Source organism: Pavona decussata, unplaced genomic scaffold (genome assembly GCF_977016875.1).
Source record: "Pavona decussata unplaced genomic scaffold, jaPavDecu1.1 SCAFFOLD_152, whole genome shotgun sequence".
Lineage (NCBI taxonomy): Eukaryota > Metazoa > Cnidaria > Anthozoa > Scleractinia > Agariciidae > Pavona > Pavona decussata.
Window position 1 is genome coordinate 142502 of NW_028145564.1, and position 144179 is coordinate 286680.

General features: G+C 38.3%; 6 protein-coding genes and 1 long non-coding RNA gene across 9 annotated transcripts in view; 4 read left to right on the forward strand and 3 right to left on the reverse strand.

Annotated features, from left to right (window-relative positions):
- The window catches only part of LOC146466174 (uncharacterized), a 115040-nt gene extending 106685 nt beyond the window's left edge, over positions 1-8355 (reverse strand). Inside the window, exons 1-2 of the mRNA XM_085127673.1 lie at positions 8240-8355; positions 2491-2844 (exon numbers count right to left, since the gene is read on the reverse strand). Of these exons, the coding sequence (XP_084983799.1) occupies positions 2491-2844; positions 8240-8318 (433 nt within the window). The 5' untranslated portion in view covers positions 8319-8355. The remainder of the gene's footprint in view (positions 1-2490; positions 2845-8239) is intronic.
- Positions 8356-24117: 15762 nt separating this feature from the next.
- LOC146466181 (protein CutA homolog) lies at positions 24118-62309 on the reverse strand. 2 transcript variants are annotated; one of them, XM_085127676.1, is made up of 6 exons: positions 62103-62309; positions 58356-58415; positions 55592-55637; positions 52406-52455; positions 51571-51613; positions 24118-24192 (listed from the first exon to the last, which is right to left on the reverse strand). In XM_085127676.1, exons 1-6 carry the CDS (start codon positions 62255-62257, stop codon positions 24133-24135), a joined length of 414 nt encoding a protein of 137 aa, XP_084983802.1. In that variant the 5' UTR covers positions 62258-62309; the 3' UTR covers positions 24118-24132. The 2 variants fall into 2 exon arrangements, with proteins under 2 accessions (XP_084983802.1, XP_084983801.1); XM_085127675.1 differs by lacking the exon at positions 24118-24192 and adding an exon at positions 47911-49828.
- LOC146466182 (uncharacterized) lies at positions 28124-40329 on the forward strand. Its single transcript, XM_085127683.1, has 8 exons — positions 28124-28217; positions 29103-29213; positions 29301-29352; positions 31011-31020; positions 34569-34672; positions 34910-37913; positions 37985-38910; positions 39595-40329. The coding sequence occupies exons 1-7, from the start codon at positions 28124-28126 to the stop codon at positions 38906-38908; spliced, it is 4299 nt and encodes a 1432-aa protein (XP_084983809.1). The 3' UTR covers positions 38909-38910; positions 39595-40329.
- LOC146466183 (E3 ubiquitin-protein ligase CCNB1IP1-like) lies at positions 62303-72336 on the forward strand. Its single transcript, XM_085127674.1, has 13 exons — positions 62303-62451; positions 63005-63112; positions 64700-64715; positions 64932-64991; positions 65083-65153; positions 65237-65311; positions 65791-65905; positions 67523-67543; positions 68716-68807; positions 69196-69218; positions 69796-69908; positions 71005-71055; positions 72070-72336. Exons 2-13 carry the CDS (start codon positions 63050-63052, stop codon positions 72237-72239), a joined length of 870 nt encoding a protein of 289 aa, XP_084983800.1. The 5' UTR covers positions 62303-62451; positions 63005-63049; the 3' UTR covers positions 72240-72336.
- A 5675-nt stretch (positions 72337-78011) lies between these two features.
- Positions 78012-118189, forward strand: LOC146466184 (uncharacterized). The gene is made up of 26 exons (XM_085127678.1): positions 78012-78314; positions 80542-80722; positions 82128-82530; positions 83524-83954; positions 84974-85099; positions 86305-86716; positions 87269-87672; positions 88385-88501; positions 90494-91471; positions 92251-92291; positions 93640-93722; positions 94765-95015; positions 95449-95590; positions 96029-96417; positions 103666-104074; positions 104457-104881; positions 105922-106047; positions 106528-106930; positions 107246-107649; positions 108818-108934; positions 110938-112263; positions 112814-112854; positions 113495-113577; positions 115161-115423; positions 116134-116269; positions 117108-118189. Exons 2-26 carry the CDS (start codon positions 80665-80667, stop codon positions 117670-117672), a joined length of 8133 nt encoding a protein of 2710 aa, XP_084983804.1. The 5' UTR covers positions 78012-78314; positions 80542-80664; the 3' UTR covers positions 117673-118189.
- On the reverse strand, positions 102206-103042 carry LOC146466185 (uncharacterized). Its single transcript, XR_014868096.1, has 2 exons — positions 102365-103042; positions 102206-102334 (listed from the first exon to the last, which is right to left on the reverse strand). It is a non-coding gene; the product is annotated as an uncharacterized LOC146466185 (long non-coding RNA).
- Positions 118190-119851: 1662 nt separating the features above from the next.
- On the forward strand, positions 119852-133975 carry LOC146466186 (low-density lipoprotein receptor-related protein 4-like). Of its 2 annotated transcripts, none has more exons than XM_085127685.1 (10): positions 119852-120034; positions 120800-120909; positions 124733-125132; positions 126985-127409; positions 127848-127973; positions 129150-129549; positions 130323-130732; positions 131432-131554; positions 131904-132309; positions 133549-133975. In XM_085127685.1, exons 3-10 carry the CDS (start codon positions 124876-124878, stop codon positions 133958-133960), a joined length of 2559 nt encoding a protein of 852 aa, XP_084983811.1. In that variant the 5' UTR covers positions 119852-120034; positions 120800-120909; positions 124733-124875; the 3' UTR covers positions 133961-133975. The 2 variants fall into 2 exon arrangements, with proteins under 2 accessions (XP_084983811.1, XP_084983810.1); XM_085127684.1 differs by having other exon boundaries at positions 120800-120905; positions 124730-125132.
- Positions 133976-144179: the final 10204 nt, after the last annotated feature.

Below are 144179 nucleotides of genomic sequence, written 5' to 3' on the forward strand. Positions count from 1 at the left end.
GAAATCGCGGGTTAAAACCCCGGCCGGACCAACACTCAGGGTCTTTAAGTGACTCAGGAGATTATGCTGCCTTTGTAATGACATTTGCAAATGGTTAGAATATCCGGTCTTAATATCCGGATAAGGACGGCTAACCGAAAAGGAGCCCTATCACAACATTTGTTCCCAATAATCTGTGAGACGTTAAAGCACCCACACACTGCTCGAAAAGAGTAGGGAAGGGAAGTAGTCCCTGGTGTGGTGGTCTATCCTTATCTCTGATTTCATCTATGTTTCACATTCGTGCGTGGGTTGGGTGGGTGGTTGAGACAAAATGTGAACCGATAGCAGCTGAAAGTGGCGCCTTTACATACTGACGTCTGATCTCACCCCACTATAGTCTGACTTGTGTGGTATATAAATTTTCAACGATTTCTCGGGTGAGTGCTTCTTTGTTTATTACTCAAGCAATTTCACGATCTTTCCTCAGTGTTCTGACAAACGCATCTAGTGACTTGTTCTTTGCAAGAACTCTGGATCTTTTATGAAACTAAACGGTTTTTTCAAGCGGATCTGATGCTTCTGAGAATAATTACTTTGTGCTCCGTCTATCGTTTTGTCTGCCAGAGAGCTAAAATTTCTCGAGGCACTTCGGTGCGAGCTCGGATTTTCTCAGGTGGTTTTCTCCATCTCTTCGGTTTAACGGTTGCAAGAACCAATCTAAGGAAATACATGTACTGTTTCCAATTTCTGAGCCCTAGAATACGGGACAATCCAAAAGTCTAGCGAAAAATATATTAAACGTTTTTGCTGAACTGTAATTTGCCAGTTCACAAACAGAAAGCTAGGTAAGTAGTAAAAGTTTTTGCACTTACCATTACAATTCTTAACAGCAACCTTAGTTGCCTTTATGTGTTCAGTATAAAACAGCGTTATTAATAGTTTGGTGATCTTGCGAGGTCGTTTATACGTTTTGAAAGCGCACTGCCATTTTGCTTCCCGACTCACGAAAACTACGTATATCGCAGGATATCTGTTGTGTGCGGACGACATATATTGAGTTCAACATGACCATATTTGGGCAGTGTCACAATGTGTTGAATAATGACACTCAATAATCTGCCAAAACCTTGAGAATGCCAAAAAACTTGTGAATTATCGGCAACTGACAGAGTGGAAAAATTCTCTTCAAACTCATGGTAGCATTTTATTTATCTTGCAAAGAAACATAAATTTGGATTTCGAGTTGAAATTTCGATGTATAGACATATCTAAATCTGCGTTATTATGTAAAGTTAAGTTTTCCGTTTTCCAGCATGTTTGTAATTTACTGTGAATTTTTTTTCCAAGTTCTTGTGCTCGTCTTGTCCACTCTCTTCTAGCTTTGTGGCTATTTGCAGGACAAGCCGTTTATATAATCTGAATCTGTAAAATAAGTTGTTGTTGTTGTTGTAAGTGAGTTTATGTAGTAAGTCTGTATGTATGTATTCATTCATTCAAGAAATGGAGGATGGAGTCAGAAAGAAAGCATTTACTGGTACCTTTGCTTTACAGTCTAAACTGCGGACATTCAAGGAAAGCTATTAGGAGTGGTACTGATGATATTCGTGTTTACAAAGCAGCGACCGAAAGAAGCGACCGAAAAATATAATAAATAAATAAATAAATAAATGGGAATTTCAGTTAGCTCTTCGTCGACATTTCCAGGTCGAATTGAAATTTGGAAATGTTGGCTTTTGTGGAGGGAGGAAAACCGGAGTACCCGCAGAAAAACCTCGGAGCAGGGACGAGAACCAACAAAAAACTCAACCCAGATGTGACGCAGAGACCAGGGATCGAACCCAGTGGGCATTCCCAGCTCGAAATTGACGAATAAGCGTTAGTGGATGGTTAGGTTTGTGCTTTGTGCTTTGAAAGTCAAAATGTCTTTAATAAAATTTTAGCTGCTTGAAAAGTCTTTCAGTGTAACGGCAGATTTCTTAGGTGTGGGCTAGTCTTTGGTGACCAATTTGACTGTCTGCAAGGTGACAACGGTTTATCCTAAACATTTATCTGCCAGTAATGGGTTGGCATGATTTTAATCTGCACGTGACTTGATTTTTACTTGACAGCAAAATTGTGACAGCCATGTTACCCGCAATTTTTTTTAACTTTTTGTGAAAACTTCTAACTGTATCGTCATTATCTTTTCATTGATTATTTTTTTTATTATTCTGGGTTAGTTTGAACGGTTTTCCGAGGTTTTGGAGAAATGGAATAATCAAAGGTAGCAGATCAAACATTGGAGCCGAAATTTCGATGTTCACCAGTTATATACAGTTGAATCTACCCCTCGCCCTGACTTGCAAAGTCCAAAAAGCGCAGGGTAAATATAGTCAATGAGATTCTACCGCATTTTATTCATAAGATAAAGACATTGGTCCATGATTTATCATAGGCCAACCGCACGTTAGCGAGAATCCACCCAATAAAGGGCGCTTGTCGGGTCCCAAGGTAAGTCAAGTAACTTACCAGTAGTCTCTTGCCAATCATCGTTTCTGTCAGCCTTTTTTTTTGGTATCTTGGCTTTAGCCGTAACAATATATGCGGACAAGATGGCGATACCGTCATCTCCGTCAAACACTGTCGCAAAGTAGTCTTTACCAGGAGGGTCGCCATAACGCTTTTGATATTTGGGGCTAAGCGTTTGACATTTGAAGCATAGTGATGGATGATTGGCTGCGTCCCAGAGCCCCAGAGGCATTATCTTATTCAAAAAGTACGTTGAGAGGCACGGTTGTGCGTCAGATAGAAGTGAAGGATCACAGACCTGTTGCTGTTGCTGTTGCTGTGGCTGTGGATTTTTGAACATTCTCCGCACCCTGCCTATTTATCAAAATATAACAATTACTGCCTTAAACAGTTAAAAATGACTATTACAAGTTAAAACTACATTTAATGACCTTGACGGTGGCAAGGGCAGTCTCTTGCAAGAGACCGTGTACAAGACTTATTATAGTAGATGGAGCCCAGCAAAGTGGCACAGGTGGCGCGTGCAGAAAACGTTTAAAATTTTCTAGCCTGACAAAATGTTCAGGGGAAAATGAAAATGATTGAGTGTAACATAACTAGCCCAGACCCGTGTCCGCAAGTTATGTAAATAGTCGATGAAAACAAAAAAGAAATCTTCAATAATAATAATAATAATAATAATAATAATAATAATAATAATAATAATAATAAAAATAATAAAAAGATTGCTGCCTTAATAGCCTTCTTATCAACTCAGATAAAATCAAACTCTTGGTGATAGAAACTTGTCAGACGTTGCGAAGACGCCCTCCGGATTTTCATGTCATTCCACTGGGCAAAGATGTCAACATAGTTCATAAAAGACACTGTTTATGAAGCCTGGCAAACTTCTTTGTTGTATATTTTTGTTAGCGTTGTGGACCTTACCGTGCACAAACCACAATAGATTTTAAGTGTTGGAGCAACTGACCAATAGAATTGTTCCTGTTAAGACATTCAACTGTAGTGTGAACATTAAAACAACGGAGTGCACACGGTCGCGGCCCTTCCAACATAAATTGCAGCACCATTGCTTTCATGGTAAGGTTTCATGACCAGTACCTCAATTAACTATGATGTTAATTTACTCCAATTGTTTCCTGCAAGAGACCTCGGCGTACAAGTAGATGAAACGTTAAATTACGGTGAACAAATTACGAACACTGTCTTCGCTTGCATAGTTAACTTATGTCAGATCAACAGGGTAAAACATCTTTTCGACTTTAGGACTTTAGGAAATTTATAAATGCTTTAGCAGATTATATTATTGTTCCGTAAAAGGGAAGTGCGTGACACTTGAAAATATTTTCAGATAGGATTGATATAAAAATAAACATCACAAAGTGTCAAAAACGGTTTTGAAAAAAACACAGACTTTTCGGGTATATAACCCTTCTTCAGCGTGTGGAGAAAACCGTTGAAATACGCTTGTCTGGTTTGGTGTTTATAGTGAAAAAAAAGTAGTCAAAGCTTTATTGATGGTACCATTTCATAAAATGTTCTTCTAGAGAACCGTTAATATATACGTCTTACTAACCGAGTTCGAGGTCCGTACTGTAAGTTACGGACCGAGTTTTTTCCCCTTTGATTTATATACACCCCGCTCATTTGTTGTACAAACTAGTGCTGGTACCCAACTACGAAGAAATATGATCCATCTTAGACCAAACAATGCTTCCAACAACCTGGCAAACAACTTGTCTAGCTATTTTCCCCAAGGAAGTAATTACTACGCAATCTTCAAGCGCCAATCCACGAGAGTCCACATCAGCAGATAATTCAGCAAACAACCCGTCGAGAAGCAATGCACGACCCTCAAGCGCCAATCCACAATGTTCCACCTTAGCAGAAACCGAGGATGATCCAAGAAAATCTCGTTCGGGACGTGAGGTCCGGGCACCAGAAAGGCTTTAGCTCTGACTCTTGTTTTAGTAGATATTATTAGTATGATGTACGATCTCTAGACAGTGAACCCTATTCGAATGAATGTTTTTGTTTTGTTTGTTTTCGTTTCAATTAACATAGCACCTATTATATGTTATATTTTGTATACGCATATTTAAATAGGCTAACACATTTATGTAAATGCAGAAAGCAGGCCTGTGTGCAGGAGTCGGATGAAATAAAGTCTTCGACAACATATTACACCTTCTTTGAAAGTCAATCTCAAAATGGACAAATCGAGATTTAATTTTCCTTTTCTCTCAATGAGATTTTCCAGGTTAGTGAAGATTTGTTCAATAAATAAAGAAATCACTGTTACGTTTTTGAAACATGCACATCGTTTTCACTGAAGTAGTGGCATATTCCTTTCTGTCATTTTGTCTTTTGCGTATACTAGATGAAAAACTTTTAAAGTTGACCTCCAATGGTGAGAAAAGGTAGTATTCGAGCTAGAGACAGCATTTTAGGTAGCTTTGAACTAATCTGGCGTTGCAAAGTTAAACAGTGTACTAATGGGCATACGTTTTCACGGTTGCGACAAAATATTAACATAGCAAGGGATAAACCTGAAAAGTCAACCTTTTAAAATCTTTTTATACTGGCCTTTATCATAAGAAAGCAGTGGACGGTTCTGGACGAAATATTTATTTTCATCATTTTAAATGGAATTGCCGTGGTGTTCCTGGTGTTAATATTAGAATGCAAAGCCTCGTTTGTTGGGGTTGAATTGGTTTCCTTTTTTCCACCTGATATACTCAGACAGTCGTGTGGATAAACTGAAATTTCTTTAAAAAGTCGATGTTTTGCCTTTTTGCAGGAAGCAGAGCAGCAAACGGATTGTCGGAGTTTAAGACCTACTATAAGTGATAACTGGAAAATGTTTGATAATCTGTCGTTATACGCCTTAAGCATGCAGATAAAATCTACGGTTGGTTTTCTTGTCGATTAAAATTCTTTTTTAAGGTTTTAGAGGTACTCCATCGTTCTTACATGAATTATGACTTACCTGAACCTTCACTAAAGAATGTTGCTGGAGCTAACAAAGCTGCCAAAATCACGAACGAGCAAACGGTTACCATCAACATCGTCCCTGCTTTGAAATTCAGTCTTAAAATAGACGGATCGAGATTGTGTTTTATTTGTGATGATTATGGAAGACTAAGAGTTACGTGATCACGCTAACTTTGTTATTAATTAACCGGTCTGTTATTTGCTTTTAGACACGGGTATCAGTGATATCAAGTTCTCCACAAGATTTCTTTGTTCTTACTTAAAAGCGTGAACTGTAATTCGTTCATGCAAAACAAAAGACTCTGTGAAGCAAGGAATTCTTTCATCGATATTTAATAGGCATTTGTCTCAATATGGTTTCTCAGGTAAGTCAGTCATAGCGAATTAATTTTGGAATTAAGGCAAATGGCTGTCGATTCCTCAGCGACACGCGTTTTTCTGTGGTGGATCCAGAGCTAGATTCATTGAGTGGTGACATATTATGCTATGGTTAAGGTGCAAAGTTTTAAGTTGCTCTGTACGTATCACTCGTGGCCGTTTAATCAGATTCATCGCTAATTAAAATTTCCTTTCCAAACCTCGTTTACGAAATCTAATGCGTTAGCGTTTGGTTTTAATTTTTTGTTTTTCTTGAAGACGTTAAATGATTCATTTGCCAGCGGTTTTTACTTTAAAGGGTGGACCGCGTACATGACGATTAATAGAAACAGTTTTTAACGAATTGGACTATTTTTGCAGCAATTAACATGGGGTCAACCGTAAAAGTGCAAAGGCCTCCTTAAAATCCCACATTCATTACCAAATATTTACCATCAGATTTAACTCCAAAAAAGTTTTAAAATGCAACTAAACAAAATGTATTTTACTTTTGACAACAAAGGCGTTTTCTTGATGCTTAGAAAGTTCGTGTCGGAAATGGAAAAGATATCATGTTCTCTCACAAGTTGCCTTCGTTCCAATGACTTTAACGTGAGTTCCAATCACATGAAAACCTTTTTGAAAAGGTCAAATAAAAACAATAAAGAAAAGAAAAATTGTAATCTTGAAGTGACCAAGTCGAAAAAGGACCAAAGAGAGCCAGTTTAATTCATATGCAATTCTGCCTATGTCTTGTAAATCAAGAGAGAAGCCTCTACATAAGCAAATAATCAGGATCGAATATCTTCTCTTTTATTTCAGTTGTGTTTCGAATTTGTATCAATATATATCCAATTTATTTTACTTTATTTTATTTTATTTTATTTTATTTTATTTTATTTTGTGTTGGACTTTTTATTCTACGTTGTAGCCCAATCTGTTCATAAAGTTTGTTGACAGCACTTTGTGAAGACGTCCGAAAGAGAAGTTATGTCATTAAACCCATCTCCATTTTGCAAGCGATATCTTTGCCCAAACACCGATCTTCTTGGTTTCCTAAGCCTCAGCGAAATAAGGTTCTTGCTTTATTGTTCAAAGGTGTTTCGAGGATTTAAGTAAAATTCCAATGAAGTTGCCATTTCTCCCTAAAGACCTTTGATCAAACAACCGAACTTCTAATATTGCCGTTCCCAAAACCCACGTATATTCTTTTAACTTTTAATCTGAAGGGCTGATACAGGATAAACACAAACCCTATTGAATAGTTTTTGCATGCGAATTAATGACTGTACGTTGAAAAGTCTACTCCAGCTAGTTAGAAAATAACAGAAATTTTAATCTGATATTTTCCTTGAGTCGGTTAAGAGGCAACCGCTGTATACTTTTTACCCTTTAGTCGCATCATTTGACACACTAGATTTTCGTGAAATACATCACGAAGAGAGCGTTTTAAGATATCGAATTTGTTCAAAGTGGAAACCGTGGCAAACAGTAAACACTAACATTTTATTTACGCGCATGAATCCTTGAGACATTAAGATTACATAATTTTTTCAGGATTGGACTTTTTTGTATCACTGAAGCGAACAGCCGACGGAATGTTTGCGTTTAATTAAAGGGAAAATCAGAGAAAAACAAAATGATTAACAATTGCGTGAGACTGCTCAGTCCAACTAGTCACGAAGCGAAAGGTCTACGTATTTTCAGAGTTTTAATGGTGAATGACCAATGTCTCTTACAACCGGTAACTTACTTTAAAGCTGGCTTGATTGAAGGTGCAAGAACTACAATAATTACTAAGAGCCAAACATTAATCATTGACATTAAACCAGATAAGAACTTAAAGGACGTTTCAAAACGCAACAAGTTGAAAAGTCGCAAGGAAAGCCTCCTTCGATGTTCGATGCCTTGAAATTTTTAATACTGTAAGCTTCTTTCTTTTTTCCATTCGCTGATGAAATGGAACCTAAATTTTTTCATAAAATGACTGTACAATGGTGAAAACCTAGAGAAAGCGAAATTAATAAACCCTTTGCTTATACCAGTTGTAGGAATATTCTTACATACATTCAGGACGCTATGTTCGTTAATCTCTGTACTGCAATCATTTAGGCTAGAGTTGTTTGAACGTTTGAGTAAGAAAGTGGCACCTTTATAATTGATTTAGTTTTGACCCGCGCTAGCGTGAACAAAAAAAATACTTACTGTCCATAAAACGTTTTACTGTTTTAAAATTAATTAAAGTTTTAACTATGGTGGGATAGTTGGTGTTACCCTTATTATAGTTAACAAAATTGATTGGCGTCTGTGTGTAAGGTTAGTCCATTAAAAAGGGCAATTGATCGATTATAATTTTCTTGTTAAGTGCCGTCTCCTTCTTATATCATGTATAACTTACCCAAAAATTCACTAGATGGCGTCACCGGAGTCATTAAAACTGCCAAAATTACGAAAGGCCAAACTTTTACCATCAACATTTTTCCAGCTTTGAACGTCAGTCTCGAAATGGATGGATCGAAACCAAACTGTGTTTTATTTGATGAGGGAAGACTAAAAATTACTTACCCACATGGATTTCTGATGAATTAACGGGTTTGGATTCTGCTTTTAGACAAGGCTATCAAGTTCTCTCACGAATTTCCTTTGTTCTTCTTTAACAGCCCTTAAATTGAAACTTGCTCAAGCAAATCAAATGGACCTAAAAAATTCTTCAATAACCGTTACGTAGTCTCAATGAGGTCAACTTATTAGTTCACTAATTTTCATTTTATTTAGGTGAGTTAAGAATATTGAAAATTCCTGCTTATTTATCAGAAACATTTTCCTCCTTTTGAGGAACAGAATTCGTTGCTTTTAGTACACTGAATTCCACTGAAGTTGCAAAACATGTTCTTAAATCTTGTATAACTTTCCCAAAATATCACTGGATAGCGTCATCGGAGGTATTAAAAACGCCAAAATAACGAAAGGCCAATCGTTTACCATCAATATTTTCCAGCTTTGAACATCAGTCTCGAAGTGAATTAATCGAATCCAAACTGCATTTAATTTGACGTAGGAAGACTAAAAATGACTTGCCTAGATGCACATAGGCTTTCTACTTAACTAATCGGTTAGGAATTTGCTTTTAGGCAAGGGTATCAAGTTCTCCCACGAATTTCCTTTGTTTTTACTTCAAAGCTTTAAATCGAAACTCGTGCAAGCAAATCAAATCAGAGTTTTAAAGGTTAATTACCAGTGTCTCTTACAACTGTTAACTTACCAGAATGATGGCTTGAAAGTGCAGTCACAGTCCGTCCGTCGAAATTTTACAAACAAACTTGGGTCCATTTGTTTGGAATCTTGGTGGGGATAACTTCAAGAAATAGAAATAGAAATTTGGTCTAACGTCAGGAAACCATGAATGTCTTTCTAAAACAATAGAGTAACAAGGTCGCTGACGGTGACTTTTTTGTTCGGTGCTTCAGTATTCGTTTTGGGTAAAACCAGTTTGGGTTGGTGTCGACAAAATATGAGCGAAATTAAAATCAGTTGAGGTTATAACTATATATGGCGCCGAAGGTACGCGATATAATTTTCATTTCTTTTTCCAAAGAAATAGCTTAAAATCGTGTGATAAGGGGTTTTTAAAAAGGTCTTAAAGTTAAATAAGAAATTCATTTTTTGTCTTAAAAATTCTTACAACAGAATTGACAGACACGCCACCCTTTTCACGACCTGGTGTTTTGTTGTCGTGACCATCCAGCCTAGATCTTCTTCCTGTGGTCATCATAGACAATAGCTTTCCACAATTCTGTATTTATTCTCTCAGGGACTACTTTCAGTTTGGGACTAGCCTCCCCCCGCTCGTCACTCTGTTCCCCTTCTCGAAAGTTTCCCTCAATGAAATTTTCAGTTTCCATCGTAGATAATATTTGGATATCACAGACTCCAAAAACTGGTGTTAGCTTTTAGTATTAGTAACACTAGAAAGCTTTGTGTTAGTCTAAGCTAATAATATACATACAATAATTTCTGCCATCTGATTGGTGGAGAGCATCTTAATTTATCCTGAGTGTAGTGCAGAAATGCGAAATTGAGTGCAGAAAGTTGAAATTAGTGCAACAAAGGTGAAATTAAAATGATTGACAAGTACACAAATTTGCAAATCGGCTGTCTCGAAACAAAATGGCAAACAGGTTTGAGGAGGATAACAGCATTTTAATTGGAAGTTTAAAGGTAAATGCAGAGAAACTCAACAAAGCACAAACAACAGGCTAAAAGTTTGGAGGTTTTGGACGGCACGAAAGGGCTACGACCAAAATATTGAAAACTATGAACCGGAGGCAGTCAACAAAATTCTCGAGGATTTCCACGCAACAGTGTGTAAAGAAGACGGGAAAGACTATAAGAGCATGGCAGTCTTCGCACTGCAATTGAACGTTACCTAAGAAGGTAAGGCTACAAATACTCCACAATTAGAAACCGAGAGAAAAAAGGTTTGAAGCAAGTTCTTGAAGGTAAAGCTCGACTACTGCGACAACAAGGTTAGCTTAAAGTCAATCGGCCGAACAAGTCTTTAAAGTCTGACAAACACTGAATTAAATGAGCTGTGGAAAAACAAAACGCTTTGAAGTACAAGTCCTGGTACAAACGGTTTGGTAGCTCCTGGCTCAATATTTTGGCGTCGTGGCGTATTTTGGCGATTTCTCTCGTGCAATTTGGAATAAATAGGCACTTGTAAAATTTTAAAGACCACAAATTGCACTCGCCCTGCGGGCTCGTGCAATTTTGTCAGCCTTTTAAAATTTTACTCGTGCTTATTTATTCCAAATTGCACTCGGAATCATGTGATTACCTATACAAACAATAAGGACTTAGTGGGAGAAAGTAGTTGGTACAAGCCTTCAAGAGCTCCATTTCAAAGAAAGCCCAAAGTGCAAGTCAGGGGGAGGGGATGATCAGTTTTGAAATTAACCTTTCACCGGAAAACTCTCGTTTTCGCTTAACAAACACTCCACCGCATGCCTATATACTCTAGGTATAAATACTCTACGCTAGGGTGTTCCAATGTGATGAGAAGATTTGTCACGTGACCCGTCGACGCCCAAACCCCGACTCTTACCCAAAACTAGCCCTAACTCAAAGAACTGACCCAAAGGCTAACTAATTCTGCAATCCAAAAAGTAACTCTGGGTTGGAGTCAAGGTTAGCAGTTGCTGTTGCTAGAAGGTGTCAAATTTCCAGATCACGTGATTTGAATTGTTCCCTTAACAGAGGTGAACTACTTTAAGGAAAAAGGGGAAAAAAAGGAAGAAAGGAGAAAGAAAGAAACAGATTACTCGGTGTATAACGGACGTGGTCGTTGCTAACGGCTCGATTGCCAACTTCCGTATGGTGTTTTTATAAGTGAAACCCCTTCCAAATGAGAACTTGTCAAGCATGTTATAATTAAGGGATGGCTTAGGCCAAATCTGGGAAATAAAACTGAATCAGTTCTAACTCTGCAAAATGTACTGGAAGACCACAAAACTTGGTGTAGTGAAAGAGAACTTGATGGTGGTGTAGTGAAAGAGAACTTGATGGTCTTAAATGTGCGCTGTGACGAAGATTTCTCTGTGTTTTGGTCAAATACTTCAAAGTAACTTTTTATTGACTTATATTTGCAAAATTTGAAAATTGTTTTAAAAGAAACAAACGCAAAAACAATTTTAGTTGTCCGAAAATGTCTCTAAAAAGTCTAAGAAGCATTAAGCTTAAAACTTGAAAATAATGTACATAAACACCTCTAAGCAACTTTTTATTGACATATACTTGCAAAATTTGATGGTAGCAAAATCACGTAATCAAAGTTTGCCAGATTATATTTCTTCAACAAAATTTAACGGTGCTAGTCGTATTTAGAAGCTTGCTCAAGGCGCCTTAATATGAAAGCCAGGATATTTTTCCTGTTCTTCTCTTCTGTAAAGTATATATCTGCCATCTTGCAGCTCAAATCTGCCAAAGAGTTGTGGATCGAGTTTTCCTATACGAATACCCTTGATCATAGTTAATTGAAGGTCTGCCGGTTATGAAGTCTTGCCATGAAAACAACGGTGCTGCAATTTATGTTGGAAGGACCACCACCGTGTACAATCATTTTGTTTTAACGTTCACACTACACTCGAATATCTTAACAGGAACGTTTCTATTGGTCAGTTTCTCCAACACATTGCAAAATCTAATGTGGTCTGTGAACAGTCAAGGCCAAAAATGCTAACAAAAACATACAACAAAGGAGTTTATCAGGCTTAATAATCATTGCCTTTTATTAACTATGGTTTGATGAAAGACAAGTGTTCTCCTCTATCACTTTCACAAGGATCACTTTTTTCCTTTTTTATAGAAGGAGAGTAGGAGACGACTTATTTTTTTAAAACAATTCCTAATGTTAAAGAACCCAAAGAAACCGCGCCAGCTGTGTATGCTTAAAAACGGACCGACTATGTCCTTTCGTTCTTGTGTTACGTTAGGAGTATCTGTAATTATAAGAAAAGTCTAGAAATTTATTGAGCGTTCTGATATTATTAGACAAGTCACGAGTTAATCTCGTACCCTGATCTCAGTCGGTTCGAGAATGTCGAAATGTGACCGTGGGAGATCTGAGTACGAGATTAGTCAAGAGTATAGAGAAAGTTCAAGAATGTTTTTAGTCACGCGATGCAGTATTCGTAAGAATAATCTAGAATTGCATGACTCACCGTTGTTAAGAATACAGTTATTGTAATATCCAAAATCAGTTGACGGCTTAGAAACTTCTGGAATGTCTCTGATAACAATATATTAAGTAGTTCTCTAGCCGGTGTCTGTGTGTGTGATTAGGGACTTCAGTTAATTCCCTGTGATTTGGAAAGTGACATTCTGAAACAAGTGATGAAAGAGGTGATTTCCCGAGTGATTGTAAATTGAGATTATTGTGGTGCAAATATGTGGTGCAAATTGCAATTGTGGTGCAAATAAAAGGCGAAAAAAGCTCAGCTATCATTCTCGTAGCTAGTAAAATCGGACAATAGAATATTCTTTCTTAAAACTTTCTGCAACCTTAAACATTTCAGCTGAAGCATCCGAACAGATCAATCTGTATTTCCAATAGCTTACATGAATATATATTTCAAAGAACGCAAATCGAACTGGGAACATCGGAGACAACAATTGAAGAATTTTTCATTATCATCATTTTGCTTAAATGTTCTCTTTTGGGTGAATTTGCATCCAGTGTAATAGACACATTAGCAGTCAGTGTATCAGGTGATCAATAAAGAAACTTAATTTGGCCCTCAATGTGCAGAAGTATAACTGTCTTAACTGTAACGATGGCACTTGTAATTGTTGTATTTGTGACACAACTCCTTGGTTTTTGATAGTTTTGTGGTAAAATTTTGGAGAAGCTTATTGAAATTACGCTCAAAACTCATGGTCTGAAAAAGCCCCCAGCCCGTCCGCCTTACCACCCTCCTTGGTGCATTCAAATAAAAATGTAGCCCAACCGCTTATTACAGCTGTTTTTTCGCACTCATGAATGCGCGCATGCGCAACGAATGAGTATCGCAATATGGGGGAAATGTCACTAGCTGGTTTATACGATGCGCGCCAAAATAAGATCAAAGTCCTTTAAGAATTTGTCAGCTGCTATGGGTGAGGTTAACACACACAGCTAAACTTATTTACCCTTCGATTATATGGCGATAATTTGGTTTGTCTTAGGGCAAATTTTACGTTATCAGTGTTAGTTTCATTGTGTTATGGCGTTGGCAATTTTGTTTGCCACTTTTCAGATGCATCTTGTTTTGAGCCTTGGGTGTTTCGTTTTCGAATTTTTGCCGTGCATCATTTTCAAACATTGGGTAATGTTAGAAGGTGTCTTTTGTTTTCATAGTTCTCAGGGCACCCAACACGAACATTTAAGCAAAATACTTCAAATGTTGTGTTCTGTATTCCCAGTTCGTTTTGTGCCCTTTGAAAGACAGGTTTGTGTAAGCTATTATAAATACAGATTGATCTGTTCGGATCCTTTAGCAGAAAATTTAAGATACAGAAAGTTTTCGGAAAGGTTTTCGCATTTTCCGAAATTACTAGCTGTTGTTGGTTTTACGAAAATGCTAGTTGACCTTTTTTATGTATTTTTAACGACATATTTGCCCCCTTCGAAAACGAGAGGATACCGTTTTCCAGTGTCACGATATTTTGTAGCTGAAATTTTCCCGAAGAAAAGTTGAGATGTTTTACTTAATCCGAATTTGAGAGGCAATCAGCACCATCCGAACAGACTAGATATCAACCGAAATGAACCGTTGGGTGCCACCCCTGATGGAAATAACACATTCGCTTCACTGACAACAAATAGCTACACAGTTGTGTCAAAATCTTTCATTTGATTTCACTGCAAAAGGCAGTTTCTTTGAGTGATCCCAAAGAGTCTATTTAGTCTCGCAACGAAGAAAGATTCTGGATATTGTTACAGAGGAACGCACTTGTGATCACAAAAGAAATTGGTGACAAACAAGGAGAAGCTGCGTGTTACGGGAACCTGGGAAGTGTGCGTGTATCAATCTCTCGGTGAATATGGAAAGGCCGAAACATACCATAAGAAAGCAATTGTGATCGCAAAAGAAATTGGAAACAAACAAGGCGAAGCTGCGTGTTACGGAAACCTGGGAAGTGTGTATCAATCTCTCGCTGAATATGGAAAGGCCGAAACATACCATAAGAACGCTCTTCTGATCAGAAAAGAAACTGGTGACAAACAAGGAGACGCGTCGTGTTATGGGAACCTGGAAAGTGAATATGAAAAGCCCGAAACATACTACAAAAAAACACTTGTGATCACAAAAGAAATTGGCGACAAACAAGGAGAAGCGTCAAGCTATGGAAACTTGGGATCGTTGTTTCTTTCTCTTGGTAAATATGTTGAGGCTAAAAAGTATCACGGGAAAGCACTTGGCGTGAGCAGAGATATAAGTTACTTAGCTGGAGAGGCAACCTCGCAACTCTGCCTTGCATACGACGCCATATTAGAAGGAAATAAAGATGATGCGTTTTCGAATCTCCTGGCAAGCATTAACAAGTCCGAGAAAATGCGAAGTTTCCTTGGACGCAATGACCAATTCAAGATATCCCTGTTAGACAAGCACAGTCCTTCGTATGAATTACTCAGCGCAATGTATTGCCTTTGTGTGGAAAACACGAAAGAAGCTCTTTGTGTTCTAGAGCTTGAACGAGGCAGAGCGCTGGCAGACTTAATCTTAGGTCAGTATTCTGCTCAACAACAAATTTCAGTCACTCCGCTGACATGGCCTGATATTGAAAAGATCGTGAAAAAAGAAATTGACTGTAACTGTCTATATATTTCATATTTTCGCCAAAATATGTTTTTGTGGGTTCTTAAAGGGGACAAACCACATCTTTTCCGTAAAGTAGACGTCAAAGAATGTTTTGTTAAAAAGGGATAGGAAAGACAAGTTCACGAAGTTTTCAGTGACAAAACCTTCAGAAGGTTTAATGTCCTCCGTCAAGAGCAATGCGAAGATAGATCACTGTTTTTTCTTTAAGCCCATGACTTAACAAATAAAGCATCGGGGGATGCGAGGTCGGCAGATTTTCGCCCACTGGAGACCGAGGAGGAAAAAGACCTAGAACGCGTTCCCAGCCTAGCCGAGTGTTACCAAATGATCATTGCTCCCGTGGCTAACTTTCTTGACGGACCTGAACTGGTGATTGTTCCTCATCGCTCCTTGTACAAAGTTACATTCGCAGCATTAAAGGATAATAGTGAGGCATACCTTTCACAGACCTACCTACCCGCGTTGTTCCTTCTTTGTCGACTATTGGGCTCATCCAGGACAGTCCGGTAGATTATTATAGTCAGACCGGGGCACTCATAGTGGGCGATCCGGACGTCGGGCACGTGCTTTACAAGGGACGCAAAGAGAACCCATGTCGGTTGCCCTCTGCAAGAAAGGAAGCGGAGATGATAGCAGAACTACTCGGAGCTGAGCCTTTGTTAGAGGAGCGAGCAACTAAGCAGGCAGTTCTTCAGAGGATACCTTCTGTAAGTCTGATTCATTTTGCTGCTCATGGTCATGCCGAAAGAGGAGAAATTCCCCTCGCCCCTGAACGCCACACTAACCCGACTCCAAGCGAGAAAGACTACCTTTTGACGATGGATGACATTTCACAAGTTCAACTGCGTGCCAAACTTGTAGTACTCAGCTGTTGTCATAGTGATCAAACTCACAGTCAGTCACGGTGCTTAAACTTCCTTAATCGTCGATCAATATATTTGATCAAAAGGACGAGGAGATAGTAGTTCCCTTGCTAAGAGCAGTTTTTGATTAATTGTCGAAATTAATTCCTGTTTGCTTTACTGCGCTCTGTGATTGGTTGACAAAACACGTGCCACTTTGGAAATAATGTGATGGAATATGTTAAGCCTGTTGCATCAATGAGAATGATTTATTTAAAATCAGTTGATGACACAGGCATACTCGGAAAAAAAATCCGAGTGCTCCTATCAGGAGTCGAACCTAAGACCTTCAGATAACTAGTTCGGATACTCTACCACTGAGCTACGAAGACTCATGGCGGCTAAGGCCATTCAACTAGGTTCATGAGACAAACATCCCGCATACCGCTAGAATTGGAATGTCAATGTGTGACATATGCGCAATGGAAATAATGTGATGTCCCATGAACTAGTTTAATGGCCTTAGCTCCCACGAGTCTCCTTAGCTCAGTGTTAGAGCATCCGAACTAGTAATCAGAAGGTCTTAGGTTCGACTCCTAATAGGAGCACTCTGATTTTTTTCGGAGTATGCCTGCGTCATTTACCGATTAAACATCATTTTCACGTGCCACTTTCTCAGCAATTGAGAAGCAAACCCAATGGTGACTTGTTTGCACCCGCTTTCTTGCGCTTGACTCTGGTTACATGTATTAATTTCCTTTTCTGATTGGTGTATCGCGCTGTGTACGTCTGTTGTGATTGGTGTGAGTGCTCACTTCAAAGTTTTTACCTTGTCGTTAGTGGTTTCCACGTTTTGCCTCAAAATTTCCGCGATTTTTTTTGTTTTTTTATTGTTAATCTTGCATATTTACAGTTTCTATTTCATAACGTAATCAAATAGGTGAAGATTTATATAGTTGATGGTTCATTTTTCGCTGACTTCTTTGAAACAAATGGATATTTACTTAGTCACTTTCAGATATTGCACCAATATTTACTGAGCCTGAGATGAATAATTGTCTAGTATTATCACTTAGAACCGAAAAAGAAAAGTGTCGATTTTGTTTGTTTGTTTCAAATTATCACGCGTCAATGAACAGAGACGCGCAGGCTGCCGATCACATGCTCAATCGAAATCATATGTTCAATCGATAAACTGTCCATCGGAATGTCAGTATTCTTTAACTACCGCTTCAGTGAGACGAAGCATTGACTTCTGTGAATGATTGTTGGGTTTCTCCGACCCGTTTACCAAAACAGATGGAGAAGGACCAGGCTGTTTGGTGTAAAAACTCTAGGATCACAAGTTAGTGTTAGCGATAGCACTTTCCACTTAATCGCACAATTTCCTGTTGATGGCTTCGCCGGTTTACGGACTTTTATAAATTGCCCTCGGAGTTGAGCTGCTTCAGGTAGGAATTAAGTCCTTTATTGGCCGCAGATCAGTGGTCGAAAGCCGCTCGAACCAACACAAAAACTAGTTTTCAGATTATAAAAACTGCCGTCGTCTGTCGTCTCTTCATAGAAACGTAAAACTTAAAGAGACATATTTTCATCTCGTTTACTTCCATGCTTTCAAACTCTGTCTTAAATTCGTTTTGTTGGTAAAAATCATTCTGTTAAATAAAGAAAATCTTGTGCGAATTTAACTTAATCAAGTTGTTGTTTTTATTTTAAGCAGTTTTTAAAGGGGAAGTATCACGAAAATTTTATGTCATTTCAAAACCCAAAAATGTTTGTCAGACAACAGAAACAAAAAACATCGTCTAGTTTTGTTATAAATTATCACCCCATTGCAATAAAACTGTCGATTAGTGCCTCTTGCCAGAGACAGAGTAGGTCAGAATGGATTGAAACTTGAAAAATGTTAGGCTAATGTTTTTCAAGTTTTCGTATTTTTGTTTCCAAAATGCGCTAGAACAGAGTACGAGTTGTTCCTGTCAAGAATTGAGTTGATTTCTCTTCTCTCGTCGTTCTAGAATTATTTTGTAGCAAAGTGAAGGTCTCGCTTCACCATTTTTAACAAGAGAGGTCAAAACCTCCATGATATTTCCCCTTTAAGCCATCGACATCGACAAAATTTTCACTGCAATTTCCAAGGGGTTTTTTTTATTACAGTTAGCAAACTTTTCATATCTGGCCTTCGGAAAGTGTCGTCCCGGACTTAGCTGCATCTTTAGCGCCTTTCGGAATTGCATTTTCTTTCATCCTATTTACTTCTTCCTCAGAAACATCAACAAATCGCTAAGCAGCCATTTTGAAAATTAGTGCTCCGCTATAATCACCCCGCGCGAGGTTCTTATAGCGGGATATAATGCAATCCTCGACTAATCAGATCAACAGAATCTCTATAATCACCTGAGTAATTATTTCTTAAGTAAATGTCTCCTGTGTCCCCAGACACGGACGCTTTAGCAGAAATTCTAAATGGCAGAAATTTTTAGGGAACGGAAGCTCGTCTGCCTAATTTTCTACCTGTTGTTGGTTGTACGGAATTTCATATGACAATTTTTCGTACTTTTAACAACATTTTTGTCCCTCCGAAAACGAAAGTGGTACGAAATTTTGACGAAGAAAACTTTACATTTTCCTCGTAAGTAAATCTGAATTTCTGAGGCGTTTGAGACCATTCGAATGGATATTCACCGAAATTAACAGTTGGGTGCCCCTGATCACCTAACGTCTTTCGGCGGGTTTTTTTTTTTTAACTTAGCTCTCTCACTCTGTCGAGAGCGTAAGTGATTTTGAGGTTAATGGACATTTTAAAACAGTTTGAACAAGGTAAAGAGCTTTTTGGTCGCTTTCCTTTAAAGGCGGAGAAACAACAGTATTTCACGATGATATATAATTAAGCTAACGTCATTCCTGCTCAGCATTGACTTCCCCAGAGATAGAAACTGTGACAACACTTTTATTCAACTCGTGAACGATTTTAGTTTATCTTCAGTAAGCCTCAAAACCTTTAAAGCTTGCTGTAATAGAACCAAAATTTTGTGAACAATGACCTGTTAAATAGTACTCAGATTAACAGGTGCACCAAAGATTTAGAGGGCTATGGAAAGGATTATAGATCTTTTTCCAAAACGAGTATCACTTTAATATTCTTTTGTTCATATTAAAATAAGGTCTGCTTACCTCGTTTTTAAGCTCAAAAATCAAAAGACTGTTCTACCTTGAACGAGGCAATAGGGGCTAATTTGAACGCAAACAAAACAGTATTAAAATAGTAGCTATTTCAGAATAAGGTTAACAACTAACTTTGTAGAAAGGAAAATTGCTTGTGTATGTTTTAACATTTTCATTTGTTTTCTCACTTTTTACAGTTGTATATGAATACTTAGAACAAGAAAATTATAGGATTAAGCTGTTGTAAGACAAAATGTACCACCTTTACAACAACTTTACACTAATCTCTCCACTTCAGCGAAAGCGAAAAGAGTTGAAGGAGATAAGGATTGTGAGGGGCTTGGGTAGACGGATGTAAAGCGCGCCTGGAGAAATGCATTTTTGTACAGTTTCAAAGGATCACCTAGCTCTTGTAGTTTTTAACTGAAAAGAGTACTTTCTATACAAAAATGCGCTTATCGGTTTCAATACAATTTCCATCTGTCCACCCAAACGATTCTATAACCCCTCACTGCTACCAGTCTCCTCATAGTTTCTTGAGTGAGGAATAAATTATTGACTTTATGGGAATACAAATTTAAACATGGGCATATTTATTAATCTGTGTTTTACTGATTGAACCCTTTTTTCACACTGTTTCTCAAACTCATTAATTATTTATACGATTATAAGCCAATCGGAGTGCCCCATTTTGGTCAGGTGCGCGTATCTTGATACCCAATGAAAATCTAGATCAATATTACTCCGGTTAGTTCAAAAACTGATGAAAACACTGATCAAGACACTTGAATTCCAATTAGCAACCTCAATTACCATACAATCAATTATTCACTACCGTACTTCGAAAGGTTATTCACACTGACGTGAAAATTACAATTCTGGAAAGTTCCCTCTCCATCTAAGGCACGCCGTAAAATGCCGAACCTATTGTAATTAATCCACCAACAAGAGTATGTTACTTTAAATAAAAACTGAAACTATTCCCGAAATAAATAATAAAGCAAAAACAGCGTGCTTAATTTCCCGTACCTTTTATCGTGAGCATCAAGTGGATTCAACGCCTCGTCGCCATTTTTGTCTCCCAAATGACACTTCAGCCCACAAACTATCCCGTACACAGTTCTGGGTGGATACCCTTCCCCTGAATCTTTGGCGACTTCCATTACAAACTTCGTGAGCCAGTAGTTAAGGGATATGGCATCCATATCCTCTTTTTCACAACTAACAGGATTAACCTTGTGCAATTCATAATCTTTGAAAAGACCACAGGCATCTAAAATCGGTACTTTCATCTCCCTTTGCTGCTGCCCATTTGTTATTGCATGTACTTTGTAGAAGATGCAACAGCTTCATCAGCCAGGACTTGTTCCTCAAATGCACTTTCGGCAAACGAAAACGACTCGGTCTTCCTTTCTCCTTCTTAGCCATAACCATCAAATACAATGAAACACTGCTAACATGCCACAAACGGCTTTCAACATACAAGCAGACACTTGCATGAGCTATTTACCATTCCCGCAGGGAATACATTATTTTTGCATGCTTTATTGCATTTTAGTATATACCACACAAAAGAATAATTTTTGCCACGGTCACTGAACAGGAATTTATTTAGATAAACGAGGCAGCTGTTACAAAAAAAACAAAAATGGTAACAAAATTTAGATTGACGGGATTAAATGATAACTTATTTAATCTTTCCAACCTTGTATTCTATGGCGAAAAATGAAACTACAATGCCTTGTTTACGAAAACTGCCGAGCACTATAATAACAATATAAACAATGAAACATCTAATGTTTTGCAGCATGGTTTCAAAATCAAGACAAATTTCACACAACAATTGAAGAAATGACACCTTAGCAACTATAAAAGTGCCTCGAAAAGTTTTAAATTGTTCGCAAGAAGCGAGACGGAACCGTTTCTTCAAATTACTCTGCAGCGAATTTTTGACCTCAACAAGAGAAAGCACTTGTGAGGTCATTTGCACAACCCACCAACATGATGCCCAGGTACAACTTAAAAAATTATTCACTTTGCTCTAGTAAAGTTAATTTAACACAAACCACGAGGCACCCAACAAAGTTGAGAGGAGGAAATAAATTGCTAAAACTGAATTATCAGTTTATGTTGTGTGCATTTGTATCCAGTTTAATAGACGCTTCAGTACTGTATCAGGTGATCAATAAAGAAACTTAAATTAGCCCCCAATGTGTAGAAGTATTATTGTCTTAACAGTATTGAAGACATTGTATTTGTGGTACAACCCGTTTGTTTCAGTTGTGTGGTAAAATTTTGGAGAAGCTAATTTAAACGACACTCAAAACTCATGGTTTGAACCCCTCCCTCCCTCTCCACCACACTTCGTGGGGCATTATAATAAATAGAAGCCCAATCGATCATTAGAGCTGTTTTACGGACTGATTTTTGAATTTGTGATTGCCCTCATGCGCAATGAGCAAGTTATCGCATGTGTGGGGGGAAACGTCACTTGCTCGCTTTGATTCGCGCCAAAATAAGATTAAAGTCCTTCTAGAATTTGTCAGCTGCTATCAGTCAAGTAACCACACACAGTTACACTGGCTTTACCCTCTGATTACATAGGGATGATTTGGTTTGTTTGATTTGGGGAAGAGTCCGAGTTCTCGTTGCTGGATGTTTCGCTTAGAAGTTTTAAGTGCAAAGTTTAGATTTTAGTGTTACTTTCATCGTTTTCTATTCTTGGCAATTTTGTTTTAGAGTTTTCAGATGCATCTTTTTTGAGCCTTGCGTGTTTCGTTTTCGAATTTTTAAATTCCGTGCATCATTTTCGAACAATGCTTAATTTTTCTCGAGTTTAACGTGCTTTTGTTTTCGAGTTCTCAGGGCACGCAACGAGAACATTTCAGCACAATACTTCAAATGTCGTCTCTAGAGTTCTCAGATCGTTTTGTCCCCTTTGAAAGACGAATTTGATATTTGCGGATTCTTTAGCTGAAAATTTAAGTTGGAGAAAGTTTTCGAAAAGGTTATTGTATTCTCCGAATTTACTAAATGTTGTTGATTTAACAAAAATATTAGCTGAATTTTTATGTATTTTTAATGACATATTTTTCCTTTTCGAAAACAAGAGGATAAAGTTTTCCAGTGTTATGATATGTTGCTGATCATGAAATTTTTCCCAAAAACTAAATATTTTGTTAACGTTTAAATCCGAAAGTCAGAGGCGATCAGCACCATCCAAACAGATATCCACCGGAATGAATGTTGGGTGCCGCCCCTGATGGAACTAAAACATTCATTACACTGTCAACAGTCGCGTCAAAATCATTTGTTTTCACTACAGAACGCTGTTTGCTTGTGTTATCCCAACTAAGAAGTCTATTTAGCCCTCGTGACGAAGAAAATATGTAAAGAGGGAATTTGTGGGATTGATCGAGCTACCACATGTTTTTGTTGAAGAATAATGAAACATGTACGCAAATTCATGATTTTTGCTACGTTTGATAACAATAAAAATTATTATCAACCTTTGTGTGGCGAAACTCATGGTAATAGAATGAATTCAACAAAATTAGCAAAAGGGTGACAAAGGATATATTATTTCTTTTATTTTTCTAAAGTTAATTTTTGTTTATCCTGGGCGTCACAGATTCTGGATTTTGTTGCTTATTTCCTCCTGATCATTTAGACTCAGTTACGGCCTTTTTTCACTGGTCCTATGATGAACCATCCACGCGTCTCCTTTCGCGAATTTCACAGGGAATTTCTACAGTGCAATGACAGTTCTGTTCCATTTCCTTTTCGTTCTATAGTGCATTTAAGCAAGGGGAACTCCAAAACCAAGAGAATCAAGGATACAAATTGGGGGAACTTAGGGAAATAGCAAGAAGATAGAACAGGTTTTGTGTTTTTTGTTTCTTGTTTTACGGTCTTCTTTTTAAACGTTGTAATTTAGGGTCGGTCAGTCAGGGAAAACAAGTACATCGGGTACTGAGAAATAAAGCTTTGATCAGCACGTTTCGGTTTTTGGTTTTGATTCCCATATAAAATCTAAAGCATCTAAAGAACGCCAAGTATTGGAGTTCTCATCAAACGTCATTTGAAAACACTAGCACTCTTCTTTTTCTTCTGTTCTCAGCTGACCGTCATATTTTACCGCTCTATAATACAACAATAACAGCTGGGGGGACGTCGTTTAAAAAGCCGTTAAAAAATAGCTTGGGAGGTGAACGTATATATTTATTGTCGCAATCCGTATGTTTTGCCTTGAGACTGAAGAAAATTAATCTAAGATGCCGATCATTGTAGAGGAACAAAACGTTAGCTGTTTTTGTTTTTCAAAGTCAAGAGAAATATTTCTTCACAAACACTCAGTATATAAAACTGTTCAGAAATCTGATGTCATTTAATAAGGCCGTTCTTGGGCTTCCACTCCTGATTGAGTTGCTCACTTCCTTTTGCGGTACCTCTGTCCTACTTCTTTTAATTTTTCTGTGTGTCAATTAGCCTTCTTGACAGGAACGTGTGACGAACCCCTAAGGACGTCTGCGGGGAAGGCTATGAGTCAATTGGCCCCTCAATCTGACATCGAGCTCCAGAGGACACAAACAAACATAATTGAAAAACATGATAAATCATTTCCTTTGTTTGTGTCCTCTCAGCCTCACTGTCAGGCTAAATTTTGATATATCGAAAGGAGCTTATTCCTCACTCCAGAAACTATGGAGGACTGGTGCGAGTGAGGGATTATGAGATCGTTTGGATAGACGGATGGAAATTACACCAATGAATACAAGCGCATTTCTCGGCGGTCAGTTGTATAGAAAATACTCTTTTAGGTGAAAACTATTTAAAAAGAACCACGCTACCCCGACAAAACGCTGAAAAATGTAGTTGTTTTTTTCTGCGATGTCCATCCATCTGCCCAAACGGTCTTTTTTTTGTCACTTCTCAGGAATGGTGACGCTGATCCACTTCATGTATGCCGGGTTTCCTTCAGCAAGCTGAAACGAAATAAGGCAAAAAACGACAAGCCAAGATGAGCGCACACGGAGGGGGGCGGGGGGGGGGGGGAGGGTGAGTATAGCACACTAGGTTTAAATGAGGGGGGAGGCACATGTGGGCAAATGAGATTGACTTCTTTAAAATAAATTTTTGGAAACAAAACTTTCCCCAGGTCACAAAAATGATATTGAAATGCTTTTGTGTATGTTCATTCAAGTATTTCAAATATCCTAATTTTGTTTCACTTTGAAGTACATACAGTACACTGGTCATAAATTAAACTTGCAAATGTCCTTGGATATTGAAGAAAAGGTACATTGAAAGCGCCATATCTATCCCCTTCCCCATCCCCTGGACATAACCAGTAGACACAATATCACAATTTTAATTTTAGTATCCAGTGCTTGAACATAGGTCTTACACTGTAGTTGGTAATATCACATATTAAGGTTTACTGAACGAACAATAAATTATTGAGTAATCAATTCATTTTTAGCACTACAACAATAAAAAGGAATAGAATATAGTGAATAAATAAAATGAAAAGCAGTAAATATAAGTCATATCACTACCTTAAATACTCTATTAAGTCTCCCTTCCATCTCTATAACTCCTCCTTCTCCCAATTAACCTCATCTTCGAATGTCAGAATTGAAATCTTCCCCCACCCACTGGGATAAACGTTACGGCATTAAAATGTAGTTTAGTAGACTGTATTGTAAAAAAAACCCAGCTCTTTCGCTACTCCGATTCGTGTATAAAAACGTTTTAAATTTTTTTTAACTTTGAAAAAAAGAAATAAACTGTAGGCATTGTTTGGAAACAGTAGTTCAATTTTTGGACATTTGATCTGATTTAATTTCTCCTGACAATATCACTACACGATCAAACGTGCAGGTCATAAGAAGACACGAACTGATCACCAAAGATAACATGCGTTGGCATTGAAATAAAGTCTCCCAAAGAGCAACATAGTTAACATACGTAGAGCAGTGAGAATATATACGCTGATAGTGAGGCCGTAAAGGGTTAGTATTGACGAATTAAATTATGCAGTAATCGAAACCAACAAGGTAGGCCTGAGGGAAGACTTACAAAAAAGAGGAAAACACACCAGTCGCAGCGACAGACACGCGGGTAGTTAGGTTTTTAGTTTAGTTACATCGCTTAACGTTTGCTTTTTTGTAGTCAAGTTTTTACACGTATGGTTTTCGAGCCTTGGGTGTTTCGTTTTCGAGTTTTAAGTGCATCATTTCCGAACATTGCGTATTTTCTTTTCGTGTTGAAGGTGTCTTTTGTTTTCGAGTTCTCAGTGCTATTAATAAATGACCTTTTTCTCGCCACGACGTACCGTGTGTATTACGATTATTGCGCATTGCGACAATTTGTGACTGTAAGAGGCATCGTGGTAAGTTTAAGATATTTAAAAAAATTTTTGTATTTCTGTTTGTCAAGTATAGCACAGGGACACCCATCGAGAAAGTTTAAGCAAAATACTTCAACTGTTGGCTCGACTCCTGTGTTCCCAAATCAATTTGTCTCCCATTTGAAATAAGTATTCATGTAAGCTATTAGAAATACAGATTGATCTCTTCGGATGCTTTAGCTGAAAATTTAGGTTGCAGAAAGTTTCAAGGAACGGTTTTTTTGTCCGAATTTACAAGCTAGGAGAATGAGAGCGACATTTAATCGCCTTTTTAACAATCCTAAAGTAAACAGCAGCTAGTAAATCCGGGAAATAACATTTTCCTACATTTTCTCGTTGGGTTCTCTCAGAGGGAATTTGTGGGTTTCATCAAACAACTATTTATGTTTGTTATAGAACGATGAAATACGAAGAATTAGTACGGACCAGGCTTGAAATAAACCTAGTTTCCTACGTGTCTCCTGTTGCTCAATGATAGAGCATCCGAACTAGTAATCGGAAGGTCTTAGGTTAGACTCTGATAAGAGCACTCGGATTTCTTTTTCCGATTTCTTTTCTCCGAGAACACCTGTGTCACTTTCTAGAATAAAACATAATTCTCGACCTTCACTTTGTTTGATAAGTAAATTTTGAAATCAAATGGAGAGAATAGCGACAGAATTATCAACCTTTGTGTGCCAAAACTCATGGTGATAGAATTCAACAGAATATTAGCAGAAGTGTTAAAAACGATATATAATTCCTTATTTATTTATTTATTTATTTATTTGTTTGAATTTTATCTTTTTTCCTTCGCGTGTGACAGAATGATAAATTTACATATATCTGCGTTTTTATTAACGAAAGTTCCTTTTTCCGCTCAACCGGCTTATTCTTCAGTTTCGACCTTTCTTTCACTTCGATAATCAGTCGCATTGCTGGCTTATTTTATATCCCGAGCAGAGCTTGGAACACAATTTTCGGGTTAAAAAGTGTCGAAGATTTGAGGCATGAAAATGTCTGAGTTTAGTGGTATTTCTCCTTACAGCATCACTACAAGATCAAACATACATATAATAAGAAGACAACAATTGATCACCAAGTTTTGGCATCAGTATACTAATTCTCCCAAATAGCAGAAATGAAAATATACGCAGTGAGGGGAATATACACGTTGATACTAAAGATTGAAAGTTATCCTGCTGTTTGCTTGTGTTGTCCCAAAATGTTAACGCTCCTTACGAAGAAAATCTGTAAAGAAGAATTTGTGGGACCAATCAAACCACCGCATGTTTTCGTTATAGAATGATGAAATACGTAAAAGCTAGTACGGAACCTAATCGTTTTTGCTCCGTTTAACAAGAAATTTTAAAGTCAGATGAGAGAAAGCAATAGAATTGTGAACCCTTGTTTGGCCGAGCGGAAAATGCAGAGAAATCAGCAAGATAAGCCTGGAGTGGATGACCTACAAAATCGTAGTATTACTGGAGCCGCCGGTCGCAGCGACCCGCGCCTGTTAATATCCTCGAAAGCTACCTGGGGCAAAAATATATAGAAAATTTTTGCTCGTAGTCATTAACTATTCCGTGAAGCAAACAGTTTTTCGACAGCAAAGCTCTGTAAGATTAAAACTGTGAGTTAGAAGAAAAAGATATTACATTTCTGAGGAAAAATATTCGAAGCCTTCAAATCAAACAAAGGGAAAGCCCCGTATGTAGTGTGTTGAAATTATAGTGTTTCTGGTCTCGCTTTGACGTCAAGTATATTGTTGTGCTAATTTCATTCAACAACAAAACACTGATCTTCCAATTTTTCTTGAAGTTTTCAAACAACTTCTTTCTATTTTCACCTTCCAACCTTATTGCACTGCAGCGACGGACCCGGGACTCCTTTTTTTGTATAGAACGGGTAATCAGTCGACGTGCGTTTCATGGGGGATCAGGCCGGGGGATTATTAAACAAGAGACGTTTGTTAAAGCAATGTTTATACTAAGGGAAGTTTGGTATTCTTTACACGTGCGACTCAAGCTTTCAATTCTGAGTAATATCATTTGATGACATCATCCACTTTTATTTGGAGTATGCTAATCACGTGACTCATTTCATCCAATTGTAGGCAAGCGGAAATAGCTGATGGATCATAAGTCATTTTATTAAGAAACCAGAGGGTAAACACCACTGAAAAACGTGTAGACGTTAAAGAGAACTTAAAAATTACGGAGTCGATTTAAAACACGATACACCAGCTGAAAAACGCGTGCGGGACTACATCAACATGGATTAGCCGAACGTTCTGTCTGCCTTTTGGAAGCATCGTGAATCAGTAGAGTGTAACATCGATGTGTGTATATGTATTCTCTACTTTCACTCGTTTGACAGTTACGGTAAAACTTGAATAATGAGTGGCCATAAGTTTGTAATAGACGTATTACAGCGACCTTATATTCCTTAAGGCATAAGAATAGTGATCACGTGTTTGATGACGTCATAATTGCGCTTAAAACAAATTGTCAGATGGGGCAAGAATGGTTCATTGTGACACGGAGCTTAGCATGCGTGATTGTAACTTCTATCCTATAGTAACTGAATCTGTCCTCAATGGCATAGGTTTTGGCTTAAGTAAAAATTTATGAGGAAGTTTAATTAGTCACGTGACCTATTTTGTTAAATAATCCCTTAACTAAATATTCAGGAGAACCATTCAGGACAGATTCATGTAAGGCATAACCATATAGTAAGAAAAACGTTCTAATCGATATTTATCAAATATAAACTCGGCGCCCCATTTTCTATTTCCTTTTTGAGCAAAGAAACAATCATGACCGGTCACGTGACATCTATTTTCAACACCTGAGGCTAGAATGAGTTAAGGTCATCAAGTTCTGTGTCCCTGCCAAGTTCGTTGGTCTTTCAGTAAATTTCTGCAGAGTTATAATTGTTTCTATTTTTACCCAGATATGGCCTTGAGCCATGCCTTAACATGCTCGAGAAGGACGCTGCGAACTCGAAAGGAAGCGGAACTTTAATATAGGCTTAATGTCCGATACGCTTCTCCCTATCATCACTAGTGTCGTGAATTCTTCGCTCTTCTTGGACACTTTCCATTTGATTCGAAAACGGCCCTCGTGGATCCAAGACTGAAGAATACCAAGAAAGGGACTTCCTTATCTTAAGCCCGCCATGTGAGTAATCTGCAATACGTATACCTCTCTAAACTGGTAGAAAGGGCAGTTTATGATCAGACAACCGATCACGCTACTCAGTCGGGCTTGTATCCCATCCTCCAGTCAGCCTATCGGCTGGGTAATAGCACAGAGACTGTCCTATTGAAGATACAGAACGACATACAAGCTGCAATGGACAATCAACGAGTTACTCTCTTTGTATTGTTATACCTGAGTGCGGCATTCGACACGATTGACCACCAAATGTTGGTGAATCGCCTGTACGTGACGTATGGAATTACAGGTACTGCTCTCAAATGGTTTCACTCTTATTTTTTAGACAGGAAACAGCGAATCCTGATTAACGGGAGCTATTCGAGTGACTTTGATCTGCCTCAAGGGGTACCTCTAGGTTCATGTCTAGGTCCCTTACTCTTCATGCTGTATGCAAGTAAGCTCTTCGATGTTGTTGAATCCCATCTCCCTAATGTTCACGCATATGCTGATGATACGCAGCTCTAAATCATATTTAATCCAGATGGTTCTGCTACTAAGACGGATGCTGTGGACGCTTTACAAGCTTGTATCAGGTACATAAGAACTTGGATGGTCCAGGACAAACTTCAGCTGAACGATGCTAAGACCGAGTTTCTTATTATAGGTACACGTGCACAGTCACGATAAATGACTTGCAAGAAGGTGAGGTAAAGGTTTCTGCTGTCCACTTTGTTAAAAATCTTGGTGTTTGGTTTGATGCAAACATGAATATGACCACACATATTAACAGTATATGTCAGTCTATTTATTACCAGCTACACAACATCCGGCGCATTTGAAAGTACTTATTATATGACAATAGGAAGTCCATTGTACAGGCTATTATATTGTCAAGATTAGACTATTGTAACGGTCTATTATATGGTACGCCCGCTGTTCATCTTGGTAAGTTGCAACGCCTGCAGAACGCGGTAGCTCGGCTGGTATGTACTGTATCCAGGTATGATAATATCACACCATCACTGATCAACCTGCACTGGCTTCCGGTCACCCACAGAATAGAATTCAAGATAGCAATGCTAGTTCACAAATGTATCCATGGCGTCGCACCACAGTATCTTTTAGACTTGAAAGAAATCAATGAAAGCTCGCGGTACCAGTTGAGATCACACCGGGGCATACCTCTAATGGACAATACCTATAGAACAAAAAAGACTTTTGATTCAGCTTTGTATTTTCACAAAAAAGACACTAGGGGATAGGGCGTTTAAAAATGTCGTGCCCAAAGAATGGAACCGACTCCCTTTAGAAATCAGACAATGCCAATCATTGAATACTTTTAAAGTTTTACTAAAGACACATCTTTTTAAATTAGCTTTTTATTAGTTCTCTTGTTAACTAATATTTTAATTTTATTGTTTTCCGGAGATTGTAAATTATTATTGTTGTCATTATTTAGATTAGCCATTCATTACTTGCAAAAATTACAGAGATTTAAGGTTCGACGTTTCGGAGTCATCTTGACTCCATTATCAAGAGAAAAAATCAGTTTGTGAACGCGGATCTTTAAATAGGCTAGAGCTGAAAATTAACATATTAATAGATGGTCAAACAAATACTTTAGCGCGAATTGAACTGATTTTTTCTCTTGATAATGGAGTCAAGATGACTCCGAAACGTCGAACATTAAATCTCTCTGTAATTTTTGCATGTCTTTGCTTCAGCAAATCCCTTTTAATTAAAAGCATTCATTACTTTAACATTTTATTGTTGTAATGCGCATTTGATCATATCTTCATTGCATGTTAGACTGCGCAATATAAGAAATAAACATTATTATTATCATTATTATTATTATTATTATTATTATTATTATTATTATTATTATTTTTAAGTTTACAGTATTCTTCAATTTTTCGTAAGACAACCAGCCAGCAAAAATTCAGAGAAAAAATCCCAAGACACACGCGTTTGACTGAAAGTTTTCAACTTGTGACTGCATCTCTTTTCTGAAAAAAAATCTGTTCAAATTAGAGCAGTCTACAATGATTACACTATTGTAATTAGACTCTGTAAGCTTTACATACTTAAAGAAAAAAACTCTTATTAAAATATATGCGGATAATATCAGTCATTAAAAGAAACTAAAATTAAGAAAATTAAGAAAAGAAAAAACTAAGAAATTCTAGCTGTCACATTTTCGAGTTTAATGTCTGTGTACTTAAGGTCTACATTTCTTTTCTTCCTCTAGATCCGCTAAGGTAAAGGAAGTAATAATAATAATAATAATAATAATAATAATAATAATAATAATATTTTTTTATCTTATACATTCTGAATAATAATAATAACTTACATAATCATTACATTCAATTATTTAAATTTAAAAAGTATTCGATAAACCATCAAACTATATTATATAAAAAAATAAAATAATACAAATAATAATAATAATAATAATAATAATTTTAATAATGATCTATTTTATTGAATAACGAATAATAAAATCAATTTTACAATCAACATGACTCTAAGCGTACTGTACAAGTATGGTTGCATGCAGTAAAATTCAATAACATAATTGGAAATCAATTTTTGCACACTATTTACATCGTGAAACAAGGAATAATTTCTCTAATACCAAAGAAAAAGAAAAATACCGAATACTTAAAAAATTGGCGCCCAGTTTCATTGCTAAATGTGGATTATAAGATCGCTACTAAGACAATAGCGACACGCCTAGAAAAAGTGCAACCACACATAATTCACTCTTCCCAGTCAGGGTACATTAAGGGTAGATTCATTGGAGAAAGCATTCGTCAAATAACCGATATAATGGAATTTACCAAGAGTATGCAAATTCCTGGTATTGCCATATTTTTGGACTTCGAAAAAGCTTTTGATTCTGTCGAATGGGATTATATTCAAAAGTGCCTTTCAAGTTTCAACTTCGGTCCTCAACTGCGTCAGTGGGTCGGAGTATTCTATAAAGACATTTCTAGTTGTGTGCTCAACAACGGCCACGCCTCGAAACATTTTTTCTTACAACGAGGTGTACGTCAGGGTTACCCTCTTTCAGTGATGTTATTTGTGATTGCTATTGAGCTTCTAGCTCAGTCAATCAGACACTCAGACATTATCAAGGGAATCAAGGTTCAAGCTAACCAAGAAGTAAAGCTAACCCAGTACGCAGACGACACAACCGCTCTGTTACCTGATGTACAATCGGTTTCGAACCTCTTCGATTTGTTGACCACATTTGAAAGTTGTTCTGGATTAAAAATGCTTTGGCCACTAAGTCACCGGAAAGACGCAATTTTTAACCTTTGGCTCAAACATGAACCAGTATATGCCTTAGGCGTTCACTTTTCTTACAACCACGAAACCGCCGTTAAAAAAAAATTCTCAGAAAAATTGGAAACATTAAAAAAGACCCTTAATATGTGGTCTCAAAAAGACATCTCATTGCAAGGTAGAATAAATATTGTCAAAGCCTTAGCTCTGTCCAAGCTTATATTTGTCTGTAGTGTCTTGGAAACTCCGGAGCATTTTGCAGACGAGGTTAACGAACTAACTTTTGATTTTATTTGGAACCATAAACCAGCGAAGATTCATGAAACAACTTTGATTAAAAATAAAAAAGAAGGCGGTTTAGGAATGAAAGATTTCCCTTTTTTCGATAAAGCGTTGAAACTTACTAGGGTAAAACGCCTTTGTTCCGGAATTGACGCTCCGTGGAAGTATATTCCAACCTATTTCTTAGCCAATGTACGTGGAATAGAGCTGTTTAATTGTAATTACGACACGAAACTTCTTAATCTTAACAAACACATTCCGTCGTTCTATAAACAAGTCATTTGTTATTGGCAAGAAATTAAGCAATGCACTCGTGAAAACAAAGAAGCGAAGCCGTGCTCCAGGAAATCATTTGGAACAACAGATTTATAAAGGTTAAAGGAAAATCCGTTTTTTATTCCAAATGGCGCCAAAACGGCATCAAGCAGATAACAGATCTCTTCGACGTTCAGGAAAACTGTTTTTTTCCGTTTGAAGTGCTAGCCAATAAATTTCATATAAAAAGATGTCATTTTTTACACTATCACAGCCTTGTATCGGCCATCCCGAGTGAATGGAAAAAACTTTTGTTCAAAAATGAAAGCAGTCCAACGCCTGCATTAAGCTCATGTAGTTTAAGTAAACCGCTCTCCTGTAACATTTTATATCAAGAACTTCTTGCCCGACAAAAATTACCACGTCCCACTGCTGAAAAAAGGTTTGGATATTATAACTTTCAGCGTGACGATTTTTCTAAGATTTATCTTTTACCATTCAAAGCTACAAAAGAAACAAAATTAGTTATGCTCCAATACAAAATTATTCACCATATCTTATTTACTAACTTATTATTGTACAAACTGAAAAAAGTTCTCGTCTCCGCACTGTCCGTTCTGCCCAGCCACACACCAAACTGTTACACACCTGTTTGTTGAATATGTGCAAGCGTCAATCTTTTGGTCTGAATTTCAAAATTGGATTTTGCAATTATGCAACCTTCAGTTAGTTCTTTCCCCCCAAGACGTTGAATATGGAATCATTCGCCGACTGAACCCACCATGTTTAGCCCTCAATCATCTAATAATACTTGGAAAGTATTTCCTTTACGTTAATGCGTTAAATAACGAAAAATCATCTCTTATTGACTTCAAAATATTAGTGCAGGGTAAGATACAATTAGAAAAATACATAGCGGTCACCTCAGGGCAACAGAAATTTTTCTTTGGCAGAATTTTGCACATTTTTGTTGATTGTATATATAAGATCGTTTTCTGTAAATTTCCTGTATCATTATTTATGTAGTATTTGTAAACTTTGTTTTGTGTGTTGTAAAGTTAACATTGTAATATTTCTGTTATATTACTAGGTACTATTACTATTACTATGTATATTACAATGTAATATGATGTAACATTAGATGTAATATTACTATTAATAGCTTTATGTTAGTATTGTAAAATGTATTATTGCAAATATCCTTTGAAAAGAAACAAAATAAAGATAATTTAAATTAAAAAAAAAAAAATTATATCGTGAAATGGATAACAACTCAAGACATTCTCAGTTTACATTGCATTATCCAGCCTAAAAATACAAAGCTTATAAAAATACAACGGGATATTCTTCTTCTCTCCTCTTCTGCTCTATTTCCTACTTCATTTCTCACTTTCAGTAGTTTAAAAAGCGTCGAAAAGTTATTGTTATAGTTTAAAGGCCTTAGCTCCCAAGAGTCTCCTGTAGCTCAGTGGTGGAGTATCCGAACTAGTAATCGAAGGTCTTGCGTTCCACACCCGATAGGAGCACTCAGATATTCTTTTTCAACGTATGCCTGTGTCATTCACTGATTAATACATCATTCTAATAATAATAATAATAATAATAATAATAATAATAATAATAATAATAATAATTTATTCTGGTGGTAAAATTTCGTTATCTAAAACTTTCTGACGGCTAAATTTTCACTTAAAGCATCCGAACAGTCCGGCTATTAGCTTACACAAATATGTCTTTACAACTATTAAAAAAGTGCAGGGCGATCTGGGGACACAGAGATAACATCTCAAGTATTTTGCTTGATGTTCTCGTTGAGTGCCCCTGTTATAAAGTACATGCGTTCTATAGCCTCTAAAGCTGACGTCCTCACCAGTTACTGACCGCTTTTTGAAAACACGGTGGCCGTTAAACACTGGTTTGCCAGTATCACAAACAGCTCATGACTATTGTGCTTTTGGTTTCTTTCTCTGCTTTTTAGACCATAATGGACAACACAGAGGAAGTTATAACGACCATCTGTATTGCTACATTGGTTGCCACATTTCTTCGCAACACAAGTCGAGTTCTACGAGCTCTTGAGTAGTACAAGGAATGTTTGATTCTGCTAAACAACAAAGCCCTGGCTAAAGAAAAGGAAATTGTTGAATTAGCATACACAAGGATATACTTATCATTGTTTGAGACGTACTGCCTTTTTCACGATCACACAAGTGGGATAGCATGTGGTAGGGAACTTCTACACTTTCTGCGCGTACGTGGGGAAAAATCAAAGCAACACCAGGTAACCTATAAATTGGCACAATTATACCTCCTTCAAAGCCAATACAACGAAGCAAAAAGGCTTTATAAGGAAGCAATCAGTATCATGGTAGAAATAGGAGACAGAGAAGGGGAATCCACGTGTTATGGGAACCTGGGAACCGTCTATCAATCTCTCGGTGAATATGGACAGGCCGAAACATACTACAAGAACGCACTTTTGATCAGAGAAGAAATTGGTGACAAAAGAGGAGAAGCAGCGTGTTATGGGAACCTGGGAACTATGTATCAATGTCTTGGTGAATATGAAAAGGCCGAAACATACCACAAGAACGCTCTTGTGATCAAAAAAGAAATCGGCGACAAACAAGGAGAAGCAGTGTGTTATGGGAACCTCGGAACTGTGTATAAATCTCTCGGTGAATATAGAAAGGCCGTAATATACCAGAAGAAGGCACTTGTGATCAGAAAAGAAATTGGTGACAGAAAAGGAGAAGCTGCGTCTTATGGGAACCTGGGAACTGTGTATGCATCTCTATGTGAGTATGGAAAGGCCGAAACATACCAGAAGAACGCTCTTATGATCAGAAAAGAAATTGGCGACAAACAAGGAGAAGCGGCGTGTTATGGGAACCTGGGAGCTGTGTACGAACCTCTCGGTGAATATGGAAAGGCCGAAATATACCAGGAGAACGCACTTGTGATCACAAAAGAAATTGGTGACAAAAAAAGAGAAGCGGCGTCTTATGGAAACCTGGGAAATGTGTATCAATCTCTTGGTGAATATAGAAAGGCCGAAACATACTACAAGAACGCACTTGTGATTAGAAAAGAAATTGGTGACAAAGGAGGAGAAGCGGTGTGTTATGGGAACCTGGGAACTCTGTATCAATCTCTATGTGAATATGGAAAGGCCGAAATATACCAGACGAATGCACTTGTGATCAGAAAAGAAATTGGTGACAAACACGGAGAAGCTGCGTGCTATGGGAACTTGGGAACTGTGTATCAATCTTTCGGTGATTATGAAAAGGCCGAAACATACTACAAGAACGCTCTTCTGATCACAAAAGAAATTGGTGACAAACAAGGAGAAGCTGCGTGTTATCGGAACCTGGGAACTGTGTATCAAACTTTCGGTGAATATGGAAAGGCCGAAACATACTACAAGAACGCATTTATGATCAGAAAAGAAATTGGTGACAAAGAAGGAGAAGCTGCGTGTTATGGGAACCTAGGAAGAGTGTATCAATCTCTCGGTGAATATGGAAAGGCTGAAACATACCAGAAGAACGCACTTGTGATCACAAAAGAAATTGGTGACAAACGAGGAGAAGCGGCGTGTTATGGGAACCTGGGAAGTGTGTATCAATGTCTCGGTGAATATGGAAAGGCCAAAACATACCACAAAAACGCACTTGTCATCATAAAAGAAATTGGTGACAAACAAGGAGAAGCGGCTTGTTATGGGAACGTGGGAAGTGCGTATCAATCTCTCGGTGAATATGGAAAGGCCAAAACATACCAGAAGAACGCACTTGAGATCACAAAAGAAATTGGTGACAAACAAGGAAAAGCGACGTGTTATGGAAATCTAGGAAGTGTGTATCAATGTCTCGGTGAATATGGAAAGGCCGAAACATACCAGAAGAGCGCTCTTGTGATCAGAAAAGAAATTGGTGAGAAACGAGGAGAAGCGGCGTGTTATGAGAACCTGGGAAGAGTGTATGAATCTCTCGGTGAATATGGAAAGGCCGAAACATACGACAAGAACGCACTTGTGATCAGAAAAGAAATTGGTGACAAACAAGGAGAAGCGACGTGTTATGGGAACCTGGGAAGTGTGTATCAATGTCTCGGTGAATATGGAAAGGCTAAAACATACCAGAAGAACGCTCTTGTGATCAATAAAGAAATTGGTGACAAACACGGAGAGGCGGCGTGTTATGGGAAACTGGGAAGTGTGTACGAATCTCTCGGTGAATATGGAAAGGCCGAAACATACCAGAAGAACGCACTTGTGATCAGAAAAGATATTGGTGACAAACAAGGAGAAGCGGCTTGCTATGGGAAATTGGGAAGTGTGTGTCAATCTCTCGGTGAATATGGAAAGGCTGAAACATACCAGAAGAGCGCACTTGTGATCAGAAAAGAAATTGGTGACAGACAAGGAGAAGGGGCGTGTTATGGGAACCTGGGAATTGTGTATCGATGTCTCGAAGAATATGGTAAGGCCGAAATTCACCACAAGAACGCACTGGTGATCGCAAAAGAAATTGGTGACAAACAAGGAGAAGCGGCGTGTTATGGGAACCTGGGAAATGTGTATCAATCTCTCGGTGAATATGGCAAGGCCGAAACATACCAGAAGAACGCACTTGTGATCACAAAAGAAATTGGTGACAAACAAGGAGAAGCGGAGTGTTATGTGAACCTAGGAACTGTGTATCAATCACTCGGTGAATATGCTGAGGCTAAAGAGTATCACGAGAAAGCACTTGCCATTAGCAGAGAGATACGTTACTTACCTGGGGAGGCAGAATCGCACCTCTGGCTTGCAAAGGATGCCATATTAGAAAGAAATAATGATGATGCGTTGTCGAGTCTCCAGGCAAGCATTAGCAAGTACGAGAAAATGCGAGGTTTTCTTGGACGCAATGACCAATTTAAGATATCCCTGTTAGACCAGCACAGTGATTCCTATCAATTACTTAGCGCAGTGTATTGTCTCGTGGGAAATGCGAAAGAAGCTCTTTGTGTCCTAGAGCTTGAACGAGGCAGAGCTCTAGCAGACTTAATCTCAGGTCAGTATTCTGCCCAACAACAAATTTCAGTCAATCCGCTGTCCTGGCCTGATATTGAAAGGGTCGTGAAAAACGAAATTGACTGTAACTTTCTCTACCTTTCATATTGTTACCAAGATATGGTTTTGTGGGTCCTCAAAGGGAACAAACCAACACTTTTCCGTAAAGTGAACGTCAACAAATGTTTTGTTAAAAAGGGATTGGAAAGACAAGTTCACGAAGTTTTCAGTGAGAAAGCCTTCAGAAGGTTGAGCTTCTCTGTCAAGAGCAATGCGAAGATCGATCACTGTTTTTTCTAAAAGCCGATGACTCAACACATAAAGCATCAGAGGAAAGGAGCTCGGCAGGTTTTCGCCTATTGGAGACCGAGGAAGAGGAAGATCTACAACACGTTCCTACCCTAGCCGAGTGTTACCAAATGATCATCGCTCCAGTGGCTAAATTTCTTGACAAACCTGAACTGGTGATTGTTCCTCATCGCTCCTTGTACAAAGTTCCATTCGCAGCATTAAAGGATGAAAGTGAGAAGTACCTGTCACAGACTTACAGGATCCGCATTGTTCCTTCTTTGTCGACTCTTGGGCTCATCCAGGACAGTCCAGCAGATTATCACAGTCAGACCGGGGCACTGATAGTGGGCGATCCGGACGTTGGGGACGTGCTTTACAAGGGATGCAAAGAGAACCCTTGTCGCTTGCCCTCTGCAAGAAAGGAAGCGGAGATGATAGCAGAACTACTCGGAGTAGAGCCTTTGTTAGAGGAACGAGCAACGAAACAGGCGGTTCTTCAGAGGACACCTGCTGTAAGTCTGATTCATTTTGCTGCTCATGGTCATGCCGAAAGAGGAGAAATTGCCCTCGCCCCTGAACGCCCCACTAACGCGACTCCATGCGAGAAAGACTACCTATTGACGATGGATGACATTTCACAAGTTCAACTGCGTGCCAAACTTGTAGTACTCAGCTGTTGTCACAGTGCTCAAGGACAGGTTAGAGCTGAGGGAGTTGTGGGAATCGCTCGGGCTTTCCTAGGATCCGGTGCACGCTCAGTATTGGTGGCCTTGTGGGCCATACCAGACAAAGCAACAGAACAGTTAATGAGTCGTTTCTACAAACACCTTGTTCGTGGGGAAAGTGCCAGTGAGTCTCTTCACCAGGCTATGAAGTGGATGAGAAGTAACGGCTATCATGACCTGGGGAATTGGGCGCCTTTCATGCTGATTGGAGATAACGTGAAGTTTGATTTCGGAAAGTAAAGGTTAGTTCGAGCAATGAACTTTTCCTTATGGGTGTAGAATGAATTACTCAGGAAACTCTGTCTCATTCCGGTGAACATCAATAAATGAGTTCGGTGACAGGAGAGCAAAAGGTGCATTTTTATTAGACCGTTCTTATTCCTTGATTTATGAACATCACAAGAGGATAAGTAATAATTCTACCTTTTCTGAGTAATTCAAAACTTTTTTTGAAGATCATTATACCCCTTATACCGTTCAATATATGGTGTTCCGTTCATTCTGCTTTTGAAAGTAGGATACAAATTTCCGGTATTCATTGTAAATACCCGAGGTCTAAGATGTAGCGCTTGCTAAAAAAATGTTGAACAAATACAAGGATAACGCGGTACGAGGCAATAGACAATTCGAACTTTATTTGATAGAATGACTTCAACAATTTTATCACAGTTCGCAGGGTCCAGAAGAAGCGGAGGAAACACAGTAGTATTGTAGCAAGTAGGTTGCGATCGAAGTAACTGAAGTAGTAGTAGATAAGTTAATTAATTATGTAGAAATTCAGCAAGTTCATTAAGAACCCAACTTGACATGGCAACTTTAATTTCCAAGTCCCCCAGTTTGGTAGTTATGCGCCCGGTCGGAGTGGGCAATTATTTTGCCATATCAGGTTTTCAACACTAACCCTGTAATCCGATATTGTTTATCAGTTGCAGGTGTCTTGCCGTCCGCCCACCCCCGAGGAGTGCCCGACAAATGGCAAGTTACTTTTGAAAAAAGACGTCAGTAACGTGGACAGTGGAATCACTTGGAATGAGAACATTGGTTTGTCACAATTGTATAACATAGCAATTTGTGTTTTCTCACCTTTCGTTGCAGTTTTCGTTGTCAGCAAGGCAATTTTTGATTCAAATTAAGAGCAGAGGAAATCCTCACATATTTTTGGAGGATTAAGTTTTAATTTGGTAGCATTTAGAGTAGTCGAAATACACACATTTGAATTTCAGTGTGGTTACAGCATTCAAGGTATAAATAAGGTAGACAGTTTTTTTTTAACAAATCTAACACAAGTGAATGTGTTTAATAAAACTTACCTAATCGTCGATCAATATATATGATCAAAAGGATGAGGAGATAGTATTTCCCTTGCTAAGAGCAGTTTATGATTAAGTGTCGAAAGTAAATGTTTGCTTTACTACGCAATGTGATTGGTTGACAAAACACGTGCCACTTTGGAAATAATGTGATGGAATAGTTAAGCCTGGTGCATAAATGATAATGATGTATCAATCAGTAAATGACACAGGCAAACTCGGAGAAAAATCCGAGTGCTCCTATCGGGAGTCGAACTTAAGACCTTCTGATTACTAGTTCGGATGCTGTACCACTAAGCTACAAGAGACTCGTGGGAGCTAAGGCCATTAAACTAGGTTCATGAGGCATCAAATTATTTTTCATTGCGCATATACCATACATTGACATTCCAACCCTAGCAGTATGTTATTTTCATCACATTATTTCCATTGCGGATCTGCCACACGTTGACTACCAATCCTAGCAGTATGCAGGATGTTTGCTCCCACGAGCCTCCTGTACCTCAGTGGTAGAGCATTTGAAGTAGTAATCTGAAGGTCGTAGGTTTTGACTCCTGATAGGAGCACTCAGATTCCGAGTATGCCTGTGTCATTTACTGATTATACATCATTCTCACGTGCCACTTCCTCAGCAAATGAGAAGCAACCTAATCGTGACTTGCTTGCACGCTTTTTCCCGTGCTTGACTCTGGTTACATGTATATATTTCGTATTCTGATTGGTGCATTGCGCTGTGTACGTCTGCCGTGATTGGTGTTTGAATGATCGCTTCAAAGTTTTTACTTTGTTTTTTTTTTGTTAATATCGCATATTTACAGTTTCTTTTTCATAAAGTAATCAAAGAGGTGTAGATTTATATAGTCGATGGTTCATTTTTCGCTGACCTCTTTGAAACAAATGTATATTTACTTGCTCACTTTCAGATATAGCAAGCATTAAAGTATTGTCCAACAATTATTCGCCTCTCTTGTTTTTGTTTCAAATTGTCACGTGTCAATGAACAGAAACGCGCAGTCTCCGATAACATGCTCAATAGAAATCACATGTTCAATCGATAAACTGCGCATGCCTCAAGCAGAATGTCAGTATTCTTTTACTGCCGCTTCAGTGAGACGAGGCATTGACTTCTGTGAATGATAGTTGGGTTTCTCCGACCCGTTTTTACAAAGGACCAGGCTGTTTGGTGTAAAACTGTAGGATCACAAGCTAGTGTTAGCGATGCCACTTTCCATTTAATCGCACAATTTCTTGTCAATGGCTTTGCCGGTTTACGAACTTTTATAAATTGTCCTTGGAGATAAAATGCTTCAGGTAGGAATTAAGTCCTTTACTGGCTTCACTAAACAAGTACACGCCGTTTACGCAGATCAGAAGTCGACAGCCTCTTGAACGGACAAAAAAACTAGCCTTCAGATTATAAAACTGTCGTATTTTCTCCTCACAAAAACGTAAAACCTAGAGAGACATTTATTCATCCCGTTTACTTCCATGCTTTCAAATTGTCTTAGATTCGTTTTGTTGGTGAAAATCATTCTGTTAAATAAAGAAAATCTTGCGCAAACTTAACTTAATCAAGTTGTTGTTTTCATTTTTAAGCCATCGACATCGACAACATTTCCACTGCAATTTAGAAGGGTTTTTTTTATTATTACAGTTAGCAATATGTTTACATCTTGCCTTCGAAAAGTGTCACCTCGGACTTAGCTGCATCCTTAGCGCCTTTCGGAATTGCATTTTCTTTCACACTATTTTCTTCTTCCTCAGAAACATCAACAAATCGCTAAACGGCCATAATCACCTCGCGCGAAGTGATTGTAGCAGGATATGACGCAATCCTCGGCTAATCAGATCAACAGAATCTTTATTATCACCTTAGTAATTATACTAAATATATGTAAGCACCTTCGGCTTTAATAGTCGCAAATTAGTGCATGATGGAATTTAAACTAATTAAACGCCTCTCAGATAGAAAAGACAGCCGATCCAACGAGAACAGACATGTTTAGGGAACGGAAGCTCATGCGCCTAATTTTCTACCTTTTGTTGGTTTTACGGAATTCAACGTATTTTTTCGTATTTTTAACAACATTTTGTCCATCCGCAAACGAAGGCAATTAGTTTCCAGTGACACGTGATTTTGAGCAGAGAACTTAACATTAACTAAATCTCTGAGGTGTTTAAGGCCACACGATTGGATATTCACCGAAATGAACAATTGGGTGCCCCGGAAACTTAGCTCTCTCGGGAGCGCGTTCAGAGTGATTTGTTTTTAATGGACATTTTAAAACAACTCGAAGAAGGTAAAGAGCTTTTTGGAAGCTTTTATTCATAAGCGGAGAACGGTATTTCTAAAGAAATAAAAAACGCGCCGATTGCATTATATAACTCCCAAGTGCTTATGTAACTCAACAATGCACGAGAACCAAGTTTCTTATTACTTGGGCTTCCCACAGGGAGACCAAGTTGAAAATTGCCCTTCGTTTTTTTGTTTTGTTTTTGTTTTCCACGTTCAGTCACAAATCGCCGTCTGGGCCTTAAAACGCATGCGCAGGTAATCTTGTCGCTGCATGGGTTTGCATGGGTCGGCCATTTTTTAGTCGACGATTTTCGCGTTTTCCGAAGGAAAACACAATTTTTCGAAATGGTACATCGAAAGAAGAACTACTTAGGAATACTCAACAGTTTCGATAGCGGAAATCCGAGAAATAACGGCGAAGAAACTGTGCTTCGAGTACGAATTGTTGTTTTATCCAGGCGACGAGTTAGCGGAGCGCGGACATCTCAAATCCTTATTCAGGCCACGGACTTTCTACAAAATTTTTTAGTACTTCTGGGAATTCAACGGCTGAAAAATTACAGGTTTGATCGTGAATTTGTACTGAAATACTATTCTAATTGACCGATTCTTTATATTCTGAACAGTTTTAGCGAAAATTTTAAAAACGTGCCACGCACGGGTTGATAAATTCGCTTCGAAATGGACTGATAGTTCCTTCAAATCGCTTTCGCGTCTCTCGTCTCGCATTTAGAATTATAAGCGTTTCTTTCTTAGGCGTAAACAAAGACTATTTTCAATAAATTTTTCCTTTGGGAAAGCATTCTGTCTGTTTTTCTCTCTATTTTAATTGCCAAAACGTGACAACTGCGTAATCTTGCGTAAACAAACGCATGCACTGGAGACGGATCAAATTTCGCCGATGTGACGCGAGGACAAATTTCATCGATTAATGGGTGAAAGATACTGACAAAAAGAAATTCCCACGAAACACCAATTTCAATCAGAATTCCCTTATTTCAAAAAACAAAAACTTTTGCGAGGGGGTGATGAAGCCAACGCAAGATATCCCTGCCCACTTTGCTAAATCCTGTTGGCCAGATAGATGCACAGATAGGTTGAAAGCTCGGATTTTACTGTCAGAACCTGTATTAGATTCTAAAATTTATTACTTAAACGGTCAGTGTAAAACGCAGTCTACAGACCAGGCGTAAAAAACGGACAGAGGGTACAATTTAGACCAGGAATATACATTGCTTACAATATACTTGCTTTGTACTATGCTGTAAAACAATCGACAAATGACAACTGAGATTTTATCATGTCAACTTTCTGGCGTTTACAGCTGGATATGCGAGGAATGAAGCCCAAGTTCACGCACATATGCGTCTTGTTTCTTTTATAAAATATTAACTAACAAATCAGGCATAACCACTTGTTTGAGAGCAAATTCTAATCAATCAACATCTATTCTCTCCTTACATCAACAAACCTTTTTTCTACTGGCTCAAAACCTGGATGAAAAGAAAACGCTGCCCGTTTCGTCTCCGAATTCGTGTACAGCAAAATGACCTTCCACAGCTTCGACTATTATGTTAAAAAGTTCTCAAGTAAAATAAGAGAAAAAGTTTGAGAAATATGAACCACTTCACTCCTTTGTACTTGGAGGCACATTCATGTTTATTTGAACCGAGAGCGAATGGATATTACAGCTGCTGAACATGCCGCCGAGCATTTCGTTGCGTGTGTCAGATGGTGGAGGTTGTTGAACGGCTGGCTGTAACTGACATTTCATCGGAATGAATCTGACGGACAGGCTGAAAGTGTTGTGGAGACTCTTGTACTGACTGCTTTGACACTTGTAAAGGCGATGACAAAACATTGCTGCATTTTCTGGGCTGGCTAGACGAAGGGCGAGAATTATAGTGCTGTATACTGTTCGGATTTCTGTGTCCCGAAATGTGGCAGATGTGGCGATCCGCCAAACGGGCTTCAGACCACAAGGTAATGGCTGTTCCCCTGACACAGTGGTTTGTGTAGACCTTGGAAATTTGAATCACTTTTTCATGTTGGCTATTTTTTAAAAGATATTAAATGTTTAACTAAGTTCACGTCATTCCTGCTCAGCATTGACTTCAGCCAGAGAAAGAAACTGTGGCAACAATTTTATTCAACTCGTGAACGGTTTCAGTTTATCGTCAATAAGCCTCAAAACCTTTAAAGCTTGCTGTAATAGAAACAAAGTTCTGTGAACAATGACATGTTAAAAAATACTCAGATTACAGGGTACAGAGGTTGAGAGTACTGTGCAAAGACTTATAGACCTTTTTCCAAAATGAGTGCTTCTTTGATATTCTTTTGTTCATATTCAAATATAAGGTCTGCCTACCTCGTTTTTAAGCTCAAAAATGAAAAGAATATGACACCTTGAACGAGGTAACGAGGGCTTATAATAATGAAGACAAAAGAGTAGTAAAATGGTAGCCATTTTGGAATAAGATTCAGGCGCGTAGGAAGGGGGGGGGGGGGGGGGTTCGAACGAACCCCCTTTGAAGATCAATAATGGCGGTAGAAAAACTTTTAAATAAAGTTCCTGTAGTCGAAATACATCAACCAAAGAAAAATAGAGATATAAACCCGTTCTTTAGGCCTTATGTCTTACCCTCTGTAAAAATAAAAATTGTCAAGAACCCATGGGAGAGAGTAGGCTATCCGCCCTGGCTCTAATGCATATCAAATATGATATGCCTGTCAATCTTGACGAGATGGTCAATTTGTTCGAAGGCCTACACCCGAGAATGATGCAGTTTACCAGCTTGGTGTATGACTATCAGCAGATCGAATAGCTATCATGCCTTGACAGGGCGCGGAATGTACATTGAACTTTCTTGTTTAAATTAAAACAATTATGCCGTCGAAATGATGTACATAGCTTAAAAAGCTGCTGTAAAACAAAGTTGTGATTTGCCTAAAATGGGTCTCAAAATGCAGGAAATGAGGTTTCTGGGAACCTAGATTTTCAAAACATTTTCTTAGCAAGATTTGGGGCTCAGCGAACACCCCTATCGAAACCTTAGCTACGCACCTGAGATTAATAACCAACTTCGTAGAAAGGAAAATTGCTTGGGTATGTTTTTACAATTTCATTTGTTTTCTCACTTTTTCCAGTTGTATATCAATACTTAGAACAAGAAAATTATAGGATTAAGCTGTTGTAAAAAAAAAAAAAAAAAAAAAAAAAAAACCACTCATACAACAACTTTACAGTACATTTTCCCCAGTCCAGCGAAAAGATTTAAAGCAGAAAAGAATTGTGAGGGGTTTGGGTAGACGGATGAACATCGCGCTTAGAGAAATGTATTTTTGTACAGTTTCACAAGATAACCTCGCTCTTGTCAAATAGTTTTTAACTGAAAAGATTACTTCCTATACGAAAGTGACCGCTGAGAAAATGCATTTATCACTTTCGGTACAATTTCCATCCGTCCACCCAAACGATTCCATAACCCCTTACTGGTACCAGTCTCTCCATAGTTTCTTGAGTGAGGAATAAATTATTGACTTTGTGGAAAGGAAAATTTAAGCATGGACATATTTATTAATCTGTGTTTCACTGATTGAACACTTTTTTCCCACTGTATGAATGAATGGAACATCCCGATTAAGGATAATGTGTGCATTAAGAAAATTTTAAATATTTGAATAAACCATATTCAAAAACGGCCGACATTTAAACAGTTTTTTGTTTGCATTTAAATTGGCCTTACTAACCTCGTTATTAAGTCAAAAAATCAATAGTAAATTTTACCGTTTGATCGAGGCTAGTATGGCTAATTTGAATGCAAACAAACGAGTATTAAATTTTCAGCCATTTCAGTTGCATAAAGTCTATTGACTGTTAGAAATTACTCTGCAAGAGAAAGAGAAAGAGAGAAAGCACTTGTGAGGTCATTTGCACGACCCACCAACATGATGCCCAGGTACCACTCAAAAAATTATTCGCTTTGCTCTGGTAAAGTTAATTTCACACAAACCACGAGGCACCCAACAAAGTTGAGAGAGAGAAAAAAATTACTAAACTGATCAATAAAGAAACTTAAATTGGCCTTCGATGTGCAAAAGTATAATTGTTTTTACTGTAACGAAGACATTGTATTTGTGATTCAACCCGTTTGTTTCAGCTTATTTAAACTACACTCAAAACTCATGGTTTGAACCCCTCCCTCCCTCCCCACAACCCTTCTTGGTGCATTATAATAAACCGATCATTAGAGCTGTTTTACGCACTTCATTTTGAGCTCGTGATTCCGCTCATGCTCAATGAGTGAGTTATCGCGTGTGGGGGAGATGTCACTTGCTCGCTCGCGCCTTGATAAGATTAAGTCTTTCTAGAGTTTGTCAGCTGCTATCAGTCAAGTAACCACACACAGTTAAACTGGCTTTACCAGGGCTTTACCCTCCTGATTATCTATAGACTCGATTACCGGCCGCTGTTCGGGAAAATGAGCCCGCGCTCGAAAACGATAGGGTAAAGTTTTCCAGTGTTATGATATATTGCAGCTGAATTTTTTCCGAAGAAAACTAAAGATTTTGTTTACGAGTAAATCCGAAAGCCTGAGGCGATCAGCACCATCCAAACAGATATCCACCGGAAAGAATGTTGAGTGCCGCCCCTGATGGAACTAAAACATTCATTCCACTGACAACAATCGTGTCGAAATCATTTTTTTCACTGCAGAACGCTATTTGCTTGTGTTATCCCAATTAAGAAGTCTATTTAGCCCTCGTCACGAAAAAAATATGTAAAGAGGGAATTTGTGGGATTGATCGAACTACCACATGTTTTTGTTAAAGAATAATGAAACATGTACGCAACGTCATGGTTTTTGCTACGTTTGATAACAAATTTTGAAATCGGAAGTAGAGAAAGAAATAAAAATAATTCAACTTTTGTGTGGCGAAACTCATGGTGGTATAGAATGAATTAAACAAAATTAGCGAAAGAGTGACAAAGGAAATATTATTTCTTTTATTTTTCTTAAGCTAATTTTTCTTTATCCAGGGCATTACAGATTTTGAATTTTGTTTCTTATTCCCCCCTGATCATTTAGATCCAGTAACGGCCTTTGTTTTACTGATCCTATGACGGTCAATCCGCGCGTCTCCTTCCGCGAATTTCACAGCGAATTTCTACAGTGCAATTGCAGTTCTGTTCCATTTCCAATTTCCTTTTTATTCTTCAGTGCATATAAGTATGGGGAACTCCACAACCAAGAGAATAAAAAATTGGGGAAATTTAGGAAAATAGCAAGATAGGACAGGCTTTGTTTGTTCTGTTTCTTGTAGTACGGTTTTTTTTAAACGCTGTAATGGATGGGTCAGTCGGGGAAAACAAGTACAAAGTCATCGGGTACTGAGAAATAAAGCTTTGATTAGCACGTTTCGGTTTTTGGTTTTTGGCTTTGATTCCCATATGAAATCTAAATCATCTAAAGAACGCCAAGTATTAGAGTTCTCATCAAACGTCATTTGAAAACACGAGCACTCTCCTTTTTCTTCTGTTCTCAGCTGACCGTCATATTTTACCACTCTATAATACAACACTGACAGCTGGGGGGGGGGGGGGGGGGGACGTCGTTTAAAAAGCAGTCAAAAAATAGCTTGGGAGGTGAACGTATATATTTATTGTCGCAATCCGCATGTTTTGCCATCAGACTGAAGAAAATTAATCTAAGATGCCGATCATCGTAGAGGAACAAAACGTTAGCCGTTTTTTGCTTGTCTGGGAGTCTAGTCTTCTTTCGTCTGCTGTCTCTTGGAATACCAGTGAAACAATGAATCGCAATGTCAAGGAAAATATTTCTTCACAAACCCTCTCTGTATAGGAAACTGTTCAGAAATCTGATGTCTTTTAACAAGGCCATTCTTGGGCTTTCACTCCTAATTGAGTTGCTCATTCCATTTTGTGCTACTTGTGTCCTACTTCTTTTAATTTTTCTGTGTGTCAATTAGCCTCCCCCGCAGACGTCCTTAGGGGTTCGTCACGCAGGACGTCTGCGGGGGGAGGCTGTGCCAATAGGCTCCTTTCGAAATATTAAAATTCAATTTGACACGAGCAAACAGAAATGAATAAACATGATAAATCATTTCCTTTGTTTGTGTCCTCACAGCCTCGCTGTCAGACTGAATTTTGATACATCGAAAGGAACTCCAGAAACTACAGGGAGGCTGATGCGAGTGGGGGATTATGGGATCGTTTGGATAGGCAGATGGAAATTACACCAATGAATACAAGCGCATTTCTCGGCGGTCAGTTGTATAGGAAATACTCTTTTAGGTGAAAACTGTTTAAAAAGAACCACGCTACCCCGACAAAACGCTGAAAAATGTAGTTATTCTTCTGCGATGTCCAACCATCCGCCAAAACGATCCCACTATCCCTTACTAAAAGTTTTCTGGCGGTTTCTGGAAAGGGGAATTATAATAATAAAAATAAAATCAGTAATAGAGTGTGTGTCCACTCAAAGCGCTGTGCAACAATGGTTGAACTATAAAATACAAACTAATAGCTATTATAATGAAATTAAGTAAACTACAAATAACTTGACATCAAAAGCCAATTTAAATAAGTGTGTCTTCAACTGCGTCTTGAACCAACAGGGGTAACAGGGGTCCTGAGTTCATGAGGCAATTGATTCCATAGCCTAGGAAAAACTACAGATTAAAGCTCTATCACCATACGTCTTTAACCTAGATTGAGGCAAAGCTAAAAGATGCTGAGAACTAGAACGAAGTAAACGTGGACTTTTATTAGAATTAAGGTTACCTTATACCTTCAGAGGTGTCTCGCGTCCAACGATGTAGCGGCGATGTAGCGCGTCCGGTTTAAAATGTAGATACCTAAACCCATATATCAAATTAAAGCTTGTAGAGCTGGCTATCTTGACTATACCAAGAAAAATAAAATGAACTGCCGAATTTTTAGCACTGTTTTCTCAAATCAAAATTGGAGGAAACACTTTAAAGAGCTAAAACTCAAAGGGAATTTGTTCGTTTGCCTTCAAATTTGGACACAAACAACAAAAATGTGTCTGCGAATTTTTTCTTTCGAAAAATTTTTTCTCCGAGAGCGATTTTTGTACGATCACTCCGCATTTTTTTGAACCTATTACGAAAATGTTGTGTAACTTTTCACTGCGACTGAATATGGCAAAACGCAGACACGTTTATTTAGCGCTTTGGGTCCAGAAACTGAGGAGCAAATTAAATTAGTAAAAAATAAAATTCGATTTGACTTGTAGCTTTCAAAAGGTGATTCTGACGCTCACATTTAGAGGTCGTGAAAAATTCGACAACTCACCTTATCACAAAATTCTTGGTATAGTTTGATAGCCAGCTCTATAAGCGTTAATTTAATATAAGGGTTAAGGTATCTACAGTTTAAACCGGACGCGCTACATCGCTTGGACGCGAGACACCTCAAAAGGTATAGGGTAACCTTAAGCATTTTTTTGTTCACTTCTCAGGAACAGTGTCGCTGATCCACTTCATGTATTCAGGGTTTCCTTCACCAAGCTGAAACAAAATAAAGCAAAAAGACAAGCCATGAATGGGCGTACAGAGGGATGGGGGGGGGGGGGGGGGTTGAGCATGGTACACTGGGCTTAAATGAGAGGGGAGGCACATGTGGAAAATTTGAGATTGACTTTTTGAAAATAAAATCTCCCCCAGTCACAAAAATGATGTCAAAACGCTCTTGTGCATGATCATTCAAATATGTCAAATATCCTTATTTTGTTTCACTTTGAAGTATGTACAGTACACTGGTCATAAATTCAACTTCCTCTCCCCCCACTCCCCTCAAAAAAAGACTGACCAAGTTAATAAATTGACGTCCGTTTTTCATGCAACTGTCCCATGTATTGTCAAAGTAGTGTGGATTCAAAGCTACTTTGACAAGATTATAACAAAATTTATGATCTGAATAACGAAAAACTGACAATTTGTTGTTTTTACTATAAAAAAGCCAGAAGGGACAAAATAAAGTCAAAACGTGGGATAAAAATGTGAGAAACTTACATTTTATTAAATCTGGCACAACAAAAATCAAAAACTTGTCATCAGAACATTCTGGTTCTTCAACAGGATTTAGAAATTCATTAACGGGTCCATCACTGGAAACCAGAGAAATTTTTTCCTTGTTGTCCATGTTGTTTTCAAGTTCCCTGTTGTCCTTTGTCTTTGTTGCATCAACATGGCGTAAATTATGAATTCAAGTGTCGGTCCACTTATTGACATGCAAGAATTTCTGCAGTTATTGTAGAAACTCACTCATTCCATCCTAGAAGATTGACGTTGCTAGACATTAATACAAATGGCATTATGTTGATGACATTTAACCACAGGGAGCCCACACAAACGGTGTGACTGGTGACTGTTTACAAAATTTAAAGGATTTGTATGGAAATATTATAAGGTTCGTATTATAGCCAAATGTTAGGGAAAATGTTTATCTGAAAAGTCACAATAAATGTAAACTTACCCCAAACGTTGTGCTTTGTCGTTCTTTTGCCTGAAAACGGCGAATTTAGGCGATTTTGAAGGTTTTGCTTTCGTTGTTTACCTGAGCGTTATATAGAGAGAATATTCTCTCTATATAACGAACCTTATAATATTTCCATACAAATCCTTTAAATTTTGTAAACAGTCACCAGTCAGACCGTTTGTGTGGGCTCCCTGTGATTCAACCCATTAAATTCGAGTCGGAAGAACATGTTTTACTGCTTAGTTAACCTCTCTCAAAAGACAAATTTGCACTCACATATAAATGGTTTTTCCATATTTAATCTAGATTAAACACTTTAATCAAACATTTTGCCATGAACACTAATGTTATCCTTAAATTTAGCCACCTTTGCCACCAAGGCTAGCAAAAGTGGGATAAAGTAACCAATCACAAGCTCACGAAATAGCAGGTACATGAAAACAAGTAGGGTGCAAGAAAGAGCAGGTCACATGAGGGAGGAAGACATGCCTGCTACACAGGCTACATCTCAACTAACCACAACATGTTGCCAGTGGTAAAACCCCAAAAATGTTCTGTAATCTTAGTTTGTCCAATGTTTTGTCAAAGATTTATGTTTGGCTGTTTAATTGTTTAATTCTATTAGGGCACTACACATTTTGTGTGGTGAAATGTTGGATGATAATGATAGGTTGTATGGCTGGGGTTCCAAAAGAGAAGCACTGACAAAAAGGTAAATAAGCTCTGAATGAACCAACAAAGGATTAAATATTAATATTGTTTTCAGTATTACCTTAACACTGATGACTTCTGGTACATCATAAGGATGCTCCTTTCTTTGAAAATAATAATAATACATTTAGTTAGAAATTTTGCCAACCATTTCTCAAATTCTGTTCTTGGTTCCAAGTTATTTTTACAACATATTCTCTGGTCTATATTTCACAACAATATTGCATGTCATAAGCCTTATGAGTTTCTGGGGACCTCCTCACCACGGTTTATTTTCATCGTAATTCCTTTCATCTCCTTCTAATTGAAGGGGTGCCTGGAAAAATGCTCTAATTAATAAGTGACTTCTGATAAATTGCTAGATTCTTATTCCAAATTTTCATGTATTCACTTGTGAAACAAAAGGAGAATTTGACCTTACATCAAAAGTCACTTAGGGCCTTATTCAGCCCACCCCTTCAATTCCCAATTAACATTTAAGTAAATTATTCGCACTATTATTTTACTAGTAACTTTCCCCTTACCTTTATAATCAATAATTTACAGTATTATCTCATTGTAAAAACAATTTGGAGGCAAAGAATATTAAAATAAAATAATAAAAATAAAATGTCACATTTCTAAAATTAATTTCAATGCCATTTCAGAATGTCAAGTGGAAACCCTTAAGTTAACTCCTAATGTCAAAGAAGAAATTCTCATTTCTTGTCCCCATACTTTTGTTATAAAAGTACTGGGGATAAGTTATTGAAATATCAAGAACATTCACCTTGGGTGATCATATCCTTAATTCTCATTACCTCAGGGGTTAAATATATAAGCATTGACATTAAAAGGAGAAATTTGATGCTGGACTAATCAGTGTTATAAGGACTTCAAGGGTTAACAAAGTTTACCTGACATATTCACTCAAGTCACTGACTCTGTCTGTTCTTGTCTTAATCATCTGAATGAACAAAAAATAAACACATTATAAAGATCTGCTCTTTGCTCGATCTAGACTTCACGTCATTAAATTCCATTAACAGGGTTTATTCTTAAGTACAGCTTTGCTGGATTTCCACAAAATATTTGGAAAAAAATGCTGTATAAAATTTACGTTGGTGTGTGTCAAATGGGGCCGCACAAAATTGTGCCCTGAAGGATACATGTACTGCAGTAAGTACTTCTGAAATGAAGTATTTGAAAACATCACCGATCATGAGATTGATTGCCTTTCTCTTGTTGGCGTTGATTTGAAATGATCTGTGAAATTTCAGAAGAACTTATTAAAGAAAATTGATCTTCTCAGTTGTAAGTCTGTGGTGGAGAAATATTAATAAATGTTTCATTAACAAAATTTATTTATCTTTTGGGGCCCAAAGGCCCCGCAAAAATTACAGAAGGAGGCCCACTGGGCCCTCATTGGCCAATTTTTTTTTAATAAGCCCCGCAAAATCACAACTTATGCATGAAAGTTGCTATAGTGATACTGGTAAGCTTACCCATATGATAGTCATTATTACACAGGGAGCATATTTTTTGAAAGCAAATAAACATGAACCTAGTTTAATGGCCTCAGCTCCCACAAGTCTCCTGTAGCTCAGTGGTAGAGCATCCGAACTAGTAATTGGAAGGTCTTAGGTTCGAATCCTGATAGGAGCACTCAGATTTTTTTCCAAGTATGCCTGTGTCATTTATTGATTTATATGCATAATTCTCAAATACAATATGACCTACTTCAACACCATAGACAATGAATAATATCAGTCATATTTCCTTCAAAAGTTTGAGAAAGGTGAGAATAATACACCTTAACTGACCATTAAAAGTATTTAATTAAACACTGGATCATTGTATAATGCAATTCCAGGGATCTGATCAGCTAATAGCGACCATTGTATATATAAACAATAGCCTCCATTTGGCGCCAAAATATGCTCAGATATTTGTCTGCGGACATTATTTGTTTTTGAGAGGAGAACAGTTTTCCGAGAGCGAAGCTCGAGGAAAACTGTGAGCTTCGAGGAGCAGATAATATAATGTCCAAGGAAACATATCTGAGCATATTTTTAAAGTCAAATGGAGGCTATTGTGGTTATTATCCTTCAAATATTTTTCGCAACACGTAGCAACGAGCACGAGTACTTAAACATTTCTTTTAAGAACAGTTTACCGTTAAAAACGTGTAGAGCGTATGTTGTTTTCTGATACTGCTTTATCAACCAGTACGTTTATCTCTCCTGTCACAAAAGCAAACCGTTCCCCCATCTTGACATTTAAAATTCTAATTGCAAACTTGACACGCCTTGAAGTTTTTGAAATTGGGGAATATCACTTGGGGAGTATGATCAGATATTCCCCAGTTTTAGCTAGGGTATATTCGGTCACGTGAGGCATTTAGACCAATTGTGGGCAAGCGAAAATATTTGATGGATTCTAAGAGCTAATATTATACCATGCCCGAGAAAAAGCGATCTTCTAATTGTTCTTGCTAAGCGAAACCAACCATATCTTACAATATTTCTTGATTGTTTTTAATAAAACAATTATTCCACTAGTGCTTGTTGGATATGAGATGATTATAGCCAACTCAGCCCTTCACGCCTTGTTGGCTATCTATCATCTCATACCCAACGTGCGCTCGTGGAATAATTGTTAAATATATATTATGTTATATACAGCTATTTTACTTATTATTAATAATTAAAGTTGTTGGAATGAGCCATGTGACAAATCTGCAAGGTGATTTGGGTAGTTTGCTAATAAATTTGCCAAACTCAGCAATGTCTTGTCAGCACCCCTCCAAATGATAAATGATTCATCATAAGCAACACTGGAGAAGGCACAGAGAAAAGGGTTCCAACAAATATGACTGGGGCTGTATATATATGTATTTCTGTTGCAAAATTGTACATACTACTGCTGTTTGTACCAGAAATTTTACGTAATGCAGTTTATTTTCCATGCAAGCCATGGACAGGCCAAGTATATATAAATGGTTACAAATGTCTTCACATACAGGGGTCTAAATACACCATGGCTCAACAACAGTGATGTTTTGCTTATACCTGAGTTACATCACACCTTTACTATAAATGGCAGCCAATTTTAATTTTTTTTGTGTAATTGTTAATTAACCCTATACTAACCTCACTTCAGGGAAAAATTCTATAATTGAATTTGCAGATGCTAACAAGACTAAATTATTGGCCTCGATTTAAGAAAAAGGTCTTCCCTTTTTTTGAGGGGGGGGGGGGGGGGAGCAGGGGTGAGTGCAGGCTCATTTTCTCAAACAGCAGCTGGTAATTGATCATAATTATATAAGGAATCTGACTGACACAGGATGGCACCAAGAGACAAAAGTTATACTAACACAACATGGGACTCAAATTTTGCATCCCACAACAAGACTATAAATATTAAAAATACTTTTTTAATAAGGAACCTTCCTCCCCTATTCAAATAATTGTCCCCCCTTGAATGGGATCCATTTCCCATAACCAAAATTTGAACTATTAGCGCCTCCTGGAGTAAACCTCCCTTCCCCTCTAAATTTGCCTCTTTTTTGTTTTCTGTTTTGGTGAAAACTGAGACAACAAAGGATATAGTACAGTGTTGGCTGAGGTTAAATTACTGTCGCTTTCACACAATAATAGGTACTGTAATTCAGAATCAGGTTGACTATATTTGCTCTAAAATGACTAGAAATCATTAGAAAACACAAAACCAGGTTTTTTTTTGTCATCAAGCCACATCTAACCTAAGTATTCTGCATAAGTTTTACGCAGACCCTGTAAGAACTAATTATGAGCAGCTTTGTTTATGTTATAATATATTTATTTGCAAACTTTATAATTTTTAAAAATACTGCAAAAATAATGATTAATGTCTATTTGGTCATGATTTGGAAAAATTAAAGGGGCCTGGGTGCTTATTCACGTATTTCCTGCATCCCACAATTTTCAATTATCCCAGCATCAATTTTGAGCATGAATTAGCTGGAATTGAATTTGGACCCTCAAATAATTTAAAAGATCTCCACTGCATACGTCACTGTACATACATGTATACCATAGTGAATTAATTAACTATTATCCTACCATTAAAACTTCAGAGTCTTCCTCCACTTTTCCCTCCCAAGTATAACTGAAATTTAGGAAAAAATAAAATTTCTTATCATATTAAGGGCTTGAAATATTCAGATGAATTTCATTAATCTGCGGTCAACCCAGCATTACAGTCAGACCCATTGAATAAAGAAACCTTCTGATTTTTGAATATTACAGACAGTTCTGTATGTCACAGTTTCTCAAAATAAACTTAGTTGGTAAATTTATAACTAATTAGACATTATTCCATGTGATGGGCACTATTTTCTGCCATGCATGACAAAATCTAAATTAAACGTTTAAATGAAAAGTTAACCACATCACACTTAAAAGCTTGCAATGGATGTAGACATATTATTTTGGGTAAGTGCTACAACCTCCATGTTGGATTTTAAAAGCAGATGTCAAAGAGATTGGGGAGTGTGGAGAATGTGACCAAGGGGTGGGGTATAAAGCTACTTCTCCCTCCCCACCCCTTTCCCCAGTTCCCTAAACGCTGGTTTCCATATGATCGCGGATCGCAGATTGCAGATCGCAGATCGCAATAAGGTCTGTGATCGTCTGCGATCATATGGAAACCAGCCTTTAGATAGAACATGGTTCTATCTTCTGCAATCGTCTGCGATTGCTTGCAGAAGTAGTTTCCATATGATCGCAGACGATCGCAGACCTTATTGCGATCTGCGATCTGCGATCCACGATCATATGGAAACCAGCCTTAAGATACAACATATCAAGTACAAATCCAACATGGTGGCTATTAGGCTTGTTCGTAAGGAGTATGGAGATTGGAATAAATATTGAACATAGTGGTCATTAAATTTTCTTCTAACCTTTCTTATAAAAAATAATGAAATCAGTCAGATTTAGCAATTATATTTCCTGCTGTTTTTAATTAACAATTATTCCACTCGCCCTTATAAGATACGGGCTGATTGTACATGTAGCCAGTGAGGCATTATAATCACTTCATAGACCATATCACCACCCATCACATCATATAATTACTAAAAACAGGATCATTGTATAATGCAATTACAAAGATTCGATTGGCTTAGCAGACATGGTGTACAAGCCATTGTTTAATAAACCTAGACTTTTACTCAACAAAACGAGCACTGTGATTGGTTGATTCTTGGTCACGTGCCCCTGATCAAATACAAATGTAACCCGACTGGAATACAATTCCTCAGTTGTTCCCCTCTTATTTATTTGTTTGTTTTGCAGTGGTTGTTGAAGGGAAAGTCTAAATATATAACAAAGCACTTAATGTAATTGGTCCCTCAAGGAAACTACAATTGTCAACAATAATCTTGGGAAGATTCCAAAGGTCTACCTAAATTTGACTTTCCTCCCTTCCCCTGTTTCAATGTTGAGCTTGAAAAGTGAATCGTTACGCGTATATGAATTGTGAGGAATCCAACATTGAACAGGGGGGCAGGGGGGAAGGGGAGACGACAAACAAAGGCCTTATTACATACGAAAGTAATAATTATGCCGATGTCTCTCTTTGAGATCCACTCTCTGTTGCCTTGTTGAGTAACCTTCCCAAAACAATTTGTCGATGATGATAGTTAGTTTTGTTTCCCTCAAGACCATACATTAAGTGTATATTATACCATGCCTGAGGAATAGCGATCACTAAATTGTCTTCTGGTTGTTCTTGCATAGCAAAATTAAAAATAATAATATAATTCTTGGTTGTTTTTAATAAAACAAATATCCCATTTGCGCTTGGTGGATATGAGATGATTATAGCCAACTTGGCGTGTACACTGTATCATCTCACATCCAACGCACGCTAACTATAATGGCATAATAATTGTTAAATATACATGTAATATAATATCATATATCATCAAACAAAAAGGTTTTGTTTTCAGGTCAAATTGAAAATTTATTTTGAAAATAAGCTTTCGATTCCCTCTCGGAATCTTTGTCAAGTGATGTGGGACATTTTGTTACATGACTTAGTTGATAAAATACCACATGATAAAATGTCCCGGTAGATGAATTTCAATAGCCACTCTAATTCTTCTTTTGAAGGTGTCATTCTCTTTCTCCCTTACAACAATTGAAGAGGAAGAAAGATCGAGCGTGTGCCTTGTGTTCCTTAAGTGGTCACCCACTGCAGTCATTGACAATCTTGTACTACTGACATGTTCTATAAATCTGACCCCAACGGGTCTTGCCGTCTCCCCGATATAAACCTCTTCACAATCCCTGCACTGGATTTTATAGACCACTTCGCATTTCTTTTCCATTGGTGTGGGATCTTTGGGGTTTACCAGCTGTTCTCTTATGGTATTTACAGTGTTCACCCCTTGTCCACCCCACACCACTTGACAAAGATTCTGAGAGGGAATCGAAAGCTTGTATTTCGACATAAATTTTGGATCCTGAAAACGAAACCTTTTCTTTTGTTTTAATGTGACAGCATCAAGGAACAATTTTTCTGTAGCATCATATATCATATCATATCACACCAATGTGTACTCATGTAATAGCTGCACCTTGTTTTACAGTAAAATATTGTTATACTTATATGCACTGACATTTTCAATACTTTATTTTTTCCTGTTTTACTCAGCTTAAGTTTAGTTCAATATTTTGCATACATGTACTTACAACATGAAGTGATAGAAAATGAGAAAAAGAGAAGCCCACATCAACAAGGGTGAACTGCAATTTTTCAACTGAAAAAAAATACTGTATATATTAAAACTGTGATACAGAGTCAACTAATTTGACTTACATTGAGGTAATTCCAGGAATGATGTTAACACATGCAACAATCTTCTTTTCCACCAGCCCTCTGTTAAAAAAAACATAATGGTAAGTCCACAGTTAACTGGTAAGATTAATGCAGATGAGTCCAGTGACTGTTGTTTGTGTGTAAGGCTATTATTAGCATTTGCATTTTCAAGGGATGGCACATCCACAGGGCGACCTGCAACTTCTTGTAAACAATTGGTTGGTTGAGGGGACAAAAGAAACAACAACAGAACTGGCACAAATCCAGGTTTTTAGGAGAGGGGGTTTGATGAAAGGCGGCCGCCATTGAGGCGGTACCCCAGTAGAGGGTCCAGGGGCATCCTCCCCTGTAACATTTTGAATTTTCAAGTCCTCGGAATGCGATTTCCGCTATTCTCAGGCAAAGTCAGCGTAGGCTTAAATGCCATTCTTTTTCATAAAACTATAACAAAGCTACGTAAAAAAATGCAAATTTGCATTAATAAAACTATGATTATCATAAAATTATAATGCATGCATTTTATCTTATTTCAATTTTGTGTTTCATCAAAGACGGGATCGACAAGAAGCATTCTTCAGGGATTAATTCTTTCAGCAAAAAGCTGAACCACAGGTTGCAGCAGCAGAGGCTTAACTTGGTTATGAATTTTTGCATTTAAGATTGACCGTATTTATTTAATATTTTTACAAGTTTTTGACGTTAGCTGTTTTAATTTAGGGGTTTGATCGAACCCCCTCGAACCCCCCACCCCCCCCCCCCCTCCTAAATCCACCCCAGCAGAACAATGCTCCCAACTGTAAAAATGAATACAGATTGACCAAGGTAAATAATAATTTAGGGGGTTATTACGCTGCGGCCACAGGAGCGATTTTTTGCTTGCGCAGGTGATGCGATTTTTTCAAATTTTGTCGCGTCGCCAGCGCGAGAGGGTGGCTACCCGAGTGACAAATTCTAGCGAGTTTGGCGACAAATTGAAACCCGCGTGAATCGCATACTTCAAGAGACCTGGCGCTATAAACAGACATGGCGGACAGCCCTTTCGGACGAGGATATTGTTTTTTTGCTTATTTGCATTCTTCTTCTTGACTATAAAAAGCAAACGAAGGAAGAAGAAAATTAAGAAAAGGTCAACGTGGGTCCGTCTGTGGCTCGCAAAGAGAAAGGAACAAGGATTTTACCATCAACTTCTGACGGAAATTTCAGTCATTAATATCCCGGCGTTTCCCGAGCTATTGCGGATGACGAGGCTTAGTGCCGTGGCAGGGTGGCTTACACGGGCGCTATCTCTACGATTTTGTCGCAAAAATTTAAATTCTGGCGACTTTTTTCTTGCGATTTTTTCACCTGTCACGTCGCAAGTTCGAGGGTCACTACACGTGCAATTATCATCTCGTGCTGGCGATGCGACAAAGTTTGAAATAATCGCATCACCTGCGCGAGCAAAAAATTGCTCGTGTGGCAGGGGCTTTAGGGTGCAGTGAAATTTAGAGCTTTTGATCAAGGCCTCAGGTCTACTGCATCCCCCTACCAGTTTTAAATAATAGGCGGTATACTGACCGTTTGAATTGGGCATTTCTACAGTTGCATGATCCAGTTAACCATAAGCAAGGTATTTATCACCGAACAGGACTGATGTATTCTTTGTATATTTTAAAGGATTTTTAAAAGCTAACAATGATAATAATAATAATCAAGACAACTATTACTTTTGGGTGTTGCTAATATATCGAAAAGATTCTCTGTCTACCAATATTTAAAGCAGTTAGAGACAATTTGAATTTCTATTAGAGTTGAAAATAAGACTTACAATAAGAGGTAAGCAACCTTATTATGCTGTGTTTACACTTGAGCGTTTTGCCGAGGTATTGGAGTTTACTTACCTAGGTAAATATTTTGCGTATGTAAACGCCAACTGATACCATGGAAAACACCGCCCGAGACAATAGAAAGTTAACCAAGGTAAACATTTGATTAACCCTGTGATTAGGCATGGTTACGATTGGTAACCAAGGTCGAGATGAGAGATATATCCGTTTGTGGTCGCATAGTATTTCACATTCCGTGGTGTCCAGATTGCGTCAGTCTCATTCTATCACGTTTTCGCAACTTCATTTTCACGTTTGTTTTTTATCTACCTATTTGTAATAGTTAACATCATTGCATTGCTAATTTGTTTGCCAAATGCAGACTAACCACTCGGACAATGTGATCGAACGTACGTCTGGATATCATGAAGTTCCCTTTCCACCAATCTTTAACGAAACTTCCGAGCAATTTAAGGGTCTCAAACCAAAATCGGTTTCTCGGCCATGACCACGCACGTCAAGCGCGCCTTGTCTTTCGAAGAGCAATTTGAAGCAAAACAAATCGCTTTCGCCTGGACTTCTTGGGGTGCTGCAAAAGTAAAAGCCGCTGAGTTCTTGAGACTTGCGTTTGCAGCTAAAGGACAAGAAAATGAAACGCGAGGACTACAAGAGCCACAGCTTCTCTTATAAACATGGGCATTTTATGCATGGATTTTAGGATTTGCCGCCAATTTGATTTGATCGTGATCCGGTCAGTATATAATGCAGACTGAAGACTGCAGATTGCAGACTGCAGACTGGGTATAAAATGCAGACTAGGTATAAAATGCAGACTGCAGGCTGCAGACTGGGTATAAAATGCAGACTAGGTATAAAATGCAGACTGCAGACTGCAGACTGGGTATAAAATGCAGACTAGGTATAAAATGCAGACTGCAGGCTGCAGACTGGGTATAAAATGCAGACTGAGACCAAAATCGCCTCTTCGTCAAATACAGGATACATTTTGAATTTTTTTAACTTAACTTACGCTAGTGTCATACAATCGTCTTTCGAGATCATTTCTCATGAAATTGACATTATATTCTTTTCGAAAAGCGTAAATTGCAACCTTGAAATAAACAACCGCAAAGCATGACGTAATCAATAACGGGGACACGTGACCTTTACTTTGCACGTGGTTGACCTTTTCGCCTCTTTGCGTCAACATGACATCCACGACAACAGTAAGTGGCAGTCAGGGTTTCAGTAAAATAATGTTTTTTGAATAAAATATGTGTTCATGTATTGCTAGAATACTGAAGGTATACAATTAGTCTTTGACAAACTTCGTTAATATTCAAAGAAACTAGTTAAAATCTGTCGATGTCAAATTGCTTGCCCCCTCGGAAATCAAGTCTGTTTCCCTTATCATAATAATTATGAAAACCGTCATGGGCGTAATTGTTTACGTACTAATGCAAAGCGATTAAGCTCGAGTCTTCTTTGTGAAGAAAGGGCCTTAGGAAATGAAAGCTACCAAATCGAGATAAAGAAAACAAACTGTTGAGAAATGGGTCGAAAATAAGGTCAATTTCGTGAGAGATTATCTCGGAAATGTGATTGCGTGACACTAGGGTAAGTTGAACATTGAAAATGTATCCTGTATTTGACAAGGAGACGGTTTTGATATCAGTCTGCATTTTATACCCAGTCTGCAGTCTGCAGTCTGCATTTTATACCCAGTCTGCAGTCTGCAATCTGCAGTCTGCAGTCTGCGTTTAAATATACTGACCGGATCGTGATCGTGTTTACCTCGGTTATTTGAGCCAGTATAAACACTGTACACATCTACCAAGGTTTAGTCAGTAAATGATTACCTTGGTATTGCCCAATTCAAGTGTAAACACAGCATTAGTAGCTTATCCTGGGACACGACAGCACTGACACGACACATACAAACCTAGCTATTGCCTTGGCGGTTTCTATATTCGGACAGGTCACAAAAGCGGATGAAAATCCTTCGTCTGAAGAGCTGGCAGACATGAGGAAACGTTTTGGAAATAACCTCCAATAACTTGCCAGAGAAGCTACAAACAACCCTCGGAAAAGGAGCATGTACTCGTAAAAACAAGACCTTCCCCACTAGTGCAGAGTGACAGACCGAGAGGGAATGGGCAGAATGGCATCGTTTTCATCAGAGCATGCGCAAGTTGCCCGCGAAATTCAATCAATCTGCTTTGGAGCTTTGGACGTGTTCTGTTGTTTCTTTTTCGCTCGCTGGAAGACATTTTTATCAGGAACAAACTACGGTAAGAATTGTAATTATTATGTGGTCAATTTTAGTGCATTATTAACCTTCTTCCAGAGTCCCATCCACGCTATAAAAACGGAAGAAACAACCGAAACTTCCAGACTACAGAGTGACGAGTTCATCGATTTCATAAAATGACCGACGATGACTTTCATATTTTGATATTTTTGTTTGAGTGTTGTATAATTCTGTTGTGATGTTTGATTAGATTCAGTGAAATAACACTATACAGGGGCCATGCATGTTACAATCGGACTTGGTGTTGATAGCGAAGTTAGGCTTCAACTTTCTCTTTCAACTCTAGTATCACATAAGCTTACCTGTATACAAGTTTTGAGAGCAAAAACTCTACATAGTGTCAGTCGACCACTCAAAAGATAAAAATTTAATATTGTAAGCTTAAATTTACTCAATAATCTGGGTAATTAATCTTCCAACTTCGGGCGCATCTGAAGTTTTCTTTCGACTTTTCGTTCAATTCAAAATGACAGCATGCAATACTAAAATTGCTTTTTCCATTTTTCATAATGTTGTTTTTTATTTTTTGATAGGTATTCTGACGGGAGGCTGACATTTAAACCTTACGTGCATCAAACATGGATAATGACCTTCTCTGTAACTTTAGAAAATGTAGGAAAAGGTTAAACACTCATGCTTGGGTAAGAACGTCTTATGCACTAGTCAGTGGAAAGCCCCGCACCCCCATACCCGGGGAATGCGGGTCATTAGCGGGGGATTTTAGCGGCTTTTAGTGGTCATCTTTGCCCCAGTGTGCGGGGTGTTCAACAACATTAGACACAAATAACAGCGACCAGGGACCGTTAGCGGGACTAGCGGGGCTTTGGCGGGGATGTCGCTTTTGAATAGGCCTGATGTGTCTGAAATATAAACATTGGGCACTTCTACATGTAATCATGCATTTTTTCAAACACAGTAGTGTGTAAACTACCATTATTTGGGATTATTCAACCGCCATCTGGCTTACTCTAGATGTAGTTGTATGTCAAATGCATGTTGGTACTTGTTATGTCAAAGAATCTAGTATTTACTTTAGTTCGTGTTCGGGTAAAGCTAAGCCCTTTAATTGATATTACTGTTTTAGGAGTGGTTTTTGCAAATTTTAAAGGAAGTTATTGCCAAATTTACAATTTCGGGCGTATCTTTAACTTGTTTTGTGTTGAGGCGTTGCTTGAATCACCATGTTCCAGTTTAGTCATTTACACGTCCAGAGAAAAGTTCACAGAACTATGTCTTACCAAGAGGAGTAGAGGAAGCCATGATTGTTTCATCTATTTTATGAAGACATTGAAAAAGTTTTTGTAAGAGTTAAATTTGAGGCACAATTCTTGAAATAAATTAATTTTGGTCAACGTTGTGTATTTGGGATTTTTCAAGTATTGCCCCGGGGGCGGAGTACAAAAATGAGGTTTTGACATAAGAAATTGCCCCGCATAGCGGGGAATTTGCTTCATCTAGTTGGGACGCCTGGTCTAATGCCCCGCATTCCCCGGGTATGGGGGTGCGGGGCTTTCCACTGACTAGTGCATTAGGGCCTGTTTACATGGAGGAGGGAGTATCTTACTAGTAGAATCATTCTAGCAGAGAAGAACTCACTTGCAAGCGTCACTAAACCTCGCAAGGGAAAATTACTGTTACACTAAAAGTGATCATCTGTCTCTCAAGTTCAAGTTACAGCGGCGTACAGAACTTCAGTTTACCTTTTAAACCAAATCCGTTTGTCTAAAGACCTTTTTTTTTAAATTTAGGTAAATTTAACGTTTACAACAAGCGTTTACACCAAACCTGATTTCGCTGCAATACGCTGCCGAGGTTCCAAAGAAAAGTTCTTTTGCGAGAGGCTTCATTCCGTCTTAAATATTTATCCAATTTTTTTGTACTCAGTAATTTCAGATCTATTTTTAATGACTTTGGAAGCCAGTAATAGTTCTGCTGTCTCGGTACGCAAGTTATCGCTGCCTGAAGTGTTTACAATGTTTCTAGGGTGTTCATAATTCCCAGCTACACTGTAGGACAGTCCTCTAGGATCTTCCAAACATAAGAGTAATTTCAATTCTTCCTTATGTGAGAGAAACATAAAGCAGAAAATTATGGCGCTGAGTTGATTCACCTGCTTGGTTCATCCTTTTTCCATGTAAACATGTCCTTAAAATTTACATGGATGTCAACTTACAACGTTTTTCTTTTGTATAAATTTTCTTTTTTAATTACACATTTTTTTTCTACAGGTTACGTCATGCTCCCGTATCCTTTTTATAAGTTTTTTTTTTTGTTCTATCTGATAATTCTGCTATAAAATCATCACCATCATCAATCATCATCGTCATCGCCATCACCGTTATCATCACTGTCTTCACAATAATCATCACCAAAATTCAGTGCTTTGTACGATCATTATCTTCATTATCATAAGTATGAACCTAAATTTTAAGTGTCAAAACATCCTTGATATCAAACAAGACATCTTCTGCGATGAAGATGGCACAAGAGAATTTAGCAAGGGCCTTGTGTGCCCTGCATGTAAGTAGAGACTAACACCAAAATTGCGTCATTTTTGCAATAATGTATCCTTTCCCCAAATTGATTTTTCATGCTTCCTTTGTGTCTGCAGGCGAAACAAACCTCTCTGCCAAATTCGATGTGATCCGTGTTGATCTGCAGCTATCAGAGCAATTCAAATCAGTAAGTCTTTGCTTCCTCTGGTGATTCATCAATTACCGACTGTTGTTTGAAATCTACATTGTTTTTTTTTTTCATTTTTGTAGATGGTGTTGGCCGGGCAAAAGCCAGAGGTGATTATGGAGGTCTGTTCCAGGGCCCTGGCATTCTGGACATACCAAGTGAGCTAAGTTAATTATTGTGGTCGCCAGTCTTGCTATATTAATTATTTTATCATCTGGCTTACGATATGGCAAGTGGTTGCTTCTTAAGTAGCTCAAATAACTGCAAGATTGATCTGACTGCGTAGAAAACTTAACACGACAGCGAAATGTTAGAGACCAAACCGAGAATCAAAAAATGCAACCGTGAACAGCGGTTTCGAGCTGGTTGGCTCTAGTCAGCACGGTGTAGCAAGGCGAGGTCAGTAGTCTACTTAATGCACGTGGTTTGCAGTCCTTTGCAGTTTACTATACAGTATCTGTATAGTATCTTTACGTTAACAAAAACAGTGGACACCACAAAAATACTTTCAATTATTCAAAAAAGAGATTCGCTTGTTATTTACGCCAGTGGAAGAAGGTTTCTGCTGCAGAACAGTTACTGATTTTAAGAAACGTTATAACTGCATACCATTTTTGACCTTCTTTTTTTTTTTTAGACCCACCAGGAGAAAATGTACCAAGATTATGTAGCTAACAAAGCCAAGGAAAAGTCAACTCAGCTAGAGCAGTACTACAACCAGATTCTTTCCAAAGTTCAAGCAGAACTAAGTTGTATCCTTCGCATAGTTTGCCAAATTAGGTGTTAACACGGTCTAAACCTGAAATCGAATATCCTTGAAGACCCAGGGACAGCTAGTCGGGTGGAAGTTTACTACAAGAATAGGCAGTAAACTTCCGCCCACGAAAATTCCTTCCACGCGACTAGCTGCTCCTGGGTCTTCGAGGATGGGTTTCGAACTGGATCTGCAGAAAACTCGCAGGGATCGAAACTAATCCGTATGCATCCGCAACATTTAAGACTGAGCAATTACGGCATTCGTTTGGTCCAGACTGAATCCAGCTACATGTTTGACGCAGTACCAATACGGATCCAAAACTATACCCCATGCTTCTGGAGTAAGTACACTACGTCCTCTTCTTTTGAAATTCGCTGAAAATGGCACGTAAATTACAAATTACAAATTACGATAAAAAAATATCATAAAGAAGACACCCGTGTATACCGCACTATCACTCATTAATAACATATTGAGCACCCACTAAACGTACACTTTGACTAATTGTTTATCAATTACACACTTGTCGAAGAGAATATGGATATGGTGGTAGTCTCAGAACTTACTTCCCGTTTTAGAGAGGCGTCGGACTTTATGTCAATTTAGCACATTAAAATCACGGAATCATTTATTTAACAGTGACTAACTACTTAAGGATTTTAAGTTTTTTCTACGGAGCATGCGTTCTGCACATCTCGGAATCGTCCAAGAAACTCGGCTTTTTCCAAAGGATAAGGTCCCCTCTATTTTGCGCGGTTTATAACTATGCGTGAAAAAGCAGATCTTAGCAGTGTTGGAAATAGGGGTCACTGACGCATATCATCATTGGGAGATAATTTTAAAAGCTTGAAATTGGAGGAAAATGCCATACGCTGTTATGTATTCTGTAGCTTTTGCAAATTATTGTTGCTTAATATCTCACAAAAAATGCGTAGTTACACCGATTGTTTTTTTTTTTTTTTATTCCATTAGCTCTTGCTAAGATCTGCTTTTCCCGCATACTCATAAACTGTGTAAAAATACTTCTGTATTAGGAGGTACCGTCCTTAATGGTGTCCGTAGGGTGTCCTGGGGCGTTTACCATTTACGTGGAAAACCCGGCAATTCCAGTTGGAAACTGATTAAATGGTACGCATCTTTCCATTTGGAGTACTTCTGAAATTATGGGCCTCTTGTCAAAGTGATGCATTTTAATTAGCTAATGTTCATACATTTTGCATGTTATCCATCTTCTGTTAAGAAAAGCTAAATCATTTCTTTTTTTTGCCGAAAATTTCCATCAAGGTGGTTTGCGTAAACTGGTAAGCACCCCAGGCTAGAGACGTCCGGCTTGACTGTCTGACTTCCAGTTACAATTTTTCACTTTAAGCCGCCGCTCACTTTTGAACCAAATATCACTGAGAGTTATAAACGAAAATCAGAAGTAACTGATAACTGACAAAGTTAAGTTATCCTTTAGCCGATGACTAGAGCTTATATTTTAATGTAAATCAAACTTCATGGAGAAAGGCTTCTATTTTGTCCTAGTTAATGCTAACTGAAACCATATTGTATGCTCATATTAAGAGAATTCGCTTACTTTGTCCTTAACTGCGCAAAATAACGTGAACAGCTTTAAAAACTCAAACAGCTAGTAAGTAACTTTAACTTAGTGAAGTGAATAATAAGTTTCAATAGTGAAAATAACAAACGTTTTAGATTCTTATTGCCATGCCGGACTGTAGAAACAGTACCTTTATGTAACATTACATACATACAAATACATACAAACTTTATTGATGCTCCCTAAGTGGGTTTTTCAGCTCAATACGATTACAGTTACAAATCTAAATTAATTAATTAAGAATATAAGCACAACATTACTATAATTACAATAAATGTATCAAGAGTATTACAAGTATATATTAACCTAATAAAACATTTGTGAAATGAGGCCTTAAATTCTTGGGGCATTTTAAGGACTTAATATTATTATTCAAAGAGTTCCAGAGTTTGGCTCCTCTAAAAGCAAAAGGTCGCTGCCCTGTTGACAGGCGACATAAGGGTATGTCCAAGGCACCAGACGATCGAGTTTGTCTATTATGGACTTGGGAACGCAGGCCATCCGATTTCCTCGATGATTCAGCGCTTTTCAGTGGATATTTAATTTTATCCCATGCCATAGAGAATACAGCCAATCAGAAAGCTAGAAATCCTATGCATACTCTGCGGTATGCAACGGGTATTATTCCACGAAAAATTGCCGGCGTTCCTCGAGGCCTACAATTTTTTTCTCGCCGAAAGATCGATTGAAGAGCCTGCGACAGGTCAGAATGTTCATTCAGAAAAAATTACTGTTAGCAACTAAAACATGGATGAAGAATATCCCAGTTTTGACCTTAATTTTGAATTCCTAGAACCAGACGTCGAACAGGAAAGTTAATTCAATGAGTGGCATGGGATAAATTAGTTATGCAGTGCTTTCTCGTGGTATAGCATTGCATAACTAGTATGTGTTAAAAACTGGATCACTGTATAATGCAATTCCAGGGATTTCATTGGCTTAGCGGTCAATTCAAGAGCCATTATACCATGCCCGAGAAATAGCGTTCATTAAATTGTCTTCTGGTTGTTCTTGCAAAGCGAAATCACCAAGATCTAGCAATATTTCTTGATTGTTTTTAATGAAACAATTATTCCACTAGCGCTTGCTGGACGTGGGATGAGTATAGCCAACTGGGCGCTATGTGCCTCGTTGGCTATCTATGACCTTATATCCAACGCGCGCTCGTCGAATAATTGTTAAGTATATCGTGTTAATTGCAGATGACAAGAAGGAGTTAGAGGAAACAAAGAAGCGCTATAATGAACTATCGGAGAAGCTGACGGAAAAGAATAGACAGTACCTCAAACTACATGTAGGTATTACGTCAATAGACAAGTTAACGTTTAATTTTAGATCTTTTAAAACTAGGGCTGTACTCTGACTATTTTATAGTAGAGCTAGATGCAGACGAATATTAGTGCAAATTTTGAAACTTTTGAAATGATATTAAGACTTTATTCGTAAGAAAAATATATCACTGAACTACTGTTTTCGAACTCGGACCTTGTAGACCGCGAAAAAATATAATTAAATCCTCCTTGTCTTAGTATTCCTGCATGACAACATTTGAATCGAGAGTTAAGCTGCAATTTAAAGTTTTGTCAGGGGAAAATCCAAACAGATATTACTTCTTCTTTTCTTTGAGTTAACTGATAAAAACAATCTTACATGTAAACATGTCTCTATTTTCACAAATGCAGGGGATGTACGACTCGCTTAGAAGGTAAGTTTCTAGTTTGTGGATAAATCCTTGTTTGAGGGAAAGACCTTTATCTTGCACTGTAATTATATAAAATAACTAATTCCTCGTAACGGAACAGGTATGTTATTGGCTGAGAGGATTAAAAACTGTTGGCAGATTATCCAAAACAACAACACAATCGCGTTGCAACGCGAGAGGATACAAGTCAATGTAGATTTGTTCGTTTTTTTCTTTATGGTAGTAGTAGTGCTTGTTGTTGTTGTATCAAAGAAGGAGTTAGAGTTAACCATGGTAAGGATAAACAAAACCTTTGCAAGTATTCAGACAGGTTTTGAACTCTGTGGTATAAACGAGTACGATAGCGATGTGTCGCGTTAGCGGTCTCCCTAGATATTGATGTGCCAACAAGAAGAGTATATATTGACTGTTGAACAAAGGGTTCTGTTATTTTAATGGTGGGCGTATTAATTTCAATAAACGAACAATGTCTGCGAGCAGTTAACATGGCTCAGTAAAGCGCATAACGTACTCTAACTTGACCAGTTTAATATGTGAAACATCTCCTGAGTAAATGAGAGAATGTGTCGTCCATCCGCAGAAAAAGCATAACACCATCTGTCCTAGAGGGACGTGATGATCGCTTTCTGGAGTCTCGAGGAGCAGGAGGACAGATCAAACATGTATTTGAGATTCCCCTCGGGACAGGAGCAGGTAAAACGAAACTCGATTTCGTCAGTTTACCTTAGATTCACTTCATGGTGAATAGCTTCAAATCCTTGGCTAGTACCCTATGACAAACGATGACTCGTTTGTTTGTTCATATCTTGGCCTGGTAATTTGTCTTCTTTGTTATTGCTGTTGAAATCGAAACACCGTCTGACTCCAAAAGAAATTGTCCTATAAAAATAAAAACATCTTTCTTCACAAAAGTGTGGTACATGCCATCTCCAGCAGGGTTTATGCATCCGATCAATTCCAAAAGTGCCTTCCCCCCCCCCCCCCCCCCCCCGCCGAGTCTCGGATATAAGTCCTATTTCTCAGCATTGTTTCAGTAACCGTTCGTTTTGACGATCTACCGTCTCATTTATGTCCTTCGCAGAGAAAGTTAATCAACAGTTCATTGTCTTTGCTGATGAACAGTATTGTGAAGGGAATATCAAGAAGGAAGTCAAATGCCCCAACAATGTTGAAAAATGCTACTTAAATACGGGGAGGGAGGGGGGGGGGGGGTGGGCACTGCTGAAATTGACTGATGTATTATTGAACCTGGCTTCTCAGGGTCAATTCAATTCAATTTTATTTACACTTATTACAACGAAATACAATATATTTTACAGTAAGTGCGTTGTGGTCAAAGGAGCAAGGCTTTCGTGGGCCATTAGGTCCCCTTCGGAGATTGTAGGGACGGGGGAGGCCCACGATATTTCAGTTTCCTGGCCATATGGATTAACCATAAACTGGTGCTATCAAACCAATTTTGGGGGATATGGTTGGAAATCTTATGATCCGTAACGCGTCGCTTTGATAGCATTAAACCCCACGGTGTAGCGTTTTCAAGTGTGTGGTGCAGAACAATTTGAAAATAATATAACCATGTTGGTAAAAGGACGGTGTTCAATTGTCAAATAACAAAAACAAAACGTCCCTTAGTAAAATCTGTGCGCCACGTTTGATGCGCGTCTGCGAATTTTACGCTCCAATCCATTTTTATTTCTGATAATCCTCCAGTGCCGCACTCTAGAGTTAACACTCCCCATGTGAGACTTTTAACTCTGTAAATATTTATAACTTTTTCAACTTTCCACAGACTTGCTTCAACGCACCACCAGCGTAACTGATGTAAGGTACCCTGCAGAAAGTAAGTGTACTCCCACAAAAGAACGATAACCTTTACGGTGCTATGCGCTATAAATGGGTAATTGGATTGAATGGTGCACCATTCAGGAAGGGGTTCCCGCGAGTAATTTAGCCCTTGATTAAGGTGCGCAGTCGTGATATGACATCCATATAATGGTGACCCCTCTACGTTTACGTGTTAAATAGGCAACAGAAGAACCAATCAGAATCGAAAACGTTTTGCTAATTAAAGTGTATGACGTCAAAACGTGATGAGAACAAACAAGTGCAGCTCGTAGCGTGACTGATGTTCTTCCCACGTTTTGACGTCTTCTGTGCGTTATCAGAGTAAAGATCAACGAAAAAATGAAATTTATTTGTTTTATACAATAGCCAAGAATTTTGACCACATTTTGTGAGCGAGCATCACATTGACTGCGCCAATTAAAAAACCTTTTTTTTAAATCCATCATTCCAGTAGGAATTTCTGACCCCAAATTATTTCAGCATGTCAGTCGCTTCATAGCAAAAAGTTCGTACTTTCTAAACCGGGTTGAAGTACCTTGCATCGGAAAGTTTTACTTTCCTGCGACAATTTTGCAGGTCTTGACCAGTGGTTGTCCGCTACTCACCAAAACAGTTTGTAAAACTTTATTGACCAGTTACTGGACTCTAGACTCATGTGCGCCGATCACACCACACAATCACGTCATTCGTGCGTCTTTACTCGAATCACAAACTCTCCTAGACCAATCAAAACGAGGGTTTTACATCGTTCATTCTACAAGCAAGAGAACACGCCTATTGGCTAATGCAAGCCTATTCAGGCTTGTGATTGGCCATCAATCACCTCTCTTAAATGTGTGCAGAATTTTAGCAGATACGCACTTACCAGAACTTTCTACGGCTCATAGCTTCTGTACTTTTATCACAACTCCCTCTAGACTACTCAAAATGCAAGCTTTACTCTGACCATTGCATACAAGCCAATGGTGTACGCTAAGCCACTTACTCGCCTTGTGTTTTTGTCCTTTAGGGGAGTTTCATGCATTTGATGCTTCTATTGCGGAGTCAGTACGAGCATCCTCTCCAAGCTTGAGACAGCTGAATGACACAGACGATGGCGCTCGCAAGTTTACCTTAGATTTTGTGGGAACGCCTGGGATCAGTAAAAGACTGGGACAAAAAGGATATAACAAAGACTAATTTAAAAAGTGTTTTATATTTTCATGTTTTCCTCACCAGTCTTTGTTGATTTTGCGTCAAGTTGATTGGAAATTAATAAAGCTTTGTTACAAATATTTATTGCATCCTTCCTAGTTCTCCACGGATCGAGTAGGTGTAAAATCAAATCTCTGCGAGAAACACTACGCAAACAGCTTAACCAGCTCGCCCTCCGTGAGATCACTTTCTCAGGAGGGCTTCAGCCTTGTTAATGGAAGGATGTTTGCTTCTTAGCTTTTTTTTGGACTGGAGGCTTATTTTCGGAGGGGATTACAGACCTTAAGCAAATGATACACGGTTCAACATCGTTCAACTTTTGTTGACCAACATATGTTGAACATTGTTGCGACTTGTTGACTTGTTAAGGCAACTTGTTGAACGGAATAGAGCCAAGCTCTATTTTCGTTCAACAACTTTCAACATGTTGAACGGCAAATTTCAACGTCCAACATCACATGATACACTGTTCAACATTTGTTGAACAGCAACTGCAACATTTGTTGCTCAACAAATGTTGAACCGTGGATCATTGGCTTTATGCAGCCTCGACTCCATTCGTCCTTGGCGCGCAACCAAGCAAAACGGCACCCGTTGAGCTGATTATGAAAACGCACGCTTCGTCCCAAGCCTCAGACAGGGATCTCGACTTGCTCGTTAAGCTCGATCAGGCCAGGGAGCGAGGCTAAAACGTTTGGAAAAATGACTGACAATTTCAAAAACTCATTAATAATTCATAAGGCCATTGACCTATCAAATGGTCGATAAAAGATCACGTGCAGTGGTTTTAACACCCGATGAAACCTTCTCCTTATTAGTATGTGGTGTTTAATGTTTTTCTCGTATGCTAATTTTCTTGAAACACGCTTTTTCAGGAATGTTTTTGAAGCCGTTCAAAAAACTCACAGCACGTGCCGGTTTTATCGGGTCTAAAACCACTTGGCTGCACTTCATGTGGTTTTAAATCCCGATTAAAAACTGCTGCTCGTAAAGTGTTTTTACAGTGTTTTTTGTTGCTTCTTGAGTGTAAAAAAGCAAGTACTGAAGTGAGAAAATTTATTTATTATTTATTTAACTTTTATTTACAGCTATTTCAATTAACGTTGTAGGATTAAAATCAAGCTAAAAGACAAGACCGCAATGTTTTGTGGGATAATTTTTTATGAATAATTTCATCAAAATCATCCCTGCACGTGCAGGTCATTGTACTACTAATAACAACCTATTGTTTTCTCCAGGCATGACTGATTTTGATGAATTTATTCATAAAAATCCCACGTAAACTTTCGGTCTTGTCTTTTAGGTTCATGCTTTAAACCCCAAAAACGTTAGTTGAAATGACTGTATACACGGGTAAAAACATCAGGACTTAAAGTAAATACTAAAATTGGATTAATTATATTATTAAAATACTAATCTACTACTAAATTAAATTTAATAACAGCAAAAAATAGAAACTAACAAAATAAAGTGCCTGCTTCCATGAATGCCGTGTGAATTAGTTAACTTGCATTATCAAAGACCCCTACAGCCCGATTTAAAACTAGCAAGAGATTGTGCTTGCCGCAGATTGATAGTTAAACTGTTCCACAGCAACGCACCACTGTAGCTGAAACTGTTTTTTAGAAAATTGGTGCGGGGGAGTGGGACAGCTAGTTTACCCTCACAATTCCTAAGAGAATAGGTAGATATTGCACTCCGATTAGTAAACATTGATTTCAAATAATCAGGGGCGAGACCATTGAGAGATTTATAGACCATGGTGGCTGTTCTTAAATCACGTGAAAAGGTTAAGTTTTTGCCAGCCAAGTTTAACAAAGAGATCATCTGCATTGGCATCATATGAAGAAGAGGTTAAAATACGCGCAGCGCGATTCTGTAGTTTTTGTAGTTTAATAGAAAGAGATTTATTGCAATTCCCACCTACGACACTACAGTAATCGAAATGAAGTTGAACTAAAGTATCATAGATGCATATAGGAGCGTTTCGGAATGAACAAAAGACCTGCTTCTCTTTAAGATGCCAATGCAGGAAGCATGTCTTTTGAAAAGAAACAAGTCATGTAATTTGACCAAAAATTACTTTTCCGAGTAACTTATAACAAGAACAAGTTTTAATTATATTAAAAAGTTAGACAGCTGCAAAATAAAGCTGTTCATTTTCGTACCACTAATAAAAACCAAAGCCACTGCGAAGCTGAAATCGGACGTTCTTCTAGCCTGCGTGGCAAGAGCAAGAAAGGGGGAAAGGGAAGAGTGGACTCCAGAGCTCACGCCAAGCGATAGGAGTGCAGGGAGATAAACATTTCGTTCAATCTCATTGTTTCGGAATTCCCCCCCCCCCCCCCCTAAAAATTATGTATAAGGGAAGACATTTTATTCGAAACATCTAGCTGTCAAATAGCACCAAATCAATTTTGAGTGAAAAATTCTCGAGTGTATTATTTCTTTTTACAAGTAACGTGAGAAAAAAACAAACAAACAAACAACAAAAAACTCCAAAACGCCTGCGAACGCAGACGTTAAGGGGGGACTTAACGTAAACGCTATTTTACCGCACTTAACATGGCTTTAATGGAAAAATTTCGTTCACGTTTCAAGCGATCCAAAAACTCTATGTTCATCTCGTGAATCTATGTTGTGGGGTGTTTTGTGAATTTTGGGGTGATTTTTGGGTATATTTGGGAGAAGATAGTTTTTCTAGAAGGATTGGTCAAATTAAGAAAAATAAGAAATATTGAAGAATTAGTGAAGTTTTAAAATAAGAATTTGTAGTTAATAATTAATAGACGGATACCAAGTTAGTCCACTAGCAACCTGGGGTGCTCTTACGTGGGTATCAACTGTCTGTTAGTGTTCCAAAAATCATTTTCTTTCTTCTATCCCTTCTTAAAACCTCTTCAAATTTCATTCAAATTTAGGTTGAGTCCCCCCTTAATTTCCGGCTATCGCTATTTTGGGGAAAAAAGAACCGCGATTTCAAAATTCGTTTAACGGCAAAGATTGCGTTACACTTTGCAGGGACCTTTTGTGGGCGTGGTCCGGAAATTTTCTCCCCTAAGAGGTACCAGCTCTAAAATGAATACACTAAGTGAGACAGTTGACTGGCATTTAATTTGCTTTAATATCCTAGTTACCCTAAAAGGTACCGCCATACCTCTGAGGGAAGTATTTTTAGATTTTAGCACCCCAACGGGTACCAAACCACTAATTTTAACCTCTAAAAGGCACGGCGATGACCCTGTCACGCAGGAGTCCCCCCCCCCCCCCCCCCCTCCTGTGGCGCTTGCCAAGGGTAATTTTTCATTCCTGCATTTTAAAGTTTATTATCAGTCAAGTCCAGTTGAGGTACCCTGCTAGCAGAGGTTTCTTTCTGGCAAATCCTTGTGCATGTACGAAGTCGTGCGCGTCGCTTGTATTTTACGAAGTCGGCTTGTATACTTCCCCGAGAGCTTCTCCCCCGGGAGACAAAACAGGCCGACTATGTGAAAATATAGAAGAAGCGAACGACTTCGCACATGCTAAAAGATTTGCCAGAAAGAAACCTCTGCCAGAAGGATAAGTTGAAGTTACGGTCCCAAGCGCGTCGCCCGAAACGGCTTCCACGGCACAGTTCTCGGTCGATCTGGCATTATTAAATCCGACGAACGGGTATAAGGATCCGATCCCTTCTTGTGCTTCTTTAAATTACATACATTTTTATGTAAAACCAAAATATAGTAACATGACTTCAAATTCAGCTCGCAGTTGGGAGTAGCCATCTCCCACAGTGTTAGATGAAAGCTCTTTGTCTTTTTTGTTTGTTTTTGTTTTCATCAGCGTAAAGGCCCGAAATCCAGACGTTCAACTCAAGCCCGTGAATGCTTTTGTGTCAGAAAACTGAGGCAGGCTTCTTTTAGCCAGAGCAGGTATCGAATGACTGTAACGCACTCCTGGCTATCACTAATAATTTGATTCTGAAACACTGTTTATTACATCCAAACACATTTACGATTATTTAGTGAATTTTGATTTCTTTGAAAGTTACTTGGCTGTGTGCTTTCTTACTTTTGCAGTCTCCCGACGTAAAGGGTTGGGGGAGGGGGGGGGGGGAAGTTGGATATAAGAGGGAGGAGAGTAACGGGGTTGCGTCACCGTCGTCATCCCTAGCTATTTTCACCAATATTTCCTACAGCAGAACTCGCATCTGCTAGTACTGTCGACCACAGTTCATTGTCAGGAATAAAGGAGAAGCGTTAAGGAAGAAAGCTATCATAAAGAGGGCCAAATCCCTCTAGTTAGAACCTCTCTGAACGACCGCCACCACTTTTTGAGGTGACGGCATTATAACTTTTAATTTTTTTAACCTCTTGTATAAAATATTCTTCAAGAACATTTTTAGCAAACAAACATGTTCTCACCGCACAAGGTTCTTTGCCCTCCTCGCCTTCTTTGTCGGTTCAGACCTCGCCAATCACTACATTATGAGTTCTTGAAACAAAGGTGGTACTGGTTTAAAAAGACAATTGATTGTCAGACAAATGTTTAATGATATATTTACTCGCCATGCAGAACCTTCATGTTCTCGAATCTCGTTTCCTTCTGAGCAGCATCAGAAAGTGTGGAATCCGAAATGTGGAATACGGAATCCGGAATCCGGAATCCGGAATCTGGAATCCTCAATCTGGAATCGGAAACTAAACATTTTGAATGTTTAAACAAGTGGAATGTTTACTTGGAATGAAGAGACGTCCTTGTCAAACGTCGGTTCTTCCAAACCGTCTGCTTGCCGATCCAAATACGTGTACATTCGGAGAATTCAGTCCTTAGCGTCCTGGGTTGAGTTGCTCGAAGTAGGGTTAGGGCTAACCATTGGTTAAGAGGTATTAAAACCTACAGGATGTCATGGTGTTTAACCCGAGTTAGCGCTAACCGTCTTTCGAGCAACTGGGCCCTGAGTGGCAAACGTAGCATGTACCTCTCTAGAATCAATTCAGTACCACACAAAATGACAAAATTATGGTATCTTCAGGGTGAAAAATAATATTCTATTAAACTAGTAATAATCATGGATTAGTAAAGTGCGTTCGCATCCAGACCGAACCGAGTCAACCCGCGGGACTTCACTTAGCCAGCGGGATTCAAATCGAGGCGAGTGGTCACTGAGCCAGTCCAAGATGGCGCCCAAACCCTAAAATCGCACAGTATCCAGAAAGAAGCGACATGAATAGTATATGTTTTCCTAACGTCGAACGCAGTAAAGAAAAGGCTTGAGGGGGGCGATCATTTACCCCCGTCGTAGTCTTTTCGCCCAAAATTTCGGACACTTTAGCGAGAAAACTTCGCGAGTATTTATCAAGCATCGGTTAAAAGTGGCTATTTTGATCTTTTGAGCAAGATCTTATAAGGATTTGGTGGATTCATAATAGATTTCTGAAAATTTACCGGTGAGCTCTGTCAGTTGCTTTTTATCGCTTGGCTCATAAGTCTTTTTCGCCGTGTTTTTCAGTCCTAAGTGCGGACTGAAACTGTGAGCTCAAATGTCCGGCATTTCTGACCGTACCCTAAAGAAAAATGGTGGATAGAAGTAATTGCGTATTGCAAGGAAAGAAGGAAAGTACGAAAAACATAGCATTATATTTCACTGTAAAATTTCCCTCTTTTCGTTCTAAGAAACTTATTTCCGGATCCCGGATTCCGGATTCCGGATTCCGGATTCCAGATTCCAGATTATAATGTTTCCCTTTACTTCTTGGTAACCTCTCCGTCAAATCATGAGTCGTGTCTATTTATACACAGAAATCGGCTGTAGTTCGTATAAACAACAATGGCACTCTTTAATGCAAAGTACATTTGGTCTACTTTTATTGCCATGCACAGCACAAACATCTTCAAGATGCCTGACATTCACATGACGCGGACGTTGTGTCTACAATTCAGTGTTTTTGTAGCAACACCATACAGTAGTCAAGGAAGTGGAAGATGTGGTCACGTACGCGAGTGAACTTCAGTTTTACGGGAAGTCATTATTACCTGCGTTCTGATTTTGAGATCGGTGGCGGACTTATATTCGCTCACAAGGTACGTTTAATATTTGTTTAATGACCTTAGTTTGATGGCCATATAATTGTGAAGACTAACATAGCCTAACCTTTCCTCGGCGTAGCTTTAGTTCTATCGGTTCCCTACTATTTTATTGCTCTGTGGTTGCTGAGGTTTTAATTGCTAACAGCGATAGTTGTTTCGATTAATTTGCCGAGATAAATGGTCAGTGATTTACTCCTTTAGCTTTTTACTGAACTCGAAAAATCGTTGCTTTGATAAACTTTGGTGAAAACTGAAACACAAAATTGAAATTTCCTCTGTGGAACTAAATAAGTTAAACAGAATTAACTCAAAACCTCTGATCAGTAGCACCACCAAAAGCTAGTTAATTCTGTGGCCGATAAGGTTCCGTTAGAAACTTCCTGCATCTTCAGCAAAAAGTACCCGAGCAGATCAAACTGCATTTGCTGACACTGATATTGCTCTTTTAAAACTAGGTCACAACGATCTGGGAACACGTACAGGAGACAATATTTAAAGTATTTTGCTTCAATTTTCTCGTTGGTTGCCCTCTGTCTGAATATTAAAAAAAAAATACAAACTTTTCGTCGAAAACTTGAGCCCTCGGGTGCGATCAGTTCGACCAAATTTCCACAAATTCCCGAACAGAATCAAATGGCACGAGAATTTTTCGAAAAGCTTGCTTCGAAAATTTTGATCATCTTCTGGAGGTTGTCCTTTTTCCCGGAAAATTTGGAAATTCCGGGAAACTTCTGTTGTATTGGGGATTTCACTTCTATTAGACACTCGGTGCAACCTGGCGCTAGCTAGTCCAGCAGTGATCGGCGTTGTGAGTTGCAAATACTTCACCTCAGATGATTAAGGATTCTTTCTACCAGCAATTTGCGTTGATAACGAAGGAAACATTGCATCTCTTATTGATCAGTCACCGGATGTGTCGAAAACGAAGAAGAAATACGCTTAATGTACGCAAATCTTAGCATCTCAATTCCCGCAACCGCGTCGATAAACTGGATAAATATAGTTGGGGGAAAGTTCTGTCTCCTAACACTATGAAATGAACTTACAATTTTGTCGTTCCCTTGGAAGAATAGAATCATCCGTCGAGTACGAGGACTACTGGCCCTTTGAAGTGTAAAATATCGTTCCATTCGACTGGCAACAGAAATTTCGGAAATCCTGATTCGGAAATTTTGGCTCAATGGATCGCACCCGAGCATTTCTCACAGGACGGTGCGCATCAGTGTGAATTCCAGATCCTCCCGCTAGACGGATAATTCTAAACGAGCTTCAGTTCTCACAGTAGAACGTTTAGGCTATCTCTACACTATAAGCTGGATAACATTTTATACCGTTGTGAAAAATACTGTGTTCCGGATGTGTACAGAAGTGGCCCAAAACCGCCTCCATCTTTCGGCGGTTTGTAGACAACGACATAATATGTTGTTATCTCAGTATATATACTGTAACATTTTAGGCGACTTACTTTGGTCTGTATATTATATAATACTGTGACATTTTAAGCCGATAACTACTTGCTTAATTTCGTGTCGGTATATTAACTATATACTAAAACACCGACGAAAGTTAGTCGCTTAAAATGTTACACTATATAGACTGTGTTAATCGCATATTATGTCATAATATGTAGTCCCTCCATCTTTCCACTATTGCGAAGTGAAGACGAGGCGAAGCGAAACGAAGCGAAACGTTTTCGAAAACAAAGAAACAAATAACGAAATATAAACCACTATTAGACTAACTGAGCTAAAATTAACGAACTTAAAAAGCAAAAGAAGCGAAAAAAGTAAAAAAAATGTTTCAGAACTTACTTCTGTGTCCACTTGTAAAAAGGGTAAAAAGCTTTCGGCGTTTAAGACTTAATCTTTACACGATCAGGCACGTTGATTAAAACTAATAAGTTTCCTGTGCACGTTCAGAGGAAACAGTAGCTTAAACGAAGGATAACGAAAGGATTGTAAATTTTTTTGTTAACTTAATCGTACGTGGGAAAGCATATCCAGTCTATATCAGGTAAAGTAACCGCAAAAACCTAATTCTTGTTATACAAAGAAACCGGAAAATATGAAAACCATAAAACTGATTTGGGAGCAACAGTTTAGTTAATTTCCTTCTGAGAATCGGGACAATTACAAGTTACTGAATTAACTTATCGTGGGCACATGTTCCAGTATCATTTGTTGTGCAGCCCTCCGCTAATTGCCTTTTCTTCTTTTTTAAGTTGATGGATAGCTGATGCAGAACATTTTCAGTCCAATTTCGCCTGGATTTTGAAGGATCAGTCTCACCCTTTTAGCACGTTTGCTGCCCTGAAGCCTGAAGGTGGCTAACAGACGAGGACAACATGACAAAACACTGTTTGTTGGCAACTGTTGTTTTATTTCTACTTTGTTCCACGGAAGGTATGTGTAATGATACACTCGAAATGAACGCTGTATATATATGTTAGAACATGGATAGCATTGTTGAGCTGCCTTGTTAAAAGGAAATTTTCAAATAAGTCAGCACACTTTGATCTGTTTGAATTCATGAGTAATTTTGTCCAGAATGAACAGGAAAGTGGCTTTTGAAACGCAAACTGTCGGAGTATGTACTGCAAACAGTCTCCTCAGTTCCATCCTTTCGCTGTTCGTTCGAGGTCGAAGTCGAAGCTGCTGGATCAGTGCCGATAATAACAAAAGGGCAACAAAGCAAGTAACAGTTATCCTTAATTTTCTTTCTTGCAATGAGGCGAGATAAAAATACTTGCTACATTGGAAGTTTTCACCTTGTAGCAGCTGTAGCTTGTTTTATGAACAAAAGAGCACACAGTGAGTGCACGTATACTTCCATTGACTTCAGCTTCCGCCATTTTGGATTAATTTGTACAACCGCTGGTTTGTTTACAAAATTTGACTGAATTGAATTCGTCCCGGAAAAGGTTGTGTTGCGTGACGAGAAAGGATGCAAATTTTTAAACACCATTTTGATAAGTCGTTTTTCTTAGTTTATAGGTAAGCAGACTTCCGGATTTAACACAACAAGCTTTCCACAACGAATATTTGGTTTTATCAACTTGGTTCATAAGTAATATGCCTGACCGTTAAGAGATTCGATCATTCGAGGAGTTCAGAACTTTACTTCATGTTTGCAGAGAAATTCGCTATTTTAAGCGTGGCTCCCTCACAAGACCAATACCGCTATGTGCTGCCCAAAAAGGTCGTGATTTTGTAAGCCCTGACCTTGAACGAAGTTTCATTTTTGAGATGTTCGGAGACGGGGTGTCATATTAAAAACGCAAGACAAGCTTAAAGAGATCAGCAACGTTTTAACCTTTATATTCATAGAGAATTCGTAAAGAAGTACAATTAACTTTAGTATTTCAAATGCGTTTAAACAAACAATAACGTTTCTTTCACGGGGTTTTGAAATTTAATAAATTGTTGTAACCTTTTCTAGAGCGCGGTAGCATGTTGAATGTAAAATCCTTTTAAAATGGGGTGTCAAAAAGTTTGGAGACCTGGCGTGTTTTTTTCAAAACTCCCGAAAACATTTCGAGCCTGAAAACTTTTTTGCCTACCCAGTGTTCATTAACAGAAATTGTTTATTTATCGACGATTTTTTACCTATTTTCAACTGATCTTTTAGTGAATTATTTCGTACGGTATATATATAAAATTATATTTTTAGGGTTTGGTGTCTCTTCATGCAGTTAGCAAAATTTCAAAACATTCAACACTGACCATAAAATGTCTGAAAGAAAAATGCTGATATTTTTTTGTATGATCAACTTTTAACCGGTGATACAATCTACTTTTTTTCACACAGGGGTAGAAAAGTGTGCTGAACCCTGCTTGATATACAGTGCGAGTACACAGATCAACGGTATTGAGTTATCTACCTCCAGAGTTGTTAACCTTGTATCGAGCCTTCGTGGAGCAGTCGCAGTCGATGTTCACGTCAGGGACAAAACGATCTACTGGAGCGATGTTCAACAACATGTTATTAAACGTATGAAGCTGCAGAGCAGTGGGAATGTCGAGGACATCATTACAGACGACCTCGGTGATGTCGATGGTCTCGCTGTTGAATGGGAAAGTAATTTGATATACTGGACAGACTTCAGTAAGGGGAGAGTTGGAGTTGCTTCGCTGGATGGATCACGAAGAAAGCTATTGTTTGTCGAGGACGTGGGCAAGCCGCGCGGAGTAGCTCTGTACCCAAAGAAAGGGTGAGTGAAAGTGAATATTTGAGGATTGTTATCTTCCTGCTTTCAATTGAATTATAGTTATGTAGTTATTGATTATAAACAAGGGACATAGGAAGAGTACGGTGAAATTATGAAGGTGGCAAGATCACCTGAACACCAATATAACTTGCTAACAACTCATGGCCTGTCCAAGTTTTGATCTATTTTAAACAGGTCCCTAAACCCCAAAACGTTTGCACATATGTTGAAAGTTCATGATGATGTTGTTTGACTGACACCTGATTATGTTACGTTATGGCCCGTTTACCAGGAGGAAGGGTACTCCAATTGCTAGGGTTACGCTAGCACCGTGTTTCCAAGGCAGATAGGGCTACCCTGGCATCATGGTAACCCTAGAACTTAGCTAGGCGCCAGGGTAACTCTACCTACCTTGTAAATGCTCTGCTGGGGATACCTTTTTACTTATTTATTACGGACAACTTTTTACTTATTTCCAGGCCCCCGAAAAGTTGAAAAGTTCGGTCAAAATGCGAAACGAGTGCCACCCAATTTTCACCTCCCTTCACCACAGAAATTGAAAATGTTTCAGGTGAACTGTCTACAAGCCAATTTTACAATTTCTATAATTTTCCCTCGATTTGTAGTATAGTTGACCCGGGTGATGGGGTAACCCTATTTGGGAAATTTTATTGTAAAACCGGGCTATTTTTAACCCTCTTGCTAGGGTAACCCTAGCACTAGGGTGACCCTTCGTTCTTGTAAATATACTCTTATTCTTTAAAATTAAACGAGCGATATTGATCATGACTAAAACTCGAACACTCAGTTACGGTAAAATTTAGTTAGTAAAACGGATTACCATTTTACAATGTAACATTTTATTTGCTTAAAATAAGAGAATTTAAAAATATCACTTTGTGACAGTCAGCTTTTGATACAGATGCCACGTGCAACAGGAACAAAAAACATGGAACTAAACACAAAACTAAAACAAAGCCAAATTTTCCTCTGAAGGTTGCTGTTCTGGACAGACTGGGGCTCACCTCCCAAGATCGAGCGAGCAAGTCTTGCTGGACTTAATCGAACAGTCCTTGTTGATCTTAGTAGCTCCAATCACAACTGGCCGAATGCCATTTTTGTGGATTATACAGAGGACCGTATCTATTGGATTGACGCATGGATTGACGCTATTGATTCTACTGACTTGAATGGGAATAACAGACGCCAAATAACAAATCCGATTCGTCCGTCTCACAACATGCATCCCTTTGACTTCACTGTGTACGATGACGTCCTGTATTGGAGCGACTGGAATACTTATTCTATCGAAAAACTTAATTGGACGACTGGTGCCTATTTAGGCAGGTTTGACATAGTAACATATGCACCAGAGTTCGTTTTTGGCGTTGCCTTACTTCATCAGTCAAGACAGCCAGCTTCTGCAGGTAGACAAAAATAAACGCGTTTCTGCTTAAGAACTATTATCAATCTACATCTACATCTACAGTTATTAAGTTGATAAAATCTGGTAAGACATCACATAGTTTGGAGATTCATTATTTTTGTCAATAGACCTCTTCAGTCTATTGTATCTCAACATAACAGAAAGGATGAAAATAAGAAATTTTAACGCTGATTGGGCTTGACTTACACGTGTAGTTGCCGGAAAAGTCATTTAGATTTTATAGTTTCTTGTACTCCGGACGCTTGCAGTAAAATTCCGCTTATAAGCCATTAGTTCATTCATCTTGGGACTTGGTTGGGCTAATTAAACCGGTTGGACGAGGGGGTTTTCCAGAGGTACAAAATATGTTTCAAAATGAGCTGAGAGGAACTGAACGTTGATAGTAACATACAGCAGTATCAAAATAAGTTTTCAATTTATTGGTCTTTGATAAAGCTCTTTATCGTCATAAGAGACCATCAAGACAGGTCATTCGTTGGAGCAAAAGCACCGATTAAAAACATCCACAACAGAAACCAGAACAAAACAAAACGGAATAGTAGCTCAAGTGTCCATTGAACATTATCGTTATGGCAACGAACTAGCTGCTTTTCAATTTGAAGGTGTAGAGTGTTTTGAAAAATTGAAGTGTTTATACTGAAAAAACAAAGAAAAGAAGGCGGGGCTTAAATCTGTGGGGGATTATCATAGGAATACCCCTTTGTTTGCGAGTATATGGGGATTTGTTGTCGGTATTTTACGACAAGTTGTCTCATACCTATCCGTTAGAAAAATCAATGGCCGGCTACAGATGCAGATTTAGTAGAAATTTCTCTCTTCAGACAGGTTACGTTAAGTTCCTTCCACATGGGAAATGTATCAGTTATAATGTTATAAACTGAAATCAGATTTAAAAAATTAACTTTGTCCCAACCAGTTAGCATACGGTTATTTTGCCCTCAAAAGTTTATCAATTGTGTAATCTTGGATTAAAAGGCAATTTACTGCTGATGTGTTTAGGTAACCAACTATGCAAAAGAAATAACGGTAGTTGCAGTCACTTATGCCTGTTGACTCCTGATGGATATCAGTGCGCATGCCCAGATGGTTTTACTTTGGAATCTGATGAAAAAACTTGTCAAGCAGGTAAAGGAACAATTGATTCTTCTTTGTTTCTTCGAAATAGCTTATTAAGTCTTTACGTGCATAGAATCCCAATGAACGGTGGTTATATTTAGTTAAAACAACACTTAATTAACGTGGTTTGTATGTCGTTTATGTAGTATGCAGTGAAGCTACGCCATTGGTGGGAGCATTGGTGGGAGCATTTTCGAGGAAAACGTGGAGATCTATTAAAATCACTGACCGTTTAACATGCATCTTTGCTAATGCTATTTAGGTCGCGTTCGATTGACCGTATTCCGGAAGAAGAAGAATAAGTGAAATAGCTGTTAGATTTCTCTTTTTAAGTCAATTTGCGAAGACATTTCAACAAGTGTTCGCTGACAAATGATAATTTAAGAACCATTTTGTATTCCAGCAACTCTAAAAATCGCTCATGAGGAATTTCTAGTAATCATTGTATGTATTCCTATTCCGGAATAGGGTCAATCGAACGCACCCTTACTGTATAAAAGGCATTTTATGCAAGAAGGTATACATTGGTGAAACAGGAGAACGACTAGGCGACCGATTTCGCGACGGCTTCGAGACGTTGAAAGATATGACAAATTAAAGATGCATCCAAACCAGTCGCTCGACGCTTAAACCTGCCTAACCATCATGGTAACACAGAAAGCCACGAAAGCTCAGAACAAAAAAGCCATCTTCCAAACCGGCACTCTTAATACAGTCTTAATGGGCCTTTTGCACTAATTGGTCGCATGGTACAAAATCCACCACACTGGATGGTAAAAGAATGTAGTAGATTCAAACACAAAGGAATTCCAGCCTCTTTCAAGCTTGACTTTCCTTTCTTCTCGTTGTCCCAGTGCAGGATGCCACGCTTTTTTGCCATACAGTATGGCAGATCTCCACGAAATCAACCAACGCTCTTAATTTGAATAGCTTATTCTTCTTTTCCAGGTTACCATACCCCCATCATTAGCGTAGCTCCATTGTTCACTATATATACCACATAAAACCCATAATTCTTTGATTCGCCCTGACGAAGGGCTAATGCTGGAAACGTCAGTACTCGAATCCCTTAATGAGGCCCAAATTAGCTTATCAACTCCGTTGATAAAACCAAACGTTCGTTTCCAATCCCCACCGATCGCGTCGCAGTACCACAGTTTCTTTAGAAACTTAACCCCGTATCAGTTATTCATTAAACCTCGTCTCTGTTTAAGTTTTAGGTGCTGGGCAGTTTCTACTGTTTGCAGATGGTAAAAAAGGTAGGGTGATGAAAGCCTCCCCAAATAATGCCCGACTGTTGACCTCTGTGCCTATATCATCAAGCATTATAAGTCGTCCCGTTGCCCTTGGCTATGATTTTGTAGAGGATAGAGTGTATTGGACAGATGTAACTAGGAGCACTATCTCTCGGTCGTTTCTGAATGGCTCTATGCAAGAGGTCATTTTTAACCACAGTTTACAAACACCGGATGGATTGGCAGTAGATCCTGTTGGGAGGAACCTTTACTGGACAGATGCAGGAACCAACAAACTGGAAGTCTCCAAACTGGACGGTTCTTATCGGAAAGCCCTCATAACAAGTTACCTGGATGAGCCAAGGGATATTGTGCTGGATGTTGCAAAAGGGTTTGTTTTATTCTCTGTTGATTTTTTGTACGTTTCTTTCGCGTCTGTTTTCTTCAATGGTCGCTGAAATGTTTGTTATGCATCGAGTTAGCGTACACATTACTTTTTCTTGAGCACCGGCAATTTTAGCAAATAAGTCCACACTGTTGATCAAAGCAGGTAAGGTTACGTGGAAAAGTTCACCTTATTAATTACCTTTTTACGTAATTGTTTTCTGTAGTGAAGGAAGTGCAAACAACAGGGACGGATTGAGTGATTGGGGGTGGAGGGTAGGGGGTGGGGGGTATAGGGTGAAGGTAACCGTCTTTCGATTGGTATTATGCACTCAATCGGTTTGTTAAAGTCTGTCTGAATTGCTGAATTGCTGGCTGGAGGAAGGGTGGTCTTTTGCGCTCTGGCAATTCTTCGGCTCCCTCTTTCTAGATTTCCCGGATCCGCCCCTGAACAAAACAGCCTTTGAAAGTTAAGAGAAATTGCCACGGCATTTCCAAAACTAGACCCAAGCATTGGAAGATGAGACCATTTTTTACTACATTCTCTATATTTTCATAGCATAATGTATTGGACAGACTGGGGATCTTTCCCAATGATAGAAAAGGCTACCATGTCTGGAAAACAGCGTAGTTTTGTGGTGAATTCAGGATTGCAATGGCCAAATGGCTTGACCCTTGACAAGCAAAAAAACCGCCTCTACTGGGTAGATGGCCACTATCACAAACTGGAGTACTTGGATCTGATCACAAATAACAGGGTAACGTTAATAAGTTCTTCCATTATCTTACCTCATCCCTTTGGACTGACACTACTTGGAGATTACTTGTATTGGACTGACTGGCAACTGGACAGTGTCTATCGAGCCAACAAAGAAAACGGTGGTGATGTTACTCCTTTTATCACCGGTCTTGGGCAGCCCATGGATATCCATGGATACAGCCTCAGTGAGCATAGGACTCTGGGTCAGTAAGTCGAGTAGCGGAACTTTAATCATGTCATGTATTCCCTGCCTATGATTATACCAGACTATACTCGGTCCTTGTGCCCTGAAATTTTCAATCCTGATCTGTTGCTTCTCTCTGACAAGGTATGTAAGGATTGTTTTCCCTCTGTAAATCCCATATCAACGGCACCCTTACATTTGCATAATCCAGACGTTTTCAGTGAGAAGCAAAAGGTAGGCAGGCCTTTGAGAGCGCTTTAGAAAGTCCCATAATCCATGCATTTAACTAGACGTGAATGATATGAGCTGTTTGATTGCTTTAAACTGCAAATAGTCAGTACACCGTGAAACGTCGATCATTTTAACGTAATTTGCGTAATCTGCTGTGCTTTTTTTGCTTATATTTTGAATTTTCCCATATTCTCCAAATAAACCTAATTAATGACACCAAATTCCAAACAAAGAGCTTTGCTTTTTACGGGCTCTGCCCTGACTGGCCATTCAATCTTTGGATACCATTTGCTTGTTACCTGCCAGTGTTGCCCAGGTTTTCGCGCACGAAACACTAGGCCAGCATTGTACCTTGTATCAGCGTACACCATACCTTAAAGGACATGACAGTAATATTTACTGTCATGTCGTAATTTATGTTAAAAATGCCAGTTTGTCATCAACTTTTCTCTGGCAAACCTAAATAAGTTTCTAAATCAGTGTTTGATCTTCGTTATTAGATCATCCCTGTTCCTTCTCTAACGCTGGATGTTCTCATCTATGTCTTCTAATACCCGGTGGATACTCCTGTTCTTGCCCAGATCACCTGGACCCTGGCGAAGTGTGCCACACTTCACGTAAGTGGAATAAAGAAAAATAACGTCACCGTAATGTTTTGGAGTTTGAACTGTTTTCGTATTTAACTTCAGAAAACGCCATAAGCTGACATTGTAAACTAAACCACCTTTTCTTCAAAATTCATGGTGAACTTTTGCCGATTTTGTGGAAATTATTGGAAGAAATTTAAAAACCACAATTACCACTGAACGATAAAACAACCTAGTTTCCTGATGTTTAAATTTTCGGCCACATTTTGCCATTGCCCTGAACTCTCATAAACAAAACTTGCGTCAAAAATGTTCAAACACAAACAGAAGAATGAATCTTTACATTGTAATTTAACATTAGTTGAGGAAGCCCATGCGGCATAAACCTTATGGTTTCTTTGTGTTTCCTCGCCATTTTCCTTTATTTCTTTACAATTTGTAAATTATATTTGGTGGCAAACAATAAAAAGAAAGAAAGAAAGAAAAATCGGGGGCAAGCGGCGTCAAGTCTTCGCTCTTCAGGTCGGAGCGCAGATCATAAAAAATAATAAGATCCGGCATCTCTCAACATTTTTTTGTTGCTGTGGTCTTGACAAATTTGGAGTTTGATAAGAGGAAACTATGAATACCGTCGGGTGCCAGAGGGTTTTTCCCCGTGAGCGGCTACCGCGAAGGTGAGCCTGATGATGACGACGCCGTCGTCGGGATGAGCGAGGTAAAGGCCCGAGTTTGAAGGGCATTCGGAAGATGTGACTAATCCACAATATTCTCGGTTTGGCTACCTAGAACAGGATGAAATTTTCCCTGACTATAAGACTTTGTGTTACCTTGATTACTCAGTCTTAACTTAGGTCTTATCACGTGACTTATGATTTATTGATATAAGTAATAATAATGATAATAAAAGTACGTACATGGGCGATATGGAAGCGAATCTAGTGTATATACAGAAATAAATTAGCGTTTCCGATGTAGATTTAAAATATTCAACATTCTACGTTTGCAATGACTATCTTCAAGTTTTTAAATTACAGTTATAAAAAATGAAAGGTTGAATTTTGGACTGAGAAGTTACCCTTCTCCTCGTAAATTATTTTTACCGAGCAATCGACAATGTAAACCGTTTTGGTTGTAATTCCCTTCCCTTTCAATCCTTGCGTTTTCCTGGAAAAGAATATCACGTGACCTGTCACGTGATCTACAGCACAGCTTAATTGTGGTTGAAAATGCTAATGATGATAAGGCCTTTCAATCTGCAAAATTTCGATTTAGTGTCATTTCCATTGTTCCCCAACAAACCATTTTTCCTCGTTAAAGCCCTTAACCCAAGCCTTAAACTGTTTGAGTCGAAGATAAAACCCGTTAGTTATAGGGTAGAAGGATAATCTAACACTAACTTTATTTGATTGAGTCACATTGATGCCGCACAGAGGACATAAACCCGCATCACACTTTTTCGCAACAAGGCCGCTATTTATGAAGATATAGGAAAAACGCCTGGCAACCTTGGTATCCTCGTTCAGAGTCACATCAGAAGCACTTTAATGCCATTTCGTGTAAAGAATTACTGAATGGTGTAAACATCTTAGTCATGCGAGGCGAATCAAGTGATTTTCTTTGCGAACGAGTTGGGGTTACTTCTTTTGTCAACAGATCATCATATTAGAGACACTTTCGTGTCATGTCATGTAAATATTACCATGAAGATGGGAGTGCAAAAAGAATTTCGGCTGTGAAAATTCCCCACTGTTTTACCAAAGCCCTAATACTTCGAGATTGTTTATGAATATGTTTGATGAGGCCGAGTAAAATCTCGATTTCAGCCTCTGTGGTAGCCATCCGGCTCCACAACAGCACTAATTTTTTAACTGGCAATCACAGAAACGTTTGAAGATTTCAGCACTAGCCATTAAACCACGACATGATTCATGCGACATGGAGCAGTGAAATTTGTTCCAAAATATTTTCTAGTAAAATGAAAATTTGATCGTTTGAAAAACGCTTGTATGATTGTCTTTTCAGGTGCAGCATTGACATCGACATCACCACCACCATCACTGCCATCATCATCATCATCATCATCATCACTAGCAGTGTCAGTACTAGCATCAACATCATTATCACCATCAATGTCACCATCAGTGTCCTCATCAGTGTCACCAGCAGTGTCACCATCTGTGTCACTATTATTGTCACTATCATTGTCACTATCAGTGCCAACATCAGTGTCCTCATTGATGTCACCATCAGTGTCATCATTAGTGTCGCCATCAATGTCACTATCATTGTCACCATCTGTGTCACCATCAGTGTCAACACCATTGTCACCAACAATGTCAACAACTGTGTCCTCCTTGGTGTCATCATCTGTGTCACCATCGGTGTCACCATCATTGTCACCATCAGTGTCACCAACAGTGCCAACATTAATGTTCTCGTTAGTGTCATCATCAGTATCACCGTCATTGTCACTATCAGTTTCCTCATCAGTGTCTTCGTCAATGTCCTCATCAGTCTCATCATCTGTGTCCTCATCGGTGTTAACATCTGTACCATTATCTGTGTCATCATCAGTGTCATCATCTGTGTTACTGTCAGTGACCCCACCAGTATCACCACCTCTGTCTACATTGTTATCTTCATCGGTGTCTGCATCAGTGTCAGCCTCAGTGACACTATCATTGCTACCATCAGTTTTAGCGTCATCGTCACCATCACTCTCTGCATTACTGTCATTATTAATGGCACCACCATCGTCCTCATCAGCGTCAGCATTAGTGTCAACATCAGTGCTACCGTCGGTATCAACACCACTATCAGTGTTGGTGTCAGCATCACAATCAACAACAGCGGCAATATTACCATCTAGTGAGCCAACGACCAAGTCCCCTATGTCTTGCCGTCCTGGTACTTGTAGAAATGGGGGAACCTGTTTTATCCCAGAATTTGTTTGCCACTGTAAGAGACATTTTGTGGGGCACGACTGCTCAGTGTATGTTGGTAAGTAAAGGTTGCTATGACTTAAATACTGCATGAGAAACTGTGGTGTTTCAGCACTAAACTTTGATCATGCAATGGGTACCTTGAATGGTTGCGTAACCGTTTTAGACGATGGAAGCTATGTAAATAATTAACGTTTGGGCGTCACTTAATACTTTGTAAAGTGACTATCAGGTGATGACTTCCTGCTGCAATTTGATCTCTTTAAAACCTCACTATAAAGCTTATATGCTAGTTCTAAGGCCAGTTCCAGACGCCGCTCCAATCATGTATCGAACCTAATGCCTTTAAATTGGACTCTTGAGTAACCTGGGTACGACGACTGATTATTTAGACTCTACCTGCGCTAATTTTCAACTAAAACTGAAGGAAGTAATGCATATATAGTGGGAAAAGCCTACTCTCAATCAACAGGTTAAACATGTTAATCTGTCGTTATCCGCGTACTCTTTAATTTAAAAATTGTAATTGTCATGTAAGTAATTAATGTTAATTAACCTATTACTCTCTGAAATATATGAGCGCAGTTTTACTGTACTCATTGTAACTGACGATGGCACGGTGGGAGGCGAGTGCTCTCACCACTGCGCCATCTTTGCCATACTGCGGCCCAGAATGACAAACCTCTACAGAGCTCTGTTACATCTGAATCAAACTAACCTTAGCAAGTGTGCACTACTTTACTCCCACCACAGGCAACGGTTTCTTGAGTTACGCCTTTCATTAGGACATTATCAGATAATAATTATACATCATATTAACGTTAACTGTTTTTACAGGTTCTAATACCGTGCTAATGGTGTTAAGTCTTCCAAGCAAGGTAACTTTCTGAAATAAGATGGTTGCGTGTCTTGAACATAATTTAGGGGGTGTTTACATGATACCGGCACGACTTTCATTCCGGTACGAGTTCACTCCAGTTCCCTCTTGTGGCTCTGTATTCGTTTACATGATATCAGCAAAAAATCTTGTACCGAAGCGAGTCATACCGGTGCGAGTTCACCCCGGTAACCGCACCGGGGCGAGATTTTCATTCCGGTACGAAAACTCGTTCCGATGTCCTGTAAACGCGGTACAGCCGCTCGCTGCAGCATGAAATCACTCTCCTGGGAGTCTGGAATGGATAGCGCATGAGCGGTCTTCGATATTCAATTCAATATGGCGCCAAAATCGCGTCGGTCGAAAAAAAGTATCCCCTCATGTAAACACGGTACGAAATCACAACGTCATACCGGTAGCAAACTCGCACCGGTGCGAATTTTCACATGTAAACACCCCCTAAATTTCATAATTACCTGAGGGACTGGTTTTGAAATATTTCTATCTTCAAAGTTGAAAGTAACAGTGCTGCAATTATGTTAGAAGGGCCGCAACCGTGCACAATGCTTTGTTTTAACGTTCACCACACAACAGCGGAATTTTTTAAAGGGACGTTTCTAATGGTCCGCTGCTCCCACACATTTCAAAGTCTGTTGTAATTTGTGCAGGAAACATATAACAAAGAAGTTTTGTTTTTTGTTTCTTAAGTTTCTTAAGTTTGTCTGGCGTCATAACCATTGCATTTTTTTATGTTTGATTTATGGTAGAAAATAGTAGAAAAGGCAACCAAAATTGTAAGTTACGATGCCGTATTATGTTCCTTTTCTATCCCTTTTAATGCCAATTATATAAAGGCGTTAAAGCTCTTTTGACATCGCCAACAAGGACAACTTATAGTAGTTGAGGAAAAAAGGTCCCCTATTCTAATTTTGTCCTTGAGGTTATAGAACGTAAATGTACATGACCCACGGTTTGTGCCATTTTTTGGGAAGGTTTCAATGTCCTATTTGGAGATATTCAGCTTAAATTGTTAATATGATTCTGGGTATTCTATGTAAAGCCTTGTTCACATTGAAGCCCAACTCCAGTGAAGAGTCGAGATATGATTATTACAAAATTCTGATATCCAATCAGAATCAGGCAGTTTTACTTCCTGCTTGAATCGTATAATGTAGCATTTGCCTTGATTCGACCACTGCGCAATTTCTTGAAAATTGAACTGATCCCAGGGGTTCCTAAATGAAGAAAGATCACTATCATAATAAAATTATTTTGATATCTACAAGGTCTTAGGATACTCTTAAAAGGTGCACTTGACACAAATACTAAAATGTTTATCTTTTTTATAGAGTTTGTGGAATGAGTTTCAATTTCAAAGAGTGGTGGCAAAGGCGTGCACAAACTTCTTCTGTAGTAATGGTACATATACAAGGTAACAGCAAATATTAAAAAAAGTGGACCATTGTATAATGCAATTTAAGGGATTTGATTGGCTTAGCGGCCATGGTATATGAGCCATTATACCATGCCCGAGAAATAGCGACCATTGAATTGGCTTCTAGTTGTTCCCTCAAAGCGAAATCAGCAAGATCTAGCAATAATTATTGACTGTTTTTAACAAAAACAATTGTTCCACTCGCACTTGTTGGACTTGAGAGGATTATAGCTTCTCGGCGCTTCACGCGCCTTGTTACCTACCTATCGTCTCATATCCAACGTGCGCTCGTGAAATAATTGTTGAATATACACTCGACAGCAAGATGATCGCGTTTTGTTCAAAAAGAAAAGTATTAAAATGCATACGCAATGTGTAAAAATGTTGCAAAATATTCACATCTGGCATCATAATCATTTCCCTGAATCTAGATGCCGTCACTTAAAACGTTTCTGGAACGTGTAAACTGTTTTACCTCCTTAGACTAAGCTGTTATTTGACGTTCTATAATTCTAACTCCATGAAGCATATTTCAAAGCTTCGGAGATGTGAGTGGGCAAAAATTACGCGGTAGGGGGATTATATATGTCTTTTGTTTTTATTTCTTTGCCCTCTCTATGAGAACAAAAATTCTTAATGAACGCTTCCGTCGTAACAAGATACATTTCACCTAAGGTCAATTCTAAATGTGATGACGTCACAAAAAATTTTGAAATAATGAGATTTGCCAAGACATTTGGAGAGGGGTGGTGAAAAATAGCTACTTGCCAAAAATCACCAACCATTTTGCAGTTTGGGGGTACGATATTGGTACTGTTGTTAGAATGGAGTCATAGGAGCAATTATCAATAGCAATATGTCACTTCCAAATTGCAATAAGGTGTCGATTTGCGACAAGTAGGCATTTTTCATCATGGTCTTTCCGAATAACTTATACATCTCATAGTTCACAAATTCCAATTTTTGTGACGCCACACTTAAAAACTTTATTATAGTAGCCTGATAGACCTCTACCACTAAGCAGTGGTTTACCTTGCAGCAAGTCGAATTCTGGAAGACGTAAAGGTTCCGAAGAGGCAGCATACTGTACGCCTTCTGACGTTATAATCATAGGAACGTCTTTTGCAGCAGAAAATACTTTAAAAATTGAGTTTGCTGTTCTACATCCATCTGTGAAGGGACAGCCTCCCCAAGTCGCGAACCCCGATGAAGTTGTTGAAATGATAAAAGAAAATAAGGAAATTATACAGAAGGAACTTGGAGGCACAATTCAATCCGTCACAAGGAAAGGTAACACAACTAAATGATTAACATAACAGCTGGCACAAATATATATGTATATTTTTAAATATAAATATATGAAACATCATATTTTGAACTGCGGATGAAAGATTAAACAGACGAAAAAAACTCGCATTTTCCATCTCGCATTTACCCTAAAAAATGTTTTTCATTTGCAACTAACTCGCTTCTCGCTTGTCCCTTACAGGCTACCGTACGATTAATTAAAATATTAATTTAACTTATCTAATTTATTGATTTATTCAGTTTTTTTTTGCTTTTGAGAGCGCAAGGTAGTCAGGTTCCAGAATGTCACATTCGCCGAATTAGACCTATTTCGTTTTAAAAGTTGTTGGTTGGGCTGTGTACGAAGGTGTCTAAAGTTTATGTTAGAACTGCGATGTACGTTTTACTAAAACAGATTGTGTCTTTTAATATCAAGGACAGGAACCAACGATAACTGGAGGTAACGCAAGAAAAAGAAGAAAGAAAAAGGAACCATCTGTAGCACTGAGTGTCGTTGCTGGAGTTACTACTACTGTCAGTATAGTTGTGATTGGATTTGTTGTCTACCTATTTTGGAGGTAACAATAAAATTTAAAATTTAACTTAATTTTATCCCTACATCCTGTCCACACGGATCCGTTTTCGATCATTCAGTTTTACCTGAATTGGAAGAATTTTAAAAAGTTGTATCCTCTTCCAAACGATGATAAGTTTCCATTCGTTGATGTTGAATCGTTGACGCCGTTTAAGTAAGGTTGCGCAGTCTTAAATCCAGTGTTCACCACCTTTTTCAAATTTATCCACATCATTTTAGGCAATCTCTGAATCCATATCTTTTTTCAATCTCTTTCAATTTCGTTTGCAAAAAAAAAATGTGTTGACGTTACCCTGGCCTAAGTTAATATTAATAGTTGTACTTTAGAAATAAAAAGGGGTTCAAAATTGAATCTTAATTTAAAATAACTGTTACTTCAGCTGCCATTTCTGGAAAGGTAACACATTTTTTTCCTCTGCAGAAGAAAAGTGAATAGGGCACCTAACGACAGAGGAGAGTTTCAGAACAATTTCGAGAACCCCGCTTTCAATGAAGAACCGGCGATATATGAAACAATACCGGAAGCTGCAGACACAGCCGCAGCTACACAGCCGGTGTCGTCAATCCCAAGAGGTGATGATAATGATGGTTTGCAGGAACTTTCCTTCCAAGTTGACAGGAACACTATCCATATTGATCAAAGTGGAAATCGTTTTGATCATAAAAATGAAAATTTTCATCCTCAACAATATGCTTCTCTTCAGGGAACATCACATTGCTATGCGGATCTGTTCCGTCCTCCTCTACAAGGTCAAGGGATGGTGCAAGCTGTTGAAAATGCCCACTACGATGTTCCTCGTAGTGCGTCCAGTGCTTGACCGTCAGCAACGCGCGGAAGTGATGACATGAAGCATGTAGATGGGCACTATAAGATGCCTCGACATGGTCGGATTACAAAGGAGCATGCTTCCTATGATAACATAATGTTTAAGGTGGAATCACAAGTTTGACTCTGACTGGCTTTAAAAATGAAATGGCCATGTGAATTGCCTCGATCCTTAAAAATACCTTTGACTGATTTAACACCAAGAATACTTGAGTCGTGCTGCCTAGCCGTAGATAGGATCAGTGCATGATGATCATTGAATTTTATAAGCGTTCGTTCAAGGTCAGCAAAAACGAGGAGACAAGTACCCGACTTCTTGAGGGAACTTTTCCCTTTGAGAGAACTGCCCGTTTTCGTGGAAAAAATCTTCTCGGGAATTACTCTACGACTTGTCACGGAACCTAAACTTGTTTAAAATGAAGGCACGCATCCTCAGGACTTTTATACTTGTCCCTTCGTGTGAACTGCCTGTAGGGCACAACCCTGCAACCAGTCCTCTCTTGTTAACACACCAAGAGACTAGTCCTCGGGGAAAATTCCATTGTGGTGTTCCCTCGTTTTGTCAAATAATACTAAAATATACCCACCTTGCCCTCTGCTAATTTATATTAATTTGTTAATTAATGGCCCGCGCGAAAACACTCGGTCCGAAATATACAGTACGGACCTCGAACTCGGTTAGTAAGAGGTGTGTAATTATCAAATTTCCTACATTCTGAGTTTAGCTGTGAAAGCTAACAATGCAGAAACACTAGTAAGGGATATTTACTAATGGGTCGTTTTATACAATTAAGACCTTTATTTATTTATTTTTACAACACACTGCCTAGATTCCTAAAAACTATCAGTGAATGACAAAGATTTGCGAGATTTATATTAATAGTGATAAACACCCCGTTATGGGACTATCGTTAACTGAAAGAAAATATATATCTTAGTTTAAATGAAGATGCGTTGAGCAGATGTGTACGTCAACCGTTTTCAAAACAACAGTTGTAATGGCCATAAAGGGCTCTCATTTAATCAGATCCTTAACTGCCAATTATTGATCGGCCTCATATTTATATATTTCGCATTTATTTAATTATTTTTAGTATATTGTGTATTCAGTATTTAATACACAGCTTTATTGTAATAACATAAATGTACGCTTTACTAGTTCTATACCTAATAAAGTGTCTTTCTGTCTAACTTTGTTAAAACATTTTAATTGTGAAAGCGAACAATACTTGCTAACTCGCAGATAGTAATCAAGCTTGTTGTGGCGGGTGCAAAGGAAAAAAAAGACACTTAATTAGAGAATGGATACAAAGTATCATTCAACAAGTAAGCCGTGTGCTCTCTCTCTTTCTCTCCTCCGCAGAGGCTCCTTCATAAAAAACGGAGAGAAAAGTTAGAAATGAGCAGAAAAACAGAAATGGAGAAAAGAGGGAAGCGAGGTACAACGGGAAGAGTTATTTCACTGTCTCCATTTGCTCCTCGTTATTTCACTCTCTCTAGTCTCTTGTTATTTGTCTCCGCTCGAGCGCGAAGGAGTTCTCTGCGGAGGAGAAGAGGTGTACTCTGTAAGCTGAAATTCCCAAAAGATAAGAAACACTACCCTTTCCCTCGACGCTGTTATTAGAGAAAATCGTATTGGATCCTAGCCTTCCATGGTCATTTTTACGGGAGTCGTATTACCCAAGAAAAACAAGAACTACGTGAGAGGCTAATTAGAGCCATAAATTTGCGTTCGCGCCAATTTATCGAATTTGAACTACACAATGCAATGACAATGCAATTAACAATACAAACATACCTATAAGAGTTAATTATGTAATAAATATTATCACTACCTACTATACACTTATAATAAAATGAATACTAATAAGATACTAAATACTATCATGACGTACTTTTAACAAAAAAATCAGTAATCAATTTATTTTTCAGGTAAAATTTAAACGTAAAAATCGATTTTGCAGTTTTGAGAGTACTGTCTAGATTGTTCCAAATATGGACCATGCGGTAGTAGAGAGTTCTCTGCCCGGTACTTCGACTTATACAAGGGGACTCGAATCTCTTGGTCTTGACTTGCTTGCTCGCCTACGCAGTTGATTCGTTCATGGCAAACGTTGATGCGTATGCGCAATCAATCAAAACAGACATGACCTAATACATTGATTTCCGAACTACACTCTTTTTTGGATATATATAAGAACGTCTAATTTTGAGGCTGAGGCTGAACGTTCTTATTATTGGTGGCAATTTTAGCCGGAAAAGTTCGTAAAATGTTCTTAAGTTATCTTTTATAGTGTTTCAATAAATCTCTGCGAACGTAACCAAGACATCTATTATTTAGGTTAATTCGACAATATAGACTGAATTTTTACTTGTATTATTTTATCCGTATTTAAACTATTCATTATAAAAGTAGTTGGTTGAAATAAAAATGTTCTTAACTGACTCTCAGCCTGGTTAATGTTCTTAGTATGTTCTTAAATTTTTGTTAATCTCAGCCTCAACGTTCTTATAAAAAAGCATCTTAAAAAAGAGTGTATTCCCGCTTTATTCGTTCTTTAATTTCACCCAGATAATGTCACAGATAGATAGAGTTACAGTGCAAGTTATCAAATTCATATTCAACATACACATGTTTAATTTACTTCATCAGTTGTGAATCAGTACAGTTATCAAAACTCAGATCCAGTGTAAACCAAGAAAGCTGAAAAAGCTTTTTAACCTTGTCGCTTTGCCCTACTCTACACCCTATTATAAACTAGATAATTCTTAGCACTCGTTACACTGGGCACCAGAGGGTTTGATTCAGTTGTGAATCAGTGCAGTTATCAAAACTCAAACCAGTGCAAACCAAGAAAGCTGAAGAGGCTTTTTTTAACCTTATCGCTTTGCCCTACTCTACACCTTTTTATAAACTAGATAATTTTTAGCAGATCGCCCTCGCCCTTCAGCTATTCCGGCTATAATAATGTAATCAGCCGATTGTTACCCTTGGTACCAGAGGGTTTTTTTTTTTTCGCGCGCGGCGGGAACACTTTTTCGGCCGAAGGCGGAACCCACGAGCGAGCTTTTCGCGCGGGACCAAAACAAAGACCTGACCGAAACCTGCGCATGAAAAGTTTCTGGCACCCAGGGTATCCGATTGTGAGCTAATGGAATAGTTTGGGTTAGGCTCTGCACGCATAGCAACGTTAATTATCTACTTTCTCATTTAAAGCTTTATGCTTCGTTTCTTACCTATACAGAACGCCGCAGTTATTCACCCTGAGTATGACACAAAAACGATGTCGTTATGTAGCTTTATGTAATGTTTAAAACACGTGCTGCGGGTTTTTTGAACGGCTTCAAAAACATTTCTGGAAAAGCGTGTGTCAAGAGAGTTCATATGATGCTTTTGTGAACGTTGTAAATTAGCATACGAGAAAAACATTAAACATCCGGCATGCTAATAAGGAGGAGGTTTTATCGGTTTTTAAAACCAGTGCACGTGATGTTTTATCGACCATTTGATAGGTCAATGGGCTTATGAATTATTAATGCATATTTGAAGTTTAATTGATCATAATTTATTTCGGAACAAATTCTTAACTTTCTCGGGGGTTTTCGTTTTATGCTTCAAACCATAAACCATTGTTTTGTTTTCTCTAAAATGTAATTCAACTGTAGCACTTGTTGTACATTTGTGCTAAGATGCTTATAAATAAAAAATAAATAACAAAATAAACCATTGTTAAAACACAAGAATCTGACAACAGTTTGCGATAAAATCTTGAATAAATTCACGACATAAACGTAATTGACCGTTAAGTTGCTATTGAGGCAAGGAAGAACTCTGGACAAAAAAAAAAATTCCTCAAACGCTCAAAGAATTTAGACGTAAGTTATATAATACAAATAAAGAAAACGTTCATCTGGACAGTGACAAAATAGGGTATTCCTTGATTTGTTTTCAACATATTACTGTTAAACGCGAGTTATGGTCAAAGCTTAACAAGGAAATCGTAACCGTGACGATGCTTTATTTATGTTACTTTAATTTTGTGCGGACTAATACCGTTGAGTGCTGTCTTGGCCGAATGAAAACTAGGTGGCTCATTCTAAAAAAATATACAGTATTTTTTTTTTCCCGTGTTTTCACCAAGTTTCAAATAAAAGTTTTCAAAATAAACCAGGACACAGTAACGAAAAACTTGATCATGACAAAGTCCGGCTAAAGTTCTACCGGATGCAATATTTAAAATATTAATTTAATTTATTTTCTTCGATACAAATTTTGACTTTTCTTAAAGGTTGTTGAACACTTCAATCCCTTTATCATAAAACTTTCCAATTTGTCTTACGGTCCAAAACCTGAAATGATCTGCAAAGAGTTTTGAATGAATTTGCTTTTGAACATAAAAGTAAAATTTGTATAACAACAAAGTGTATTGATAAAACACCAACAAGAAACCACAAAAGGGAAAAAAAGATAGACAAAATTAAGTACTTGAACAAAAAGGCATTTCTGGCCTGATCTGAGGACGAAGAAACGGAGAAGGGCGAATATCATGAAAGTTCCCAATTATCAACACTCTTAATCGCGCCGACCACGAATCTTATTGACTAGTCCCATGGTACTCTCCGTGACTGTTACGGAAATGTGTCAACGGATTATCAAGTGAACTCTGTGGCCTGCCATCAGATCTAATTCATATCGAGGCAAATGTTTGCTTTGAAATTGCGCTTCTCAATTTTTATCTGGAGAGTGAGCGGTACAGGAGTAAAACTGTCAACTGTTAACACAACGTTAACAGTGTCTATTCTTGCATGACGCGTACGAAAGCTGTTTTCTATAATGGCTTTTCAGTACTTTTGCTGAACGTGCATTCTTTGCCTGACTTGAGTTCGATGGTGTTTCTTTGTAATCAAAGTTGCGCTCAAGGTACGTTAATATTTGTTAAATGAATTCAATTTGATGGCCATAGAATTAAGAAGACTAACATAAGACAGTTTCTCTTGGTGTAACTTCAGTTCTATCAGATATGATCAGATTCATTTGATATTTATTGCCCCAATTTGTTGCTGAGCTTAGCTAACAGCGATCTAGATGTGTCCATTAGTTTAAGTTTATGGCCACTGATTTACTCCTATTTGCTGAACTCGATAAATCGTCGTTTCAGTCAACGCTGAAAAGTTACACAGTATTGTCTGTTCGGAAGGCTTTAATCGCGTCAGAAATTTTGATTAATTGTGAATAGGACCTAACGTTTTTGTCGGCAAAATGTCAGCTTCAAACAACACTGTAAACTAATCCCCGTCTTTCGTTTTCGAAGGGGCAAATATCTCAATGGAAATGCAAGAAAAGCTCAGCTAGCATTTCCGTAACGCCACCGACAGCTCGTAAATTCTGATTCCATTTAAGTCCTAAAACTTTTTGAATCTCGATCTTGCACCCGAACAGATCAAACTGATCAAACTGTATTTGCTTACACGGAGACTCTTTGGAAAGACCACAAAGGGATCTGGGAACACAGGAGACAAGATTTAAGTATTTTGCTTCTGTTGTTCTCGTTGCATGTTCGCTTTGGTTGCCCCTGTTTAACTTTTAGTTAAATTCCTTTTGAGTACCGTGTAGCACGAAAATTTTGCGGGAGTTTTATTTTGCGGATTGGCGAGTTTTTGTGGTTTGCGGGAACAAATTTTTGCGGTTCGAGATGACCGAAATTTTTGCTAGGAACTACTGAATTTTTGCGATGCTCTGTTCAAGCAGCTGAACATTTAAGTGGAAGAAAGCTTAATACTTTTAACTTTTATTGTACGGTATGTTGAGTCACAGTTCACTCTACTTACATATTAAAGACATATCACTGTAATACCTTACTGCGTAAAGGGACTGAACAACAACGAAACAAAACAAAAAGCCTACCTGGCCTATTATGCACAACCAAACACTATATTATTTTATAAGAAAGCAGTATGAATGTTTGAATTACCCGTAGCTGAAACCGTTCTAGGCATACAGAGGGGCTTTCGAGTGAAAGATGTAGCACGTATACAACTTTGAAACCTAACTGGGAGCGGCCTGCTAAAATGCAAAAACTTTGCCCTACTGTAACGCAATGAGGCAGACTCAGCCGATGATAATAACACTCTTGTTCAGTTGAAGTTTCAAGAGTTGAAATAACTTCTATGCAGGCCGCCGCAGAAGCGCCACTAGAGCATGGTTGGTCTGTTTAAGTCCAATGTATATCGCTCCAATGGCTCAGATCTATTAAAAGTGGAGTTTTTAATTTGACTGAAGGGAGTTAACTTTTGCGGCGTTTTATTTTGCGGTGTTTTTTTCTGCGGGAACTAATTTTTGCGGATTAAGGTCAATCCGCAAAATTCGAAAAAATTAGAACCCGCAAAATTTTCATGCTACACGGTATGTATCGGACAATTGCAAATTACTTTATGCACATCTTACAATATTTTAGAACAGTTGTTGCTTAACCCTCCACTAATTGCTTTTTCTTCTCAGGTTTAAGTGGATGACTAGCTGAGGTAGAACATTTTTCGACAAATGTTGTCTGGCTTTTCCCGATTCTAACCCTTTTGGCACGCTTGCTGTCCCCGCCGGGTAGCGCTTACAGACGAGGACAGCATGACAAGACACTTTTTGTTGGCAACAACGTTTTTATTTCTACTTTATTTCACGGAAGGTATGTGTAATGATACACTCGAAATGAAGGCTATATTAGTATGCTATAACATATGGTGTAGATAGAAAAAGTGTCAGTGCAAGTTAACAAATTCATCAGTTCAACACTTTCTTTTTGGATTTGCAAAGAAAAACTAGCGTTAATTCGATGGGGTTTTGCCACTGACACAAACAGTTTAGTAACAGCCCTGAGGTTACTGCCTCAGAGTCACGAGGTCATGATCTTCCGAGCCCTCTTCTTGAACGAGGTTCCATACAGTTTATTTGAGATGTTTTGAGAGGGGGTGTGGTTTACTAGAAACGCGAGAAAAGCTTTAAATATCAGCAGCGATTTAACCTTATTCACAGAGAATAATTCACAGAGAAGCAAAATTTCAACTGACGTACCTTGTCCGAATTATTTAGTAGTATATGTTTAAAACAATATTGGTAAGTTTTGGGGTCTCCTCAATGAACAAATTTTGAAGCATTCATTGAAATGTCTGAAAGAACATGAAATGTTGACTGCATGATCAAGTATATTGATGTCACGATCTACCTGTCTTTCTCTCAGGGCTAGAAAACTGCTCTGAACCCTGTTTGATATACAGTGCAAGTTCACAGATCAACGGTATTGAGTTATCTACCTCCAGAGTTGTTAACCTTGTATCGAGCCTTCGTGGAGCAGTCGCAGTCGATGTCCACGTTAGGGAGAAAACGATCTACTGGAGCGATGTTAGGCCTCATAAACAATATGTCATTAAACGTATGAGGCTGAGCAGTAGGAATGTCGAGGACATCATTACAGACGACCTCGGTGTTGTCGAAGGCCTCGCTGTTGAATGGGAAAGTAATTTGATATACTGGACAGACTTCAGTAAAGGAAGAGTTGAAGTTGCTTCGCTGGATGGATCACGAAGAAAGCTATTGTTTGTCGACGACGTGAGCAAGCCGCGCGGAATAGCTCTGTACCCAAAGAAAGGGTTAGTGGCACTAAATATTTCAGTGGGGACTGATATCTTCCTGATTTCCATTGCATTACAAGTTAGGTGCTTAATCGTGATAAAGAAGGGGAACAGGAAGAGTACGGCGAAATCACGAGCGTGATCAAACCTAAACACCAGGTTTCATACAGGTCACTAAACCCTCAAACGTCTGCACATATGTTGAAAGTTCATGATGGTGTTGTTTGATTGACACCTGATTATCTTACTCGACAATCAAGCGATGTCATGACTAAAACTCGCACAAGCAGATATGGTAAAATTTAGGTAGTAAAACCCATTACCATTTTTTTATAACGATTTTTATTAACCTCATATGACACATAATACAATAATTACAAAGGCAAATTTTCCTCTTAAGGTTGATGTTCTGGACAGACTGGGGCTCACCTCCTAAAATCGAGCGAGCAAGTCTTGCTGGGCTAAATCGAACAGTCCTTGTTGATCTTAATAGCTCCAATCATATCTGGCCGAATGCCATTTTTGTGGATTATACAGAGGACCGTATCTATTGGATTGACGCATGGATTGACGCTATTGATTCCACTGACTTGAATGGGAATAACAGACGCCTTATAACAAGTCCCATTAATCCGTCTGACAACATGCATCCCTTTGATTTCACTGTGTACGATGACGTTCTGTATTGGAGCGACTGGAATACTTATTCTATCGAAAAACTTAATTGGACAACTGGTGCCTATTTAGGCAGGTTTGGGATAATAACAGCTGGGTTCGTTTTTGGCGTTGCATTACTTCATCAGTCAAGACAGCCAGCTTTTGCAGGTAAACGAAACTAAATGCGTTATATAATTTCCAATTATGGTCTTTTCCCAACGTCAAATGGTGTGGAGATTTATTATTTTGTCACTCATGGACCTCTTATGTCAAATATATATTTTGCAATGACACAAAGGATGAAATTAAGAAATTTATAGGCTGATTCGTCTCGATTACTTGCAAGAATACACGAATAGTTGCTATTTAGATTTATTGTTTCTTGTTGTCCGGACTTGTGCAGTAAAATGCCAGTTATAAGCCATGGCTTTTTTAACTTCACCAAGGGGTAGGAGGACGGGGACTTGTTATAAAATGTTCCGAAATAAGCTGAGAAGAACTGAAAATCACAGTAAAATATAGCAGTATCAAAATATTTTTTTCATTTCTTGGTCTTTAATTAAGCTCTGAGTGTTCACTAGAAATCGGAAAGACGTCAATAGTTAGAACATAAACACCGATTCAAAACATCCACAGGAAATGACAGTAACATATAGCAGTATCAAAATAATTTTTCCATTTCTTGGTCTTAAATTAAGCTCTTAATGTTCACTAGAAATCGGAAAGACGTCAATAGTTGGAACAGAAACACCGATTCAAAACATCCACGGGAAATTAACGGAACAAAACGAAACGGAAGCTAGCACAGAGCTCATAATTTACAACTTGCAGGTGGACAGCGTTTTTGTAATAGTGGTTATATTGAAGAAACAAGGAATAGTAGAGGGGGAATCCGTGGGGCATTATCATCGGAATACGTCTTTGTTTGCATGTAGATGGGGCTTATAATCGGCATTTTACGATAAGCCGTCTCATATAACCACCCGTAAGAATAATCAATGACCGGCTGCAGACGCAGCATAGGTAGAACTATCTCTTTTTTCCCAGGTTACGTTAGTCTCCTCTCTCACATGGGAAATGCATCACTTGTTGTAAACTAAAATAAAATAACTTTGTCTCAGCCAATCAGCATACAGTTATTTTACCGTCAAAAGTTTATCAATTGCATAATCTTCGATTAAAAGGCAATTTGCTGCTTATGTGTTTAGGTAACCAACTATGCAAAGTAAGTAACGGTGGTTGCAGTCACTTATGCCTGTTGACTCCCGATGGATATCACTGCGCATGCCCCGATCTCCTGTCAATGCAGTCTGATGGAAGGACTTGTCTAACAGGTAAAACAAATTAATTTGCCATTATTTCTTCAAAATAGCTTTTTAAGCCTTCGTGTGTATCAAGAAATGGTCTATTGTTCCGGCTCAACTTCGGGCATTGTGGCGTTAGACAATAGTCCTTTTGTCCTTGTTGGCGCTGAGGGACTTTGGTCGAAGCTAATCGGAAAGGCTCACGACTGATCGGGAAATTGTCCATTGAAAAGAAAGAAACTAAAATTGCATTTCGACTTCATCTCGCTTACTTTCATAACCGAATTTAAAATAAAGGTGCAGTGATGATGGTGCCCCAGCGTCATTATGTTAGTGAATAGGACGTAGGTATTTACCTCGCTGCTTCGTTACTTCGTTGCCAATTCCACGTCGGTGAATAATTGCTTTAAATACTCGACGTAAGTTTATTTTAAAAATCTCGCTTTGGAATGACAGTAACTATTAGTAAACATGTTGTGTAATCAAAGTTCATCTCTGTTTAATTTTTAGCTTCCCGGCAGTTCTTACTGTTTGCAGATGCTAAAAATGGTAGCATGATGAAAGCTTCCCCAAACAATGCTGGATTGTTCACTTCTGTACCTTTATCTTCAAGTATTATAAGTCGTCCCGTTGCCCTTGGCTATGATTTTGTACAGGACAGAGTGTACTGGACAGATGTAACAATGAACACTATCTCTCGGTCGTTTCTGAATGGTTCTATGCAAGAGGTCATTTTCAACCAAAACGTGCAAACACCGGATGGATTAGCGGTGGATCACGTTGGGAGGAACCTTTACTGGACCGATACAGGAACCAAGAAGCTGGAAGTCTCCAAACTGGACGGTTCTTATCGGAAAACGCTGATAAGCGCCTTGGATGAGCCGAGGGATGTTATATTGGATGTTGCAAAAGGGTTTGTTTTATTTGCTTTTTTGTTAATTCCTTTCGCGCCTTCTTTCGTCAATTAATTGTTTCTCACGTATTCGGTTAATGTAATCCATTACGTTTTCTCGAGCACCATCAGTTTTAGCAAAATACGTTGTTGATCAAAGCCGGTTAGTTTGTTTGGTTAAGTTCGCCTTTGCATTTTTTTTTTCACGTAATTGTTCTACGTAGTTATGCAAATACAAACAAAAGAACATTTGAACCTTTTATAGAGAACTGGCCATGGCATTTTCAACACTGAAATCACCCATGGGACGATGACTGTATTTTTATGTTTTCCTAGTATCATGTATTGGACAGATTGGGGAGCCTTTCCAAGGATAGAGAAAGTTGACATGGCCGGAAAACAGCGTGCTGTTGTCGTGGATTCAGGATTGCATTGGCCAAATGGTTTGACACTTGACAACGACAAACATCGCTTGTACTGGGTGGATGGCTGGCATCACAAGCTGGAGTACTTGGATCTGATCACAAATATTAGGGTGACGTTAATAAGTTCTCCCATTGTCTTACCTCATCCCTTCGGACTGACACTACTTGGAGATTACTTGTATTGGACTGACTGGCAACTGGACAGTGTCTATCGAGCCAACAAAGCAAACGGTGGTAATGTCAGTGCTTTTATCACCGGTCTTGGGCAGCCCATGGATATCCATGGATACAACCTCAGTGAGAATAGGACTTTGGGTCAGTACAGTAAATTTGTTGCAAGAGGAACTTTTATCACGTCATGTATTTCTTTCCTATAGTTATACAAGACAACAATCAGTTTTTGTACCCTCATGTTTTCACTCTTGATTTACGTGGTTTCGAAAAGAGTAGGGGATAAAGTTCCAGGTGTAGTGGTGTTTTCTTTCACTGATTTCATCTGTCTTTCACATTCATGAGTGGGTTGGGTGGGTGGGGGAGATAAAAAAATGGACGTCCGACCTCACCCCACAAAAGAATTGTAAACAGTCATGAGACTATGTGATATGCGCGGCATATAAATACTTTACCATACCATGAAAGGAACCTTCCCATTTTGACGGCCTCCCTGAAATTTGCATATCCCGGAAGTTTCCATCCTCGGATACTCAGGGGAAGTCAGTAGGGGGCGGGCGAAATGGCGCGAAGAAAGTTTTCTTGAAAACACGAGTTGGCCGTCACAGAACAATTGGATTTCATAAGGAAAACAAATTCCCTGCACGTGCTCTATACGTTTTAGTACATTTCTTCTCCGTCCTCGGCCAAAGAGCAACACAAAATGACTATTCAAGGTTTTGTCGCAAACGTGAAATTTTTTATCCTGTCTTCACTTGAACGCCGTTCCTACCAATGCTGTTCCTGGATAGGTTGATCACGTGGTACATGTAAAAATTCAACGTTTTTGAATCGTGAAGTAGCTCTAACGTGAGCTTATATTTTCAAGTCACGTTTTCGTTGCTGTCGCCGTAGTAGTTGCTTAAACTCCCTAATAATGTTTCATAAGGGTAGCTAACTAACTAAATAACCAACTAAACTAACACATTAATTAAGCTGCCTCGTGTCACCTAACTAACGTTCTTCGTTTTACCGGTTAAGGCCTTTTAAAGGTTGACGGGGGAGTAAAGATAGCGGAATACACGAAGACCCTCTACGAAATTGAAGACCCCGTATGGAAGCGAAGAATTCTCTTTTTGAGACAATAATTTATCGAGGTGGGATATTTGTTTCCCAATCGGATGTTCGGTTTGAATTCATTGGGGATCTTCGTTTACGTGGGTTTTTTACTTTCGGAAGGAGTCTTCTTTCTTTTCGTAGCTGTTGTGATCTTCTTTTTTGTTGCTACTGATACTTCTTTTTTTTAATTTCAATGCCTGGTCTTCATTATTAGATCACCCTTGTTCCTCCTCTAAAGCTGAGTGTTCTCATCTATGTCTTCTAATACCCGGCGGATACTCCTGTTCTTGCCCAGATCACCTGGACCCTGGTGAAGTGTGCCTCACTTCGCGTAAGTGGAATGAAGATAAATAACGTTGTAGTTATATGTTTTAGAGTTTGAACTGTTTTTTACTTAGCCTCACAAATATCGAACGCTGATATTGTTAACCCAAGAGCCTTTTCTTTGAAATTCATTTCACTTTTGTTGATTTTGTGTAAAATTATTGGAAGGTATCAAAAACCCACAACTATTTCTGAACTCTCATAGACCAAATTGGCGTCAAAAAATGTTAAAACATTAGTAGAAGAAAGGTTTTGTCGGCAGGCAGTTTTTACTCCTATGGCTAAAAAAAAAGATATCCTCATTTTATTAATATTAGCAGTACCATTTGGTGCCAGATAATTCCCCCCCCCCCCCCCCCAAGACCCGCTACCGCGAAAGTTAGCCACGATAGCGACGCCGTCGTCGTGATGAGCGAAGATAAAAACCGCTGTTTTAGGGCGGAAAGATGATCTAACGCTATATTTAGTTGGTTTCAACACACTGATGCTCCACAGGAGACACAAAAACCGGATTTGGGCTGGAGTACAATGTAATCAAACACACATCACACTGTTGCAGCAAGGTCGCTATTATTTTACTAGATGTAAAAATAATATCCGTAAGAGTGCATCTAGTAGGAACTGGGGGCATTGGACATCGACAAATTTTGCCTCAAACGATTGGAATAAATTAGACCTTTCAATCAGACAAAGCCCATCATTAGCTAGTTTTAAAAGAGTGGTAAGAAATGTAAATAGTCTTTAGTCTAATTTTTATATATTCATATATTAGTCTTTATTTTTCTTTATTATTATTATTATTATTATCATTTTTTTTTTTTTTTATTCTTTTTAATTTTAGAGGACTCTTTTGTAAATCACTTATTAGTGACATTGATTTCCTCAATAAAGATTATTATTATTACTATTTGTGAAGAGATACCAAATAATATCCTGTAACTAGGGTATCCTCGTTTAGAATGACATCGAAAACATTTTGATGCCATTCCTTGTGGAAATTTACTGAATGGTGTAGAAATCGTAGCCACTGTCGGTGAAAATAGAGTCATTTTCTTTGCGGTGGAATTAGCGTTTCTTCTTTTGTCAACAGAAGGTGATATTGGAGACACTTTTATGTCATGTCAAGCAAATATTACCATAAAGCTGGGAATACGAATATCTTTCGACTGTAAAAATTTGCGGCTGTAGTACCAGAGCCTTAATACTCCCAGATTGTTTATGAATATGTCTGGTGACGTCAGTAAAAAATCAGTTTCGGCCTCTATCTTAGCCCTCCGGTTCCACAGCAGCTCTAAATTTCCACTGGCAAACACAGAAAACATTTTAGAATAAACAGTAGTGCTATAAAAACATGACGTTTAAGCCAACATGGCAACATTATCAAATGAGAATTATTACAACATTGGTAACGTTATTTATATAAATGACGGTGTAAAAATACATTAGAATAACATGACAATGGTGACATGTTCTCGTTTAAACGTCATGTTTTATCTCGCTACTGTTTATTACCAAAGGTTTAACAAAATCTTCAGTTATCATACACAAAAAATCATGGAGAATGCGACGCCGAAATAATCTTAAAGGGTACCTTGAATGTCGAGGCGTTTGTTTACAGAGGTTTGGAGTCATGTTCGAAAGCGTTATATTAGCTACCTTGATTGGTTTCTGCATCACGTGTACGTGTACGTGCAAGTCAATCAAACAACGACAATGAACATACTCAGCATTAATCTGATTTCGTGACCCCTTTATTTCCCAATGCCAGGGGTGGTGATGTTTTCAGCCGCCACGGCCAGGATTGTTTTTTTCGCTTTGTGTTCACTTCACACCTTCGCGGTAAGGTCTCTGGCGACCAAAGGAACAAACCAGACATCCCATGATAAGTAAAACACAGTAGGGACTGTGTGTTACTAAACCACAACATGGTTCGTGTGAAAAGGAAAGGTGAAATATGTTCCAAAAGTTAAATGAAAATTTAGAAAAACTCTTTTATGCTTTCCTTTACAGCAGCAACATCACCGTCACCATCAGTAGCATCACTAGGGTCATCATCATTATCAGCGTTACTATCAGTGTTACTTATATGGTCCTCATCAGAGTCCTCATCACCATCACTATCATTGTCAGCACTGTCACCATCATTGTCAACATCAGTGTCACCATCAGTGTCACTAACAATATCAGCATCACCATCTGTGTCACCATCACTGTCACAATCTGTGTCACTATCAGCATCACCATCTGTGTCACCATCTGTTTCACCATCAGTGTCACCACCAGTCTCGCCATCAGTTTCACCGTCATTGTTTCCGTTACTGTCGCCATCAGTGTCATCATTAGTGTCAGCATCAGTGTCATCATCACTGTCATCGGCAGTTTCACCATCATTGTCATCATCATTCCAACAATCATTATCACCATCAATGTCGCCGTCAGTGTTATCATCTGTGTCCCCATCAGTGTCACCAACATTGTCAACATCCGTATCGCCATTAGCGTCACCATCAGTGTCACCGTCATTGTCACCACTATTGTCATCAACAGTGGAAGCAACATTGCCACCATCAGTGTCGCCAACATTGTCACCATTAGTGTCACCATCAGTGTCACCATCACTGTCATCATCAGTGTCACCGTCGGCCTCACCAGCAGTGTCATCATCAGTTTTACCATCATTGCAACCATTAGCATCACTATCATTGTCACCAGCAGTGGCACCAGCATTGTCTTCATCTGTGTCACCATCAGAGACACCAACAGCGTTGCCGTTAGTGTTGCTATCATTGCCATCATTAGTGCCACCATCAGTGTCATCATCACTGTCATCATCAGTGTCACCATCGGTGTCAGCAGCAGTGTCAACATCAGTTTCAACATCATTGTCACCATCACTACAACCAACCGCACCACCTTCTTTGTCATCATTAGTGTCACCATCAGTGTCATCAATAATGTCATCATATGTGTCCTCATCAGTTTCATCGTCAGTGTCATCACCGGTTTCCTCATCAGTGTCTTCATCAGTGTCAACACTGGAGTCACCATCATTGTCATCACTGGGGTCATCATCAGTATCCTCATCAGTGTCATCATCATTCTCCTCGTCAGTGCCACCATCAGTGACAGTGTCAACAACACAATCAACATCAGCATCACCCTCAGCTTCACCTTCGACATCAGCTGCAATATTAGTTCCTGGTGAGTCAACTACCGAGCCCGCCTCAACGTCTTGCCGTCTTGGTACTTGTAGGAATGGAGGAACGTGTTTTACCCCAGGCTTCGTTTGCCATTGTAAGAGTCATTTTGTGTGGCATGACTGCTCAGTGTTTGTTGGTAAGTAGAGGTTGCTTTTAAGTTAAATACAACGGGAGAAACCGTGGTGTTACAGCTTGGCGTGATTCCCGCGAAATAAAAGTTGTCGTGAAAATTTTCTCACACAAGCAGTGAGAGTTTTCTGTTTCTCAACTTTCAAATGGCTGCAAATTTATTTAAGTATAAATTCAACATTAATGGTCCCAACCAATGAGAAACAACAACAACAACAACAACACAACAATGATATGTGGGATAACGGAGTTGGGAATGAAGTAGTCCAACTGGTAAGGGGTCACAACCCCCTCTCCTATTCAGGAGTGCAGGTCACAGTCTCCTGAGAGAGGGTTCCCACTCGTCTTAAGGGCTGCATGTCACAATACCTTGAAAGAGGTCCTTATTCCTCTCCAGGGGTTACAATCTCCTGAAAGAGGTCCTTGTTGCGTATGCATCATACTAACCCTAAAATAAGTGCGCGTATTTAATTCCCACAGTAGACAAGGGTTCCTTGAGTTTTGCCTTTCATTAGGGCATTATCAGATAATAATTATGATACATTTATTTTTTACAGGTTTTGATGCCGTGCTGATGGTGTTAACTCTTTCAAGCGAGGTAACTTTCTTACAATGATGATTGGGTGCCTAAAGAGTTATGAAATTTCATAGTTAATTGAGAGACTGGTTATGAAACCTTGCCATCTTCAAAGTTGATAAAAATGTTGCCGCAATTTATATTGGAAAAACAACTCCCGTGCACAATCCTTTGTTTTAACCATTACACTAGAACTGAATATCTTAACAGGGACGTTTCCGTTAGTCCGTTGCTCTCACACATTTCAAAATCCATTGCGGTTTGTGCACGGTCCGACCCATGAATGCTAAAAAAAACCTATCACAAATAAATTTGTCTGGCCTCCTTACCTAATTTATAGTAAAAAAGACAACTTAAATTGTGCGTTACGATACCGTGTAATATTCGCTTCTCATGCCAAATAAAGGCATTCGAGCTCTTTTAACATCGCCAAAATCGACAAGGGGAAAAGTACCTAATTCCAAATTTGCCCTTTAAGTTGTATCACGTATATGACACACGATTTATGCCATTTTGCGGACACATTTCAAATTTTTTAATTTGATTTTGGGATTGAATTCAATACAAGTCTTGTTCACTTTGAAGCTCAACAAGGTCTCAGGCTACCTTTTGAAAATCGACACAGCACATATATTCAAATCATTTCTCTTCTTGTTTATAGAGTCCGTGGAATGAGTTTCAGTTTAAAAGAGTAGTGGCAAAGGCGTGCACAAAGTTCTTTTGCAGTAATGGTACATGTACAAGGTAATAGCGGTAATACACTGCGCCGTTAGATGATCGCGTCTTCTTAAAAAAGGAAAGTGTTAAACTACATACGCAATTTTCAAAATATTCACACCTGGCAATATAATCATTAAATTTCCTGAATTTAAGATTGGTCACGTAACCCTAGACCGGGACTTTTCTTGTCTTCTGGGCCGGAGAGATGGATTCGCCCCCTCCTCCCCCCCGCACCCCCCCCCCCCCCCCACTCTTCACAACTTTGCAAGAGTAAAAGCTATGACAGTGAGACTTGGAGGGTAGATAGTAAGTTAAAAGATGTTTGTTTTAAGGTCGGCCACGACGTCATATGACACCCTAATTAGGCTTTGATTGCCATCGTGGATCCATCATCACGGATTTCTTCATTTTCCCAAAACTTCAGGAAAGCATCGAAATAAAAAGAAAAGTAATCGAAACCAATAAAGGGACACTTATGTAAACTACAACATAAAAGTAAGGACGAAAAGTGATTTTTTTCTTCGTTTAAAAAGGGTTTTTCTATTTTCTGAAAAAAACTGCCTGTCAAACAATGGCTGCTAAATTTCCAAAAAAGTTCTGAAGTTCCTAATTAGGCTTTGATTGCCATCGTGGATCCACCATCATGGATTTCTTCATTTTCCCAAAACTTCAGGAAAGCATCGAAATAAAAAGAAAAGTAATCGAAACCAATAAAGGGACACTTATGTAAACTACAACATAAAAGTAAGGACGAAAAGTGATTTTTTTCTTCGTTTAAAAAGGGTTTTTCTATTTTCTGAAAAAAACTGCCTGTCAAACAATGGCTGCTAAATTTCCAAAAAAGTTCTGAAGTTCCTAATTAGGCTTTGATTGCCATCGTGGATCCATCATCACGGATTTCTTCATTTTCCCAAAACTTCAGGAAAGCACCGAAATAAAAAAGAACAGTAATCGAAACCAATAAAGGGACACTAATATCAACTACAACATAAAAGTTAGGACGAAAAGTGATTTTTTTCTTCGTTTAAAAAGGGTTTTTCTATTTTCTGAAAAATTTTTCCCAGATAAATTTCAAAAAAAGTTCTGAAGTTTGAGGGCGTTTGCTCAAATATTAAAAAAAGTTATTCAGGTTCAAAGTCGCCGCGGGCAAAATCCCCCCACCCACCTCCGATGTAGGTAGGAGTAAGTTTAGAGTAAGCTGTCATTTAATGTTCAATGAACCTAACTCAATAAGATATATTCTAAAGCTTCGGAATTGTGAGTGGACAAGAATTACGGTCAGTGGGACCGAGATTATATACTCTCTTATCCTTTTTTTTTTTTTATTTTACCTTGCCTATGAGAAAATAGACACTTAAGACACGTTTCCACCCTAACAATCCTGGGGTACTGGAATTTTTTTACCGCAGGATTTCTGCGGTCAAACAATGCAAGCCGTTACGGGGCAGCCAATCAAAAAAAATTTTTTTTCGAATTCTCCAGAGTCTCCCCTGGCGACCAGCTGTTAGTCAAAGAGCCTGAGGACCCTGGGTACGAGATTGTTTAGTAGCCTGACACTGGTTTTCTAGTCAATAAATAACCAAATGTAATCACCTTGTCTCTTGCAGCAAGTCGAGTTATGAAGGAAATAAAGGTTCCGAAGAAGCAGCATACTTTAAGCCTTCTGACGTTGTAATCATAGGAACGTCTTTTGCCGGAGAAAAAACTTTGAAAATTGAATTTGCTATTCTATTTCCACCTGCGAAGGGGCAGCCTCCCCAAGTCGCGAAACCCGGGGAAGTTGTTGAAATGGTAGAAGAAAATAAAGAAATTATAGAGAAGGAACTTGGAGGCACGATTCAATCCGTCGCTCCCAAAGGATTAAAAACAGGTACGTATATCTTTTGCTTCTAATTTTTCTCTATAGGTAATGTTTTCACCTTTTTCTTTTTTGACCTGTAACATTTTTCTTCGTCGAATCTTTGATTAAGCACTGTTAGAGTTCTGATCACTTTTCATCAGAAAATTAAAAAGGTGTGGTTATTGTTCAAACCGGCGCGTTAAAGCGTGGATCCCAGTATTTAGTTAGAAACATGAACCGTTGCAGATGGTGATCTATAACCAGATGATCTAATGGCTGGAAGGAGACCAGGGGCGCTTTCCGTTAGCCAAAATGTTTGGTTTAGCCGGTTGCAAATGGAACGCGCAAATCAAACGGAAATTTAATGGAACAAGTGGACGAACTTTAGACACCGTTTAGAGGTACTCCACTTCCGCTACATCGGTTGGAAAAAGTAGAGAACTGGTGTCTTTTACCTAAAAACGTTTTCCGGATGATTTTGTCAGGGTTAACTACCTCATTAAAATTCTACCCTGTTTCTCTGTTTTGGCTTCCCTCACATTATTTTATATGGAATTAAATAATTAATTTATTTAGTTATTTAGTTATTCAGCTATTTTTCGCTTTAGGGAGCGCAAGGTAGTCAGGTTCTTTTGTCACTTTAAATATTTTTAGCTGGGCTGTGTACGAAAGTGTCGAAGGTTTATCTTAGAACTTCGATGTACGCTTTACTAAAAAAAATTGTGCTTTTTAATATCAAGGAAGTGATGAAGGACCAACGTTAAATGTAAAAACTGGAGGAAAAGGATCTGTAGCATCGACGATCGCTGCTGGAGTTGGAGTCAGTGTAGCAGTGATTGGAATATTGGCAGCACTTCTTGTCTACCTATTTATAAGGTACCAATAAAATTTCAAAATTTTAAATTATGGCTATCCCTACAACCTGGCCACACGGATCCATTTTTATCATTTTTACCTGACCTGGAATATTTTTGAAAACGTCATTTTTTTTTCCATGCATATACATTTCCATTCGTTGACGTTGACTCGTTTCAACAAGGTTTTTCTGTCTAAACGACATTGTGTTATCACTGTTTACAAATTTATCCCATTAATTGAGGTAATCTCCCAATACAGAGATTTTTCAATCGCTTCAGTTTGAGGAAAAATCAGCTTTCAAAGCAAACACCATAAAAGAGGGATGTGTGGGGACATTATCCTAAACTTGTCATCTAAAGTTATGAGGATGCCATATCTCAGTTCGTTATATGGTTGTACATGGACATATTGGTATTCTGGGTAGAATGTGTTTCGTAGAGCGCTCAATTCGTTTGATTGAAGAGCATTGTATTATAATTCTTCACAGAAGTTCAGGCTTCAGGAGCTATCATCGTTTATTGCGACAATACTGTTTCGTATTGTCCGAAGTTATTGGACCACACTCATCAGGCAATTTGTAACGACTGACTATTCAAATAACAGGCTGGCAGTAAAAAATGGGTGGTTACTATGGAGATGCATTACATCCAAGAGAGTATCTAGGTAACAGATGCATCGTGTCTTAGTTGCGTTACTCTAAAGTTCTGCAGTACATGGTGGATTAAGGATTCCGTTTTAGCAATAAGTGTTTGCAGGATTTCTGTTGAAGACACTAACTGAATTCAACAATTTGCTTAACTATTACTTCAGCTCTTAATTGTGAAAACGTTACACAATTCTTGTTTCTCTCTGCATAAAAAATGAAAAGGAAACCTAACGATAGAGGAGCAGAGGTCATACGGTATAATAACAATTTCGAGAACCCCGCACTTAATGAAGTGCCGATATATGACGCAATCCCGGAAGCTGCAAACGCAGCCGCAGGGCCAATCCTAAGAGTAACTGCTAACGATGGTTTGCGGGAAGTTCCCTTTGAAGATGACAGAAACGCTATCCGTATTGATCAAAGTGGAAATCGTTATGATCCAAAAATTGAAAATTTTGACGATCCTCGAAACCAACAATACGCTTATCGTCAGGAAAGATCACGAGGCTATGCACATCTGCACCGTCCTGCTCTACAAGGTCAAGGGATGATTGGAAGCCAAAATGAAAACGACATGCCTGTGCGAGATGGTGAAAATTATATGAGACCTGCAAACTCCCACTACGATGTTCCTTGTGATGAGTCCAGAGCAGCCACGCGCAGGATTGAAGTGAACCATGTAGATGGACACTATAAGATTCCTCCACGTGGTCCGATTACAATAGAAAATGCTTCCTATGATAACATGATGTTTACAGACGAATCACAAGTTTGACTCTGAATGGCTTTGAAAATGACCATCCTTAAAAGATACTGTCACTTTGAATGGTGCCGCTCAAACATAAATGGGATCAGTGGTGATCAGTCAATTTTATAAGCTGCGTTTGTTTAAGGTCAGCACACACGATGGGACAAGCACTCGGCTCTCAAGAAAATAAGGGGAAGGTCTATCATCTGAAGATTTAGCCGTAACATCGACGTCCGGTTGAGACTTTAGCAGCGTAAAGAAAGTGTGAAATGAAAAGTAATGATGCATTTGCATTACACCAGTATAAGTTCCATACCGAGATGAGTGTAATCTCGATCCGGTCATGCTTTTGTGTATGGGAACAAAATGCAGATCTGTATGTCAGTTGTTCGCATTTGAAACCTAATTATCTTGTAGCGTGTTAGCTGTCGTAGTAAAAAAAACTTGGTTAACCAGGCATTTAAAATCTTGAGATCTAATTATCTTGTAAAGTATATGTATTATAGCAGCAATCAATAATAGCAATAAAAGATATCAGCATGGACGGTGTTTCTCAAAGGTCAGTGCCTCCTAATGCAGAGATATTTTTGGGCAGTTTATGGCTATGCGGGAAAAGCAGATTTTGGCATGGTCTACTGGAATCCAAAAAGAACATTGGTAGTAACTGTGCATTTTCTTTTCTTTTCTTTCTTTTTCAGAGAGAACAAAGTAATAATAATTCCAAAAAGCTTTGAAATACACAACAATGTATGGTATTTTCTTTCCAAACTGAAGCTCAATTATCTCTGAAACAGGCGTGGTTATCCGGCCAGTTTTCTCTTTGGGTTCCAACAGTCCTTGCTAAATTTCTTTTACTTCTATACACATGCCACCCCCCGAGAGCGATGTAGTCACGTGATCAGTTCTCGAGCACGCAGATGGTAGCTAAAATAGCTGATCATGATGACGAGGTAAGTTGCTTGTATCTTTTGTTCTTGTCCGCCAATTTTTTTGATCGGCTAAAAAGTACGCGTGGAAGGCTAACGCGCTACATACATCCCCCGCACCCTTGCTTTACATTAAAACAAAGGACGCAACTCATTCTTACCGTAAACCTTTCGTACCGACACTTTCGCAGCTCGCACCCGGCTGTTAAAGTTGTGGACAGAACTGTGCTACTTGCTCCTTCTATGCTGACGGACCGCTTACGCAATATACGTTTTCCACCACTGGCAAATTAAACGTACTATAAAATCTCACTTGACTTGCAATTACCACAAAAAATTTCATTTACACGATACAATGGCAAACAGTACATAGGCGAAACAAAGAGACGCTTGAAGGTACCGAAACGGCACGTACACTTAGAGTGTCTCATTTTGGTAGAATAACATGCTGTGTTCATAGATTGCCGCTGTTTTTCTTTCCTTCCAGCTGTCACGCATGGAAGACTCTGTTTTTACAGACAGTATGTTATTGATTTATCCAAAGCTCCTTAAGGGTTGTCCTCAAGATCTTCTCATTAAGTGTTTAAATGCAGTCTTGAAACTGTTTCTTGCCGGTCAAACAGGTTTCCAATTAAAATGCAAACTAAATGAAGCTTGTTTCGACGAGCGCCTACCAAAACATTTCAATTTATGCCAAAAGTACATTTTGATCCCAGTGACGATGAATTGCAGCCAAACCTCCTAAAATACTGGTTGCAGTTAGAGTAGTTTTTTTTCCGTTATACTAGGTTGAAAGAATTTGCCCGGACATGCGCAGAACACAAAATGTCGATAGTTGTTATTCGTTAATCCTTCGCGACGGACTTGTCTTTTGGTTATATTATATTTTAATTTAGCAGAGCCTTTGCTCTTCTCTCTTTCTGCTGGGAAACTTTGGAATTAGTGTTAAGCTAAAGGAAATTTTTATTAGATTTGTTGAGTTAAAAAACCTCTAGTTTTGTGGCCACACTCAAAAGCGATAAGTCCAATTTTACTGTCGCATGTGTGTATTCGGAGCTCTCTCTCTCTCTCTGTTGCACTAATTGGGTCTGTCAAAAACATATCACATCGCCAAAATCGGATGACGTCACAGGCCGGGTACGGTTTACCCCCAAGGTCCGCATAAATAAGTTGGTGCTTCCGTTCTCCCTGGCTCTAGCATTTGATTGGTGAGTTGAAACAGAAAGCATTATGGGCCATTGGACAAGTCTGTGCACGCAAGGAGGAAATGTTTTTAGACAAAGTTCATTGTTTGCCTCCAGACGGTGTTTACTATAATGTCGCAGAGTTTCACAAACTAGACAACGTCGATTGTATGAGCTGAGGCACGTATTCTAATGCACATAACCGATTGTGTTCTTCTTCTTTCTTGGATAGCACAGGCCAATTGCTCTTATTTCGCAATGATCTAAGTCACTGAGAAGGTATGTATCGATAATGCCAATCTCTATTATGGCAGAAAGTTTAACAAATGCCCAAACAATCCGTAAAGATAGTGACATTGACGTATAACCGTGAACTACCCAGAGCATACACAACATTTAGACTTTAAACATCACTAAACGGAAACCGATCATATGGTGGACTCAAACTCAACAAGATTTCCTGGAGTTTCATATTCTGACAAAATCTAACTATGGACACTGCTTTTAATTGTTCACATTTGTTGTGACCAACTTATTGCAGCGCAAAAGAAAAACGGTAGTAACAATCTGAAAATTTATTAACTCTTTTGCGAGGTGGGTTGATTTCGATACTAAGTAATTGTAATCCATACATGCAAATGTCGCTAGTAGCAGCTGATGCGATATGCATATGGATGGTATTCATCAGTTGCATTTTGGCACTGAACGCGAAGTAAGAATTACAGTAAATGTGCTATTCAAATTAATTAATTCCTCCGATTTTTGTATACCGGCAGCATATTAATTTACGTAAGGTAGTTAATTTAAAGTGTCTTGTTGCATTGATCAAGATGTCATTTGCGCGGATAGATAAACATTAAAAAAAAAAAAAAAAGAAAAATGTTAGTGATCTTTCTGCACAGGTATGCGCCAGTTTAGCTGATTCTAATTATCATTTGCTGGTTAGATTTCGGATTAAATCTTGTCTGCTTATAGATTGAAATAATTTTTTCACCTTTCTCCGAAAATAAAACTTGACTAACCAGCGCTGCTTGTTTGCAACAGGGTTTTAATCGGTTCAGCGGCTCTGGAATGCTCACAGAAGGAACGGCTATGGCAAAAGACGTTTTATTTGTGACCACTGTTTTATTTTTGCTTTCTTTAACAGAAGGTAAGTGTTTACATGGTTACTGAGCTAACATACTGTATTTGAATATTGTTTATATAGATAAAGCTAAACGTTGCAAGTTTCAAACTTCCAACGCCACAAATGCGCAAAACAATCCAATTTACAATTAAAGGGAGTGGTGTTTAATCATACAAAAAATCAACTAGTAATAGATTAAGATCTCAAAAGTTGACTTCCCTTTAGAGATCACGATTAAAGACCAAAGGCATAAGCTAGCTTCATAAACCTGAAATAGACCGATGAGCATCTTGTTGAAGAAGTAATTTTACAAAGCTTACGGTCCCGAAATGAAGGATTTTTGCACTCAGGTGTATAACTGGCGATGACCCAGTTTAAGCTTCCGTCATATATTTGACTCCATCTCCAGGCCCTGGTTTATTTAACAAGTTATTTGTCTTTCCATACCATCTTTCCTTGGATTATTAAAAAAAATAATAGTGCATGCCTTGTTCTTCGTTAATGTTCTTTCAAAGTAAAACAACATTCCAAAAATATTTCACGTTAATTTGGAGATCACACTCTCTTGTGATCCAACATACAAATGACTGAGCGAGAAGCACGGCATTATTTATATCACACAGGACGCTTTATTTATGTTACTCTGTAGCCGCTGAAATCCAGTTTTTCTCGGAAAACTGTTTTCTGGTTTTCTCTATCTTTTTTATGTTACTCTTTACGACTGAGTTAATTTATCGGATAAACTCAAAAGGCGCCATACCCTCCCTCTCAAAGAATATGACCAACAGAATTCCTTTAAAATCTCGATAGAGATGGAGAAGTAATGATTATTTAGTTGTTTTATGCTGTAAAAGTTTGCTTACAACGCGAATAAAACTATAGTTAATTGAGGGACTAGTTATGAAACCTTGCCATGAAAACAATGGTGCTGCAATTTATGTTGGAATGGCCGCGACCGTGCACAATCCTTTGTTTTAACGTTCACACTACAGTTGAAGATCTTGTCAAAATAGTATGAAAAGATAATTCCTATTGTTTTCGAACGGGCAGATACTTATTTCAAAGCCAACAGAAGTAGTTCGGAAATTCCGGGAAAGAGGTTCCGTTCCCTAAAATTTTCTGCGAGTTACATTTTAAGCTAAAGAATACGAACAGATTGAAATGGGTCAGCTAACACAAAGGCCTTCTCATCCGATCTGGGAATGAAGCAGACGGTATTTTACTTCAATGGTCTTGTGGGATATAAATAGATTTGAACTGCCAAAACAAATTGAGAAGCAATCGATTTTGGAAAGACCAAGGTCCATTATCTGTTTCAATTAATGTTATTTAAAGCGTATTAAGATTGATAGAGTAAAGTTTGATTGATAGGTTCATAACGCTTCATCTACAAAATTGCTAATTAAAAAGTTTGATTAACACAACGAGTTGCTAGTTGAGTTGGCACTTAAAATATTGCTAGATCTTGTTGGCCTCATTTTCAGAAACAACCAGAAAACGATTTAATGGCTACTCAGTATTTCTCGCTCCAAACTTATGGTATAAATTTCATATTCCCTGGCAACTAAGCCAATCAAAACACTGGAACTGTTTCATCCAATAATCCAGTTTTTAACAGATTATATAATAGAAGGATAGATTCATCTATTAAGTCGCTTGTATATAGAAAGTTTAAATAAAAGTAAACATGATAATCAAACCACGCTTGAAACACATTCATCCCGGTCATGCGTCCTTTTGAAGACATTGCGTTGGGCTTTTTGCCAGGCAAGAGAAAACCGAAGCGTGAAGACTGTTTTTATGGCTACAAATTATGCAAATTTGAGGGAAACGATAGGATAAACACTGCTCTGAAAATAAAAGAAAGGTTACTTGAAGTCAAGTTGTTTGTTTAAACTGCGCGATCTACTGATAGCATCTTTACAATGGAGTCCTACGTCCATTAGATTAATCAGTTTCGGAATTTTGATGGAAGTTATTATTTTTCATAGGTTTTGTTGTTCCATAATTTTTTCCTTAAACAGTGCAAAGAAAAGCTTCAAATTTGAACATCAAAACCTTTTTGTAGCATGGCTTGGGTTGATCACTTCAGATCTCCGTCTTTCCCATTAAGTCGTCTGTCGGCGGTGTACGTGCCTCATTAAAAAAGGAATTATTATGTAAACGCGAAAGGTTTTATTTGATGCAATCCTTAATACTCCGCATGTTCGTGTCGGCGAAACATTTTAGCTGTTCCCTTTAAGTTCGTCTGACTTTCACATTTCCCTTTCAAGGCTTGATATTATGGTTCTTCAATGTTTTCTTCAATTTTGTGAGGCATTCGACTAATTGCCGTTGACAGAATTCTGAAGCAAGCCAGCATCAAGGCTTAGCAAATCAATATCCGTTTAGTAAGTTCATCAAAGGCAAAGGCTCGTTTATCGGCACATAGCAAGGGCTCCTAGACTATCTTAAATTCCGTTCAGTTCATGGAGTCCAGTCGTATGGAAAACGTCTCAATAGCGATCAACTTCATGCTTTGCGTCTTTGGTAGCTAAGTCGACTTGTGGCACGTCTAACGAGGCACCCAACGGGAACTTTTATACAACATACTCAAACAAAATGATGTTACTTCTGTTCCCTAATCGTTTAAAGGTTATTTAAAGGAAATTTTGGGTAACCTCATAAGTACAGCTTCAAGTTAGTGTTCGGACGCTTAGGAAGGTTACTTAAGGATCTTAAAATTTCCAAGCTGACTTTGGCTTTTCGAAAATGCTAGCCTGCTCTTACATTGCACCTTAAAGGGGATGTTCCAGTGTTGCAAAAGTTTAAGGTCACATTTTGCCAAAGAAATTGCACGTCTTCATCAAAATTTGTCCGAATTTCTGAGGCGGCGCCCAAGGCCTCCCGGACAGACCTTTCAACGAAACGAACCTTGATATAAGAACTGAGCAAGTCGACTGAAAGCTAAGCCTGCAAAAAAGATTATTTGGGGGAATTGGGTGCAAAAGAAGTAGAAGAAGAAGAAGAAGAAGAAGAAGAAGAAGAAGAAGAAGAAGAAGCGGCTGTGGGACTCAGCTAGAGTATAATTATATGAAATAAATCACCTGCATGTGTATGATCAGGCTCGTCAAAAGTACTGTGAATGCCTTTTACATCATAGCATTTCTGACCTACTAGCTACATAACACGATTCAACACTCGCTTTGCAGCTGTTAAAGTTTGGAATCACCTTGACGAAAGCATTAAACACCTCCCCTTCAAAACGATTAAAAACAAAGTCAAGTTAAACGTCTTACAGTCTTACTGTTCGTGAGTTTTCAACTGGCATTTATTTATTTATTTTTTTTCCTCTTCTTTTTTTTAATAATTAATCAACATTGCTTTGCTCAAGCTTTAGTGCCCACCTACCTTCTATATTTAAACATTGTTTAGTGTCACTCAGCTCGATAAGTTTTTCAGTTATTCTCAGTAAATGTTACCTCTATTGTATAAATATATTATGTTGTAAATTAAGTTAAACTTTGTTAACTTTTTTCTTTGGTAATAAGGCTTGTTGTTGATGTTACTTGTTGTTTGGCTGTGGGAGTGCAAAATGTATACTCTAACCTCTTTTATGTACACATCAAAAAGGCAAGGATGATATCACATATCAGATTATTATTATTATTATTATTATTATTATTATTATTATTATTATTATTATTATTATTATTATTATTATTATTACTATTTGTTATAACTGCTGCGGTAAATCTATTACGTAAGACCTTCCTCTACACTAACAAAGATCTGCATATTAAACAGGTGTCCATAAGGTGACGGGTTTGAGATTATCAATAGCAACTTATTTCTTTTTTCCCACCCAGGAGCAAAAAAAAATTGCTCTGAACCTTGCTTGATATACAGTGCGACTTCACAGATCAACGCTATTGAGTTATCGACCTCCAGAGTTGTTCACCTTGTGTCAAACCTAAGTCGAGCAGTGGCCCTTGATGTCCATGTTAACGAAAAAATGATCTACTGGAGTGACATTAACCGTCGTGTTATCAAACGAATGAGCCTCAGCAGTGGGAATATCGAGGACATCATTACAGACGACCTCGGTATTGTCGATGGTCTCGCTGTGGAATGGGAGAGTAAATTAATATACTGGGCAGACTACAGTAACAGCAGAGTTGAAGTTGCTTCACTCGATGGAAAACAAAGAAAGCTACTTTTCGTGGAGGATGTAAACAAGCCACGTGGAATAGCGCTGTATCCAAAGAAAGGGTAAGTGGCATAAACTATCCTTGGGTTAGATATTACAACGTGTCTATGAATCTTCAATTTTGAATTACAGTGTAAACGGCTATCTACAGAGGTTTCAAAACTTCGTTCTGATTTATTTTATTTTAACGTTTCGTAATTTATTTAAACTACCTCACTAAACTACTTTAAAAATTAGACATATTATCTTTTTGCTTATGTTTTATTCGATCATTCAAGTTATGAGTAGCCAGAATGCACAGCTTTATTTTTAATGACATTTTCTATGCGCATAGACATAGAATCTGCGAGTTCCTCTAGCATGTCAGGAGTCACATTTTTCCATGCAAAGCGTACTAGTCGTCTTTTTAGATCTTTCATCGTTTTGTGGGCTGAATCTTTTTACGTTGTTTCGTCAATGATACTCCAGATGTTCTCAATGGGGTTGAGATCAAGAGAGTTCGCTGGCCAGCCATCGATCGATCCTTGGCTATAAAGTTTGGTAAATTATTTTGACACCATGTCCGAGTTGCCTTTGAAGTGTGAGCCGGTGCTCCATCTTTAACGAGTGTCATCTCTTTCTTTGAGCTAAACAACTTCCTCTCTATCAATCCACCTGTCACCTGACGCCTTGATGTTACCAGTTTCACCTCTTTCTTAAGGATTTGGTTAATGTAGTACTCAAAAGTTAATGTTTAGCCTGTGGGTAGCGTGTGTAACTTTGTGAGCCCACGACCCGTCATGCCACCCCGTACCATCACACTTTGCTTCACTTAGAAAGCTGGAGAAACATCACATTCCTGCGAGCTCCATTCGACATCGTTTTTGGATTTGGGTTATGGAATAGATATTTAGGACACTCATCTGTGAATTAAATATTGTCCCAATTCTATGCTGTCAGCTTCGCGTATTTCTTGGCGAATCTCAAACGGGCTTTCCTTTGCTTTTCGCTCAACATGCCATTGCAGAGATATTTTCTTTCACTTGAAAGCCTTTCATCCTTATCTAGTCATGTATCTCCACACCGCACCGTTATGCTCGAAACTTCGATATTTTTCTGCTGAAGATTCTTGGTAATCTTCCTGGTTGAATTGTTCCGTTTGTAGTTCGCTTTCTCGGTGGATTTTTAAGCAAAATTGGTCAAAACAGACGGTCGGTCGCTTCTTTGTTTGTCTTCGAAGCACTCTCTAGTTTCGACCACTTGTTCAACCAATGTTCAGTCTTGTTAAAAACTTTAGCGATTTCTCTTACTGAATGACCAGATGATTGTAGTATGGCTGCTTAAGCTCTAGCATAAACAATGCCTGACTTCATGTTCGTGATAGATTTAGAAAACAGAAAGTTCGGGGCAAAAATCAGAGAATAACAACAAAATCGGGAAAGAAACAACATACACTAAGGTAGCGAAAAAATGGCGGGAAAACGAGCGTGAGCACATTTGTCGCGAAACTCGAACAAAGGCATCTAGAAGACAATTAAAACTGCTATTGCCAGCTACTTTAATAAATTATCTATCTCAATTTATTGAAAAATTCTTTAAAAAACAATTGATTTGTTTAAAATTTAATAACTTTAAATCGGAACGGACTTTTATACACGGATTGAGAGGGTGTGTGGGAGGATGAATGGATGGGTAGACGACGGACGGACAGATGGATGGATGTAAGGATGTTTGGTTGGTTGTTTGGTGGATAGACCGTCGGACAGATCGATGGAGGAAGGAACTGACAGATGGTTGGATGTATTGCTTGGTTTGGTTGGTAAGAACAATTTAATATTAAGACGAAGGTCAAAGAAGGCATATTAGGCCAATCCAGGTGAATTTCTGTCTGTTGCTACATTATGATTAGTGACTACGACTTGTTTTCAATTTCAGGTTGATGTTCTGGACAGACTGGGGCTCACCTCCCAAAATTGAGCGAGCAAGTCTTGCTGGGCCTCACCGAACAGTCCTTGTTGATCTTAGTGACTCTAATCAGAACTGGCCAAATTCAATTTTTGTGGATTATACAGAAGACCGTATTTATTGGATTGACGCATGGATTGACGCTATTGATTCCACTGACTTGAATGGGAATAACAGACGCCAAATAACAAATCCCATTCGTCCGTCTTACGACATACATCCCTTTGACTTCACTGTGTACGATGACGTCCTGTATTGGAGCGACTGGAATACTGATTCCATCGAAAAACTTAATTGGACAACTGCAGCTTATATAGGTGGCTTTGGAATTTTGACAACCGACCGGGTGTTTGGCGTAGCATTACTTCACCAGTCAAGGCAACCTGCTTCTGCAGGTAAACAAGAGTATACGGTTTTTAAAATTTCGTGAGCACTGCTGTGTGAAAAATAATATACACAATCTTTTCCTTTCGTTACCAAAAAACATTTAGATCTTTTTCTTTTTTCAGCCGTATATTTCACAGGAACACCAAGGACGGTAGAAATGACTTAAGCCTTATTTTTGAAAAATGGAATAATTTCCTTGAATAATCCTCTCATCCAGTGGTTTACGCCAAGTTTCCAACCGATCTTTCGTTTTTGCGAAAGAAAGGCATTCGCCTGATTTGTATCAGCGTTTTTGTGAAATCACCCTTAACTTCGCTTTGCTTCCAAAAATTTCCTATTCAGTCCAGTCGACACTACAGGGAACTCTTGAAAGCTGCTGGGCCAAAGAAATGCCAATTAATGATAAATCTAATACGTAAGGTACATTGTATCCGTCATTGTTTTAGGTAACCAACTATGCAAAGTAAATAACGGTGGCTGCAGTCACTTATGCCTGTTGACTCCTAATGGATATCAGTGCGCATGCCCCGATGGCCTTCCTTTGAAATCTGATGGAAAAACTTGTCAAACAGGTAACAAGACAATATCTGCCTTCATAACATTTTAATAAGAGAGCGCCTGTGTGCTCCAGCTGATCACGTAGCCGTTTGAAATGTTGTTTTGACAGAAGGTTAATCTGGCATGTGGTTATTTTGACATAAGTACGAATAACGTAACCTTAACGTACATTTGTTTGGCTTTTATGGAAAATAAATAGGAATTGGCCTTTTAAACCCTGAGAGAACTTTGGGACAATTCAGAATTTAGATTGCTTTGTTTAAATTACGACGTGTAACCCGGTGCATTTGTTATAAGAATCTCTTTAAGAAGAAAGATTGTTGTAAATAAAGTTGCAATTTTGAAGTTTGAAACTGAACCTTGACTGTTGTCTCAAGCAGTTTAAGGCCTGGGTCAAGGGCTTTTAAGAGGAAAAATGGTTTATTCTAGATAACTTTAACAAATTCAATGGCACTGAACTGAAATTTGGAAGATAAAAAGATCTCATCATTCTGAAAATTTCTAAGCATAATAAGTAGTGCTATAGATCACGTGACATGTCACGTGATCATTTTTGTGAAAAAAGCAAAGATTTGACAGGTAGGCGACGGTTTTAAGAGATAACATCAAACAAAAACGCGTTTCTAATAAAGATTAAATATCTCCATCGCTTCACGTTTGGAATGATCGTCCATTGTTCTCCAGAAAAAAATTATCAGGGCAAAGGTCATTTTTTAGTCCACAATTCAACCTTTGATCGTTAATTTCTCCAATTTAAAACCTTAAGGACAGTCATTCCAAACGTAGAAAGTTAAATATTTAAAATCTGCTTCAGAAACACTAATTCAATTATCTTTATAAAGAAAATTCGCCGCCATATCGCCGATTTACGAAATGCTCATTTTTTGGTCACGTGATATGTCACGTGATCAAAATTATACGTTAAGGCAAAAGAAAACATCAAGTATAATATTCAGGGAAAATTTCATCCTGTTTTAGGCAGACAAACCGAAGATATAGGGGATCATTCATAATTTCTGAACACCCTTCAAACCCAGGCCTTAAACTGCTTGAGGTCACTCATTATGTTATTACTGAAGAAAAAAATCAATACAAAGTAAAGCCCTAAAGTTAGGTCAGTTAAACACTTACGTGCAATTTTTCCTACCTTTCTTACCAACTCATAAGCACTTGCTGTCCTTTTATTTCAGAGTTCTCAAGGTTTCTTCTTTTTGCCGAGGGAAATAACATGAGGCAGCTGCCATTGGGAGTTGATACTAACACGTCATTAAGAATTCGCTTAAGAAACAGACCCTCAACGCCTGCAGCTCTCGATTATAATTTCCAAGACGAAAAAGTCTACTGGACAGATGTGACACTTGACACAATCTCCAGAGCATTTCTGAACGGATCTTCTCAAGAGACTATTATTTCCTCTCGTGTACGAAGTCCGTTCGGACTTGCCGTAGACCCATTCGGCCAGAACATATATTGGACAGACAACACAGAAGAGACAATTGAAGTTGCTTCTTTGAACGGACTGTACAGGAGGATTCTATTTAGCAGTAATTTGCAAGATCCAAGGGATATTGCTTTGGATGTTACAAGAGGGTATGAAAACTTACTAATACCAAACGAATATTAAAGTCTAAATTCCCTTGAAAATTCTACCTTGGAAATCGATCGGTGACCAATCCGCCAAAACATGCAGATTAATTACAATGCCGTATCGTTACCAATGGACAGAATATTTGATTAATTGGAGAAATTTTTTGAAACTCTTTTTGACGAGGTTTTGCATGATTTCTTATCCAACTGGCCAACCAAACTTAACAACTGTAGGAGGAGAAGATGTGAACTGTAGCTGGAAACTGTAGCTGAATTTTTCAACTCTTTTTGACGACGTTTTGCATGATTTCTTTCTTATCCAACTGGCCAACCAAACTTAACAACTCTGTTAACAACTGTTGGAGGAGAAGATGTGAACTGTAGCTGAAGACGAAAGTTCCACCGGCGATCTTCCCCCTAGGGTGCTTGTGTTATGATTGGTGGGTTGGAACGAAAGCTCCCAAAGCGTCCTTTTTAAAAGGATGTTAAGAAGTTGTCATAAAATTGAAAAAGAAACTTTGTCGAGTGGCAAGTGTATGGCATGCAACGCCGTTATATTGATTGGATTCGACTTTCTCCTCGTCGCTGTTGCAACGAGGCATATTGAATCTCAGTCGGTGATAGATTTTGTTATGGCGTTTTAGGCTTTAGGCAATTCAAGTTGCCATGCGTTAAGGGGTGAAGTGATACGTAAATATGAGATGGTAACAGCCAGTAAATGTATTTTTCTATCTAATTTTACTAATCATATAATCTTATTATTTTTGGGAAAAAAGATACATGTACTGGACAGACTGGGGAATTTACGAAAGAATCGAGAAAGCAGACATGAACGGTCAGAGGAGGTCCGTTGTCATTGACTCAGGACTCTACTACCCTAATGGACTTTCATTGGATTTAACAAATAACTGGCTTTACTGGATCGACCGGTTTTACGAAAAACTGGAAGTTTACGAGTTTTCAACAAACACTCGGAGACAAATAATTTCATCATACGGGCAATTTTATCTAAGAAGTCCGATTGGTCTGGCACTTTATGAAAATCACCTCTTCTGGACTGACTGGTATTTCTATGGCATCTACCGGGCAGACAGAACAACAGGAAGAGACGTGGTAAAAGTCTTGTCAACCCAGTCTCGGCCAATGTTGATTCATGCCTATGACAAGAACATAACAGTTATTCCGGGTAGGTCAACCTTACTTCGGTTAGGGGTGGGGTGGGGCACCACTGAATTGCCATGCTAACTTTAAACGTTCATTACTACTTTTAATTATATTGAACCAAACTTTTTGACTTTTCTTAAAATTATCGGGCAACAATTAAGTTAATATTTTATTGTTCTCGTCACTTGTGATTTCCATGGTAATGAGATTTTAAGGAAAATGCTTCACGAAATTTGTTTTACGAAGTTTAAGGTTTATCCTCGTTACTTTTGCAATTTATACAAATTTGGCGTTTGTTATTTGTGTTGTTAACTTGGAGTAAGCGTGTAGTGTTTCCTGAAGTTTTAGAGAAATCGAGAAATACCTTTATGGCTGATCCAAAATGGCAGCTGTTTAGGATTAATGATGTAGTTTTCACGTCATAAGGCGTTAATGCCCTATCTTGCGGACCTCAAAGGAAACAGTTCTAGATTTGCTGTAGACTGTCCAACTTTTATAGTCATAGCTCTAATACTCTTGAGGTTGGTTAACATCGAAAGTTCTCTTCTTTTTTGTCCAGAAACAGGCCTCTTTATTCTCTTATTTACAAAATGAATCAAAAATTTAATGGTGCCCATGGTACTGAATGGATGCTTTAATGAAGGAAACACTTGCGTAGTGTGTTTGTTGTTGTATTTGCGCTTGTTGCCAACTAGCATTAACACTGACCTGTCTTTTACAGTTACGGACCAATGTAATAACAACAACGGTGGATGCAGTCAGCTTTGCTTGCTTACGCCATTTGGACGAAAGTGCTCATGCTCAGATGGTCTAGTCCTTGACATTGATGGGAAAATATGCCAAGGTGCTTTATATCAAGATAAAAGTAAACAGTATTTTATGTAACACGGCTGCAACTTTAAAGGAACAGTTTAAGTCAGAACCTAGTTGTTCATAAACTAAGTTAACGCTGATTTTCTCTCAAAAATGGAAAAAAATAATTGAATCTAATTTAATGACAACAACATAACGAAAATTTTTCTTAATTGTCTTGCGGTGTTCCTTTAGCACCATGCCCTGGATGTGAAAACGCTAGCATACATCAGTTCTGCTAAGAAATCTCTACTCCACTTATAACATTTATATTCTTAAGAACGTAACAAAACGCAATAAATTTGCTTTAAGATAGTGAAATTATTAATATTCTTTTTCAGCTCTTCGGCAGTTTTTGGTGTTTGCAGATGCTTCCAATGCTAATATACTGAAGGTTCCCCCTCATGATGCTGGACTAGTCACTTCTGTGCCTATATCATCAAGCATTATAAGTCGTCCCGTTGCCCTTGATTACGATTTTGTAGAGGACAGAGTTTACTGGACAGATGTAATAAGGAACACAATCTCTCGGTCGTTTCTGAATGGCTCTATGCAAGAAATTATTTTTCACCAAAACGTACAAACACCGGATGGATTAGCAGTAGATCCTGTTGGGAGGAACCTTTACTGGACTGATACGGGAACCAACAAACTGGAAGTCTCCAAACTGGACGGTTCTTATCGCAAATCTCTCATAACAAGCGGCCTAGATGAGCCAAGAGATATTATATTGGATGTTAGTCAGGGGTTTGTATCACTTTCTTTGAGTAGGAATAGCCCATTTAGCCGTTGTTTTGCTTACTGGCCTGGGTTTTGAGTGGAAGCGAGGCTGGTGTTGCCTCTGTTTTTGTACAAACTTCACTACTTTTCATATGACATTTACATGTCAAAGTGAAACTCCTTGAGGTTTGTTTCAAAACAAAGTCAACTCCTGCCTTGCTTCTACTCAAAGGCTAGGCCAATAAGCACACAACTCTGAAATAGCTGTAAAGTGACTTGTGAAGTACTTTTACGAATGGTCAGCATTGATTTAATCTCCCCTTTTCAAAAGCAACCTCGGTTTAATTTGAAATAAAAGCTGTCATGCCTTATAACGTTTTTGAAATTTTAATCGCAAGAAAGTCTATGGCGGTTTTGATTTATATTTAAAGTTAGTTTATTAAGTAGTCTTCTCTATTTTGTTATGAGTAATATATTATCTCCAAAAACGTTTTCGTTCCCTCGCAGTCGATATGTTTTCTATCGTTTCTCTCAATTCTCTATACTAATTATAATTTCTTTGTGACTCTTTTGGGGTACTAGTTTGCGTTCTCTAAAATGGGTTTACTAGTAGATGTCATAGAGCGGTTTTTACATGAGTGTCATAACCAAAACCAAATTAATTGCTCTGGCTAATCACGAGGGACCAAACAGCAAAAGGATCCGATCAAATCCAGAGCAAATGCATGTAATCGGCGCCAAGCGCGGGAAAAGTCGTCGGAGAGCAAGTCACGATTGGTTTTGATTTTGCTTCTCATCGGCTGAGAAGTGACGTGAGTTATGCCAGCCAATCACAGCGCGAAGTAAAAGCAGGATCAAAGCAATTACCAAATTACTTTCGACAGAAAGCTCTATTACCTTATTTGTCGGTTGCTTCTGAAACCCCTGTCCCAACTAGCCCGAAAAAGATTTGATAGGACACTGAACTTTTCTATGGAGTACCCTCTACTGGCTGGGCCCTGGAGATTCGCATTTTAAAAGAGGAGGTGTGGTCGAAAACTCCGTTTTATCGCGGTAGAAACGCCAAACTGATGCAAAAAGGATGAGTTTTCATGTTCATTCGGATTAGTGAAGACTGGGCCTGAGTGAAGTACTTGACAGACTACAACATTGAAGCTTTCTCAAAAACCAGCAATTTTCATATGAGGCGATATAGCCTCAGGTACCAGTCAAACATTTTTAGTGAAGCCAAAATATATCGTATTGAACGTTATTATATTTTCATAGCATCATGTATTGGACAGACTGGGGATCTTTTCCAAAGATAGAAAAGGCTACCATGGCTGGAAAACAGCGTGGTGTTGTAGTGAATTCAGGATTGCAATGGCCAAATGGTTTGACACTTGACAAGCAAAAAAACCGCCTGTACTGGGTGGATGGCAGCTATCACAAGCTGGAGTACTTGGATCTGACCACAAATAACAGGGTGGTGTTAATGAGTTCTTCTTTTGTCTTACCTCATCCCTTTGGACTGACACTGCTTGGAGATTACTTGTATTGGACTGACTGGCAAAGGGACAATGTTTACCGAGCAAACAAAGAAAACGGTGGTGATGTCACTGCTTTCATTACCGGTCTTGGGCAGCCCATGGATATACATGGATACAATCTCAGTGAGAAAGTCATACCAGGTGGGTAGGACAACTTCCAGTTTTCGCGCATAAGTTTATTTTTCCTTGGGTTCCATGCAGCTTTGTTTTGTTTTGTTTTGGGTTTTTTATTGCTGATGGTATTTGTGAGATGCTTATCAATGATCGCTGAAAAAGTTCAATCCATGCGCCCCTATCTTATCCTACCTAATACGATCCAAGAGAATCAGACACTTTCAAATACATGGCCGCACAATCATTGAATTCCCTGTCTGGAAAAGAAAGCAACATTAGGTGGAGTGTACAAATGTAAAATTGCGTGATAATCATGATTATTGATTGATTTTAGCAGTTGAAAATTAGTTTTTTTTATTTTATTTTTATTGTTGTTATTATCTAATTTTTATTTTTATTTTCTGCAACCTAGATTTAACTTTTTCTATAAGTGATTTTAAGAAGTCGTGTTTTGGTCTTCGGAAACGAATGGTCACCTAGTGGATATGATGCGAACAAACGTTTATTATGATTATGATTATATATTTAATCATGGCCTTACAGTCTAGGACACGGTCTGGTCACGGGGTATAACTAGCAGTAATAAACCCACTCAATAAATTCCAGTAAAGATCACTTTGGAAATGGACCTGCATTCACTGCAAAACATTTTTTTCCTGGAATACATGCATATGTGAGACAGGAGACATTTAAGTGTCTTCTAAAATACTCAAATCAACCCAGCACTGGGAACAAAAAATTGAAACTTGTCAGATGACGATGCAAAAATCTCAATATATCCAAAGAGTAAATCAACCGCTCGCATCTTTCAAGTACAAAGCGTATCTATTCGGCTTTTAATGACGTCCCCCCCCCCCCCAAAAAAAAAAAAAATATATATATATATAAAGAAGTAGCTGGACTACTTAATTTGAGCACATATGGATCATAATACAAATTTGTTTCGTAGATCAACGCAAGGTTGATCCACTCCTCAGTTAATCTCCATACACACTGAAGTATCGTTAAAGGCTACATCAGCAATATGAACGCGTGACATTTGACCGTTAAAACGAATGCTTACAGAATGTTAAAAGATGCACGAGCGCGCGCGTTTACTTAACTATTGTATCTAAGAATGTATTTTCTTCGGTGCCTGCAGGTAGACAAGAGTTCATTACGCTTGTTTAAGGTTGCCATTGCGGGCCTACATATTAGAAAGAATTTCTCTGCGATGCAGAGATTGCATCGCTTTGAAATGTTAGTGTAGGCTCTGGCTTTGTCAATAATTTTCCATGTGATGGTAAACTCCTTCTTCTTTTCTTTTAACTGCCACAGGTATTTACTAAGCTCGGTGTCGTTCTTTTTTTTCTCGTTTGTAAAAGACTGCTGGTGGTTTCTCCATCGGGTTTTAAATTCTGTGGCAGTTAGTCCTACGTACGTTTCGATGTTGTCACTGGTGGCAAACTTTGCTTGATATACGATTTCTTTTACCAAGCATTTGCATTTTAATGGGCAGTTAGCTTTGTCCATACAGTTGCACGATTTGAAACGAACGAAACGAAACGTCATCGAAACGAAACTTTGAAGGTGTCCGCACTGTTGCCTGGCAACAGTGAAAAACAAAGTATGAATGACGGCAGACTGTCTGGCGTCGTCGGGAGCAAAATTTGCATACATCGGAAAAAATATGCGTGCATGATCAATTTTCAACTGCAATGTTCATCAATATTCACTGGATACAGAACTATCTCTCCAGAATCTTTTCCCTTTCTTTTAGAAATCTTTTTTGTGCAAGATTGCATTGAAGAAATTACACGTTTTGTGGCCGCGGTAAAATAATTTTCCGTGGGAAATAAATTCAGCCAACACGACAGCGCTGCACGCCCGTTGTACATTACGTCGCGCCAGAAATAGATTTTCAACCGCAAACTAGCCTGTGGAACTACGAAAAGACCATGCTCATCAAAAAAAAATCCTATGCCCCTTATAATCTCTTCATTTGATGCTACAAATTATACGAGTAAAGAGGGCTTTCCACCCAGTCCCAGCTTCGCAAGGTTTTGCGACTCACGTATTTCTAGTTTATTATTATTGAAACACTAATGGCGAGGAAGCCAAAGGGATTCCACCGGGCTTATAAAGAATGGGCTTTCTCAGTTAAGTAATAAGAACAAAGTATACACATGGGACCAAAATCAATGGAAAAGCAACAGTCATATTGATCATAGTTAGGCAAAAAAAAAAACGGAAATGAAAGTGAAAAGAAGAGGTAAATAAATAAAAGCACTACGCTATTCGAGTTCATTCATTTGTAACGGTCGCTACTCTCCGTTTGATTTAGCCCTATTTTAATTAAAAAAGAAGATTCGGCGAGGGTAACACAAATTGAGGTTTTTTGTCTGATTACTTTTTCTATTTCACCATATTACCACATTTGAAAGGTTACCCCTACAGCGTAAGTTTTCTAAAGAAGTAGTAACATATGCAATGCGGAACTTCGTAATAACGTGACCCTCGAGTGGCAAGGGACAGAACATAAAATTCTGAATTACAAGGATGGAGCCTGATAGAGGGCTTCCGTAATCGTTTCTTGCAGCTTCGTCGCCTGCTATTTTAAGATTGCGCCATCCTTTTTTTTAGTTCATCCTCTCATATCACGCTACCCTATCTGTGAGGAAAAATGCAACTGCTTCTAGTCTTGCTTTTTGTGGTTTGTGAATTTTTCTTTTTACGTCACCATTTTTCTTTGTGGAGTCCCAATAAAATATGAACAGTTTTTCCTTTGAACAACACAAGCGGTTTTATGAGCGGCATCTAACGATAACATTTTTAAAAGCAGAAACACTTAATGTGGTCCCCTGTATTCGAAGATCGTTTTGTGGCTTGTTTGGCTCTTATAATTATTGTTAATGACATAGTTGTATAAGCCAATACAGTCTTGTTTGCCCGGATGCTATGGCTAAAAATTAAAGCTGAAAAAAGTTTTAGGAAACAGAATCTTATTCCCTGAATTTACTAGCTGTTGTTGGCTTTACGAAAATGCAACCTGCATTTTTTTTAACATTCTAAACAGCATATTTCCCCCCCCCCCCCGGAAAGAAAAGGTGTTAGTTTTCCGGTGATCAAAATTTTGAGCAGGCATTTTGCCGAAGAACCCTTGGGTTTCCCTGTTTCATGTTGTTTATTACTTGTACTTTTTATAGTAGTGAAAAATTTATTTTATCTCTTTCTTGTTAAAAAAATTGTTTGAAATCGATTGCGAAGTATCCAAATTAAATATTTAAATTTTGAGTTTTCAGTTTTGTTTTCAGTTAAACTAGTATCTAACATCACACATCACATTCACTATAGTAAGCTTCCCTCGAACTTTCTGATGAGGAGTATTCATCTTGAACGAATCTTTTCTCACGTCTCCAAGCGAATAATATGAACACCATACATATTAGGTGATGCGGTGAAGGCCATGTTAGTTGTTACAACGAAATTGAGAGGGAATATTTTAATTTAATTTTAAATAACTCTCGAAATACACCTTACCACTAAAACTCTTTAGAAGCGACGACAATTGATGTTCCTGCGCTCTCCCTTTTTAAAGGGAAAGAATTCGTTAGGTTGGTCGATAGGAAAGTGGTGCCAGGGTATCGCCTGATTCAAGAAAAAAACCAGTTTTACCAAGGACAAGTACCCGCATATAATAAGCTGTTCATGGCATCCATTGTACTTATATTGGAATAGTATCGGTTAATTGTCATCATATAATAATAATGTGAATACGGAAGACGAATGAATTCGCACGGAAAGATGGTGCTAAAAAAAGTTCATTTATTAATCAATTGTCACATTGATAACAATGTTGATTTTTTAAGAAGCCCACGATGTATCCCATGCATCGCCCATGCTTTCTTTATATTCGCTTGCTTATCTTCTCCTCTTTTGTTTGGAGCATCAGCGGGATAAACTAAAAACATTACCCCCATAAAATCACACAACACCGCATTATTTTAGTGGTCTTTTTTTGTCTGGCTCATTATAACACAGGCTTGTATCCGAAACAGTCTGAAAGCCCCCGGCCTTTATATAGGCTTCCTAGCCTTTAACACATTTGATCTTGTAAATAGTTTAGTAGGAACATTGTAGTAGTGATAGGAATATTGTGTATCATCTTTAATGTATTTATATTGTATTTTTTGGTTAATGGCAAAAATAAATGAATTGAATTGAATTGAATTTATGGAGTATTTCCCCCATGGTTAAAATCAAACAAAATGTAGCGGTCGTTACAAAAGTGTGAGATCAAATAGAGTTTAACCTTTAACAGTTCGTACTGACTACCTGTGGTTAAAACAAAGCAGAACCAATCAACGTTCAGGAGATTCAGCATTTTTCTTAGAGGTTATTCCAGGCTTTTTGGCAAGAAAAAACTGAGTTCTAGAAGGTTGGACCTTTCTTGCCTTTAGGCTATCAAGGTAATGAAACAATCAGACACTCCCAGGCACTTCAGCTTTGACCCTCCCTTTCCAATACCAATGTTTTTACCCTTTTCATAAATACGAAAATCGAATGACGACTTTTTTTTTTAATTTTTAGTTTTGATATAGCATCTGATAGATTTGACCCTTTACAAATGTCGAGTAAGTCTTATAATTTTTCAATTCCTATTTTTTTCTTTTCTCATTTTATTTTTATTTTTATTTATTTAAAATGTCTCCTCTCAGTTCTTTACATTATACAAAATTTTACACTTTAACCGATTTTTTTTTTTCCAGTAACAATAATTACAATTTCTTCTCGCAATTAGATGTGCTGTTTTTCCCCATTGGTCTGTCAAAAAAAAAAAAAAGTAAAAAACGACAGCTCATTTTTTACAAGATCCGTCAGCCACCTCGGTAGTTAGTGACTAACCGTTCAGGTGTCCATTAGTTATTATATTGTTAATCGAAACATCGTTGATAAAACATTGCATACATACAATGCCTCTATTTAACAATTATTCCATGAGCGCTTGTTGGATATGAGATGGTAAATAGCCAACGAGGCGCGAAGCGCCGAGTTGGCTATAACTAATCTCATATCCAACAAGCGCGAATGGAATAATTGTTTTATTAAATTCTCCGCGTTTGGACATTGCTGTTGAATTTTACCGAATTTTTATATTTTAAGAAAAAATTTCTGTCAAATTTAAACGACCGGGCGCGCGAAACCTAATGATCACATGACACGCGCAGCGCTTTGCAAACCGGAGTTGAATGAAAAATCAAAAGCGAAGAAAATCGGACACAGTCGGACATCTAAAATTCAAGAAACGTTTAAATGTACGAATTATAACCTTTTTGAGGCAAGCATTCAAGTGCTTTTGAAGTTCCTGCTCATCGAGAAGCGTAATAGTTGTCCACATTTGAGCAAATGTTCTGCTTTGTGGTGCCGAGCGAAGGAAGAGATCAGGGCAAGGACGGCTTTTTTCATACTGAACTGAATTCCTCGCGGACGATTTAAAACAGTTCAGGCACGTCCAAGTGTATGAGGTACAACCTCACTGAGACACGCATTCAAGTTTTTAAACTTCAAGCTTATTTGAGAAGCGTAAGAGCTGTGCACATTAGTGCAAATGTTTTGCTGAGTGGTGCCGAGCGACGGAAACGAACATTATGGCCGCCGCTCGTACGGATTTCAAAGATGAACCATCTGAAGTCCTCGTAATTTCGTAAAAACATAAAGGCAGGCATGAAGCTCTTCCTGAGAAATTTCTTCGATTGGCTTTAACCTCTTACCGCCAGGATTTGCAAGCCATCCTGAAATTTTTAAAGGTAACCGGTTGTTATTGTTGTTGTTATGTGATCTAAAAAATCGTAAAATCTTCCAATTTTGAAGATTTTAAAGAAACTTTAGAGATACGTACCATTAAATAGTGTCATACTGAACATTGTGGCTTTTATTGTTGTTATATTGAGATGGCATAGTTTGGTATTTCTTTTTTTTCCTTTTTTTTCTACATTTTTCCGAAGAAACTTTTGCTTCCCGCCGAAAAAAAAAATTAGCTTAGTGACACCTGGGGCTTTCGTTTTCCATATGAGGTCAAACTACGGTATATGAGCTGATAACCGAGATTTAGTGAACAAATCAGAACGCTAGAAATGCATTATCCGAGGCTGAAGATTTAATAATAGATATTATTATATATTAATGTTACGCGATTTCTTTGCCTAGAGAGTCAAATAATTTTCAAATTTCTCATGAAACAACAGATGTTTATTTCAATAAGAAAATGGAATCCAAGATTGTGTCATATGTTTGATAATCATAAGTCAAGTATACAATGTAATTAAGAAAACATCTCATATCCAGCGATGCCAACGAAAGTAAAACTAACAAGGCTGTGTTGAAGAAAATGGACGGACGCAACAGAATTCTTCGCAAAATGAGGTTTTTCAGCAGTTATAAGAATCATGTGTATATATCGAATTATGAGAACATCTTCAACTTCTTTATTTTTATTTCATTCTTTTTTGGGTGCTAAAACATGTGATGCAGCCTTGCCGAGTGATCTATTTTACTCTTAAGGTGATTCCCTTAAAATAAAGGTAATATTTGATTCCTCTATTTCCCTTTAAAAATGAGTCTATTTGATCACTTCTTGTCAGGTTGTGTGGTGGCAGAACTCATGTAGGTAAAACAGAGTTGAGAAAAAATTACCCATAGAATGTATGAGGCATAAGATAACCTTTTTGGTAGGGAACTATAATATTAATCGGTATTGACCCAAAACACTATTTTAAGTCCACAAATCGTGGGCAAGCTCGATTTCCCGGGAATGCTCATTTTTCTGTCGTCAATTATTTTTCTAACAAAAAATAAACATAAAAAGGATAATGGCTAAGTTAAAATACCGAGGTAAATTAAAAGATAGATTAGGAGAAAATAACAATTTAGTTAACTGGACTTACCTTCAATAAACACATCATGTTTTTAGCGTGCGTGCGACAAAGGCGCGCGATAATGACGCATAAATTAATTAACTTTAACAATGCGCAATGCTTTCCCGTGGAAGCACCTTAATTTAATGGTGTGGTATCAAGCATTTGACTATAATATTAGGCATCGCATGTGCGTTCCGGTCCAGGTATTCACACCATGTTCAATCCAATTCACTCGTGCCGATAACTTATCATACCATCTTCCTACCATTGTCATACACTCACCATTGTTTTATACGCCAATTTCAGGTCATGCAAAGTGACCTAAAAAAATTTGGCTCAAAAATGTATGGAGTTGTAAGTGGCCCACAAAAAAATGGTACCAGAGTGGGGAGTAGGAGTGCTAGATTCTACGCAGCTCACCTGGTTAAATGACTATTAGGGAAAAACAAGGAACAAAAGAAAAAGAAGTTTCTCACACTTACAAAGCCCACATCCTTGATTGGTGTGAAAAGATATCTTGCGGTAGATCTTGAATTTGATTGTTGCTGAGGTCCCTGAAAACGAAAAGAAAGTTTATTTTATGGGAGAAAGAAAATCGGAAGGGTAAGGCAGGTCATGAATATTAACGAAAACATATTACTAGTTAGTCTCGTTATTGCAATTTAGGGGGACGGGATGAAGCACTTTTGAAAGAAAGTTTAATACTATCTCTTGGTAGAAGCCGATGCAGCTGACAATAATTTCAACTCTGAGTGGTAAAATGTTGTTTTCATTAACTATGTCTGGACTTTGGGTCACTAATTTCCCTTTTACTTATTCCTCTTGAACCCCTGTAAAGACCGTTGCTAACTGCGTGGAAACGTTTAAAAATGGCATGAAGTTAACCCTGGAGCGAGGAATACCGACAAATGTAGTGCCAGCCTTGGTTTATCCGACTTGATAATAGGGTCGCGAATGATATCTGGTGCTGGTGCGTATACATTGGTTTGTTTGTTTTGATTTTATTTCTTTTGTTTTTTATTTTTCAATCAACTTGCGATTACACAGGCCACAGTTCAAAGGCAGAAAAACCACCCTCCTCCCAACCATTAACTTATACATGGGCAGTTCAAATTTTGCTCGTCACTTACGTTCTACAAATAAGAAGGAGATAATAAGTTGGGAAAAAGGCATTATGAGATATAATAGGGCCAAGTGGAAACGTATGTGCCTGAAAATGTTGTTTAAAGTATGAAAAAAGCACCTCCGAAAACCCAACAGAAGCTCCAAAATATTAGGCATTTTAATGACAGAAATTAAATTATTAAACAAGAAGCTGTTTTCAGCTTATGCTCGGGCCATATTTGGTGCCAGGGTATCGCCTGATTTACGAAAAAAAACGGACTTTTCCAGGGACAAGTACCCGCTTATAATAAGCGCTTAATGGCATCTATTGTACCTACATTGGAATAGTGTCGGTAAATTGTCATCATACACGTAATGTGAATACGGAAGACGAATGTATTCGCACGGAAAGTTGGTGCTAAAAAAAGTCATTTATTAATCAATTGTCGCATTGATAACAATGTTGATTTTTTTGGAATCCCACAATGAATCCCATGCGTCGCCCATGTTTTCTTTATACTCGCTTGCTTATCTTCTCCTCGTTTGTTTGGAGCATCAGCGGGATAAACTAAAAAACATCAACCCCATAAAATCACACAACGCTGCACAATATAAGTAAAGTTTTCTTGTCCAGCTCATTATAACACAGGTTTGTATCAGAAACATTCTGAATTTTTGGAGTATTTCCCCCGTGGCGAAAATCAAACGAAGATCAGCGGTCGTTACAAAAGTGAGTTCGAATAGCGTGCGACCTTTAACAGTTCGTACTGACTGCCTGTGCTTAAAACAAAACCAAACCAATCAACGTTCAGGAGATACAACATTTTTCTTAGAAGTTTCTTCAGGCTTTTAAGCAAGCATTACTGAGTTCTGGAAGGTTAGACCTTTCTCTTCTTAAGGCTATATAAATGTGAATTTACAGTCAACAACTAGTCGCTACCTGGCATTACAGGTTTTACGCTCCCTTTCCAAAACGGGTGTCTTTTTCCTTTCATAAATATGGAAATCGAAATACGATTTAATATTTGAATTTTCAGTCTTGATACTGCATGTAATAGATTTGACCCTTTACCAATTTCAAGTATCTTATCTTTTTATTCAATTTTAATTTTTTTTCCTTTTCTTTTTCTCTTTTTCCTTAGTATTATTTACTTATAACGTTTCCTTTCACTTCCTTTCATTACATAACAATTTTAACTTAAAGCGAATTTTGGGGTAACAATAACTATATAACTATAATGTCTTCTCGCAATTAGATGTGTTCTTTTTCCCCCAAAAAAATATTCACCAAAAAAAAAGTCAACGCAGCTCATTTTACGCAAGATACGTTAGCCACTTCTAGTTCAACTAGGAGTAGAATTGATTTTGGCAAGAATACGTGTTTTGAAAAGGCGAATAATTTATTGGAAATGACTATCTGCCCAACTTATCGTCAAGGTTAAAAAAGAATTTTTGCACCATCCCGGAAGTCAGTTTCGGGTCACTGTGTAGCAGCTGTGGAAAGGAATATATTTATTCCAACCCAGAAGTTTACCATCCTTTTTTTTTCTGTTTATATCTTTCTGAACGAATATTTGTAGCAAAGCTGAAATGATTTTTTTTTAATAAAAGACCGGAATTTTGGCTAATATAAAATAAGCACAATCCATAACGATCGTGTCTAAAAGTACACACGAGTGACCACGAGTGACCACGAATGACCACGAATAACCACGAGTGACCACGAGTGAGAATAACAAGAAAATATTATACTGACGTTATAATGACATCATTTTTATCAAACAGCCACTATTTAACCGCAAATGGACCGTTTTCGGACACCTTGATAGGTAAATTTGATACTTTAGACATTTTCCAGGGACAGGGGAGAGAGTGGATGGTAAGAAGGGGAGGCGGGGGGTGACTAAGTTTACCGCATTTCATTACTTTTTATTCCAACCCCTCCCCCCTTTTGTTGACTTTTTCTCCTCTATGTCTTCACGCTTTTTCGACTGTAAAGTATTATTCCCGCCTTCTCTATACTTCCCCAGCCCTCTTCATCCCGGTTTGCTTATGCGAAAAACATTTTTCAGAAAAAGAATAATTGAGTGCAAAACATGTATTAAAGGAACTTCTCATAATAAACTAAGGCAAGTTTCATGCTTCTAGCATGAAAAGGCTTTTGTTAGGGGGTGTTTACATGTGAAAACTCGTCCCGGTGGGAGTTTCATACCGGTATGACATTGTGATTTCATACGGTGTTTACATGAATGGA

Excerpts from the sequence above, each read along its gene's own strand:
- LOC146466186 (XM_085127684.1), top strand. The coding sequence starts at position 120,827 with ATGCTCACAGAAGGAACGGCTATGGCAAAAGACGTTTTATTTGTGACC. Across the intron at positions 125,133-126,984 it reads GCGCTGTATCCAAAGAAAGG|GTTGATGTTCTGGACAGACT; the intron begins GTAAGTGGCATA and ends TTTCAATTTCAG. Across the intron at positions 130,733-131,431 it reads GAACATAACAGTTATTCCGG|TTACGGACCAATGTAATAAC; the intron begins GTAGGTCAACCT and ends TGTCTTTTACAG.
- LOC146466184 (XM_085127678.1), top strand. The coding sequence starts at position 80,665 with ATGACAAAACACTGTTTGTTGGCAACTGTTGTTTTATTTCTACTTTGT. Across the intron at positions 93,723-94,764 it reads AGTAATGGTACATATACAAG|CAAGTCGAATTCTGGAAGAC; the intron begins GTAACAGCAAAT and ends TTTACCTTGCAG. Across the intron at positions 112,264-112,813 it reads TGACTGCTCAGTGTTTGTTG|GTTTTGATGCCGTGCTGATG; the intron begins GTAAGTAGAGGT and ends TATTTTTTACAG.
- LOC146466181 (XM_085127676.1), bottom strand. The coding sequence starts at position 62,257 with ATGCTCCTTTTCCGAGGGTTGTTTGTAGCTTCTCTGGCAAGTTATTGG. Across the intron at positions 58,416-62,102 it reads ACCGCCAAGGCAATAGCTAG|AGGGCTGGTGGAAAAGAAGA; the intron begins GTTTGTATGTGT and ends TTTTTTTAACAG. Across the intron at positions 52,456-55,591 it reads AAGACTCTGAAGTTTTAATG|ATGATTAAGACAAGAACAGA; the intron begins GTAGGATAATAG and ends TTGTTCATTCAG.
- LOC146466183 (XM_085127674.1), top strand. The coding sequence starts at position 63,050 with ATGGATAATGACCTTCTCTGTAACTTTAGAAAATGTAGGAAAAGGTTA. Across the intron at positions 64,992-65,082 it reads GGGCCTTGTGTGCCCTGCAT|GCGAAACAAACCTCTCTGCC; the intron begins GTAAGTAGAGAC and ends TTGTGTCTGCAG. Across the intron at positions 65,312-65,790 it reads TGGCATTCTGGACATACCAA|ACCCACCAGGAGAAAATGTA; the intron begins GTGAGCTAAGTT and ends TTTTTTTTTTAG.
- LOC146466182 (XM_085127683.1), top strand. The coding sequence starts at position 28,124 with ATGGTTCATTGTGACACGGAGCTTAGCATGCGTGATTGTAACTTCTAT. Across the intron at positions 29,214-29,300 it reads ACTCTTCATGCTGTATGCAA|ATGGTTCTGCTACTAAGACG; the intron begins GTAAGCTCTTCG and ends TATTTAATCCAG. Across the intron at positions 37,914-37,984 it reads TCAGAAGGTTGAGCTTCTCT|GAAAGGAGCTCGGCAGGTTT; the intron begins GTCAAGAGCAAT and ends AAAGCATCAGAG.